The sequence below is a fragment of the Chenopodium quinoa genome, unplaced genomic scaffold (assembly GCF_001683475.1).
Source record: "Chenopodium quinoa cultivar QQ74 unplaced genomic scaffold, ASM168347v1, whole genome shotgun sequence".
NCBI classification, from domain to species: Eukaryota; Viridiplantae; Streptophyta; class Magnoliopsida; order Caryophyllales; family Amaranthaceae; genus Chenopodium; species Chenopodium quinoa.
The window spans coordinates 397388-527210 of NW_018743397.1; the positions used below are offsets into that span (position 1 = coordinate 397388).

Here is a 129823-nt window from a genome sequence, read left to right on the forward strand (position 1 = left end):
GCAATTTAAAAATGTGATATATGGTACGTTGACCTTAATCTCAACCTTAGGATAAAGGTCTTATTAGTATTTATTATTTACTCGTTTGTGAGGATATTAAATCAAACTTAACTTCGAAGTTTAAGCACTAAAACATTCTAGAAATCGGCTTCTAAAATAAAATGGTGGCCAACATATCACATGTGGAACCAAATTATTCATTCCCTTAGTGGGGGAAGAGATCTTTAAGTAGTCTTTGAAATGATCGATTTTTTATCATAAATTTGAGCAAGATTGTATATGACTTCAAATTAATCCTTTCTATTTTTGAAAGCTAGTCAAATCCTTAAGCTTTTCCACCAAGACTAGATTATAATTAAGATAATGAAAACATTTTAGGCAGTCCAAATTATGCATGAAACCTTTAACGACTGCCATATCACACCACTCATTTGTTTACATGTGTCCCATCTCATTCCTTGAAGCAACATACCATATTTGGATTTGCCGTCATTAAGTTTTTCTTTGGGATCAAATTAATTAGACATTAATTGTTAAGATTTAATATGATAATTATAGCCGTTTAAAGACAAATTAGTGTGTCATTTTCATAAATAGTTGCAAGTATTTAACCCCACTTTACCATATTCTTAGATTTTTATTTATAAAAAAAGTACAAATTTCAATTAAAATTGATGGCATAGTCTTCAGGATTTCGACAGACAAGGTTAAAGTACTTGTCCATATTATAAGATATAAATAAAAATGATAAAGACATACTTTGAAAATTTGGGGGGTACACAACGCTTTTCTTTTTGCCTAACTTGTCTTTTTATCAAGCAATTTCACTTTAGTTAGTACAACTTTTACTATCTTACTAAGTGTCAATGAATTTATGATTTTTTCTATCTTGTCATTTACCAACAAAAATGAGAACCCTAATGACCTAGGGCCCAAAACCTTGGAAAAAAAAGAAGTTTCTTCATGAATTATGACAAGTTGACAAGTAGAATGAATTCCAAATTTACCAATGAAATTATATATATATATATATATGAACGTTTGTGTTTTATGCAAGATTTATGTATGTAAGGCCCTGTTTTTTTGAGCTTTTGGGCAGAGCAGAGCAGAACAGATTTTAACAGAGCAGATTTCAGCAGAGCAGAGCATATTTCAGCCGAGTTGAGCAGAGCACTACTACTACTACTACTACTACTACTACTACTACTACTACTACTACTACTACTACTACTACTACTACTACTACTACTACTACTACTAATATTATCGCATTATTATTATTATTATTATTATTATTATTATAATCATTAAATTTTTAAAGTTAAATATTAATTATTATTATATTAATTATAATTATTATTAAATATTATTTAATTATTATCATTATTAAAATTAATAATTAGTTTTATCTTTAAATATTAGTTATTATCTTACTATTAATTGCTATTATAAAAATCAATTATTGTTATTATAATTAATATTATTAGTTATAAGTATTATTATTACTATTAGTATAATTACTATTATTATTATTAAATATTAATTATTATTATTGTTATTATTATTATTATTATTAAATATTAATAATTAATTATTTTTTTTATTAAATATCAATAATTAATTATTGTTATTATTATTATTAAATATTAATTATTATTATAATTAAATATTAATTATTTATTATTATTAAATATTAATTATTTATTATTATTAAATATTATTTATTTATTATTATAAAATATTTATTATTATTATTAAATATTAAATATTTATTATTATTATTAAATATTAATTATTATAATAATAATAATTTAATATTAAGTATTAATTTTAAGTAGAGCATAGCAGGGCAGAGCAGAGCAGATTTCAGCAAAGCAGAGCAGAGCAGAGCAAAGCAGCTCTGAAGAACGGGGCCTAAGTTTTGTATGTGTTCATGTGTTTATGCCATTGTGCCAACTAGGTGTATAATAGAATTGAATTCGCATAATATTCCCACAAAAACAAATTGAATTTCTTTACTTAATGAAATTTGATAGGAATATAAATTCACTTTAAAAATTGGCTAAGTTGGTGTTAGTTGAGATTATTTTTGTAAGGGTTTAACTTTATGAGCTAGTTGAAACTTTGGATACGATTTTGTCATCATTAGTTTATACCAGGGTTTTAATATACTCGTAATTAATAGGAAAATTTGTAAATTACCACCCAAAAAGGGGTCCTAATTTGAAATTACCACCCATTAAAACTTTTATTTTAAATAACCACCCATTAAATTAAAACAATTTTTAGATTACCGGCTTTTTATGTTTTCCGGTGGAATTTCCGATTGTGGGCCCCACCTTATTAACTTCCCTCTTTTTTTTTCTTCTTTTCTTCAACCTAACATTGGCTGTTACATTAAACTCTAAAAACTTCATCTCTCCTCAATTCCTTCACTTAATTCTTCCAAAATCATCAATTTTTTCCCTCTTTCTTCCTTTAATTCTCTGTCAAATTCTCAACTACCCATTTAGGATTGAATCAAAAGCCTTCTAATTTTTTTTTTGCAAATTGAATGCTTTGGTTGTACTTGCATGTACTGTTGATTGCGCCATCTCGAAGTGTTCTCTGGGACCAGAAGCATATAGTTGAAGCTCCTCTCAATTGCTGATGTCGATGGCGACTCCTCCATTTCTGCAAAACAAAATCCAAAAACAAAAAAAAAAAGAAAAAGAACAAGCTTACAACTTCATGCAACTATGAATCAAATTCTTTCAATCGCAAAACACAACACATAAGATACAATTATTCAACATAGTAAACAATCATTCAACAAATTTGGACAACATTAACTCCAATTAGCAGAATTATAACAAAATCGCACAATTAATTGCAAACAGATAGCCTAATTGCAAAAAACCCCCAATTTAATTGACTCATGAACCCTAATTCCTAAATTGGCGAAAAAACCCTAAATTATGAAGTAGTGGAATCATACCTTTGATGTAAATTGAGTGTACGATCTTCAGTAGATAACTTCTTCTCACAGTAGCAGTTGAAATTTGAGGAATTTTGAATGAAATTTGGGGCAAAATTTGTGACTTGAAGTTGTACAATTTTTAAACAATAGAAATCGGGGAGAGAGAGAGTCAAAATAGTGAAATTAGCCGTTTATAGCCGTTATGTGGGGCCCTCAAACAAAATTTCCACCGGAAATCCAAAAAGGGTGGTAATCTGAAAATTGTTCAAATTTAATGGGTGGTAATTTAAAATAAAATTTTTAATGGGTAGTAATATCAAAACAGGACCTCTTTTTGGGTGGTAATTTACAAATTTTCCTAATTAATAAGTATTCTTTTAGTCCGCTACTATTTAACAATATAATTAATTACTATTATAAGAAAGAAGTATATTCTTGTCAAAAAAAAAATATTAACATTTTCATTTGAATTCATCATATTCTTACATTTAGTCCGCTACTATTTAACCATATAATTAATTACTATTATAAGAAAGAAGTATATTCTTGTCAAAAAAAAAAAATATTAACATTTTCATTTGAATTCATCATATTCTTACATTAACTGAGAGTGAAGGATAGCTCAAGTAGTTAGAGCTTTCCTTCCGATTTCAATCGATCTCATCACACCCGCCCTTGTGGCTCTCTAAATACCAAAAATATTCTTACATTAACTCTTTCTTATGAGGAGTTTCTTAAAATTATACGCTGAAACTACCAAAGATCTGAGTCAAGTTGTGCGGAATTATTTAAGGGCTCCTTTAGTTGCACTGAATTTTTACTACTATCCTATTCCTTACCAACTTCATCATCCCCTTCCCCAATAAATAAATATAATATATATATATATATATATATATATATATATATATATATATATATATATATATATATATATATATATATATATATATATATATATATATATATATATATATATATATATATATATATATATATATAACAAATGTTAGGGTGAAAACTGAAAATGATTCATCCTAGCCGTAGATTATCATCTAGTGGATGACATCTAACGTTTATATACTAATTTTCTCTCTCCTCCCAGGAAAACAATTTCTCTCTCCTCCGTTATTTTCTTCCTCCTCTTCCTCCTCTCTCCTACTTTCTCTCTCCTAATTTCTCGACATTTTTTTCCCCAATTTTCACGCTACTGTTTTCAAATTCAGCTTTAATTACTTTGATTTTCAGCAATTTTTAAGCTCTACGATCTATTATCAGGTGAGTTCTTTGTGTTAATTTCGCTATTTTTTGCATGATTTGAGGTTTTAAGGTTTCTGAAATTTTCATCAATTTTGTTCGATTTTGTTTGATTTTGCGATTTTCAGTTCGATTTTGTTCAATTTAGTTCGATTTCCTGTTTTACTAATCGATTAACTTTAGTTTCTTCCTTAATTTCATTGATTTGTTCGGTTTAGTCGAGCTTTTCCACCATTGTTAACTAATTTGAAGTTCAACTTGTTGATTTGATTGATTTTTGCAGTGGAAGAAGAAGCGTATGAGGAGATTGAAGAGGAAGCGCCGAAAGATGAGACGGAGATCTAAGTAGAAGAAGATCTACAGCTTTCACGATTTTTCACTCGCATTGAGAATTAGCTTTCTGATATTTGTGACGGTATTTTGAAGCTTCTGGACACTAAGCTTATTCCTCCTGCTAGTAGTGGTGATTCTAAGGTCTTTTATTTGAAGATGATGGGAGATTATCATAGGTATTTGCGGCTGAGTTTAAGACTGGTGCTGAGAGGAAAGAAGCCGCTGAGAGTATTCTCACAGCCTACAAGGCTGCTCAGGTATAATTAATTTTTTCCTTTTTTTTGTTTGATAGATCTGTTAATTAGGGTTTGGATTTGGTTTTTGTTTGTGATTTTTGCGTTGATTTGCTATGATATTTTCATTTTGCTGGAATCATTGAGGAATATTCAAGAATTTGATAAGCTCTTTATGAGTTTCTGCTTCAAGAACAACTCATCTTCTGTGAGTGGCTCTTGTTTTACCATCTTTATAGGCTCCTGGTGCTTCTGTTGTTGATTACAGGAGTTATTATCGCATTCCTCTTGGACATCTGCAGTGTAAAATGTGAACGATTAGTATCTATTTCTTTTTCGTTAAAACATATAAATTAGTTTTGAAAATCTGTTTTTCTTGATCAGATATTAGGAAGATAATATTTGATGAACTATAGGATGTTTGATAAGCTTGTTTGTTTCTTTCTTTAACCAAGAGCATTGATGGTTGTTCTTGCAATTGTGGTTTAAATGGTGTTTGAACATGGGAATATATATGTGTAAGAATCAAATGGAAAAAAGAATATGGACAGGAAATGAATAGATTTGTTTGGGTCAGAAACTCGTAGAGGATACATATCCTCTAGTCTCTGATGGTATATTCTTTTATTGGGGAATTGGAGTCTTTTTTTAAGAATTGCTCTTGAAAATTTTAGGCATGTAATTGCTTACCTTTTTCTGTTATCTGATGCATGATTTGTACTTCACCAGGTATCAATTTTTCCCTTTGATCTTCAATAACTGTTGATACTTTATTCTCATCCTGAAATATGCAGGGTAAAGGACATGTTAGTTAAATGGTAGAAGTGTGTCTTTATAAATTTATTTCTAGAACTCGAGTATGCTAGTTTGCGTTATTGCGAGCTCTATCATTCCTGATCTTACCTTGTCAGCTGGAGTTAGTGTAGTAACCTTCTTCAGCCTTTGTGAAGATTTATCTCTGATTGTATGATTTTTGGTGCCTGCCTGCTCAATTCCTACATTTTGTCGGGATTCCTCATATACAGGTGGCTTGCTCGTATCATGATTTCCTGGTATGCTTTCATTTGCCTCTGCTTCTGTCCTTATAACGTTGATCTTGTCAGGCTTGTTTTGCTTCAGTCTGTATGATGTTGGTCTGTGAGGCCTTAAAGCCCTGGTTGTTGACCTTGAAATTGTGACTGTCTTTCTGATATCTTCTTTTGTCTTCACCACAGGCCTAATTTTGGGTGGTTTTATGTCACCTACCACCTTTTTGTGTTAATCATGGGTACACTTTTCGCTATATTTGGTCTAGCACAAGCTTCTGTCATGTGTGATTCAGATAGCTCATCTTTTGAAGAGCCATTTTCATCTGATCTCAAACCCGCTGAGCTATTTCTTTTATCTTCTGAGCTCATGAAGTTTCCATCTCTGACTGGATTTTCTTTTTGCCTGCTGCTCAATAATGCTTTTTTTGAATCTGCCAAACCAATATCTTCTGTGTTTTTCTTGCCAGCATTTGGTTGCTTGACAAGGAGGAGCAGAAGAAGTTATCTGATGACATGGAGGAGCAGGAGAAGTTATCTGATGACAAGGAGGAGAAGGAGAAGTTATCTTATTTTTGTATATAGTGACCTTATTTTTGTATATAGTGACCTTTATGTAAATGTGGTCAAAATTGATATAGTTACCTTATTTTTGTAAATAGTAACCTCTAAGTAAATATTGTAAAAATTGATATAGTTACCTTATTTTTGTATATAGTGACCTTTGTGTAAATGTTGTCAAATTGATATAATTACCATAATTTTATACATAGTGACCTTAATGTAAATGTTGTAAAACTTGATATAGTTATCCTTTTTTTGCATATAGTGACCTCTGTTTCCTGTTTTCACCATAAGCCATATTTTCACCATAAGCTCTGTTTTCAGCGGAACCTCCCCGTATATATATATATATATATATATATATATATATATATATATATATATATATATATATATATTATTATTTTTAGGGCGGAGCAAAGAGGTATTTAGCTCAATGGTCAAGTAACTAATTTATAAATTGAAAGAGGTCACTTGAGTTCGGTCATCTTTAACTTCAAATTGAGTAAATTAGTAATGTTTAGGAGAGTAAAATTGTAATTTAACCCTTCTTTTAATCACATCCGTTTTACAAGAAATATCAAGGAAAATTGTAATTTTTACAATTGTTAGTGGATAAATATATAGACTTGAGAGGATTTCGTTATAAATTAAAAAAAGAAAAATCCTAATATAAAGGAGAATAAAAAAATACTCAAGACTAGAAATTAAATCTAATTTATAAACATCTGAAAGCAAGGTAAATGAGATCATTGTCAATTGAAGTAAATTAATTGATAGTTAACAAGATAATACACTAGTATACACTAAGAATCCTCAAGCTATGAATTCCCTTATCCATTAGGAAATACAACTATGTGGAATATTCATGAAGTGAAATCTTCAATTTAATTTGTTCTATTCAATCAAAACAACTAAATTTATGAAATGGCCCAATCGAATTGGAACATCTTTATTTTTTATTTTTAGCTTTTTTGTCAAGAAGACAGAGAAATGTATGATGTACTAATCCTTTGGGCAACTCCAAGCTAATTGACACAATATTGTACTAACTAAGAATTGGTCCAAATGGTCCCAACCCACCATGATGTAATCTAACATTACATTTCATAATTACAAAGTTATATTTTTTTTTTAGTTAGAAGGACAGACATGCATCTCATTTTCTCATATTAAAAGCAAATTAATGTTTCGAATTTAGTTTAAGAAAAGGGACATGACAAAATTTAAGTCAAATACAAAGAAAAAATCACACATTTTTTTCAAATCAAACATTAGAAAAAAGTTTTTTCAAGAATATAATTTGATAAATTATACATTATTAGTATATTATTATTATTTATTACACGTACAATTCACAAAGAAAAACAAAGACTTTCCTTCTTTTCTCTTTTAATTTATCCTTTCTTATTTGGATTTATTAGGCGAAAATGACAGTCCTCTCACTTTCAAAAAGCCACTTGTTTATTCAGCGTCTCATAATTCTTTTAATTATTTCCCTTTTGAGTTCTTATCTGCTTAATTTGTAGTAAAGGCAAATGATGTTAGTATCCACTTGGTCACCTCCACCTTAGTTTGTCCGAATGTAACACTCAAAAACTTCTACTTTAAGTTGGAGAAACACGATTAAGCTAGCTTAGCTAACAATTTGAGGATTAACTTCTTGTTACTTGTAACATTAGTATGTTAATTAAAGCAAAGGAGTTTGGCTTTGAGTATCTTCTTGTTTGCTTGTTACACGAAAGTTAAGATAAGTTGCTAATTTGAAAAATAAAATTGAAAGTGGATATAACGTAAGAAAAGTTGTAAGCTAAGATGCGAGATAATGAAGGGATATCTTCATCAACTCGCTCCTTCTCTCTTACAACCAACGATTATATTATAGGATAAATTATCTTCGATTCACTTCACTTATTTCATCTGTAAATATGTAATGGTAATAATTGGTTGTCTTATAAAAAATGTAGTAAAATTTATATTTTGACTGATAACATTAAGTATTAAAATAGTTGAATATCATCTTTTTGGTTGTTTAACCACGTGATCAAAAGCAGAATCGAAGGCCAATTAATTAACCTCACAAAGTATGAATTACCAAAATAGGCCAAAACCTTGAGTAATAATGGCATAATATTCCCATTACATGCCATAAGCTCATTAGATATTTGGAGAACTCCACTCCATAAACAAGTATATATACTATAATACATCATAATACCTAGTACTATCAAGTAGCTCAACATGCATTGAATATTCAAGCATCAAAATTCAAAAGCAAAATGTTCCAAAACTCAAAAGGGTCCAAATAATAATGTCACCTAGCTCATCCAAATAGCATATAATTATAATAATATACTAAAACTACTAAAAAAAAAACACCAACTCATCACAATGTTTGTCACCTAGCTTAAACATTACTCATCCATAAGTTTTGTTAAATATAGTAATAATGACTGATCATCTCACCAAGAAATGACATATATAAAATTGATTCAACAGTTATTTAGTAAGTGATATTCTATAAATCCACGTCATTCTCGTAATATGGAAATAATGAACCAATTGATATTATAAAGATCTAGTGGATGGTAATTAATCTGGTGGACCAAATTTGATCTTAAGATTCAGCCGTATTAATAGTTACAAAATTGACAAATTAAGATTCTCGACAAACTATGCTATTGCCAGCAATGGAGGAAAGAATGTAGTATAAAGTTTTACAGATTTTTGGGACCTCAATTGATAAATTTCCTAAGGTGATGTACTTCGTATTTGATAGATTTGGTTTCAAATATAATCTTTCAATACCTATCTGTATCAATGGACCTTTGCATTTACTCGTACTCCGTACTATTTAATAAGTTGATAGGGCCATCTATGCACGAGAATTTCGTGCTAAATATCAATCCTTTGTAAATATGCAAGTCGAAGTTGAATTCTACTCAAGTAACTCCAAGTTATCTAGTTTTGGTCCTTTTGGGTTGTAGAGCCAATTTGAGTTGATTTAAATCTAGTGCGTCAAGTATGAATCAACTTTGTAAAGTTTGCAATATTTGTTTGATGAGCGCTTAGGCTTATCTCGAATAACTTTTATTGATCTACACAGTTCATGTATCTTAAAACGTTTATTTCATTTAAAATATTGATTCTTATATCTCAAATGTTTACTTTCACTTCAAACATGTTTAAGCTAAACAAAGTTAAATTTACACATCAAATTTATAAAACTACCTAGCTAAGCTCAAGTGCAAGCTCGAACCATCTAGGCTTACAAAACTATACGCTTAGCTTGAATATGAGCTTAAATCCTTGGGTCATTCATACTCGTTAATTGAAGTGTAACGTTACATATAGGTTGTGCATTTGGTCACTCCACAGCTTTGTGGAAGAAACGAAAATGTGTACCACAAAGCTACAAGTGATCCGCAAGAATAGGCAATGTGAGCAAGTGTGATCGAATGAATAAGCTTGTATCGCTATCGTTTTTTGCCTCTTCTGCGGCCGATTTTTTGATTCAATGAATTTTCAATAACCAGGACCACCCACCACCTGTTAGCTTTTCAAAACTATTACCAAAAGAAACCACACTTGACAATACCACATAATGTCAAGTACAAAACAGATGAAAATGACTTGTTACCTTGAGTACAAAACACAATGTCAAGTACAAGCACAAAATATAAAATGTATTGTGCGTCAAGGTTACAACTCTTACAAGGCTAAATGAAAACAGGGAGAGTGTACCATCTAGTCTCTAAATCGTGCAGGCTAAACCCATAACTTACTCAAGGACGCCGAAGAAAACATGTCCAATTTTAGTCTAAAATTAAACCTGGCTTCTTTTTAAATTAGACATGTCATGAATATATAATTAATTATAGATAATGAGACATAAGATGTAACAGAGGGGTATAGAAGATCTCGACTGCTAAAGGATAGTGTTTAACATAGTTGTTAGCGACACACACGTTCACTACAACACACTTTTGTTTGTAACATTAAGGACCTCTTCTGATTTACTGAACTGATTGGAGCTAAAGTGAACTTAAAATAAGCCGAAAAGAATAGCACCTAAGCTAGAAAGCAGAGACATCAATTCACCTTTGGCCATTAAAAGTAAAGGAAATTCACATACCAAAATCTTTCCCTTTTCACAATCTCGTCTTATCCACCGTAAATCGAAGTGACAATGGTGGTTAAAATGCGGGCGCTTTATAGTAGACGAGGTAAATAGAGAATGGACCAACTGCTGCACTATGAGAGGTTCAGAGACGAAGATATTTAGACGCTAAAATCAAATTCCTGTCTTTTTCATATGAAAACTCCCAAAACCATAACCATCCTATGGTGGGTCTGCTATCAACAAGCAAACATACCTGCACCCATAATAGCCGTTGAACGTATTCAAAAAGCTAATACAGCTGCGACTCCATCTGTGAATACGATAAAAATAAAAAAAATAAAAATTATACTTCATCCGCTTTAGAATACTTGACACAGTTAGATCAATTAACCTCACACATGCCAACTCGATCTGTGAATATGATAAAAATAAAAAAATAAAAATTATACTTCATCCGTTTTAGAATACTTGACACACTTAGATCAATTAACCTCACACATGCCAACTCGATCTGTGAATATGATAAAAATAATAAAAACAAAAATTATACTTCATCCGTTTTAGATCAATTAACCTCACACATGCCAACAATAAGGTTGACTAGTAATATATAAAAATGTACATAAATAATATTAAGTAAAAATAACAGAAAGATGATATTATGTATTATATCTAATTTAATAACATTTGTGGTTTTTTTTTTATTGTATTTGCAAGACGATTATATAGATTTGTACCTATATATGATATACTCCACAAATAAGTGAGAAAGCTTCCTACGATAACTGGCCCCATTGGCTTTAGATAAGCCATCATTAAAAACCTTCTATTAGCATGAAAGTGAAAATAATATTACTTTATTTTACATGGCTGACTATATATCCCCAAACATGTCCTCTTATACAAGACTCTAAAACATATTCAATTCATGATCATAAGTACTTTGAGTTGAGAGTGGAGTGTTTTCACTTGTTAAAAGAAATATGATGATGCAAGGAAGAGAGCCCTCCCCAGAGGCAACAGAAGCTGATATCGAGGTTGAGCCCTTGAGTGGCGAAGATGAGCTACCAACATCAAGGAAGAGGAGGAGTAGGAACAAGAGGAGGTTTAGCGACGAGCAAGTTAAGTCACTTGAAACTATATTTGAATCGGAAACTAAGCTTGAGCCAAGGAAGAAGGTGCAAGTGGCTCGAGAATTGGGGCTGCAGCCTCGACAGGTGGCTATATGGTTTCAAAACAAACGAGCTAGGTGGAAGTCGAAGCAAATTGAGAAGAACTACAGAGTACTCAAATCCAACTATGATAATCTAAAAGTTCGCTTAGAAGGCATCAAAAAAGAAAGAGAGTCCTTGCTAGAACAGGTATTTTTGCTTCTACTATACTCCCTAACTTTTCAAGTATATTCTGCAGTAGAATATGCAGACTAACAGTCTGTTTTCAACAGTTGCAGGAACTACGTAGTCTTTTAGAAAAATCGCATGACAGAAAGAATGTATGCAAGGATATTGAAGCCAACGAACAAGATATGAACAGAGAAAATGGTGAAATTGTTGCAGGAATAACAGCAAGATCAAGCAGCTTACAGGAAGAAATGGACAATCAAGGGGCACTTTACTCTGACGATGATAAAAGTGGAAACATAGCGTATTTGGGACAGGAGGAACCTGAACTTCTGAAAGTAACCGAGCACATAGATGGTTCCTTGATATCACCAATGAAATGGTGCAGCTTTGATGCCGGGAGTCTCTTTGACCCGACAAGTACCACTTCCCACTGGTGGGATACCTGGACCTGATGCATCTGTTTAAAACAAAGTGACAGGAAATGAATGTGTTGAGAAACTTGCTCTTTTGATTGGAGACGATAACAACGAAAGTTCAGATGGCATTCAACCAAAGAAGGTAACAACGGTAGGCAGGTAGCTAGGCGATGCCACTGACAACAACAAAAATAAGTGCAGTGTTTTGTTATTTATGTGATTGCATGATTGTGTGAGCATCTCTGTGTCTGACTAGAGATGAGAGAGCTAGTTTGTAGAAAACATTTAGAATTCAGTATGTATAGATTGTAAATTAGTGAAATGTTTTTAGAGAATAATTTACCAATTTTAGCATGAATCTACAAGTTTCATATATATTTGCAACAGAGATGATACTATAGCAGTATAACTCAAATTTTACAGAATCCTCAGATTAGTCCGCAAAATGCAACTACAAGTTACTCATCAGGTGATCAGGAGCCTCAAGTACAGACGACTCAGAAAGTTAGCACACAAAAGTGAACAACAAAGTGAAACATATCTTAGGTTCCTGATCAATCTTCTACCAAATTTTTATAAAAAACAAACAACATGACCACACAATTGCGAATAGCGAAAAAAGTACTTTAATGAATATCTTCCTCCATGGAGAGTACTAAGTAAAATAATCGAGACACACCTAAAGCAACTAATTTTTTTCTATTTGTATTTTGTCAAAAAGTTTCATGAAAAACTTTAATCTTGATAATGGAATTTAAGCAACTGAAGCAAGAACAGAGGACTTCTAGTCTTCTAATCATTGTATGCTATCTTCATGATATGTATGTCATTCATTTCACAATTTTAGTCCTCAGAGCATGGCCTGGGTATGCCTATACTAGAAATTAATATCATTGATCACATTAAGGCGGGAACTACGATTCAAGCAAAAATGAATGAAGTGTGTTACCTATAAAATCAGCAACAAGCCAACTACTCATGAAAGTATGTATAGTAGTATGCAAGATACCGCGAACCACCAAGCTCGTGCCTCCATATAGTAACACAAGAAGGCATATTCTAAAAAGCAGTATCTTGTTGCAGCATCTTTCGAGTGCAAGCAGTACAGTTTATATAAAAAGCTAAATAAACACCAACTAGCAGGATCAAGCAATTTTCTATGTCTTACTTCAACTTGCGATATTCTACTCTAGAATTCCAATTTGTTAATGTGACCTTTCTATACATAGACACATAGTCTGAAAAATGATCTACTTTAGGATCCTTAGTCAATTTAATATAAACAATAAAAAAAAAAAAACTTATGATATAAAACGTCTATAAGCTAAGGTTAATTCTGAGAGTGAGGGGATAGCTCAATTGGTTAAAGCTCCCCTCCCGATTCGAATATTAAAAAGTAAAACAATCTCTAACAACCCAAAATAAATCGGATTTTATGTTATCTGCAAAGATGAACTTCAGCTAGATGAATGGCTGATTTATGAAAAACGCATAAAGATTTATGATTTACAATTTGTAGATGCAGTCCTTTATAAATTAAATCTATAATTCATCATAATGAGATGATACAGCTTAAATTAGCTCAATATAACTATAATATGAACTCCAATTTTGCTCCTAAAACATACCTGACCCATGTTATGGATCATATGATACAAAATCGCCAAAACTTACCTATACTTAATATAACTAAAATCAAGAAATTGATCAAAATGAGGGACCCAAAAGCAGTGACAAATTAAAATAAGAAACATACAATGGATTAGGTAATATGGGGTCCTTGAGAAATTAATTAAAATCCAATACTAATTAAAGGGCCAAAAGCAATTAAGGGGTACAAACACAAATTTAAAAAAAAAAAAAAAAAAAAAAAAAGTGAGAGCTAAAAATAAACATCACTAGAATCAAGCAAGTGGGCAATTAAATAAAGTTACTGTAAATTTAAAATTAAACAATTGACCAACATTATTATCAATATTAAAGCAAGATTAGGTTTGTAATAGCAAGAAACAAGAAACAAGAAACAAATTGTTAAAAATTAACAAAAGAAAACTAGTAAATACCTTTGACATTGATAATGTTGTGTTGGCAAGATGATAGTGACTGCAGTTTACTGTAAATTAAGATGATAATTTGCACCACATAATTTGAGACACAATACATCATTTCATATTCTCACTGTCGGTGGGATCTTGAAATATAGAAGTTTAATATTGTATTTGTACAAATAGTTCATCATTAGACAGTTTGGCCGAGTGGTCTAAGGCGCCAGATTTAGGCTCTGGTCCGAAAGGGCGTGGGTTCAAATCCCACAGCTGTCATTTTTCGTATGTTTTTTTTTGCTTTATCTTAAATTCTTAATACTACTCGTACATCAGACCATTGTAGTTGCATATTTTATCCTCTACCCCTATGATAATTAAGTATTTTCCATATTTCCTTACCCAAAAAAAAAAAAATTTAAAGGGCTGCCCGCGCCCCGTTACCATGAGAAAATTCCACGTCGGTCAAGAATGAACAAAGGGAAAGAAAGATAATGTAATGAAAAACCATTCTAAGTATTATGTTAGGTAGTAAAATAAAATAAAAGTTTTGATGGGTAGAAAAATTGAAATCGAGTAGTTTCACTACAGGTAGCAAAAGTCAAAATTTCCTAAGTATTAGTTGTTTGTTTTATAAAAAACAGAAGGAAATAAACCACCAGTCAAACCACCACACCACCACCATAGAACCTCCTATTTTCTTCACTTTGAAACCTTTTCCATCCATCTCACCACCCAATGACCACCCAGCCTCACTCGCCGGCCCTAGTCGCACATCACCCACCCTTTGTCGCCGATCCTCTCTCCTCGAAAAGCGCTCCGTCCCCTGAAAATATTCACTCACCCACGAAAAACCCTAGAAACCTCTTCCTCTCCGTGTCTCGAACTTTTCCGACGGGGTGCTCACCATATTCGATCTCTTGACATCCGCTCAACTTCTCTGTGGTTTAACAGAGGCAGTACGTGTCGCTAGCGTTAGTTGGGGTATGGGTGGGGGAGGGTCGCCGACACCGAGGAACACTACAAAAATTTGGCCTTTTAGCAACAGGTGAAATCCGTTGCTAATTGCTTAAAATCCGTCGCTGGACATAGCTAGCTACGGATTTATCAACGGAATCACTCCGTTGGTAAAAACCTTGTCGCTAAATGAATTTAGAGACGGAAAAAAAATCCGTCGCTGGACTTAGCAACGGAAAAAAAAATCCGTCGCTGGATTTAGCAACGGAAAAAATAAATCCGTTGCTAGATTCAGCAACGGGAAAAAAAAAATCCGTTGCTAGATTCAGCAACGGAAAAAATGTTTTGAATCGAAAAAAAAGTTGCTATTTGGGTCGACCTCACTCGGGTCAACCCGACTCGGCTTTCCATGTAACGCTCCTTGAATCTCCAATCGCAATATTACTATTAGTAGGAGTCGAACCCGTGACCTCAATGTCAAATATTGATACTCTTACCAACTATACCAAATATTATTTGTTTACTTTTACGCACATAATTGATAATAAATGAAAGAAATATTAGAGATGGAATTTAAAATCCATCTCTAGTTTAGAAACGGAATTAGAAAATCCGTTTCTAAATTAGAGACGGATTTGAAAATCCGTTTCTAGTTTAGAGATGAATTTAACTTACATAATTTGTCTCTAATGTAATATTTTAAATAATTAGTTTAAAAAATTATCTAGAGACGGAATAAAAAATCCGTTGCTCATATTAGCAACGGAAAAAAATAAATTCCGTCTCTAACTTAGCAACGGAAAAAAAAATCCGTTGCTAACTTAGTAACGGAAAAAAAATCCGTTGCTAGATTCATCAACGGAAAAAAAAAATCCGTTGCTAATTTAGCAACGGAAAAAAAATCCGTCTCTAAATTAGAAACGGATTTTTAAATTCCGTCGCTAAATTAATTTAGAGACGGATTTTTTGATTCCGTCTCTAATTTAAAAACGGATAAAATTCCGTCGCTAGAATTCCGTTTCTATATGGACATTTTTTTGTAGTGGAATGGGAGGGAAAAGGTTGTCGGCCGCCGGCATGGGCCGGGCAATGATAGTGATTAGGGGATTTTTATCCACCAATCACCGTCTGACAAGTGGACCAACCAGGTTCCGCCACGTGTCCTTCACGAAGGCCAACAGGAGCCTGCCACGTGTCAATCACAGATACGTCCTCTACGGACCACTATAGACACGCCACGTGTCCACCCATGCCAAATGGGACAACCGGCCATCAAGGCCCAATTCAGTCTAGAGGCCCGATCAGCCCTAGGTTTACCTTAAACCTAGAGAGTTGCACGCTTCTCAAGGCTATAAATACTCGATTAATCCTCATTAATCACGGAATCGAATAATCACAAGATCAAGCAGAGAAGAACAGAGTTATTAACAACCGGCTAATCTCGCTAACGACGCAGATTACCAACACTAAGCACTCTCACCTAGAGAGATCTCATTACTATAATTTCTGTATTAATTACTCCTTAATCAGGTACTAACTTGACCGTTGGAGGCGGAGCTCTCAGGAGTCTCCGTTATTTTGCAGGTACAGGCGTCCGGTTCCAGTCTCGGAATTGTAACTCTCCCGCAGGACATCAGAAAACCCCGAAACATTTGGCGCCGTCTGTGGGGAGAGTACTTCAGAGATGGCATCCAAGTCTGTACCGACTCCAGAAGAGAGGCGTCCCCTAGACGACCCTCAAGTTCAGTCGGACCATGATACCGAAAGTGAATTTGAAGTTGAAACTCATACAGCTCCAGACGGGACCCTAAGGGCCCGACGTACCCGCCATACCGAAAGGAGGGAACGGGAGCATCTTAAAACAGGAAGCGAGCCAGCAGGCGCATCGCTTGCTCGGCAACAGCCGACTGATGGGTCTGCTCCCATCACAAGGAACGAACTCATGACCTTCATGAGGGACTTCAAGGGAGAGATTCAAGAGTTGATCAACAAAAAACCGCCTGCTTCAGTCAAGGAGCAGACGGCCAAGAAACCTTTCACTTCACTGAAGAGGAAGCCAGTTCAAGGGCGAGAGGCGACTCCCCATCCTAAATCCAAGAAGCGGGAGCCACCTGCTCTTGATTTTACAAAACTCCGCTATCCTACGGGAAATAGGAAACCGGTTCGTCATATTCAGGCGGACGGGTCAAAGCAAACGTTCACAGATGCTCGGCTCCTGCTAGAGCAGAAGAAGAGTGACCGATTATCAGAGTCGGCTTCTACTTCAAATTTTCAGGACAGTTTGCGAAATGCCTCGATGAGGCATACTCAGTCGTACCATGAGAGTCAGTCAGGCGGCACCTCCCGTCAGTCCGGCTTTCATAGTGCCCAGGCGGTACCAAACTTACCATTTGTGCCGCAACAACAGTATTTTATGCAACCACCTCCATTTGGTGGACCTGCAGCAAAAAACGTCCAACCTATGGACTGGCAGCTACGGCTGCTTAGACTTGGTGAACAGCCGTCGGCCTTCTCCAAGGAAATTACTGAAGCCGCTCAGCCGGCCAAAGTAAAAAATGTTCTAGTAGGCGCCTATGACGGCACTACTAACCCAGAAGACCATCTGATGGCATTCACCAACCTGATGTACCTTCAAGGGTTGGATGATCCCACTTGGTGCAAGTGTTTCCCAGCGACTCTCAAGGGAATTGCACAACAATGGTTCGGCAACCTGCCGACTGGTTGTGTAAACAACTTCAGGACGCTTGCTTACTTATTTGCCTCCAACTTCGCAATGAACATCCCTGCGAAGAAAACGACCCTTGATTTGGGAACAATTCAGCAGGGCGAGAAAGAGGGGCTTCGTTCCTACATCAGGCGGTTCAACCTGATGAGAATACAGATTCAGGGGTTACCGGATGAGGTAGCTTATACTGACTTTTTTAGAGGTCTCAAAGACGGGTCTACCTTCAAATTTGATTTAGTTCGAAAAAGGGTGGCGACTCTTCAAGAGGCCTTGATTGAAGCAGAAGCCTATATACAGGCGACTGATCTGTGTACGATGAAACAGTCGGACGGGAAGAGGTTCGACAAAAGAGAGGGACGACAGAAACAGTCGTCCAACAAAGATGAAAAAAGAAAAGAGGTCTGGGCGGCTGATTCCTCTAAACAGCCGGCCCAGAAAAAGAAAAAAGAATTCAAACCATACTCCCCAAAGTATGTGTTTAACAAGGATAACCAGTTTATCCTAAAAGAAATAAAGGGACGGCTCTCAATTGAGAAGCCGCTCCCCATGAAGGGTTCTGCGAGCAACCGGAACCAAGACAAAATCTGTGCTTATCATGATGACATTGGTCATCACACCAATGACTGCATCAGTCTCATGCGGTACCTAGACCGCTTGGCTGATCAAGGTGATCTTGACACTTATGTCAAGAAATCTACGGGGAATACTTCCTCAAAAAAGCAGTCGGCCAAAAAGAATCAACAGGCCGACAGTTCCGATACAGATGATGCAGTCGTCTACACCATTGCAGGCGGCTTCTCAGGAGGCGGCCCCACTATTAGGGGCAACAAAGATAATATAAGGCGGTTAGATGTAAATTCCGTTCACCAAGAACAGCCGTCCAAATATACATTTCCTGAGATTGTCATCACTGAAGAGGATCTAGGAGGAATAAGGGGGCCGCATGACGACCCTCTTGTTATTGAATGTAAAGTGGCCAACCAGAGAGTTGGCCGAATCCTCATAGATACCGGGAGCTCCTCAGATCTCATCAGCAGCAAATGTCTGTCAAAACTGAAATATCAGACGGACTGCATACATCCGGCCTCCCACCCTTTAATAGGGTTTGGAGGAGGAGTCGTCCACCCATTGGGACGAGTAGATCTACCCATTCGCCTTGGCAAAAAAGGGGAAGGACGACACATGGTAGTCCGGTTCCTAGTAGTAGAGGAACTCTCGGCCTACAACATGATTCTGGGTCGACCAACCCTGAATAATTCCAAGGCTGTTATAATTCCGTCACTTATGCTGCTTAAGTTTGAAAGGGATAATGGAACAGTCGGCTCCCTAAGGGGAGATCAGAGGATGGCCCGAGAGTGCTATCTCTCGGATGTCAAGCCCACTGTCATGGCCACTGGGTCAAGTGGAGAAAAAACAGACCTTGACAACGTCAAGGAGAGCGCGCCTGTTCAAGAAACAGGCGACAAAAAGAGAAAGGCGCCCCAGACAGAGTCCGCAAGAAAGGCAAGAAAATAGCAATCATTGGCAGAGGACCGGCCGGATGAGTTCCGCCCTCAGCCGGCTGGTGAGCATGCGGACCTAATATTAGACGACTCTCGTCCTGACCGAACAGTCAAAGTTGGGACGACTGCTCTGAGAAACCTTGGTGATGACTTTCACAACCTGTTGAAAGAATACAAGGACATCTTTGCATTTGAAGTCCATGAAATGCCAGGCATTAGTCCTGATCTGGCAGTACATAAACTCGCTGTGGATCCGAAAAAGAAGCCGGTACGGCAAAAGAAGCGGAATCATGGTGAAGAAAGAAGTCAGGCGGCAGCCGCCGAAGTCAAAAAATTACTTGATGCAGGGTTCATTCGGCAATGTTACTTCCCAGATTGGGTTGCAAATGTGGTGCTTGTTAAAAAGCCGAATGGCACCTGGCGAATGTGTGTAGACTACACAGACTTGAACAAGGCGTGCCCCAAAGACAGTTACCCTCTGCCTAAAATTGATAACCTGGTCGACTCAACAGCCGGCCATGCCTTGATGAGTTTTATGGACGCCTATTCTGGTTTTCATCAAATTCCTTTATGGAAGAAGGATCAGGAGAAGACGGCCTTCGTCACAGATCAGGGATTATACTGTTACACGGTCATGCCGTTTGGTCTTAAGAATGCCCCGGCTACCTTCCAACGAATGATAAACACAGTGTTCTTTGATCAGATTGGGAGAAACGTCGAGGCATATATTGATGATATGATTGTCAAGACTAAACTTCAGAAAGATCATCTGACGGACCTCCGAGAAACTTTCGCCACACTCAGGCGGCACCATGTCATGCTCAATCCCAAGAAATGTGTATTTGGAGTTGAGTCTGGGAAATTTCTCGGATTCCTTATCAATCAGAGAGGAATAGAGGCGAACCCTGAGAAGGTACAGGCGGTCATTGACATGCAGTCGCCTCGTACCGTCCGAGAGGTTCAGAAGTTAACGGGTTGTCTGGCGGCCTTGGGGAGATTCCTAAGCCGATCAGGCGACAAATGCCTATACTTTTTCCAGGCAATTAAGAAAAAGGCAAGGTTCGAATGGGGGCCGGATGCTGAGGCCGCCTTCCAGAAATTAAAGGTTCACTTGCATTCCTTGCCGAGGCTGGTCAGCCCTTTGCCCAAAGAAAATCTCTACATGTACCTGGCCGTCTCTGATCATGCGTTAAGCGCTGTGCTCCTTGCTGAAAGGGACGGCTGTCAACTCCCGGTCTACTTTGTCAGTCACGTACTGAAAAATGCCGAGTTGAGGTATCCTCTAGTGGAGAAATTTGGTCTTGCACTCTTCATGGCTGTTAAAAAATTAAAACCCTACTTTTTGGCACATGCAGTCGTCGTGTATACAGACCAACCTATCAAGCGGCCACTTACCATCATGGAGTCGTCAGGCCGAATGATCAAATGGGCCATAGAAATACAGAGCCTCGAAATTACTTTCGAGCCTAGAAAAGCAGTGAAGGGGCAAGCCTTTGCTGATTTTATTGTAGAGATGACTCGTCCTCCTGACTCTCAAGTTCCAGACCAAGTCTGGAAGGTATATGTGGACGGAAGCTCTACTTCAAATGGTTGTGGAGCAGGCGTCGTATGTCAATCTCCAGAGGGCGACAGGTTCGAGTATGCCCTACGCTTCAGTTTTCAGGCTTCAAACAATGAGGCAGAATATGAAGCTTTACTAGCCGGGATCCGCATGTGTAAGGCGGCAGGGGCAAGAAAAATAGACGCCTGTTCTGATTCACAATTGATAGTGAGTCAGTACAATGGCGAATACGAAGCAACACATCCGGCCATGATCAAGTATTTACAGGCGGTCCGACAAGCAGTCGGCCCCCTTGAGGATTTCCATCTGATCCAAGTGCCGAGATCAGAAAACAACCAGGCAGATGCACTTTCGAAATTAGCATCATCCGCCTCCTCCGATACTCCTCGAACTGTTTTTTGGGAAGTAATGGAGAAGAGAAGCATCGAGGAAAACCCTATTGGAATCCTAGACAGAAGCTCAACCTAGATGGATTCAATCAGGGCATATCTGACAAACGGTACACTGCCGGATGATCCTCAACAGGCGGCAGCACTGAAAAAACGAGCCTCCTGTTTTGAAATGATACAGGGAGAACTTCACAAGAGGGGGTACCTTCAACCCTTCTTAAAGTGTGTTACTCCTGAAAAGGGACGAGAGATACTAGATGATCTTCACTCTGGTTTCTGTGCTTCCCATATAGGTGGTAGGATGCTTGCTCAAAGGGCAAGGCGGCAGGGCTACTTTTGGCCTACTTTGGAAGCGGATGCAATGGAGATGGTGAAAAAATGTGACAAGTGCCAAAGGTTTGGCAAATTAATTCACCGTCCGGCTACTGACCTCACTACCATTCACAGCCCACTGCCGTTTGCTAAGTGGGGCATGGACATTCTGGGTCCATATACGCCTGCTACAGGCGGCAGAAGGTATATACTTGTTGCCGTTGACTACTTCACTAAATGGGTAGAGGCGGAGGCTGTAAAGGGAATCAAGACGAAAGATGTAATCTCATTCATTTGGAAAAACGTCATCACTCGGTTCGGGGTTCCCATGTCTATGGTTTTTGATAATGGTCCCCAGTTTGAGACGCCTGTTCTCAAAAGCTGGTTGGGAGACCAAGGAATTGCACATTACTTTGCATCTGTCGGCCGTCCACAAGCAAACGGCCAGGTAGAAGCCTTTAATAAAATCATCTCAGACGGTCTCAAGAAAAAGATTGAACGAGCAGGCGGCCTATGGGCAGATGAACTACCACATGTTCTTTGGGCCATTAGGACGACTGAAAAAGGGGCGACTGGAGAAACTCCATTCCTCCTAACTTATGGTGCAGAAGCTGTTCTTCCAATAGAACACTACGAGTCGACTCTTCGAGTAATGCTATATGACGAAGAGGCAAACTGGGAAGCCATGCGCCTGGCATTAGACTCACTTCCTGAAAAGAGGGGCAATGCTGTTTTGCGCCATGAGATCTATCGCCTGAGAATGACTAGATCATACAACAAAAAAGTACACAGGCGTCCACTCAAAGTAGGGGACTTTGTACTTAGAAAGATGGAAGCAGTCGGTAGGGCTAATGAGTCTGGCAAACTAACTCCCAACTGGGAAGGACCCTACCGAATCTATGAGGAAGTCAGGGACGGTACCTACCGTCTGGAAACACCAGACGGACAACCGTTGCCTCGAACCTGGAATGTAGATAACCTTAAAAAATATTTCTTCTGAATGATGTAAAGTAAAGAGCTACTTAATAAAGTTTGCACTTACTATTCAATTTTGTATTACGAGGGGCATGCCGTCTGTACCTTTACAGTCGGCTACTCTCCATTGAGTTTCACTCTTTATCTACAGAGGGGCATGCCGTCTGTTCCTTTACAGTCGGCTACTCTCCATCGAGTATTTTACTCACAATACTTAGCTAAAAAGATTAGGGCCTGGCCGATCCTGTGACTAACAGGCGGCTACCCTTCTTTTACTTAGCACCTACGTTCACCAAGAACTTACCAAGGCCACCGGCCGAATGATCAGACCAGGCGCCAAGCCACCTGATAAAATCTACAAAACTAATTCGACCTGTCCCAACATCATAGCAGGCGTCCGACGGCATCCCTCCGGATGAAATTCGTCGCAGAGAGCAGCTCCCTTTTGGGTGGAACATTGTTCTATAAACTAATTACACGGCACCTATACGACTGTCCCCAAGGACAACCACGTAGCCGTTTTTGAGACAAGGATAACTCTATCACTAACCAAACCAGTGGTAGCAGTTGACATCTGAGTCAGATGACCGCCTGTATTACTTGGGATAAATGCAGGGGGTACCTATTGAGTTAATAGCCAACAAACATTGGCGAATCAAGGGGTCTAGCCGGCCTACGCCGCCTGGTACCTCTACTTCTCAAACAAAAGTGACGGCGACTGAGTAACTCCAAAGTTAACTCATAGTCACTCCTTCAAATTTGGTATGGAATCTAAAAAGTCTGAGTCGTCCGCCTGTTTTAAACAAACAAGGGCACTCGAACCCCTATTCCTACTGGATAACCTATTGAGTTAATAGCCAACAAACATTGGTGAATCAAGGGGTCTAGCCGGCCTACGCCGCCTGATACCTCTACTACTCAAGATTGTGACGAAGACTAAGTAACTCCTATGTTAACTTAATAGTCACTCAAACTTAGTATGGAGCCTAAAAGGTATGAGTCGTCCACTTTTTTTTAATAAACAAAGGCTCTCAACCAATACTCTTGCTAGGTTAACAAATAACGAGTTAAAAGCCAACATTGGCAATAAAGGGAAACAACCGGTACCCGCCGCTTGTTTTCCTACTTAATTCCTTGGCTACTAGGTAATTCTATTTACTTGGTCAAATTGAATAAAGAGTTCGAATACCGATTGATTAAATGGCCGACTGATCATCTATCATGGAAACAGACAACCAGTCGTCCAGGGGCATAGGCGGCATACTTACTATTTGTACCTGTCTTAACGTTCGGCCATACACAACAGTCGGTCTAGTGAACAAATTAAAAATACTTAGACAAATTTGAACCAAAACAAAAATTTGATTAAAAATGAGCCGGCCATAAAAGACCAGCAGAATATTCAAAACCCCGGCCCCCTGGCCGGGTAATTACAAAGCAAACGGCACGCAGGCCGTGAAAAGAAAAAATACTTAAAGCTTAAGAAGGGGGCAGTTCAGTATCAGCAGCAGCCGCCTGGTCAGCACTCTTCTTGCTGGACTCGGCCTTAGCTGCACCATCTTTTGATGCCTTACCCCCAAGTGGCACAAGCGCCACAACCGGCTCTTCCTCCTCCAACGCACCATCCAACGCCACTTCTTCAGCAGCCGCCAGGATCTGTTGATTATATATTTCCGAACACTGGCGGTACGTTCTTTCCCATGAGGCAAAGTCGGCACTGGGGAACAGTCGTTCCCAGGTCATGCGTTGGATTTGAGCGGAGTCTTCCACCATCTCCCGGACGAGCTCTTGTTTCTCTTGCTCGGCCTTATCCGAGAGCTCTTGGGTAAGACTCTTCTCCTGGTTCACCAGGCGTTCTTTTACGTTGGCCAAAGATTTCTCCATGGCTTCGTAAGAGTGCATTTTTTGGCGAAGGGGTTTCAGCTCGGCTTTAAGGTTGGTGACGGTCCCCTCCAGCTCGTCAACCTTCTTTTGGGCCGCCTCTAGCTGAGCCCGAACAGCGGCGGTCGCCTGCGCCTGATAATAAAGAAGATCAATGGTCAGTACTTCATTTTGGGCAATTTGAAACATTGCCTTATCACAGCTGGAGGCGGCCATAGCCTTTGCGGCCTTTACCTCTTTGTTTTTCCGATCAATCGGCTTGCGCAGGCTGTTGACTCGGAGCAGGGCCTAAGTACAAAGAAAAACAGGCGTCAGTTTCCAAATAAAAAGTTAACAGGCGTCCTAGAACTCAAAAGCTCAAAAATATACTAAGTATACCTCAGCAAGGACCCCTGAAATTCCATCAAGGTCAAGGGTGCCGGCACCCCTGACCGCCTCCCTGTCAGATGGAGGAACTACTTTAACCATAGACTTGGCTACCTCAACCAAGTCAAGTCCCTGGGGGCCGGCTGCATTAAGTGAAAGGATAAAACAAGTTAGACCTAATCAAGAAGGAAGCAAGGGTAAGTTTTACAAGTGAGTGTCCATACATCTAGGCGGCCCCGCCTGGGTTTTTGAAGAAGTGGCCGGCTGCTTCTCAGCCGCCACTGTTTTCCTGGAAGACCCAGGAGAGCTTGCAACAGTCGTTCTCCGGGCCTTGGGGTCCGGCTGTTGCGAGGAAGAAGCCCTTGGAGTGCCAGACTGAAAACAAAAAAAGTTAGTATATGCATAAGACAACTGAAAGGGGAAGAGTTTTCAAAGCTTACCAAGGGTGCCTCCTTGTTGGGGGAGTCGGCATACGACTGCTTCATTAGCGAGACCCGCAACATGGCCGCCGCAGTCTTAGATGCTGATATTTTACTCATGGCGTCAGCTGCAAGAAATAGGCAACAAAGTTAGTAAAAATCCCAAGTAAACAAGGCGTGAAAAAACAGAGTATTCGTCAGGCCGCCTACCTCTAGAGCACCGACTGCTGAGGCCACAGGCGGCCAAGAAGTACTCGTCATAGAGCCACTTGAAGCTCGGGACGCAGTTTAGGGGTACTTGCTCTCGTACCCCTGAAGTAGAGTTCACCCTAGTCTCTACTTTGAAGAGTCCTTTGTCTAGGATCTCTTTTTTAGCCTTTGGGGGAACAGGCGGCATGCTGCGGCCGCCTGCGAGAAGAGGCGGATCCCTATTCCACTTGTTAAAGCGTTTGTTCAGCTCCGTGTCTGAACCTTCGATAATAAGGAAGGTGTTCCGCCAATCCTTCCATTTGTTTGCCTTACCTCTCGTCATGAGGTAACCCCTATGGCTTGTTAATTGATACCAGCCGGTACCTCCCGACTTAGGGGTCCGGCTGAGATAGTTCATGTGGGCGAAAGCCTCAAAGCTTGGCTCCACCCCGTTCAGTTCGCACCCGGCCACATAGCCGAGTACATTTACCCAAGAGTTGGGGGCTAACTGCCATAACCCCAGATCATACCCATCTAAAATCCGCTGAACAGCCGGATGTAATGGGAAGCGCAGTCCAGCTTTGATGGCTGCCACATAGCAGCCAAAGCAGCCGTCACCATAGCTGGTACCAGCCGGCCATACGACAGTATCTTCAGGATCCGGCACAAACAGTAAAAATTCCGGGCCCATTTTGTGGTTAGCAATAAAGCTCGCCACGTTGTCTTGCATGGTTGCGATCCGGCCCCGGGGTACCCTGCAGTAGTAGGGGGCGTTTTCCTCTCTGTAAGAGGCGGACGGCTCCGCCCAATTGTCCCCCTTCTCAACTGCATGAGAACGTCTCGCCTCTTGTAGGCGGCTATGTTTTTCTTCTGAGCCAGGAGAACTGTGGCCAGAAGAGCTGGACTCAGACTCGTCCTCTGACGAGCCCGAGGAGGACGACTCCTCCCCTTTCCTAGAGGGGCCCGCCTCCTCTCCCTTAGAAGGAGCAGAAGGAAAATTAGACATGTCAACGGTAAGATGGGAAGGGAACACCTTGGCCCCTCTCTCAGAACTGTCGGCTTGACAGTCGCCTCGTTCTACATCTGGCGCCTGGTCAGATGTTTCACTAAGGAGCACCCTTTGGGAGGAGCCGTCTGAGTTTGATATCATAGCAGTCTTTTTTGTTCTGGCCATCACGTTCTGCATAGACACAGATACAGTCGGACTTTGTATAAAGGGCAAAGATGTGTCCAGAAAAGGGCAGGCGGCACTCCTAGTCCTAGATTCAGCCGTCCCCGGTGACCGGCTGATCACTAACTTAGGGCGTGTTGTGTGCTTCCATGGTGCCATTTCAAAAAATAAAATAAAAATAAAATTAAGGGTAAGAGAACTAAGTTACCTGAACGAGTGACGGTTGATGAAGTCCTGGAAGTTCGGGTCAGTCGGCTTGTCAGAACAGGCGGTAGGCAGAAAAGGTCCGAAATGTCAGAGCAAGTTCAGGGGTCCGAATGTTCTCGCAAAGTTCTCAAATGTGAAAATGACCGAAGTCAGCACTTCCTTTTATAGGCAAAGTGAGAAGGCGAAGGGTCGCTTCCAAATTCAAAATTTGGGCGGGAAAATCTCTCGGCCGTTTGCAAGGTGACACCTGTAACAGGCCGCCTGTCACCGTGCGACACCTGTCACAGGCGACCCGTGACCAGTCACGTGCCACCTGTGAGGGGCAAATGATTAGGGGATTTTTATCCACCAATCACCGTCTGACAAGTGGACCAACCAGGTTCCGCCACGTGTCCTTCACGAAGGCCAACAGGAGCCTGCCACGTGTCAATCACAGATACGTCTTCTACGGACCACTATAGACACGCCACGTGTCCACCCATGCCAAATGGGACAACCGGCCATCAAGGCCCAATTCAGTCTAGAGGCCCGATCAGCCCTAGGTTTACCTTAAACCTAGAGAGTTGCACGCTTCTCAAGGCTATAAATACTCGATTAATCCTCATTAATCACGGAATCGAATAATCACGAGATCAAGCAGAGAAGAACAGAGTTATTAACAACCGGCTAATCTCGCTAACGACGCAGATTACCAACACTAAGCACTCTCACCTAGAGAGATCTCATTACTATAATTTCTGTATTAATTACTCCTTAATCAGGTACTAACTTGACCGTTGGAGGCGGAGCTCTCAGGAGTCTCCGTTATTTTGCAGGTACAGGCGTCCGGTTCCAGTCTCGGAATTGTAACTCTCCCGCAGGACATCAGAAAACCCCGAAACAGATAGTGGATAAGGGATGACAGTATGCATTATAATTAAACCGAACTCACGTGAAACAAACTCATCCAAAACCTTCTCTAATTTTTAAGCTAGATGAATTCTACCAATCATATTTTTGGCTGTTGACTCTACAATGTACGAAACTACAAATTACCAAATAGGCTAAACTTTGACTAATGTGCTTATTCTTCCACAACATGCCATAATAAGTTCATTAGATATTTGGAGTACTCCAGTCCATAACAAGTACAAAATATACACAATAATACATCATGATATCTACTACTGTCAAGTAGCTCATACATGCATTGAATATTTAAGCATTCAATCTTTTTGGTAATTCATCAAAATTACAGGCAATTAATTTAGCTCACTCCACCAATATATACATGGTTTTAGGTTTTTATAACTTTAAACACTTTTAAAAAGTCAATTTGATGACTCAAATGGCCCAAAATATGACTATAATGACTTCTACTTTGCCTGTAAATGCTATAATACATTTTTTTTTTGTGCAAGTAATGTCACTAACACTTATAAGTAACCAAATTTAGTTAGATTTAAGTTTTTATAACTTGAAACTGGTTCAAATAGTCAATTTCATGAACTTTTGACATCAATTGACCAAAAATGGCCCTTATATGCCTATCATTGCTTCTACCTTTCTTCACTTTACATACTAAGGGCCAGTTCTCTTCATTCATCTTATTTTCAGTTCAGTTCATGTCCTAATTTCCTTCTTTTAGAAAATATTCAATTCAATTCAGCTCAGCTTAGTTCAGTAAATCAGAACAAGCCCTAATTTTATTACTTGGTTTGAGTTGTATGTAAATTGGTTTTACGTCTCACTTCTCTATTTATATGGAGTTTGCTTCTTCCTACTTCTAATCACTCTCTCATTGCTTCTTCTCCCTCTCTCACTTTATTTATCTCTCTCCTCCAAAAAAAAAAAAAAAATCAGAGTTTTAGCTACAAAAACAAACCAAGATTAATCACACTTAAAAGTCTGCGTTTTGAATCCTTTTTTCTTCTTCATTCTCAAAAGATACAAGCATACAACCCTCTTCTCCTTCTTCAAAAATAGAGTTTCTCATAAAACTTAACTCTTTCAAAAATAGCATTCCTCCAGGGCATTCGTAATACTATACACGTACTTCAAAAATATCCGTCTTTGCCACCGGTCGCTACGTGGCATTTGTAAAATTGTAACCGAGGTACGTAAAATGTTTGCTGCTATACATATATAGGGTTCAGATTGAATTGTGGTGAATTTGAAATGACTTTTTTGAGTTCATGCATGATTAAGTCAATATATTATTGTTAGGGCATGAAACAAATTAAAGTGGGAAATATTTTTAAATATCTAAATGACCAATTAGAAGAATACACGTCATCTTATTATCTTATATATGTTAGATGCATAATGTTAGTGGCTAACGTCAACCTGGCTAGTTTACTTGGGAGGTCCAAACCCTCTCTTCGACATGTTGAACCTCCTAGCAAAAGCTAAAAAGAAATTTTATTAGAGTGTACGTACATTACAATTTACTTGAGTTTTACTGAAATGTTAGCTATAATTAATTTATAACATTTTTTTTCTTAAATTGCACAGTAAATAAGTAAAATTTCGGAAATATATTTAATCATGCATTTTCAAGGTTTAATATACTAGTAATATGATACATTTTTTGACAGGATATAAAATGATACATTATAACATTAATGATATTTAAGTGATGTCTTTTTTAAAATATTATGTCTTGTTGTTTCATTATTTTAAGTCCCTTTGTTGTGTGTCAATTGTCAAAGTCCCTAAAAGAGTAATAATAATAAAGTTACAGAAAATATACCCTAATGGTTGGCTAAAGACACCTTTTATTCTTGATCGATCCTGTATACTACTAACATTTACTTCATATTTGCTTTAATTGGATGTAATCTGAATATAGCATACGACTTTGGGAACTAATAAAGCAATATAATATAGGTTAATTTATCTTTATTAAGTTAGTAAGAAGCCATTAGTACATACTACTTTTAAGATCTTAAAGTCTGTCATTTTCTCATCTCCTTCCTTAACACTCCCACCGTCTCCTCCACCATTTTCTTTACTCTTAAAGTCTTAAACATTTAATTATGGACATATACATTAGGTTATATGGGACTATGGGTTATTGATGTGAGTGCTTATTATATACTATGTACTATTATTTAAATCATATGCACTAGCTAGTTTATGAGCACCCCATGCATTTACAATATTTACCTCTTAAAATAACTAGTTTCTAATTATTTATGTTTTCAAATTTTCAGAAATGACCCTCTTTATTGATTTTGCGGCAACACTTGCAATGATCACGACTCAATTGATTCTAGCCGTGATCGCCCTTGCATACGCATACATAGAGGAGAGAAATTTTAAAATACAGGATATGATTGCATATACTATGACTATCGCAGCCATATTCCTAGTACCATCGGCTGTCATCTTCGAATGGTAAGCACATTTCGATCACAATCTACTTTATTTCATCTTGTGTATTTTTTTAAGAGTATCCCGTCACTAATTTATTTTAATAAAAAAAAAAATTCTTTTTCCAAAGGAGAAAAAATCCCCAAGATCGATCCAAACTCACTTGGAAAGTGATGGGATTAAGTTTCTTATGCGGCCTTCTTGGGTAAGTTACATTTTTTCTTTATTACATTCAAAATTATAATTTTTTTTCATAAACATAAACAAATAGCATTTCACTAATACAAGTATTTATGTTGAAAATTTTACTAGTTGGACAATAAGTTATAATGCATACGTGGTGAGCTTGAAGATGGTTTCTAGCACCACTACAATTGCCATTCTGAACTTATATCCTGCCATTACATTTGTATTGGCCGTTATAATCAGGTATCCTCTTTTAATTTTTGCTTAATTTGTTTTTTGTAAAGGTTTTTTTTTTTTTTTCCCAATCAATAAGGTAAGAGGATAAACAAAAATCACATGCCCTTTCTTAATTTGAACATTTAGTCACTACTATAATTTTTCTTCTAGTTGAATCGAATTGGGTAATTTTTTCTTGAATTTATGAAGAAAAGGTAGCTAGTTGTTCGGGGTATATAATGACTCAACTCATTACTTAATATAAAAAGCCTTAAGTATACCAATGAACCATGCTAGTTAATAAAAAGCCCACTAGCCCAAGCCTATGACCTAAAAAAGTAAGAACATTACAAAGTATTATAAATGCGCAAGTCACATGGTATGACTCTCCCTCTCCCTCTATTACTCTTACTTTCTTAATAATTCTTATGCTCTGATTAACTTAGATGCTTAGAGTTCGCCCATGATCATCATTTCGGTTCCACCCTGGAACAGTAGGTTTTAGTGGGTTATGAGCAAAGGTTAACTTAAATTTTTTATGGTTTAGTGAACTGTGAATATTAGGAAACAGCGGTTAATATCTTGTTGCTTGTTTGTTTAATTCATTGATGAGATTAAACTTATACGTAGTATTAATTAGCTTAGCTTGTTGGGTTTGCGGTGATTTTCTATCCTATAGTGATTAAAAAATTTGTTTGATATACCTCTTGATATAACATTCTAAGTTGTACTAGTCATCATTTAATTAAAAGTCACTTTTATTACTACGTATTTATAAATTCCCTACAATCAGATAACTTTGAAATTGATAAAATTCAATTGATGCTCTTTCAATTATAATGACCATGTTGAATTATGAATTGATAAAATTTTGTTGCTTGTATATATAGGGTAGAGAGCTTTAAAATCCATATTTGGCTCGGCAAATCAAAAATAGCCGGCATCGTGATCGCCATATCTGGAACCATGATCCTGAGCTTTTGCAAGGGTCATGTAATCCAGATTTGGCCCTCGCTGCAACACGATAATTATCGGTCTAAAACCGATCATAGTCGCCGGCTCCCGAGCGCTCCTCGTCAAGAGATCCTAGGATTCTTCTTGGTTGTCCTAAGCTGTGTTACAGCATCCGCGCCGAGCATCATCCAGGTATATAAATGTTAAAACTATCGTCTACATTATTTACGTTTTTAAATATGTAGTAGTAGACTAGCAGTGAATTCCAGTTTGATTTGGAATTTCACTAAGGTAATTAATAAAAAGCGCAATGTATGTAATAAGTATTTGTAATATAAAAGAATGAATAACATGATACTTTTATGGTCATCTGCCTTCATAAATCATAATCTATCTTACGATTGTAGTCCGTATTATATACGAAGTATATTGTTAGGGGATATGTGCTGTTTTTATGACATTCATATTGGTAATAATACAGAGAAAACGAATAACATGATACTTTTATGGTCATGTGGTCATCTGCCTTCATAATCTTACTATCATAGTTTACTTAAATTGCTGCCTTTAATTTATTATAAAGTGCATAGTAAATTAGGGGCCATTTACTGTTTTTATGACATTGTTTTAGAGTTTAGCATATTGGTAATAATACAAAGAAAATGATATAAACATTTAAGATCGATTTAAAAATAAATAAATTTAGAGAGAATTTATGGTATACAATCATATATAAATACTCTATATGTGATACACATACATGTACAACGTAGATAATGTTGTATTTTTAATTTTTTTTATTGTAGTGAAAAAAATTATGTGAGAATAATACCCCTTTATTACAAGTAATATGTATGTATGTGATGGAGGGAGTATTTGATTAAATTAAAAGGTGATAAATAATACTATACTATATATAATATTTACCACCAAGCCATAATAGGAATGTTAAAAAGTGTCTTACATAAGAGAGTTCGAACGTCAGACTATATATAATATATTTACCACCAAGCCATAATAGTCTACTTAATACTTATCTCCGTTTTTTATTAGTTGACACGTATTCCTTTTTTGAAAGTTTTTTTTTTAGGTTACACGTTTCCTTTTTGAGTAAGTTTTGTACCTTGCTTTTTAGGTGTGTCCCACTTGCTTTATCATTCTCTTTCACTCTCTCTCCTCTCCTTAATATGTATGTCTAAATTGAACGTGTCAACTAAATAAAAATGGAGGAAGTATTATGTACAGTTCAAGTATTTTGAATTTTAATTTGGGGTCGTTTAATATATTGGGCCTTTGCTAAGGACCAACTTGTATAGGGCCTTAGCCGGCATTGTTATTGTTAATTAGCCATTAATCCATTATGTATGTTAATTACTTTTTTATTGGGTAAATTAGGCAAAAATTATGGTGTTATTTCCGGACCAGTTGAGCATTAGTGCCTTAATTGTAACAAATGGTGCCATTCAGTGTCTGTTTTTTACACTCATCAGAAACAAGGGGCGATTGCCTTACACCTGGGTCTTCAGAGCTAACGATGGCCTAGTTCTGATGTGGTTGATTGTACTATTTGCGGTAAAATTTATTTTTAAAGTAACTTTATCTAAATAAATTACATTTGCTTCAAAAAAAAAAATAAAAAAATACTTGATTAATTCTATATTTTTTTATTTGTAGGGGGTTTTCGGTTCGGGGATAAATATGGTCCTTACAAATTGGTGTATTAAGAAAAAAGGACCATTTTTTGTTTCCATTTTTGGTCCGGTTTCATTATTCGTTGTAGCCTTTTTCAGCCCTCTCATCCTAGATGAGAAATTATATATAGGAAGGTATGTATATACTACCAACTATTTCATTTTAAAAAAAATTCTAAGGGGTTGTTTGATTGACAAATAAAAACATGGAAAGTTGAAAATCCTAGGAAATTGAAATTCTTTGAAGCTGTTTGGTTGACAAATTCATGGGAAGTAGAAATTCCCATGAATTTTCACTTCCCACAAAATGGGGGAAGTTAATTACCTAGGGGGACCTAGGTAAATGGAACTTCCCATGGGAATTTCCACTTCCCTTAGTTAACCACACACTTTTTAGAATTTCGTAGGAAGTTCAATTTCATGGGAAATCAATTTTTCAAGGAATTTGCAATTCCTACCTTCAACCAAACGAGCCCTAATTGTTGTAATTTTCTTATATATAACTTTTTTTTTGGAATAGATTTTCTTATATATAACTTAATTATCTAAAATTTATATTTCGCAGTGTCATAGGAGCAATAATAATAGCTGGCGGCGTTTACTTAGTTTTGTGGGCTAAAAATAAGGAAGAAGCTCAACAGAACGATATGGAAGTTTGATAAGTTTAGGAATTAAGTTCAAACGAAGAAATGCTCTTTTTTTTTTTTTTTTTTTGGAAGATGTTTAGAGGGCCACAAGGGCGGGGTGAGAATTGATCCCAAGATCTCTTAGAACCGGAAGGAAAGCTCTAACCACTTGAGCTACCCCTCACTCTCAAGAAATGTATTTTATGAAACTATCAAAATTTTACTTTTGTTATTTTTATATGTAATTAATAGTAATGTTACTCCGTATTTTATGAATTGAAAATGATACAAGTATTAGTTTTATGAGGTTAATTATATTTTCTAAAGTATATCACTGTTGGGCCTATTAAAAAAAAGTATATCACTGTTGAGCCTATTAAAAAAAAGTATATCACTGTTGGGCCAGTAATTCAATACTCCAAATTTAATACTAGTATCATAAAAAATAAATAAAAGTATGAGTATCAATTACTAAAAACGCTTTAATGAACTCTTTCATATGATTTGTTGTAAAATCATTAATTAATTAATAATATAATAATAAAAAAATATCTTTTAAATTCTTAAATCGTGTATCACACGATTACTAATCTAGTAACTAATATATAGAGCTAAACTTTTAGTCAGTTCACGAAATTGCGACACTTGGCGTTCCAACTTTTCGCCAAGTGTCGTGCCATGTTGGATAGATTTAAATAGACTTCATACGATAAAAAAAATACAGTTTTATTATGGATTAAATACCAATATTTTAGATGTACAAATTGAATTATAATTTTATTCAAAAAAAAATTATATGATTATAATTCTAAAAAATTATCATATAAATTTATTTTTTATATCACAATATTTTTTGGAGTGAAGGAAGTAGTTCAAAGCGTAAAACACCCATTTATAATATATACTAATCGGTTAAATTATGTACTTCACAATCTAATAGAATGGATACCTGTCAATTAGGGTTGGGACATGAAACATCTTGGATTGGGTCACTCCAGGTTATAAGTTAAGAAATATTCAACCCTTGCCCAAAGTTTTGGATTCGGGTCATTCCAACGTGCTTTGAACATTTATTTTATTTAGTTTATTTTTTGGTAATTTTTTTTAATTTTTTTAATATGTTAAAGTGAACATTTTCACCAACATTATTATTAGTCATTACATGCCTACTAGATAACAAGTCGTCATAAAAACACATCTATTCATCAACCCAGGCATCACATATAGGATCAGTAGGATATTAGACTAATAAATATTACAAATCATATCCATCATCAATCCTATATAAATCAAATATAACAATTTTATATATATGCATGTAAATCATGTATATATATGCATGTAAATCAAATCATTACTACATACAAATCATATAGTATCGGTAGGATATTAATTACTACGTACAAATCATATAGCAATTGTATGTATATACATGTAAATCAAATAAATACTACATATTATATAAAATCAGCAGGATATTGGATACAATTGTACAAATCATATCAATCAAATTAATCCTATATAAATCAAATCATTACTACAAATCATATAAGATAGGTAAGATATTTTTACTAATAAATATTACAAACCAAATCGATCAAATAAATCCTAAATATTTTCTCTATTTTAGTAAATTATATATACCAATTATATGTACACAAAGTCTTATATGTATATATATACATGATATGAAAATCAAATAATTAATTACTACAAATCATATCGATGAAAATAATCTTATAAATTTTTCCTAATAGTAAAATAAATATAAATTGAAAGTATAATTATGACTTTTATAGAAAATATATACTAAATCAAATAAAATCAATGTTTTATGCGAATCAAATCCTTATCCTATAGTTAATGCAGATCAAAGATTATACAACAACAAACAAAAAAAAAAAAAAAAAAGGTTATAAAACGAAGTTGATGAATGTTGATACAACACACAAGAAAACTCAAGTTTGGCAAATATGATGAATAGCAACAAAAAATCCCCTACTCTTCTGTCAGTCACATTAGTTTGTGTTTTTGTTTTAAGCCAAAAAAGTGTAAATTGTCAGCAAGAATATACTGTGCATGTAATCAATCAAATTTCCAGTGAATCTGTTACCATTCACTGTCAGTCCAAGGATGATGATCTTGGATCACAGACGCTTGCAGCTAACGGCGGAGAATTTCATTGGACGTTTAAAGTAAACGTTCCACTAACTACGCTCTATAGTTGTGATGCCACCTCTAGTAAAGGTCATGCTCATTTTGATGCATTTCATGTTGATGCTGGCTTTCTAAATAAATGTGATGGTCACAAAGACTGTACTTGGCATGCTCTAGATAATGGAATTAACTTGTATAATGCGCCTGCTAAAGCCGATGAGCTAGTCGCCAAATGGGAGAGCTAACTCAATTATTTATGAATATGATGTATCATTAATGAAATTATTATTAATAAAATTACCGAGTATTAAATTTCTCTTTTGTACCAACCTCACTTTATGTGATATAATACTTTCGTTTCATATTATTTGCAACGATTAGACATTTTTCTTCTATACTCTATTCATATCGTTGTATATTATATGAAACGGAGTTAGTATGTAGATACTCCCTCCGTCCCTTATTAATAGTCTCTTTTGGCCGAATTTTAGACCTAAAATGTTCACCTCATTTGTTTTTCCAACAATCATGAATGTTAATTTTTTTACAAAAATTACCTCTAATTAGCAACAATAATTGTGCAAATTTAACTTTTCCGTTTAAAATTTGTTTTTCCATTTACTTTTATTACTTTCTCTCTCTACTTTTTTGCATACCCAATGTACTTCACTACTCCGTACTCCTTACTTATATTTATTAATTTTCGTGAAAATTGTCTACAAGGGAATATCATTAAGGGACGGAGGGAGTAATAACTAGTTTTTTATTAGACTGTTGTGCAATACATGGTTAGTTTATATGTATATATAATATAAATTGTAACTTTTTCTGTTCTTTTTTACTTAAATTGTTTCCTTTATCACGTTTGCAAATGCAAAATTTTAACAATTAATAACTTTAACAATTAATAACTTTAATTCTTCAAAAGTAAAATTTATATATTATGATAATACTTATTGAGACGAATTCAAAAAAAAAAAAAACCCCACACATAAATATGTTTTTCCTTTTATATTATTCACAAAAAAACGGTCAAAGGAGTGGTGGTGAATAGTGTAAAAGTCAAAGCGGGTCAAGTAAAAACAACGGAGGAAGTATTTATTAGGTCCCGTTCACTTTACCTTACTTTTGCTGAACTGAAATATTTTTTTACTAAACTGAAATTATTTTTGATAAACTTAAATTATTTTTATTGAATTGAAATTAATTTTATTGAACTAGAATTATTTTTGCTAAATGAAATAGACACGGAGAAAGTATGAAAAACAATTGATTGCTAAATACCATTTTCTAAATAAACAACAATAACAAATACTTGCACTTTGAATTAACATACACGTTCCATTTAGCTTGTCAACCTTGTTTTAATTAATCAAAACTTTTAATATACTTAAATTGCAACAAACAATACCATAATACAATTTCTTATGTGGTTGATATCAAATAAATAGAAACCACTTCATTTGAAAAACGGAATGCATCACTCCACTCAATCGATCTCCATCAACAACCCTCTATCTTTCGAACTTTTTTTAATTTATTATTAATCAATTGGTATTATTAATCATTGGTATAAACTACAAATTAAATCAAGAAACTCAATGCCTCTATGAACTGCCTACAAAGCAAACAAATGACATTGTTAAGCATCTCAAACAACACATTTTTCAACCAAAAACTAGTGTATAGCCCGGGCGTTACCCCGGTTGCTACTTTTTTTAGTTATGCAACTGTTAATTTTTTTAAAGACATTTAATAGTTTGTATGTGTTTTTAATACTTTTGTAGTATAACATAAATTTGTGTGCAAGATTGTAACATAAGTGAGAATTAGTTAAATGGTTAAACAATGACTTTTTTTTTCTCACCCATATTGAAGGAGAATTGAGTTGATTACATGGCGTAGTATTAAGAAATTGAGTATATGACGTGGCGCAATGAGGAGTCTATGTGGCACATAGACGTTTTTAGAAACGCCTTTTAATATATTAGTATAGATTTCGAATTCATCTCAAAGACTCAAACCCCCCCCCCCCAAATCATCCTAAATTTCGTCATTAATAAATTATATGCACAAATACGTACTATCAATTTCTTATCAAATTGTAAATGTCAATATAATTTCTAGGACTTTGACACTAAACCCCATTTCAATTTCTAGGGTTTCGACACTAAACCCCTAAATACTGCTTTCCATGTTTCACAATTTCTGTTCATTTGATAAAGTTTAATAACAAAACAATTTACTTACGTTATCAACCTGGCTTCCAATTTCATCTTTATTTGAGTCTTCTCCTCCTGTTCCTACAATTAGGGGTGTTCAAAAATCGGCCAGGACAAAAAAATGACCTGGACTTGACCGAATTAGGCGATTTGATCTTCTAGTTAAGATTTTTTCGGTCCGATTCGGTCCAAAACCCTATAAAAACCGGTCTTGGACTAGATTTAGTTTTTCATAAAAATCAGTCCAAATCGGTCTAGTCTGGGTTTTGGACCGGTTTTTCGGTCTGTTTCGGGTTCAGTTTTAGGTTAACCCGCCCGGTTTATGGTTCTTAAATTCTAATTTTTGGTTTTTGGTCTAGCCCGGCTCAGTTTAGTCTTAGACCGATGAACAACCCTACCTAAAATAGTACAATACCAACAACCATAATGAAGCCCTCGATTTGTTCTCTTCTCTTGAACTCTCATTAGATTGTGTTTTTCCTTCGTCAATTACACTTTTAATATTCCATAATTTAATTCAGAAAATAATTGCAACTACTTTAATTAATACTTGTTTTCCCATTTCATATTCTCTCTCTTATTTTCATTATGGCTCTACTAATTTCACCAAATATTTTCACCCATCCCCTCTTCGTATTTAGAATTTGTTATATACACCTAATACTCAAGGTTGTACGATATTCCCGGTGTATATAACAACCTCTTCTTCATCAGGGTCCAAATATTGGCTCCACTGTATTCGAAAGACCGAAATATAACACTTGTATTTGTATGTAATTAAGTTGTACATAGAAAAAACAAGTGCATCGGACTTAATAATCAATATCAATATCAATCAATATATATATTAAAACTCATGGCAAGATATGATGTTTTGCCATGTGTTAACAATTTTGCCATTTGGCATATGAATATATGATGTGTCATCGCTAAATTATATCATAGCATTAATCATTGAAAAACTCTATGCATTAACTTTCATGTATTAATGTTAAGCTTAATTGATAAACTTTTCATATGCATGACAATTTCCCTTGGGCTGTAACTCCTTAATAATTACATAACAATAAAGTTAGTAAGAAATTAAACATTACTCTATTTTTATTTTGTGTATTAACTCATAAAATTGTATTCATAGAGTAAAAGATTATTGTGCATTATGGAGTAGTATATATTTTGACATCAAATTTATAAAGATTTGATTTATTATATTTTTATGATTTTAATGTAAAAAAATTATTCTTATAATCAAACCAACTCATACAAGCAACAAATTAATTAAGCTATCATATTAAATAATAATAATAAAAAAAAATCCTCCACTTAAGCTCTCAATGACAAACAAGCCAAAATATATATAAGCCCTGTTTGGTAGTTAGCTTATTGGGGGTATATTAGCTTATTTGACTAATTTTAGCTGATTGACTAGTCAAACAAGCTAATACAAGTGTTTGGTAGTAAGCTTATTAAAAGAGCTTATTCCACTAAATAAGTTCTTTTTGAAAAAGCTCATTTTAGGAGCTTTTTCAATTAGTTTATTCATTAATTATTGTGAAATGACACTTATAACCTCATTTAATTTAAAATTTTATCTAAACTACCTACCCCAGAATTAGCTTATTGGTCATTTCACATACTCAATCACCTTTAAGCTATCAGCTATTTACCAAACACTTTTATATAATCAGTTAATACAATAAGTTAGTCAAATCAGTTAATAAAATCAGCCAGTCAAAATCAGCTAACTCAATCAGCTTCAACTTCAGCTTTCAGCTTTCTCCCAAACAGGGCCATAGTTCAATTAAAGTAAAAAAAATTATAATGACCCGGGCTATCGCTCGCCAATAACTAGTTTCAATCCTAAATCTCAACGGCTCATCTTTATGTATTCCCAATTTTCCACCACATACACACACATACTTTGCAAGAAAAAGAGAACAACAATGGCACTCTGTAGTCACTCCACACTAACAGCATCAGCAATGATTCACACCAGGTGTTTCAGCGCTTCAAAAGAAACCAATCTTTCAAAACCCTCTTTGAAGCTTCCCCTTTTCTGGCCATGGCAAAAGGTAACTTCTAATCTAACTCTTTAATCATTCAGACCCACCAAGTGTTTGATAAAATGCCTAAGAGAATTTTTATTTTGAAAATTAGGTCAAAGTCGGCCCTCTTAGTGTTTCTCCAATGGGGTTTGGTACCTGGGCATGGGGGAATCAACTCTTGTGGGGTTACCAAGAATCAATGGACGATGAGCTTCAACAGGTTTTCAATCTTGCTGTTGATAATGGCATCAATCTTTTTGATACTGCTGATTCTTATGGAACTGGGAAATTAAATGGGCAAAGTGAGAAGCTTTTGGGCAGATTTATTCGTGAATATAAAGGTTAGTTTGTTTATGTTTTACACCCTTCTTGTTGGGGTTTGCCCATTTATAGGGATGCTTTAATTGCATATGTTTTCGATGGGACATGATACTATCTACTAGAATGTTGTGCATTGAAAGATTATGTGGTTATATTGACAAATAATTGTTAAATCAGTGCTAAAATGAAGAAAAATGATTATAGGTCATTGCTAATTGTTTCTTCATTTTAGCACTGATTTAACAATTATTTGTCAATATGTGTTTCGAACTTAACTGGAGAAGGTCTAGGAAGCCCACCTGCTTGTTCTGACAATGGGCTTGCTTGCACTTGCAACTAAATAGGAGTATTATATGAAAATAATATCGTACAGCTTGTAATTATGCAAGTGGAAATGGGGATTGATTGAATTGGTGCTGTTAAAAGTTGGATAAGGAAGTTGTATGAGATACTAGTATATCTTAGAGCTGTCCATTCGGGTAAACGGGTCGGGTTTTGGTCGGGTAAGAGTGGGTCGGATCAACTCGGGTCGGGTCAATTCGGATTAATTCCATAACCTATGCGGGTCGGGTTTGGGTTGGGTCATGCTTGAGTCGAGTCACGTCGGGTCATACTTTTTATCGGGTTAATAACAGGTCGGGTTACATTCGGGTCGGGTGAACAATAGGTCGAGTTTAATTCGGGTTTTCATGGGTTAAAACGGGTTAGGGTAATTCACAGGTTTGAGTCGGGTTTGGTTTAAGTCAATAGAATCAGGTCGGGTCATTCTCGGGTTTGAGTCAAGTTCGGTTCAAGCCAATAATTTGCGGGTTATAATCAGGTCGGGTCATTTTCAAGTCGGGTCATTCTCGGGTTCAAGTCAATAATTTGCGGGTTATAAACAGGTTGAGTCATTTTCAAGTCAGGTCATTCTCCGATTCAAGTCGAGTTAAGTTCAAGTCAATAATTTGCAGGTTACAATCAGGTCGGGTCATTTCCAAGCCAGGTCGTATTCGGGTTCAACTAACTATAAATAGATAATTATCATCTTTATCAAGCTAATTAATTCCTTTGACTATAATATATATGGCAATATACTAGGGAACTAGAGTCTATAATTTAGTAAGATAATTATCTCCTTTCACCATACAACAAATATATACTATATTTAACTCTTAAATTTGAGGATGATGCTCCTTTCTTTTGCTGGCCTGGACCGACTTGGTCTCCCTAGACAAAATGTTTTGATCAACAATAATAAGGTGGTCTAAATTGCATTTCAGGTGATTTGAAATTAGGTCAGGAATAATTTGGGTTGAATTTAGGTCGGGTTTATAACAAGTCGTGTTGATTTCGAGTCGAGTTAGTAACAGACCGGGTTGAATTTTTGGGTCGGGTAAGTAATAGGCCTGGTAAAAATCAGGTCGGGTCAATAACAACTCAGGTTTAATTTGGGTCAGGTTGATTTCGGGTCGAGTTTGTAACAGGTTGGGTCAAATTCGGATCGGGTTAGGAACCGGTCGGGTTGAATTTAGGTCAGGTTAGTAACAAGTCGGGTTAAATTCGGGTTTTGACGGGTTAAAACGGGTTTGGGTTGATTTCGGTTTAAGTCGGATTCGGTACAAGTTAATTAAATTGGCCGTTGTAAACCGGTAAATCGATGCAAGTTGTAAACCGGTAAATTGGCTGTTAAAAAGCAAATTGGATGGTTCCACCAACCCAACTGGACTCCCGGAGGGTATTAGGGACATGATAAGCATTTCGACAATTTTTATTCCGGGTGAAAATAAGTCAAAAAATTCCAAAATTGAAGGCTAATATCCACATTTTTTTAGAAATTTTGGTTGTTTCGGGGCCCGGTGTCTTAAAGGCGTGAGATTTTAGAGAATACATCCGGGGGTCATAAAATGCTGTTTGGAACCATATATGATCATTATATGTTGTCATAGATGTTCTTGGTAGGCTTGAGTTAATGAAATCGGGTGCAAGTTGTAATTTGGTAAATTGGTTGTTTAAAGGCAAATTAGATGGTTCCACCCACCCAATTGGACTTCCGAAGGGTATTAGGGACCTTTGTAAACATTTCGACAATTTTTTTTTCTAGGCGGAAAAAAGTAAAAAAAATTCCAAAATTGAATGCTAATATCCACGCTTTTTGAGAAATTTTGTGGGTTTTAGGGCCCGGTGTCGAAAAGACTTTAGATTTTAGGGGATACATCTCGGGGTCATATAATTCCGTTTGGAACCATATATGATCATTATATGTTGTCATAAATGTTCTTAGTAGGCTTGATTTAATGAAATCGGTGCAAGTATTAATCGGTAAATTGGTCGTTTAAAGGCAAATTGGATGGTTACACCCACCTAATTGGACTTACGGAGGGTATTAGGGACCATGGTAAACATTTCGACAATTTTTACTTTTGGGCGAAAAAAGTCAAAAAATTCAAAAATTAATGGCTAATATATACACGCTTTTTCAAAAATTTTGGAGGTTTCGTGGCCCGGTTTTTAAAAGCCTTGAAATTTTAGGGGATACATCTCAAGGTTGTATAATGCCGTTTGGAACCATATATGATCATTATATGTTGTCATAAATGTTCGTTGTAAACTTGAATAAATGAAATCGGTGCAAGTTATAAACCGGTAAATTGACCGTTTAAAGGCAAATTGGATGGTTACACCCACCTAGTTGGACTCCCGGAGGATATTAGGGACCATGGTAAACATTTAGGCAATTTTTATTTTCGGGTGAAAAAAGTCAAAAAATTCCAAAATTAAAGGCTAATATCCACGTTTTTTGAGAAATTTTGGAGCTTTCAGGGCAGTGTCTAAAAGCCTTGAAGTTTTAGAACATACATCTCGGGGTCATATAATACCGTTTGGAACCATATATGATCATTATATGTTGTCATAAATGTTTGTGGTAGGCTTGATTTAATGAAATCGGTGCAAGTTGTAAACCGGTAAATTTGCCGTATAAAGACGAATTGGATGGTTCCACCCACTTGATTGAACTCTCGGAGGGTATTAGAGAGTAGAGACCATGATAAACATTTCGGCAATTTTTATTTCGGGCGAAAATAAGTTAAAAAATTCAAAAATTGAAAGCTAAAATCCTCGCTTTTTGAGAAATTTTGGAGGTTCCGGAACCTAGTGTCGAAAATGCTTGAGATTTTAGGGGATACATCTCAGGGTCATATAATGTCGTTTGAAACCATATATAATCATTATATGTTGTCATAAATGTTTGTGGTATGCTTGAATCAATGAAATCGGTGCAAGTTGTAAATCGGTAAATTTGCCTTTGAATGGCAAATTGGATGGTTCCACCCACCCAATTAGACTCCAGGAGGGTATTAGAGACCATGGTAAGCATTTCGGCAATTTTATTTTCGGGCGAAAAGAAGTTAAAAAATTCCAAAATTGAAGTCTAATATCCACACTTTTTGAGAGATTTTAGAGGTTTCGGGGCCCGATGTTGAAAAGTTTTGAAATTTTAGGGAATACATTTCGAGGTCATATAAATGTCGTTTGAAATCATATATGATCGTTATTTGTTGTCATAAATGTTCGTTGTAGGCTTGAGTTGATTAAATCAGTGGAAGTTGTAAACCGGTAACTCTGCTGTTTAAAGGCAAATTATATGGTTCAACCCACCTAATTGGACTCCTGGAAGGTATTAGGGACCATAGTAAACATTTCGGCTATTTTTATTTTCGGGCAAAAATAGTCAAAAAAAAATTCCAAAATTGAAGTCTAATATCCACGCTTTTGTGAAATTTTGGATGTTTCGGGGCCTTGTGTTGAAAAGTCTTGAAATTTTAGGGAATACATTTCGGGATCTTATAATGTAATTTGGAACCATATATGATCATTATTTGTTGTCATAAGTGTTCGTGGTAAGGTTGAGTTAATGAAATCGATGCAAGTTGTAAATCGGTAAATTGGTCATTTAAAGACAAATTTGATTTTTCAACCTACCCAATTGGACTCTCGGATGGTATTAGGGACCATGGTAAATATTTCGGCAATTTTTATTTTCGGGCAAAAAGAAGTCTAAAAATTCCAAAATTGAAGGATAATATCCACGTTTTTTGAAAAATTTTGGAGGTTTCGAGGCCCAGTGTCGAAAATACTTGAGATTTTAGGGGATACATCTCGGGGTCATATAATGCCGTTTAGAACCATATATGATAATTATATGTTATTATAAATGTTCGTTGTAGGCTTGAGTTAATGAAATCGAAGAAGTTGTAAACTGCTAAATTTTGACCGTTTAAAGGCAAATTGGATAGTTCCTCCCACCCATTTGGACTCCTGGAGGGTATTAGGGACCATGGTAAATATTTTGGGCAATTTTTATTTCCGAGCGAAAAAAGTAAAAAAAAAATTCCAAAATTGAAATCCACGCATTTTGCGAAATTTGCACGCATTCGTGGTAGGCTTGAGTTAATGAAATCGATATAGGTAGTAAATCGGTAAATTTGCCGGTTTAAGGCAAATTGGATGCTTCCACCCACCCAATGGGACTTCCGGGGGGAATTAGGTACCATGGGAAACATTTCGGCAATTTTATTTCTGGGCGAAAAATAGTCAAAAAATTCAAAAATTGAAGGCTAATATCCACGTTTTTTGAGAAATTTTGTAGGTTTCGAGGCCCATTGTCGAAAAGCCTTGAGGTTTTAGGGGATATATCTCAGGGTCATATAATGTCGTTTGGAACCATATATGATCATTATATGTTGTCATAAGTGTTCGTAGTAGGCTTGAATTAATGAAATCGGTGAGAGTTGTAAATCGGTAAATTGGTCGTTTAAAGGCAAATTGGATGGTTCCACCTACCAACTTTGACCCCTGAAGGATATTAGGGATCATGGTAAACATTTCAGCAATTTTTATTCGAAGGCGAAGATTAGTAAAAAAAATTCAAAAATTAAAGGCTAATATATTCGTTTTTTGTGAAATTTTGGAGTTTTCGAGGCTCGGTGTCTAAAAGTCTTGAAATTATAGAGAATACATCTCGGGGTCATATAATTTTTTTTAGAACCATATATAATCATTATTTGTTGTCATAAATGTTCGTGGTAAGCTTGAGTTAACGAAATCGGTGCAAGTTGTAAACGGTAAACTGGTTGTTTAAAGGCAAATTGGATGGTTCTACCCACCCAATTGGACTCCCGTGGGGTATTAGGGACCAAGGTATACATTTCGGTAATTTTTATTTCCGTGCGAAAATAAGTAAAAAAAATCCGAAATTGAAGGCTAATATCCATGTTTTTTGAGAAATTTCGAATGTTTCTGGGCCCGGTGTCGAAAAGAAATGAGATTTTAGGGGATACGTCTCGGGGTCATTTAATGCCGTTTAGAACCTTAAATGATATTATATGTTATCATAAGTGTTCGTGGTAGGCTTGAGTTAATGAAATCGGTGCAATTGTAAATCGGTAAATTGGCCGTTTAAAGGCACATTGGATGGTTCCACTCATCCAATTGGACTCCTAGAGGGTATTAGGGACCATGGTAAACATTTCGGCAATTTTTATTTTTGGGCTAAAAGAAGTTAAAAAATTTCAAAATTGAAGACTAATATCCACAGTTTTTGAGAAATTTTGGAAGTTTCAGGGCCCGGTGTCGAAAGTCTTTAAATTCTAGAGGATATATTTCTCGGGGTCATATAATGCCGTTTGGAACCATTTATGATCGTTATTTGTTGTTATAAATGTTCGTGGTATGCTTGAGTTAATGAAATCGGTGCAAATTGTGAACCAGTAAATTCTTCGTTTAAAGGCAAATTGGATGATTCCACCCACCTAATTGGATTCCCGGAGGGTATTAGGGATCATGGTAAACATTTCGGAAATTTTTACTTTCGGGCGAAAAAATTAAAAAAATTCCAAAATTAAAGGCTAATATCCACGTTTTTTGAAAATTTTTGGAGCTTTGAATCTAAAAGCCTTGAAATTTTAGAGCATACATCTCGGGGTCATATAATGCCGTTTGGAACTATATATGATCATTATATGTTGTCATAAATGTTTGTGGTAGGCTTGATTTAATGAAATCGGTGCAAGTTGTAAACCGGTAAATTTGCCGTGTAAAGACGAATTGGATTGTTCCACCCACCTAATTGGACTCTCGGTTGGTATTAGAGACCATGATAAACATTTCGGCAATTTTCTTTTTCGGGCTAAAAGAAGTCAAAAATTTCAAAATTGAAGACAAATATCCACACTTTTTGAGAAATTTTGAATGTTTCAGGGCCCGGTGTCAAAAGTTTTGAGATTTTAGGGGATACATCTCGGGGTCATATAATGCCGTTTGGAACCATATATGATCATTATAGGTTGTCATAAATGTTCGTAGTAGGCTTGAGTTAATTAAATTGGTGCAACATGTAAACCAGTAAATTGGCCGTTTAAAGGCAAATAGGATGGTTTCACCCACTCAATTGGAATCACGGAGGGTATTAGGAAACCATGGTAAACATTTCGGCAATTTTTATTTTCGGGCGAAAAAAAGTAAAAAAAAAATCTAAAATTGAAGGCTAATATCCACGCTTTTTGAGAAATTTTGGAGGTTTCGGAGCCCGGTGTCGAAAAGTCTTTAGATTTTAGGGGATACATCTCGGGTTATATAATGCCGTTTGGAACCATATATGATCATTATATGATGTCATAAATGTTTGTGGTAGACTTGAGTTAATGAATTTGGCACAAATTGTAAACCGGTAAATTGACCGTTTAAAGGCGAATTGGATGGTTCCACCCACCCAATTGGACTCCCAGAGGGTATTAGAGACCATGGTAAATATTTCGGCAATTTTTATTTACGGGCGAATTTTTTTAAAAAATTCTAAAATTGAATGCTATTATCCACGTTTTTTTTAGAATTTTTAGAGTTTTCAGGACCTGATTTCGAAAAGTCTTGAAATTATAGAGAATATATCTCGGGGTCATATAATGTAGTTTAGAACCATACATGATCATTATTTGTTGTCATAAATGTTCGTGGTAGGCTTGAATTAATGAAATTGGTGCAAGTTGTAAACCGGTAAATTGGTCGTTTAAAGGCAAATTGGATGGTTCCACCCACCCAATTAGACTCCCGGAGGGTATTAGGGACCATAGTAGACACTTTGACAATTTTTATATCAGGGCGAAAAAAAGTTAAAAAATTCCAAAATTGAAGGCAAATATCCACTCTTTTTGAGAAATTTCGATTCTTTCGGGGCCCGTTGTCGAAAAGAATTGATATTTTAGGGGATGCATCCCGGGGTCATATAATGCCGTTTGGAACCATATATGATCATTATAAATTGTCCTAATTGTTCCACCTAGCCAATTGGACTCCCGGAGGGTATTAGGGACTATGGTAAACATTTCGGCAATTTTTATTTTCGGGTGAAATAAAGTAAAAAAAATTCCCAAATTGAAGGCTAATATTCACGCTTTTTGAGAAATTTTGGATATTTCGGGTAGAGCTGTCGATTTGGGTAAATGGGTCGGGTTTAGGTTGGTAAGAGTAGGTCGGGTCAACTCGAGTCGGGTCAATTCGGATTAATTCCATAGCCTATGCGGGTCGGGTTTGGGTTGGGTCATGCTTGAGTCGGGTTACGTCGGGTCATACTCCTTATCGGGTTTGGGTCAGGTTAATAATGGGTCGTGTGAACAATAGGTCGAGTTTAATTCAGGTTTTCACTGGTTAAAACGGGTTAGGGTAATTCTCGGGTTCGAGTCGAGTTTGGTTTAATTCAATAATTTGCGGGTTAGAATCTGATCATTCTCGGGTTTGAGTCGGGTTTGGTTCAAGTCAATAATTTGCGGGTTATAATTAGGTCCGATCATTTTAAGTCGAGTCATTCTCGGGTTCTAGTCGGTTTCAGTTCAAGTCAATAATTTGCGGGTTATAATCAGGTTGTGTCATTTCCAAGTCGGGTCATTCTCCGATTTAAGTCAGGCCATTTCCAATTCAGGTTGTATTCGGGTTCAACTAAATACAAATAGATAATTATCATTTTTATCAAGCTAATTATTTCCTTTGACTATAATATATATGACAATATAATAGGGAATTATAGTCTATAATTTAGTAAGATAATTATCTCCTTTGCCCATACAACAAATATATACTATATTTAACTCTTAAATTTGAGGATGATGCTCTTTTCTTTTGCTGGCCTGGACCGACTTGGTCTCCCTAGACCAAATGGTTTGATGAACAATAATAAGGTGGTCTAAATTGCATTTAAGGTGATTTGAAATCGGGTGAGGAACAATTTGGGTTGAATGTAGGTCGTGTCAATAACAAGTCGTGTTGATTTCGAGCCGGGTTAATAACATATCGGGTTGAATTTTTTGGTCGGGTTAGTAATAGGTCTGGTAAAATTTGGGTCGGGTCAATAACAAGTCGGGTTGAATTTGGGTCAGGTTAATTTCAAGTCGGGTTGATTTCGGGTCGGATTTGTAACATTTTGGGTTAAATTCGGGTCGGGTTAGGAACGGGTCGGGTTGAATTCAGGTCAGGTTAGTAACAAGTCGGGTTAAATTCGGGTTTTGACGGGTTAAAACGGGTTTGGGTCAATTTCGGTTGAAGTCGGGTTCGGTTCAGGTCAATAATTTACGGGTTACATACGGGTCGGGTCATCTCCAGGTCAGTTCATGTTCGGGGTTTGGGTCTTACATACTTGGGTCAACTCGGGTCTAGGGTTGGTTTCAGGTTGGGTCAGGTCGGGTTCAGATGGTTTGGTTAATAATCGGGTTTGAGTCGGTATTTCGGGTCGAGTCAACTTTTGACAACTCTAGTATATCTTAAAAGTCATAAATGATTGTGGTTGGATAAGGATGTTAAAGCCACACTTGTATGTGATATTCGTATATCTCATAAAATAGATAATTCGTATATCTCATAAAGCCACACTTGTATGTGATATTCGTATATCTCATAAATCAGTCATATTATAATGTAGACACAAGAAATCTGTTAATGTATTGAGTAGACCATCTAGAGGTTGTTGGAAAGTTGCATCTATTTCATCAAAGAATGACTAGAGTTTGCAATTGGCTTGTTTTTTACCCCACTATAGGCATTTTCTTAATTATACAGGGAGGATTTGACATACATGAAACACACTGCTCTTGGGAGAAAATTTACAAACCATGACAAAGCCTATCAAGAGGGGGGAAACTCATCAATTGTGAGATAAAATTACTGAGTAATCATTAGTATAAATCAAGTAAGTTTATGCTGAAAAAAAAAAAAGAAAAAAGAAACTAGTAAGTTATGTCACCAAAGTAGCTGATAGAAGCCCAAAGTAACCTGGAATAGAAGCCTTCAAGGAGATGGAAATCAACTAGGGTGTTTCTAAAGGAAAAGTTCACAAGATACCCTTTTACTTTTGCAAAATACACAAGATACTCATCATATCTAACTTAATGCAGTATATCTTTTACTTATAAATACCCAAGATACACAAAATACCCTCTTGATACCCTTTTACTTTTACTTGTAAATCATACGCAATGCATGAAAAAACATAACAATCTATTTGCATTATTATCTTTTTTGAAATAAATCTATATGCGTTCTATGTTACTTGAACTCTTCATTTTAAGCTAAGTACTTGTGTCGGACCCTCGACACTCGGACATGGGTAGGACACTTCATTTTACTTCAAAATTATGTAAATTATTCACAAAATAGCCGAGTTGGACTCTTGGGCACGTACCCATAGCTACCCAAGTCCGAGTAACATGCAGTAATTATTTTTTTGGAAACAAATCTATATGCATTATTTGATAGAAGCGAAAATCAAATATTCAAAATTGAGATCTGATGTGTGTCACACAATTAACTGGTTGTTGAACTTGTTCCACATTATTATTAATTGACAGAAGTTACTATATGTATTGTGTAAATTTAGTAGAGGGGGTGTATGGTACATTGGTGCACAAAGCTAGACATGAAGTATATCCTGTGAGTTATGCGAACATATTCATGAAATCTCTCTGTTTTGAACATTATATTCATGAACAACGCAATTTTGTCTTTTAATATGTCATGGACTGTTACATTATTGTTGTCTTTACATTGATTAATATTTGAATTTAAATCTGGTAAGTCCCTGAAGTATTTAGGTCACTTCATAAGGCTAGTGGATGGACTAAATGAGCATAGATGTATTATACAGAATCAATCAAGATATATTATCTGCGTGGGTTGGATAATTTGTTCGACAAAGAAAAAAACATCAGTGCTGTTAATATACTTATGAGCATGATTTAATAGGAACAAAAAGAAATTAGGAGTTATTTTAGGAAGTAGGTTTCCGGGCCTGGGTTAATTTGCAACTTTTGCAAGTGATACTTGCTTGTTGCATCGCAAGGAATCTATTTAATCTTATCCTTCTTGATTCTGTTGCAATTTCTAATATTTTTTGCTATGTGTGTTGTTGCGGATGGTTCCTTGTGATGATTCATATTAGTTGACCCCAAATTATTTTGGGACTTATTGCGATTATTGTCATAAATGATAGTTCAAGAACTAGCCACTGACAATTTGACCCATCGTTGGCATTTTCTTAGAATTAACATCTAGAGGCCTTTACGCCTTGAAAGAATTTTAATATAATGATAATACTACTCAGTAGTTAATTTTGATGGGATAACCAGCTATCTAATGACAACTCTTAAGTTCTAACTTCATATTAATAACCTTTGAGAAACTACAGAATTGTATGTGCTTTAATGCCGCAAATTGTCTGGAATACGATTCTTCTGGGGATATACTAGGTGTTTGTTTGATCTTCTAAAGATATGTTTATGTATCTCAAACTCAATAGTACGAGGACATCTGTCAATGAATGGTTAAGGACTTTTGTTTTCTTTTTTTAGGGCTCACCTTTCACCTTGTATACTTGGTTCTTGTGGGTAGAGCATGTGTAGCTGACCTTATCTAGTGGGAAAATGGATAGTTTGGGTTGCCTATAAATTGGTACAGTTTGCATTTTTTGACCACAATAATGTCTGTCTTTTTATTGCCTATTTATGATAAATTTCAATAGCCTGAATTGTGAATGCTATCGAATAAAACAGCATTTGACATTTCCCCCCCCCCCTCTTATAGGGAAGAAAGGAGTGCGGGATAATATTGTAATTGCAACAAAGTTTGCTGCATATCCATGGCGATTAACTCCGGGACAATTTGTGAATGCTTGCAAGTATGCCTCTTGTTCTCTGAGTTACCCTCCCCCCCTGCGGTTCAGTTTGAACGAATGGAAAGTTATGGATATCTGATTTCAGAATAATTAAAGATAAATTTGCGGGGGCTAGAATATTTGAGATTATGTTGATTAAAAGAACCTGCACGCACATGCTATTTTAGTGTTATGATCTTGAAACTGGAACTGATTGTCTGATAGTGTTTGATAGTCTAATGTTTCAGGTCTTCTCTAGACCGAATGGAACTTGAGCAGATTGGAATAGGGCAACTGCATTGGTCAACTGCAAATTATGCTCCATTGCAAGAGATGGCTCTTTGGGATGGATTAGTAGCAATGTATGAGAAGGTTATACTTTATGATGTGGAGTTCTTTCACTATGCCTCCCCTTTGCTCCTGACAGCTATCATTCCAAGAAGTTGAATTGTGCTGCAACTTTTATCAATTTTATTTTGCATCTGTGAACTAACTGTTTTGAGTTATGATGGCATTGTTAACTATAAAATGATATTGATTGTGGGATGATCTCATGATTTTGACTGCAGGGGTTGGTTCAAGCTGTTGGTGTAAGCAATTATGGTCCTAAGCAACTTGAAAAGATTTATACATATCTCAATAATAGAGGAGTTCCTCTATGCTCTGCTCAGGTACACAGCTTATGGCATGAGCAGGTTTTATTATTTTATTGTTCATTATTAAACAGAATTATCAGAATAACAGGTTTTTTAGACGATTTCATTTTGAGTGTGGAGATAGCTGCAATTTTTGTTCGTGTGAATGTGTGTGTGTGTGTGTGGGGGGGGGGGGGGTAAACAAGTTACATTTTCATTGCTGATAACCATTTGGTCAAGCTCTGCTGATCTTTGCATTTTGCTTCATACTTGCAGGTGCAGTTTTCTTTGTTAAGCTTGGGAGATGAGCAGATGGAGGTCAAAAATATGTGTGATTCTTTGGGCATCCAGTTAATTGCATATAGTCCTTTAGGGCTTGGGATGCTTACTGGAAAATATACTCTTTCAAATTTGCCAAGTGGGCCCAGGTACATCTCAATTACCAGTTGTTCTCTTTAATTTTGCCCGTGTGCATTGGGGTTCATCTGATAAGATAATTTCAATAAAACAGGTCCCTGCTGTTCCGGCAAATCCTCCCAGGACTGGAACCTTTGCTGCGTTGTTTGAATGCAATAGCTAGTAGGCGTCAGAAAACAATGAGTCAAGTATGTTTAATTGACTCCTTTTGGCCACTGCTTGAATTTTTTGTTGTGACTTGCTAATATGGTCAGTATATGTCACATTAAGTATGATATTTGATTTGCCTATATATAATTGCCTATTTCAAGTTGCTTAGATTGTATTGGCATATTCAGAATCTTTGTTGTGGTTTAATATACCATGAAGCGTAAAACAGGGGAGTATGGGAACTGGTTTCTTGGAGTTAGTTGTGATTCCTTCCCTGCTTTTCTTCTGAGAGACCAGGGTTCAACTCTCATTTTCTGGATGAGGGTTTAAGGATGCATTACCACTATCTGCCTATCTGATGCCTGGGCATAGGGATAGGCCTTTCTTAAGATTAAAACAAAAGTAGACCTTGAAGCTACAGTAGTTATGCTATGATTATTAGCACATTAATTCAATAATATTGGTTTAAGCATAATTGTATAAAAGAAACGGTGACATTATGCCTGTGTTGGAGTGTTTTTTTTTCCAAAATCAGTTTCCACTGGTTTCTTCACTCTTTATCTCCGGATATGATGATTAGACAAGTAAGCTTTTGGGAGAATTAGGCTAAGGCTACTTAATTACATTTAACTCTTGCTTTCTTAAAATTTGAGAATAGCAAGGGCTTTTCTAGCTGCCCAATGTAGACATAAATTGAGAATATGATAATCTTCTGTTAATTTTGTACTCCTTAGGTCCCATAATAAACTTCCACATAACACTTCTCTTATCCCTAATTTTTCCTCTGATCAACTAACCAATTTTAGAAATGACAAAAGTCAACTATGCAGTCCTGGAACAGAAGGAATAGGATCTGATGCTTTGTACGAGCTTGTGTTGTTGCAAGACAAGCTCTTGAATACATTGATGTAGGCATCAATTTATTGAGGTTATAGTTTGGCAGTTAGTAATCAGAATAATGCCATAGTACTATAGTAGCCGTTTTTTTTTTCCATAAGAAAATAGACTTTATAGAAGAGAGCAGTTAACATTGTAAATTTTTGGTATGAAGTTCAGCTCTTTATACTAATTTGTTTCAAAACATAATTAACTTGACATATGAAATGGTAGAGTTTTAAAAATATATTCAAACTAAATCAAGTTTACTTGTTCTTTTCTGACTTAGATAATAGAACTAACTTAGATTGATGTTTGGGTATAATGTTTCCATTAATGTTTCCATCACATTACATATGAAACTATAAAAGGTATTAATAGTGTTTACATGACTATTTTCTTGTTTGCATATATCTTTTTAATCATGCTCAGTTCCTAATTTTTCAATAGTCAGCAGATAGCAATTAACTGGTGCATCAGCAGGGGTACAATTCCCATACCGGGTGTCAAAACTATCAGACAAACCCAGGAAAATTTGGGTGCACTTGGTTGGCGTCTCAGTAAGGATGAAATAACTCAATTGGAAGATGCAGCACTCCAATCTCCTAGAAAGATGATCCAGAATGTATTTCAGACCAGGTAAAATGACTTGGAAGCATGCTTTTGGCATTTTGATCAATTGATGGCTACTTCATTTAGCTTATGATTAAGCTCTATAAAAGATAGTTTTGACTTTTCAAGTATTATCAACCTTTTGAAACTCGCAAAAAGTCCTTTTTGTGAATAAGATATTTCTCATCTAGTCCTACCCCCGTCCCTAAATAGCACTTTATATTTATTTATTTTTTTACTTGCAATGTTTTGACTTTTTGTAGTTTGTACTTTTCACATTTCCACTTTGACCCTTTTTTTTTTTTTTTTATTACAAATACTTGTATAAAAACAAATATTACGGAGTGTTAGGTAAAATGTCATTCAAATTGGTCTTAAAGTATATTTTTAAAATATTAGCTTTTTAAAATTAAGGTTTAAGTAATTAATGGTCAAAGTTTGATGTTGATAAATGTGGAAGCCAAAAACCAAAATGGTACGATTTTTAAAGGCCTTGTCAAAATATGATCTATTTATATGGAGGGAGTTGTATATGTGCCATTGTTCAAAATTGTCATTGCAACTAGTACAAGAAAATCTTAGAAAAGCTGCAGTGCCTTTTACTCAACCTCCAATGTCTCTTTGAAATTTTAGGTAATCCCAATTTCTTGCTTCCAATTACATGGCGAAAATTCCAGAAGATGGTACCCATCATTTTGATTAAGGTAATTCAATTCAATTATGGGTTTTTGGCAACATGTGAATTCTCTTTTCTTATACTACAATCTAGTTCAATTTGACCTGTTTGGTAAATTTCAAATCTTGTTAGGAGCCATTATATCCTTGCTATGCACTCTTACAGTTCTAAGTTATTACCTGATATATTCTTAGCCGTTCAGATAGTAAGAACCCTTGAGCGCAGTAAGAAATTATAAAAAAAAAAAAAAATTAAAAAAAAAAATAATAAATAAGGAAAGAAAATTCAAAAAACATCAATCTGTTCATCATTGGAGAGAGACTGGATGTTCTTGTTTGCTTACAAATAATTTACTGGCCTAAATTTTGATGTCCTCACTAAACACGGCTGCTAATCTTAATCTTCGTTGTTTGACCAATCAGCTTTGAAAAATAATTTATTTAAGGATCAAATTCTTCACAATTTTGAAAAACCAATAAACCAAATTATATGGATGTCATAACCTGCAGGTATATACTTCGTAGTTCGTATATGTTTAGGGGACTATCAGCAAGCAAAGAAGACTTGCATTTTGATGTCAAAAGCAGAAGCTTGGAGATTGTTGTGGGATTTTTCTTCGAAATCATCCGATCGTGTGTTTTATTATTGCAGTAAGCAAAAAATAACCTCAAAGTATTATTACTCTCTTATGTACTCCTAAAACCATAGTTACCCAGATGCTTAAAATTCACTGCTTAGAGGAAATTATTGGTAAACTTGAATCAGTATTTTATACACCAGTATATGTATTCATCCATCATACAACTTGATGATTTTTATTACAATCTCAGGTATTAATTGTACCATTAAAAAAAATTTAAAGATTCAGTAAGGCTTTGCCTTGTATAAATACTTAATAAGAGTAATGAATGAAAATATTATTTGAAATTTCCATCTTCAATTTATTTTTTTGTTACCTCTTGCAAACTACTGCCCGTCCATTCATCCCACTAGCACAATTCATGCTAGCAAGATTCAGGGTTTGGATGGAAGTCTCTTCCTGACCGTCATAAAACCTTGAAGCCAAACAATCAGTGGCAAAAATGCTACTACTTGCATACTCCTTGTCTCCTCCCATAATTGGCATGGCTACTCCCATCTTCACTCGACTCATGTAATCATCCCTATAAGTTTTTCCTAACACACCGTCAACCCTGTTCGTCAATGAATAGAATTTGAATCCGAGGTCGAGATGAGCATAGCAATCCTCCTTAGTTATGTCATAGTTATGTGCCCTAGATTCTTCATCGGTAATGGGTACTACTTTGGCTGTGATCTGAAGTTTTCCTTGGACTTGGATGATAATACTGTTGGTTTCACTCGTCCTTGTTATGATGACTCGTGGCATTGTCGTGGATGACCATCGAGAACCTTGAGTTTGTTTCAAGAATATGGGCTCTCCATCAAAGGCCAATGAGAGGCTATCTTTGGCATCATTCCATTCAGAAGTCTTTGTGGCGCCTAAGAAGAGGCGATGGTTGTCGAACAAGATTCCAATGGATTGGACCCATGTGAAGTCGCGACTCATCTTTTTATTTCTTTTTCCAATGAAGTGTGCATTGATGTGGAGATTTGGGTCGCTTACAAGGCAAAAGTCTTCATTCTTCTTACCATGGAAGTAAAAGGTAATTCCATCTCCTCCTATGAAGCGAGGGTCTTGACATACGGCTCCTGGGTAGTCACAATCTAAAATATACAAATATATAAAATTAGTGATCAATGTAATCAATTGAACATGATAATAAAGAAAATATAACTTTTACGATAACAAAATCAACTTTTGGATTCAAACTACCATTCCTCATGTGTAGTTTCAATATAAAGTGTAAGGTATACTAAAAAAACTTACTGCAAACGGGCTTGCAAGTGACACAATCAACTTGACAAGAAGTAGGACAACTGGTTGGGCAAACATGCTCTTGGTTATAACATTGGTTGTAATCCTTGTTCTTGCATTTAACTCTCTTTCTAGAATTATAAGAAGTAGAAGGTGTTGGTGAGGTTGATGACGATGAGGAGGAGGAGGAGGAGGAGGAGGAGGATGATGATGATGATGATGATGACGACGATGACGAAGATGATGATGAAGAGGAGTTATATCCATTATTAGAACCAGATGTATTTGATGGTGGTAATGTGGTTGACGGAGTAGGAGATAATATTGGAGGTGTCGTTGGTGGTGATGGGGTGGATGGAGTAGGATTTGGTTGGGGTGATGATGGTGGTTGGGTTGATGGATTAGATGGAGAAGGTTTTGGTGATGATGGAGTGAGAGATGGTGTTGAAGGGGGCGGAGATTTAGGAGATGGTGATGCGGTTGGGGATGAATTATTAGAAGAATTAGATGCCGATGATGACGATGAGGAGGATGATGATGAAGACGAAGATGATGATGATGACGAAGAGGATGAATTGTATCCTGAATTAGAAGAAGGTGTATTCAATGAAGGTTTTGGTGGGGTAGGTGATGGTTGGGATGATGGAGTAGAAGGAAGTAATGGTGAAACTGGCGATGGTGATGGCGATGTTGGTGTAGACGAAGGGGGTGTTACAGATGGTGGCATACGAGATGGAGTTGAAGGTGATGGAACTGTAGGTGATGGTGATGGAGATAGAGAGGAAGATGGTGGGGTTGATGGAGCAGGAGATTTAGATTGTGATCCTGATGATGAGGAAGAGGACGACGACGTCGACGACGATGATGATGATGAGGAGGAGGAGGAAGAGGTTGAGTTATGTCCTTCATTAGATTGAGTATTTGAAGGTGATGGTGTGGTCGATGGAGTAGGTGACGGTGCTAAAGATGGGGATTTAGTTGATGGTGGGGTTGATGGAGATTTGGGAGGTGATGATGTTGGTGGTGATGAATAAGGGGGGATTGATGGAGATTTGGGAGATGATGATGGAGTAGGTGATGGAATTGAAGGTGGTGAAGATTTAGGAGATGGTGCTGGGGTCATTGGAGAATGAGAGTTAGATGGTGTTTTGGATGACGATGACGATGATGAAGAGGAAGAGGAAGAGGCAGAAGAGGAAGAGGTGGAAGAGGATGATGACGAAGATGAAGAATTATCTTTATGTGATGGATTTGGATGTGCAGTTGTCGGAGATGGAGTAGGAGAATGGTGTGTTGTTGTTGGTGGTGATCGTGGGGTAGATGGAGTAATAGGAGTTGATGTTGGTGGTGACGATGGGGGAATTGATGGAGATGGTGATGGAGTAGGCGATATTATTGATGGTGGTGGAGTTTTAGGAGATGTTGATGGGGTTTTTGGAGTATGAGAATCAGATGGTGTTGTTCCATGCGACGATGACGATGATGATGAGGCAGACGACGACGAAGACGAAGAGGAAGAAGTAGAGGAGGATGATGACGAAGATGAAGAATTTGAAGATGAAGAATTATCTCCATGTGATGGAGTTGGAGATGTAGTTGTCGGAGATGGAGTAGGTGAATGATGCGTTGATGGTGGGGTGATCGTGGGGTAGAAGGAGTATCAGGAGTTGATGTTGGTGGTGACGATGGGGGGATAGATGGAGATGGTGATGGAGTAGGCGATGGTATTGAAGTTGATGGAGATTTAGGAGATGGTGATGGGGATGTTGGAGTATGAGAATTAGATGGTGTTGTTCCATGCGATGACGATGATGATGATGATGATGATGATGATGATGATGAGGAGGAGGAGGAGGAGGAGGAGGAGGAGGAGGAGGAAGACGAAGAGGAAGATGATGATGATGATGATGATGATGATGATGATGATGATGATGATGATGATGATGATGATGAATTGTCCTCATGTGATGGAGTTGGAGATGCAGTTGTCGGAGATGGAGTAGGTGAATGGTTTGTTGGTGGTGGTGATTGTGGGCTTGATGGAGTATTAGAAACTGTTGATGGCGGTGAAGATGGAAGGATTGATGGAGATTTTGGAGATGGTGATGGAGTAGACGATGATATTGAAGGTGGTGGAGATTTAGTTGATGGTGATGGAGTTGTTGAATTATCAGAATTAGGTGGTCCTCTAGAAGATGATGAGGATGAGGATGAGGAGGACGAGGAAGAAGAAGCAGAAGAGGACGACGATGATGACGAAGATGAAGAATTATCCCCAGATGATGACGGTGTAGATGGAGCTGGAGATGCAGTTATTGGTGGTGGTGATGGTGGTGTTGATGGAGTAGAAGAGGAAGGTGGTGGTGGTGGTGAAGATGTATGGGATGGTGTTTGTGACGGGGGAGAAGGAGATGGTGCTAAAGGTGTTGATGAAGATGGTGTTGGGGTATGAGAATTATATGATGGTACCCTAGATTGTGGTGGAGATTTATCCCCTTTATTTTTAGCCTTAGCATTTTCCACATCATCTGCTTTCTTACCACCCTTTTTATCTTTATTTTCTTCCTCACTTTCATCTTGGGTATCTTCACTACCTCCCTTGGAATTTTCACCGTCTTTGTGATTCTTCGAACTATCTTTAGATGATGGTGATGATCCTTCTGCGATGGAAGGTGCCTCATATGCAGGTGATGATGATCCTTTATTAGATGAAGGTGAATCATTTCCATTATCGTCTCCTTTTTTACTTTCTTTATCTTCATCATTTCCTTTTTTATCATCTTTGTTCTCTTTTTTCTCTTCATTACCAGCCTTTTTCTTATCATCTTCTTTCTTGTCAACATTTTTGTCATCTTCTTTTTTCCCACTTTCATTTTTTATATCTTCTTCTTTATCTCTTTTGGAATTTTCACCGCCTTTTTTACCATCTGAATTCGAATTCGAATCCGAATCATCTTTAGATGACGGTGGTGGTGATGATCCTTTTGGAGTAGAAGGTGCATCATATGTAGGTGATGATGATCCTGCATTAGATGAAGATGAATCATCGTCTCTCTTTTTACCTTCTTTATCTTCATCAGTTCTATTTTTACCACTTTCCTTCACATCAACCCCTTTTTTACCTTCGTTGTTTTTTTTCTTCCCCTTCATTACCATCCTTTTTCTCATTATCTCCTTGTTGACCACTATTTTTATCATCCCTTTTTTTCTCACTTTCATCCTTGTTATCTTTTTCTTTATCTCCTTTGGAATTTTCACCGCCTTTTTTACTATTCGAACCACCTTTAGATGGCGTTGATGACGGTGGTGGTACCGATCCTTCTGCAGTAGAAGGTGTATCATAAGTAGGTGGTGATGATCCTGTCTTAGATGAAGATGAATCATTTTCAACATCATCTTTTTTGTCTTCACCCGCTCCTTTTTTACCATCTTTGTTTTCTTTTTCGTCTTCATCACTAGATTTCCCCTTATCTTTTGCTTTTTCACCACCATTTTCATCATCTTCTTTTTTCTCACTTTTGTCATTGTTATCTTCTTCTTTACCTCCTTTAGAATTTTCACCACCTTTATTACCACCTGAACCATCTTTAAATGATGGTGGTGATTGTGAATTATATCCAGGCGGAGTTGGTGATGATCCCGCATCTGTCGAAGGTGTATCGTATGTAGGCGGTGATGATCCTGCATCAGACGAAGGTGAATCAATTTCAGGCGGAGAGGAGGATCCCTTGTCACCATCACTTGATGATGATCTAGAAGAACAAATTGGCTTGCATGAAGCACATTCTACTTCACAGCTATTTGGACAAAACTTAGGACAAACATGTTCCAAGTTATAGCACATCTTGTACTTCTTGATCTTACATGATGCTCTTGAAGGATTTTTGGCAATTCCCGGAGGAGTTGTTGCCTCTATCAACATGCCCAACAACAAAACAAAGCATCCAAGATAAAATATCTTGGATGGTGCCATTTTCCAACTCTAGCTATAATTAAAGTTGGAAACTGTTTTAATGCAAAAAGTTGTTGTTTAAGAAGGTTTAATGGTAGATGATATTCATACCCCAAACAAATTACTGTTATATAGATGTGTAGGAACTAGTAAGTCAATGTTCATGATTTAGTATTTGTATATTCCTAAGATTTTGGGTCAAGTAGTTGAATATATTTCTTGAAGTTATATTCCACATGCATCTAACATACTTACATGTATGGCTATCAGAAAAATAAATGGTTCCTGCTGATATGCTTTTGAGTGTATCTAAAGTGCAATTTTATTAATTAATTAATTTTTTATTTAATAACTAATTAATCAATAAATTTGTGTCATATATTATTCTGTTTTTTTGTAGTGAAACACAAAGTGGGAGCAATAGGATTGGAAGAAAACACTAAAAAAAACAAAGAACTTTGATTGCTAATTCTGTTATTATGCGCTTTTTTCATTTTACAATTGGAATCACTTTAATATGAAGTTTAAAAAAGGGGTATTTCTTTATTTTGACATGCAGCAAAAGCATACTTTATGTGAGAATAATAAAATTCAACCAGAATAATGATGATTATGTATTAATGAAGTTGTTTATCAAATAATTACGGTTTTGAGATTTTAAAAAATAAATAAATAAATATTATGAATAGTGTAAGTTGAGGATTAAGAGAAAAGATACTAATTTGTTATCTTACATAAAGAAATTACTTAGTCCGTACTCCCTAAATATATCTAGGCCTCAAGTGCTGTAATTATGGAAGAAGCCACATTAAGCAAGAGAACATTTATCTTTACAGCTATGATCAATTGGTGTAGAGGAGCTGAATTGAGTGTCACTTACTCACTTGGAATGATTGCTACTACACGAGAAGTACTTAGATTGCTTGGTTTGGTTGAGTACACTAGTTCCAATTATACAACGGATGGTTCTTGGGGCTCGGTGCAACTCTATATCTTACCGGCCCCTCTTCAAGTCAATACAGTCGTGTTAAGCAAAATGAGCTATGTTAAATTCAGCAAAAAATAATTTATGTCGGTCATATGCAAATTAAATGAAAATAATTAGATTTAAGCAAAAATATATACTATTTGTATTAGTTTAAATCAGCAAAAAAAAAAAATGAAATCAGTTGTATTAAATTATAATTAAGGGCATGTTCATATTTACCGAATTGAGCTGAACTGAACTGAACTGATTGGAGCTGAACTGAACTGAACTGATTGGAGCTAAACTGAACTGAACTAAGCTGAAATGAATATTTTATGAGAGAGAGAAATTAAGAGCTGAACTGAACTGAACTGATTGGAGCTGAACTGAACTGAACTGAACTGATTAGAGCTGAGCTGAACTGAACTAAAAATAAGTAAATATGAACAGACCCTAATTAAAAAAAAATTGTAATCAACTATAATTTGTTTTATCATTAAACCTAATTTTAATCAATGGAACTAAGTTTTGATTAGATGATGATTATTTTAATAAATACGGAGTAATAATTAATTTTGTTTGATAAAAGTCAAATTAACTGAATTATAGACTAACTTAATTTCAACAAAAGTAAGTTGATTCGAAAAAAAATTGGCCAACAGGAATCTAATCATAGGTAACATCAGTAACATTGTTTGTAAAGATATTAGCTAAATTTTCTTTTTTTTTTTTTTTTTTTTTTTGTTTTGGGTGTGGGTGGGGGGCATTAGACATTCCTCACTTTCAGTATAATCAAAGTGTTAATTTGTTAAAAATCTTGTCTTGAATCTAAACCATATGTGTAAGTCATAGTAGCACTATTGTATCAAACTAATTGAGATTGATCTTATGGAAAGAAAAGCACATTCAATCCTTAAGGTTAAGTGGTTTTTAATATTAGGGTCAGTTTGACCAATAGAAAAGATAATAAAAAGCAAATAATTGACAACATGCACCACCATGCGTCCATGCCCATTGCAGGTTTGCTATAAAAACTAAATAAATTAAATTAAATTAAATTTAAAAAAAAAAAAAAAGAGCAGAGTTATAATAATAATTGGAAAAAAAAAATTCTACTAATAATAATAAACTCTACTCCTACTAAACTAGCAAAACATTATTTTTTTTTCTTTACCAAAAAAAAAAAAAAAAAAAAAAAAAAGAACTAGCAAAAACATCTCAAAATTTTCGTACTAGCTAGGATTAAAGGCCGTGAGATAAATTTCTTCAAAAATTTTAAACATTAAATGAAGGAAATTAATTCCTCTTATCACTTCATCCCTCGATCAATCTCTCTTTCCTAGGATTTATCAAGTTTATGATATTGTAGTAAAATCATTATCAATGTAATTTTTAATACCTTACAATATACGGATCGGAGTAGAATAAGTTATCTTATTTAGAAACATACGAAGTATATGTCTAGTCAATAACACGTTCAAACATTACTTCTTGTCAAGCCAAGTTGATCAAATTACAATGTTTCATGTCACGATAGGTAATAAAGTTGTCCCTAGCTCGATGATGAAAGTTTCTTTAGTACAACCCAATCAAAAAGGCGTGGGTGGTGTCTCTAGCTGCTACAAATCAATCTAACAAGCTGCTGGGATTATCCTAGGTTCGGTGTTTAGACCTCGAATTTGGAGGGGATCATAACCACTTCTTGAAGCTTTGGAATGGGTTAGTCCTTGCTTATCCTAAACTATAGTAACAAAATAAATAAATAAATAAAAGCAAATGAAGCTTGCGTGATCATGCACTAATGACCTATATTATTTTTACCTTATGTCCTTATCAACTTCCATTTTAATGAACTACATTAAAAAGATGTGTTGCACATTTTTAACCCAATCATTAATCACTCATATGATATGAAATTGATATGTGACTAATATTGAACTATATTTTTTTTTGGACGGGAATATTGAAGGTAAAATTTAAATTCAAACAAACTCAAAAATCCAACCTAATGCCATATAAATCTTGATTGGTTGACATGATCAAACCTTGGCTTGCTATTAGAGTGAATTGTTTGTCACCTCTAATTACCTTGCTCTAAAAAAACTTAATTGATAATAAGAACTGTGACCTGTAATTAATACACACATATGGCCATATACTCGTATGTAATTAAACAAAATATTGAATAGTATTGTATTGTATTGTATTAATGTAAATGTAGAGTCACCTTATTACAAATTGATGAATCTTAAATAAAATTCAAGACTTTCAGCCTTGTAAATTGACATTATTAATGATTTGATCTTAGAAATCTATAAATTTCAAAGATCATAAAATTATGTTGATGAGTTATCTCTTGCAAACAACACCACGTCCACTCATACCACTAGCACAGTTCATGCTAGCAAGTTCCATGGTTTCAACTGAAGTCTCTTCTTGTCCACCAACAAACCTTGAAGCCAAACAATCGGTGGCGAAAATGCTACTAGTTGCGTACTGTCTTTCTCCTCCCATAACCGGCATGGCTACCCTCATATTCACTCGGCTCACGTAATCATTCCTGTATGTCTTTCCCAATACACCATCAACCTTTCCGGTCAATGAGTAAAATTTAAACCCGAGATCAAGATGAGCAAACCGATCCTCATCAGTAATGTCATAGTTGTGTACCCTAGATTCTTCGTCAGTAATAGGTACAACCTTAGCTGTGATCCTAAGCTTTCCTGGAATTTCAACAACAATGTTGTTGGTTTCACTAGTCCTTGTTACGGTGACTTGTGGCATGGAGGTGGATGACCATTGAGAGCCTAGAGTCTCTTCAAGGAATATGGGTTCTCCGTCGAAGGCCAATGAGAGGCGGTCTTTGGCATCATCCCATGTGCCGGTCTTCCTAGCACCAAAGAATAGACGGTGGTTGTCGAAGAGGATTCCAATGGACTCGACCCATGTAAAGTCACGGCCCATGTTTGCGTTTCTTTTTCCTATGAAGTGTGCGTTGATGTGAAGGTTGGGGTCGGTCACTAGGCAAAATTGTTTATCCTTCTTTCCATGGAAGTAGAAGGTGATACCGTCACCTCCAATGAAGCGAGGATCTTGGCATACGGCTCCTGGATAGTCACAATCTACAATGCAAAAAGTAATTTGTACACACAAAAAAATTTAAAAAAAAAAAAGAGTTGAACACTACTAAATTGAACAAAAATTACAAAATAGTCAAATTATGTATGCCTCTACTAGCTACTAATAAAAAGTTATCATATAAATGTATGTCCAATATAACTTAATCTTTAATATTGGAGTAAATTTATAGTTGGCATTATCTGTAAGCTTGTGTTATGGTAATATGTATTCTTTAGTAGAGTAATATATGACTTACTGCAGACAGGCTTGCAAGTGACACAATCAACTTGGCACGAAGTAGGGCAGTTAGCGGGACAAACATGCTCTTGATTGTAACATTGTCCGTAATTCTTGTTTCTGCATCTAGCTCTATTCCTAGAGCCAGCATTAGAATTAGGAGGAGTGTAAGGTTTAGGAGTAGAGGGTTTTGGTGATGGGGTAGAGGGTTTTGGTGTTGGGGTTGCTGGGGTAGGAGTCGAGGGCTTAGGTGTGGCCGGTGTTGGTGGGGTTGATGGTTTAGGTGTTGGTGTTGAAGGTGTTGGGTAATATATCGGTGTTGGTGGGGTTGATGATGAGTTATGGGAGCTTGATTGTTGTCCTCCTCCTGCAGCCGAGGAGCCAGATGCTGCTGCTGCTGCGGCAGCAGCTGCTGCAGCTGCAGCAGCGGCTGATGATGCTGACGATGATGATGATGATGACGCTGTTGATGTTGCTGAGGATGCTGCAGACGATGCAGCAGATGCAGCAGATGATGCAGCTGAAGATGCACCAGAAGACGATTGTGACTCGACCACAACAGCCAACAACAAAGCTAAGAACCCAAGATAAATGATCTTGGGTACAGCCATTATTTTTCTGATGTTTCAAGTCTTGCTAATCTTAAGAAACTTATGTATTAATGTTATAGTATGAGAAGAAAGACTTGATGAGTGATATAAAATACCAAACCAACAACGACTTTTATAGATGTTTAGGCGTTGACCGTTTAACATTACATTACTAAGCTAGTATCTTCCTAAGATGTTGGGTCAAAAGTTATACTTATTTCTTCAAAATGAGTCATAAACTTACACTTGCGTAGTTGACTTTATTTAACAATACGGTTGGAAATAAAAAATTTAATAACAGTACAATTTGTTCATAATTATGATTTAGCTTGTATTTATCAAAAGTTCATGAATTTTTAAAATAAAAAAGTTATTGTTAATAATATTTCTGGCATAATGTATTGTACAGTATTTTAAATTGGAATCCAAGGAAGAGATGATCTGTTTCTTTATTTTGACATGAATTAAAAGCTTACTTTACGAGAATAACAATTCAACCAATATGAATATGATGCTTAATTTTGTAATTAATTATTATAGTTCGTTATGTTGAGCTCAGTGATGATGCAGCCATACAAGTTGTAGCCAGCTTTGATTAATGCAATAGGAAATACGTACTAAGAGAATTTATCTAGACTTTAGCTCTAAATGGGAGTTATGAAGGTGAAATTAGAATCCATGGAGCTTAATCTCTCAATTTCAAGTTTTGACATTGCCTTTCGCGTATCATTTGCAGTATAATTAAAATCTATTACGGAGTACTTCCTATGTTCTTTAATGCTTCGTATACACTTGCATATTTTAATTTGGGCTTTTATTTATAATCAAAACTTTTTTTTTAACTATACATGCGATTCATATTCATATAACTTGATATAGACATGTCTCATTATACAAGTATATATCTTCAAAATATAACTTTTTATAACTTTTTTTACCATTACTCCATATATGTTAAAAAAAAAAAATCATGCTCAAAATTATGCATTAGTAAATATAAATTCCAAGGAGAGTAAGTGATAAAGATACGGATGAAGTAAACAAAGTTATGGCCGTAAATAATAGTGAATAGTGAGTTTAATAATCCATTATTTCTTAGTGAATAGTGAGTTTAATCATATGTATCTTCATATCCGAGAAAAATAAATGGCATGGGATCAATTCATAATTCCATAGTGAATAGTTAGTTTAATCATATGTATCTTCATATCCGAGAAAAATAAATGGCATATATAGGATCAATTCATAATTCCTTAGTGAATTGTGAATTTAATCATATGTATCTTCATATCCGAGAAAAATAAATGGCATATATAGGATCAATTCATAATTCCATAGTGAATTGTGAATTTAATCAAATGTATCTTCATATCCGAGAAAAATAAATGGCGTAGGATCAATTCACAATTCCATAGTGAATAGTGAGTTTAATCATCTCTTCATATCCGAGAAAAATAAATGGCATAGGATCTGTTGAGCCTTTTGGTTTTGATGGACAAATTGACAAACTCGACTAATGATTGTTTTGAGTCTTTGGTGAATAAAGGGTTCAAGCAAAGTTCGTTCCAGAGTAGGAACTTGGATGCGGAGTAGCATTCTCTAAAAAGCCTCATGCAAATCTCACGTTCTAGTTTTAATTGTGAGCACTCAATAATATAAAGTCGGAAAGGAACTCAATGACTTATGTTATTAAAAAGACTACTGGAATAAAAGTTAGTTTTAAAAGATAATTTCTTAAAGAAAAGATAATTTATAAAAGTTTTATTTAGTCATCTATTTTCGAATAAAGATAATTATCGAAGATAATTATCTAGTTGTTTTAATATAAATAATTAATTTATCTTTTCAAATAAAATCTTTTTAAACAAACTTTTGATAATCTTTTTAAACAAACTTTTGATAAAGTTAGCAAGCAGTTTTCTTTGTGAAAATCGCTGATTATACGGTTTATCATAGCTAATGTTTATCAAGTTGTTGAGATAGTGGATTAGTGAGATAAGGCTAGGAAACCTCCTTCATGATCACCATCTGTCAAGATAATTCCACAAGTTGTTAGTGGGGTGTTGGCATGTGGACGTGATTATAGTGGAGGTTAATGACTAAGCCTTCTCTATAAATACTCATGCAAACTATCTCAGCAAAAAACAACTCTTGAGCATAAAAATTCCAGTAGCCATCTAATAACATAAAGAGAGTTATTATCCTTCTTATATTCTTGAGTGCAATAGATATTTGTAATCACAGATTGTATTCAAGCACTTTGGGGTTGGGATTGTGAGTTTGTAAAGTGAGGTCAAGGAAGCTTCGTTGCTGAAGGCTTCTGTGAGAGTTGGGAACAAGTTCCTAATTTGTGGAACTTGTTAACGGGTTAGAATCTTCACTTGTAAAAAGTTTGATTACATAGTGGAAATTTAGAAAAGCCTATATTTTCTCTCGTCATTATTTCATTTAGTTAAATTCCGTAAAAGTTCTTAGATTTCACCTCAAATACAATTCACCCCCCCCCCCTCTTGTATTAGCCAGTTAGACTTTCAGTTGGTATCAGAGCGGGAACTCAGAGCACGCAGGCAACCCTGTTGAGTAAGTTCCTGGGAAAATGGCTTACACAGAGGAAAAGGAATTCGGGAGTACATCCATTCAAAGGCCTCCATACTTCAACGGCAAATATTATCCTTATTGGAAGGATAAGATGGAAATCTTTATCCAAGCAGAAAACTATCAGGTATGGCGGATTATACAAGTAGGAGATTACGAAATTACAAAAACGAATGCTAACAATGAGGTAATCCCTAAACCTATGGATGAATATGAAAAAACTGATTTCGAAAAATTAGAAATGAATGCTACTGCCAAAAAGTTTCTAATTTGGGGACTTGGACCCGATGAACATACTCGTGTCAAAGGGTGCAAATCCGCAAAAGAAATTTGGGATCTTCTGGAAGTTACACATGAAGGAACGTCAGATGTTAAACGTTCCAAAATAGACATTCTTTTATCTCAGTATGAGCGCTTTGAAATGGGAAACAAAGAATCCATAAAAGACATGTTTACTCGATTTAAAAGTATTACTAACGAACTAACGTGTCTTGGTAAGATAATTCCTATAGATGAGCAGGTCAGAAAGGTCTTAAGAAGTCTTCCAGACAATGACAGATGGAGAGCAAAGGTTGCAGCTGTGCAGGAATCAAAAGACTTCACCAAGTTCAATCTGGAACAGCTTGCGGGTTCCCTCATTACCCACGAGATCCAGTCGAACAATCGGACTCAGGAGACTGTCAAAAGTCAAGGGCTAGCACTAAGAGCTAATGAAGAATCCGAAGAGAAGTCTGACATTGATGAAGAAGAAGCTGCAATGTTGGTGAGAAGGCTGAAAAAATTCTACCGTAACAACAAGTTTTTAGACAAGAAGAAAGGATACAGTAAAAGAAATCAGGAATCCAAAGCCAAGTCTTCTTGTCACAAATGTGGAAGCACCAACCACTTCATCAAAGAGTGTCCATTATGGGAATCTGAGAAAGGCAAGGGAAAAGAAGCTGATCAAAACAGAAACTCCAAGCCTAACTTTTCTAAAACAAATTTCAGGAAAGCAATGATTTCCACGTGGGGAGAATCAAGTTCCGAAGAAGAGGAACAGGAACACACAGACGATGAAGTAGCAAATCTCTGTCTAATGGCAAAGCATGATGATGAGGTAGTCATTCAACCTAGTTATTTGAAATCTCTCTCAAAGGATAAGTTAATCTCTTTATTGTTAGAAACCTTAGATGAATATAAAGAATTATGTGCAAAACTAAGGCAAGCCGAAAAGGCAACTGGAATTTGTAGAGATCATGTTAAGTATCTGAATAGCTTAAGAAATGATGTTCAAGGCAGATTCTTTGAATTGTTAGATAAAAATATTATGCTAAAAGAATCCCTTGAAAGAGTCAAGAGTGAGAATATCATGCTGAACATTGAATTGACTCAATATAAAATGCTGTGTACTAACATTGATTCTTGCAGGTCTACTGAAATTCCTTTAATCTTGTTTAATAATGAACTAGAGCATGTTAAGAAAGAGATAAAGGATACTAATGATAAAAATGAGAAACTAGAAAAGGACCTAAAAATTGCAAGAAAAAGTAAAAATACAGCAAGCACGGGTGTTCCCAAGTGGGTAAAGGAAGCTCAGACAAAAAGAACAGAAGGTCTAGGCTATGTTCATAAGAAGAAGTCCACTGGAAAGAAAAAGAAATATGTGAACTTACCTAGTGAGACCGTTTGTTCTTTTTGTGGTAAAAAGGAACATCGCAGTGAAGAATGTACTAAGAAAGCAAATCTGTACAATAAGAATGTGAACTATGTTTGGCAGAAGAAATCTGATTCAAATGTGTCAACACAGGAACCCATGAATGAAAGGGTGCCTGCTACTAACCCTTAATTTCTTTTGCAGGTCGCAGTGAGGGGGAACAACCAGTGGTACCTCGATAGCGGTTGTTCTAAGCACATGACAGGAGATGAATCCAGATTTCTCTCACTGGCGGCCTATACAGGGGGAACGGTGACCTTTGGAGACAATAAGAAAGGCAACATTGTTGCTGTTGGCAAATTAGGAAGGTCAAGTTCCCATACAATTGACAATGTATTTTTAGTCGAGGGTTTGAAGCATAATCTACTCAGTATTTCTCAGTTTTGTGATAAAGGAAACTCTGTAAGCTTTTCTTCTGAAAAATGCAAAATCATCAACAATAACACTGGAAAAATCGTTTTGGAAGGAGCTCGTAAAGGGAACACGTATACCGTGGACCTTAACAAAGTTCCAAAATACAATCTATCCTGCTTAAGTGTTATTGAGGATGATCCACTTCTATGGCATAAACGTTTTGGACATGCTAGTCTTTCATTGCTTGACAAATTAAGGTCAAAGGACTTGGTAATCGGATTACCTTCTATCAAATTCCTAAATGACAAAATTTGTGAAGCCTGCATCAAAGGAAAGCATGTTCGATCATCATTTAAATCAAAGAAAATGGTAAGCACCACAAAACCATTGGAACTCATTCATATGGATTTGTGTGGCCCCGTTAGAATTCAAAGTAGAAGTGGAAAAAGATATGTCTTAGTTCTTGTGGATGATTATTCTAGATTTACATGGGTCATATTCTTACATAGTAAAGATGAAACTTTTGATATGTTTATGACTTTCTTGAAAAAGACACAAAAATCAATAGGTAATCAACTTATTCATATGAGAACTGACCATGGTACGGAATTCGAAAATTCCAAGTTTGATGAATTTTGCAGGGAACAGGGAATAAGTCACAATTTCTCAGCGCCAAGAACACCACAACAAAATGGTGTGGTTGAGAGGAAGAACCGAACATTGGAAGACATGGCAAGAACAATGCTAATAGCAAGTGGGCTTCCAAGGAATTTTTGGGCAGAAGCCGTCAACACAACATGTTATATCATCAACCGAGCCATGCTCAGACCAATGTTGGACAAGACACCTTATGAACTGTTAAAAGGGAGAAAACCTAATATTGCTCATTTAAGAGCCTTTGGATGCAAATGCTTTGTTCACAATAATGATAAAAGAAATCTTGGAAAATTTGATGAAAGGAGTGATGAAGCAGTCTTTTTAGGATATGCATCTAATAGTAAAGCTTATAGAGTTTACAATAAGAGGACTATGTGTGTAGAAGAAAGTATACATGTGATTTTTGATGAAACTAATAATTATGATTGTATACAGGAATATGAAGATGAAGATTTTGAAATTGGTCTCACTCGTTCAACAGACCAAGATGAAGAATTAATTCCCAGAAAGCAGCCTGTTCGAATTACTGAAAATACTGATAAGGAACCTACTGAAGTTCCAAATAATACTAAAGCCTCTGCTCAAAATACAGAAGAAACAGAAAACACAGAAGGCGAAGCAAATGCAGAAGCTGAACACCATGAAGAAATGGAAGAAAGAGCAACTCAAAATAACACTTTTATACCAGCTCAATCATTCCAACCAAAGCCATGGAAACATCAAAGGTCACACCCCCTGGATAAAATTATAAGTGACCTAAGCAAGGGAACTCAGACGAGATCCCAACTGAGAAACTTTTGTGCATTCAACGCCTTCCTATCAACACTGGAACCTCGAAATCACAAAGAAGCCTTGGAAGATGCTGATTGGATTGTTGCCATGCAAGAGGAATTAAATGAATTCGAAAGAAACAAAGTGTGACACCTTGAACCTAAACCAAAGAATCAAAAGGTTATTGGTCTCAAATGGGTATACAGGAATAAGCTAGATGAACATGGCAAAATTTTAAGGAACAAGGCAAGATTGGTTGTTAAAGGCTACAATCAGCAGGAAGGTATCGATTTTGAGGAGACTTTTGCTCCTGTAGCTAGATTAGAAGCAATTCGTATTTTAATTGCATTTGCTGCATTTATGGGTTTTAAACTTTATCAAATGGACGTCAAATGTGCTTTTTTAAATGGTTTTTTAAAGGAAGACGTCTATGTTGAACAACCACCTGGATTTGAGGATCCAAACTTTCCTAACCATGTTTTTAAGCTTGTTAAAGCACTGTATGGATTAAAACAATCTCCAAGAGCATGGTATGAAAGACTTTCTAAATTCCTTTTACAAAATGATTTCAAAAGAGGAAAAGTTGATAAAACTTTGTTCTTAAAATCAAAAGGAACTCATTTATTAATTGTACAAATTTATGTTGATGATATTATTTTCGGTGCAACTAATGAATCCTTGTGCAAGTACTTTGCCGATTTAATGAGTAGTGAGTTTGAGATGAGCATGATGGGGGAACTCAACTTCTTCCTTGGGCTCCAAATTAAGCAAACTAACGAAGGAATAATGATCCATCAGCAGAAATATGTGAAGGAGTTATTGAAAAAATACAGTATGGAAAGCACAAAGATAAACCACACTCCCATGGGAACAACCATAAGGTTGGACCAAGACCCCAAGGGAACTCGTGTGGACCAAACAAAATACAGAGGTATGATTGGTTCCTTGTTATATTTAACTGCTAGCAGACCTGACATTTCGTTTAGTGTAGGTCTTTGTGCAAGATTTCAATCAGATCCAAAGGAATCGCATCTAACAGCCGTCAAAAGGATTCTACGATACTTAAAAGGGACGGAAGACTTGTGTCTGTTCTATCCAAAAAGTGACTCATTTGACCTAAGAGGATATGCTGATGCTGACTATGCAGGAGATTTAGTAAATCGTAAAAGCACGTCAGGTATGGTCCAATTCTTAGGCTCTTGCATGGTTTCTTGGAGTTCCAAGAAACAAAACACTGTTGCTCTATCCACTGCCGAAGCAGAATATGTGGCTGCTGCTGCATGTTGCTCTCAATTGCTATGGATAAAACAACAGTTGCGTGACTATGGCATTATTTTAGAGTGCGTTCCTATTCATTGTGATAACACAAGTGCCATTTGCATCTCTAAAGATCCAGTACAACACTCTAAAGTTAAGCATATACATGTAAGGCATCACTTTTTGAAAGATAATGTTGAAAAGGGCTTAATTAAGCTAGATTTTATTTTTACTGAATGTCAAATTGCTGATATATTAACTAAGCCTTTAAGCAGAGACAAGTTTGAAAAGATGCGTGTGGAATTGGGAATGCTACGGCTCAAGTGATTTTTGTTTGGAACCCCTAAGGTAAAATCGGATGTAACTAACAATGCTATGCTCAATCTTGTGTGCATAACACAGCTGAAATTACCCAGGGGAAAGATTTGTGAAGTATTGAAAAGTCACTTATACATACTTTTAATATGATAAAAATATTGAGCCATGTTGTCTCAAGTTCCCTTTTCATCATTCTTTATTCTCTGTATTATGATCACGTAAATTATCATCATAATTTACGATCAATTTGCACTTATCTATCTTCTTTAATATTTATCTGTTTTCCTTCTTGTTATTATTTTTTTTTTCTTATATTTTTATTCTTATTTTTTTCTTTCCTTATTTTTTATTCTTATCTTTTTCCTTCCTTACTTTTTATGTTCAATTCTTTTTCTATTCCTCATACAATTCAAAAATACAAAAAGATTTTTTTTTTCGTAAGATAAGGAGCTAGTATATTCACTACTCCTTACCTTCCGTATATTTCTTATCTTTTATACGTTTATCTTTTATTGTGATAAGTTTGAAAGTTGCAATTAATTCACCCTATTAAAATCCTACTACCCCTAAAACTACTCTACTACCTCACCATATAAACCGTCACTTTTTCTCACCCTCATCAATCACATCAAATTAAACTCTTTTTCCTTTAACACTCCACCCTCATCAATCACATCAAATTAAATTCTCCATACACCCTCATAAAACCGGCCTCACTCTCTCTCCTTCCTATTCACACTATTCATCTTCTCCTTCCTTTCAACTCACCTTCATCACCATGAAAACCAACCTAAACTCAACACCGAAACCACCAAAAACCCGGAAACCTTCCTCTGCTGGCGGCTCCCCTGAACCAGTCCCACTTGTCGTCGTTCACCCTCAAGCTCCAACAAAGAGAAAGGCTACAACTGTGAAAGGAGGTGACAGAAAGAGGCGAAGCTCTCAAAAGTTTCCATCTTGGAACTACACTCACGGCTATCACATCAATTATGACTGGTGTACGACAAGTAAGTTCTCCGAATTCATCTCCTTAATTGATTATCAAGAATGGGTGCATTTGTTCCAAAATTGCTCTCACTACCCAATTTACCCTAAGCTTTTGTTTGAATTCAAAAATACTTTCAAACACAACAATGGCGTATGCACGGCTACAGTCAAAGATACTCACATTCATTTTGATGTTGCATATTTAGGGAACTTGTTTCAAGTCCCCACCTCTGGCTATAGTTCGTACCTAAAACACAAACAAATTGTGCAAATTGGGCATTATGATGAGAATAGAATAATCAAATTTATAGGTGGAAACCCGAAAAGCAAGACTTCACATCATAACATACTCACTCCTCTTCACAAATTACTGTTCAATTTCACATGGAGAGGCATTGTTCCTCGTTTGCAAAAACGAAGCACAGTATCCTTACTAGATGCAACCATCATCTTTTGTCTTGCTCGGAAAATAAAAATAAACTTTCCAAAACTGATGATTGAACATTTGGTTTTCTATGCTGCTAAAACTACTATTCCATATGGATCTCTCCTTACTGTGTTGTTTAAGTCTTTTGGGATTGATGTTGAAAGTGAGTCACCCACTTATATTAAACCTGAGAACATTCTTTCGGAGCAATCTTTGCTTCGCCTGAGCCTTAAACTTGAGAGTGGGATAATTACTTTCTTGACTAGAGGAGGAGAGGAGAAAAATAGTGGAAAAGGGAAAACACAGGTTGTAGAGGGAGATACAAGTGAGTCAGAAGAGGAGGAAAGTGAATCTGAAAAAGAAGAAAGTAAAGAAAAAGGAGAGGAAGACAAAGAGGAGGAAGAAATTTCTGAGGGGGAACCACAGGAGGCAGAATCTGAGAAAGAAGAGGAGACTCAGAGTGAGGGGGAATCTAGTTCAGAAAGTGAGAGTCTTGACCTCCCTTTTAAAGGGGAACTCAGGAGGAGTAAGAGGAAAATTGTCAAACCTACTGTTTCTACTCTAAAGCCTGTGATTATTGAAGACATTAGTTCTTCAGATCACTCTGACCCTGATTTTACCCCTACACAGGTTCCTTTTGCTTCTGAGCCATCTTCTGTTCATGACTCCCCCCCAAAACAAGCTAAACCCTCTTCCACTCCTGTTTCACCTCCACAACAGACTTCTCCCTCTCCCTCCCCAGCTTTTCCTACATCACAGCCTACAGGCTTTGCTGCCTTCTCTGGAACAAATGCTTCTATTTTTGATATTCAACAGGTGAAAGCAGAAATGGAGCAGCTGATAAAGATAGTGAGCACAAAGCTGGAGGAAATGGCAAAGCAGCTGACTTCTCTTCAACGCCAAGTGCAGGCTGTGGCAGACACTCAGGCAACTAGTTTTACTGGGATGGAGAACAAGGTTGATGCTGCTGAGAAGACCATACTGCACAGCACTCAGGAGATATTGGAGACGATTAACAGGGTGGCTTTTGAAGAAGTGGAAGAAGCTTCTAATGACCCCATAACCCCAGCTGATGAACCTACCTATTCCCCATAATTGCAATTTCGAACTTGTCACTTTTAATTTCTTTTGCTTTTGCTTGTTTCATTTGGATTTCAGTTTGTAATCTTTAACTCTTGCTACTCTTTCCTGCTTTTGATTTTTGTCTATGGGAACTTGGCTCGTATTTCTCATATGATTGTGTGTGTTTGCTGATAATTTAGTACCTAACTTATTTTTGCCTTGCATTATTTGAGCTCACTATTCCCTACGTAGTCTAGTGGGAGTATAGCAAAATGTTTTTTTTTCAATCTTTTGATAATGCCAAAAGGGGGAAAAGATAAACTTCATGGCGGCTAAGGTGTTTACCAAGGAACTCACACATCGAAGGTACAAACTTTTGCTAAGTTCAGTTAACTCAATAAAGTCCTAGTAATCTAAGTTTTTTAAAGTCTTTGTTAATTTTTTCTTTTGCTCAGTCTTTTTAAAATAAATACTTTTTAGTATTTTTCTAAGTTCTTTAATTACTCTGTTTGTTTTTTTGTTTTCATGTCTTGCTTTAAATTTTTGTTGCATGCCTGGATGATTTTATTTACCTAAGTTTGTCAATGTTTGTCATCATCAAAAAGGGGGAATTTGTTGAGCCTTTTGGTTTTGATGGACAAATTGACAAACTCGACTAATGATTGTTTTGAGTCTTTGGTGAATAAAGGGTTCAAGCAAAGTTCGTTCCGGAGTAGGAACTTGGATGCGGAGTAGCATTCTCTAAAAAGCCTCATGCAAATCTCACGTTCTAGTTTTAATTGTGAGCACTCAATAATATAAAGTCGGAAAGGAACTCAATGACTTATGTTATTAAAAAGACTACTGGAATAAAAGTTAGTTTTAAAAGATAATTTCTTAAAGAAAAGATAATTTATAAAAGTTTTATTTAGTCATCTATTTTCGAATAAAGAAAATTATCGAAGATAATTATCTAGTTGTTTTAATATAAATAATTAATTTATCTTTTCAAATAAAATCTTTTTAAACAAACTTTTGATAATCTTTTTAAACAAACTTTTGATAAAGTTAGCAAGCAGTTTTCTTTGTGAAAATCGCTGATTATACGGTTTATCATAGCTAATGTTTATCAAGTTGTTGAGATAGTGGATTAGTGAGATAAGGCTAGGAAACCTCCTTCATGATCACCATCTGTCAAGATAATTCCACAAGTTGTTAGTGGGGTGTTGGCATGTGGACGTGATTATAGTGGAGGTTAATGACTAAGCCTTCTCTATAAATACTCATGCAAACTATCTCAGCAAAAAACAACTCTTGAGCATAAAAATTCCAGTAGCCATCTAATAACATAAAGAGAGTTATTATCCTTCTTATATTCTTGAGTGCAATAGATATTTGTAATCACAGATTGTATTCAAGCACTTTGGGGTTGGGATTGTGAGTTTGTAAAGTGAGGTCAAGGAAGCTTCGTTGCTGAAGGCTTCTGTGAGAGTTGGGAACAAGTTCCTAATTTGTGGAACTTGTTAACGGGTTAGAATCTTCACTTGTAAAAAGTTTGATTACATAGTGGAAATTTAGAAAAGCCTATATTTTCTCTCGTCATTATTTCATTTAGTTAAATTCCGTAAAAGTTCTTAGATTTCACCTCAAATACAATTCACCCCCCCTCTTGTATTAGCCAGTTAGACTTTCAGGATCAGTTCATAAGTCCGTCTTTGGCCTTTATAAATGGTTAAGAGGCTATGCAACGCAGTTGCTTAGTTTGTAGTCATCTGTACCAATTTTCACAGCTTTAATTCTATTAACCAAAGCTAAACAGCAAGTTTAATTAGCTAAATTTGGTTTTACCCTTGACTGACAAGACTAAGTACTGCTTTTTGCAAGATGAAGCATCATTCTAGTCATCACACTATTCACTCTTAAGCATATCTTTTTGCTCATACCCGTAATTGTTTGATAATCAACTTCATAAATACATAAGAATCATTTCAGCTGAATTATAAAGCTGTTGCTACTTGTTAAAATAATGAATTAGCCCTTATATATATCTTCCTTTAAATGAAAGTGATTCCAATTTGTATAATTGAAAAAAAAGGCAGAACAATGGCAGTATTAACAATCAAAGGTCCTTTATGTTGTGTGTTGGTGTGTGTTTACACTTTAGATACTTACAAGCATAAAATTGTAATCATTAATATTAGAAAATCACGATCGAGCCGTTAATTATGTTTGATCTAGCTAAATGCATAACGTTCGATGGTGGATGCATTTGTAATACTTATTATGACATAGCTACCTTGCTTCAAGAAATATATTGTATTAATTTAAACTTTTGACCCAAAATCTTAGGATGATGCTAGTGATTAATAGTAAACAGTCAACGCCTACAACTCTATAAAAGCCATTGTTGGTTTGTGTTTTATATCACTCATCAAATCTTCATTCTCATACTACAGCAATAATACATAAGTTTCTTAATAGTAGCAAGAGTTGATCATCAAAAAATGGCTTTACCCAAGATCATTTATCTTGGGTTCTTAGCTTTGTTGTTGGCTGCTGTGGTCGAGTCACAATCAACTTCAGGTGCATCTTCGGCTGCTTCATCTGCTGCATCTGCAGCATCTTCTGCAGCGTCGTCTGCAGCATCCTCAGCAACATCAACAGCGTCATCATCATCAACATCGTCAGCATCATCAGCCGCAGCTGCTGCCGCAGCAGCAGCATCTGGCTCCTCGGCTGCAGGAGGAGGACAACAATCAAGCTCCCATAACTCATCATCAACCCCACCAACACCGATATATTACCCAACACCTTCAACACCAACACCTAAACCATCAACCCCACCAACACCGGCCACACCTAAGCCCTCGACTCCTACCCCAGCAACCCCAACACCGAAACCCTCTACCCCATCACCAAAACCCTCTACTCCTAAACCTTACACTCCTCCTAATTCTAATGCTGGCTCTAGGAATAGAGCTAGATGCAGAAACAAGAATTACGGACAATGTTACAATCAAGAGCATGTTTGTCCCGCTAATTGCCCTACTTCGTGCCAAGTTGATTGTGTCACTTGCAAGCCTGTCTGCAGTAAGTCATATATTACTCTACTAAAGAATACATATTACCATAACACACGCTAAAACATAATGCCAACTATAAATTTACTCCAACATTAAAGATTAAGTTATATTGGACATACATTTATATGATAACTTTTTATTAGTAGCTAGTAGAGGTATACATAATTTGACTATTTTGTAGTTTTTGTTCAATTTAGTAGTGTTCAACTCTTTCTTTCTTTTTTTTCTTTTTTTTTTTTGTACAAATTACTAATTATAAGTTTTTTGCATTGTAGATTGTGACTATCCAGGAGCCGTATGCCAAGATCCTCGTTTCATCGGAGGTGACGGTATCACCTTCTACTTCCATGGCAAGAAGGATAAACAATTTTGCCTTGTGACCGACCCCAACCTCCACATCAACGCACACTTCATAGGAAAAAGAAACGCAAACATGGGTCGTGACTTTACATGGGTTGAGTCCATTGGAATCCTCTTCGACAACCACCGTCTATTCTTTGGTGCTAGGAAGACCGGCACATGGGATGATGCCAAAGACCGCCTCTCATTGGCTTTCGACGGAGAACCCATATTCCTTGAAGAGACTCTAGGCTCTCAATGGTCATCCACCTCCATGCCACAAGTCACCGTAACAAGGACAAGTGAAACCAACAACATTGTTGTTGAAATTCCAGGAAAGCTTAGGATCACAGCTAAGGTTGTCCCTATTACCGACGAAGAATCTAGGGTACACAACTATGACATTACTGATGAGGACCGTTTTGCTCATCTTGATCTCGGGTTTAAGTTTTACTCATTGACCGGAAAGGTTGATGGTGTATTGGGAAAAACATACAGGAATGATTATGTGAGCCGAGTGAATATGAGGGTAGCCATGCCAATTATGGGAGGAGAAAGACAGTACGCAACTAGTAGCATTTTCGCCACTGATTGTTTAGCTTCAAGGTTTGTTGGTGGACAAGAAGAGACTGCAGTTGAAACCATGGAACTTGCTAGCATGAACTGTGCTAGTGGCATGAGTGGACGTGGTGTTGTTTGCAAGAGATAATTCATCAACATAATTTTAAGATCGTCGAAATTTATAAATTTCAAAACTCGATCAATACTCACTAATAATGTCAATGTACATGGCTGAAAGTCATAAAAAAAATTCAACATTATTATGTTATTTTGTAATAAGATTGTAAGGTGATTACATTTACATTAATACATTATTTATCAATATTTTGGTTAACATACGAACATATCGACTAATTGATAACTATAATCGACCTTGATCAAGCCTGAACTGGCCATCAGAATCGACCTTATAGCAAGCCTGAATTTGACACCAGAATCAAAAGACATAGCTGTTCTTTTATTACATCGAGAGATAGTGTATAAGTGCAGAAAAACTCAAGGGTGCGGCAAAATCTGGATACACATGCTACCATTTTAATTCCATACACATTAAGAAAATTACAGAGCAACCAAGCTAATCTAATTCAATATCGGCCTTTTTCCACAGACTTAATCATAAATTTGATCAATGATTGAGAGTGATCAAGGATTCCAAAAAAATGGCAGATAACAAAGCAACTACATATACAAAGAAAATAAATCTATAAATAACAGATTAATAAATGCAAATTGTCTTACTAATATGAATATTCAATAACCAAAGGCAACAAAAGTATCTGATTTCTGGACAAATAAGACTACTAGGGAAGATGTACGCCATATTTAAAGATATAAATATAGTAATACTACTAGAAGTAAAAGATCAAATGTTTTAAAACTAATTTGAGTTAACCCTTACAACTTACAAGCCATAGTTTAACAGCTTAGTCCGAACAGGGCGAACACCGACACCATGGAAACTGTAGCCCGATCATTAGCTGCAAACAACTGGTCGCTCTACTTGATCTTCTTCTTTGGCCTCAACTGCAAACCAACAGTAAAATTTTCAATTTCAGCCTAAAACAGACATGAAAAATCAAGGGTAAGTTTGTTAGCTTAAAAGCTAAATGTATCAACTTACCTGGTTGCTGTGGCCACATATCTTCTTCCTGCAGTTCAGCACGAGGATGCAGGCGAGCATAGCACCTACAAGATTTAAGATCGAATTAATAATAACACATAGGTCATATAAAGCTGTAGTGCTGGAAAACAGTGCGCCATCAACCAACAAGACACTGCTATGATCATGAGCAAGAAATTCTAATTGTAATGCAACTCAATGTGGTTTAAGATAGAACTCTCAGTCCATACATTCCGGTTAGGAAAGCTAATCCTAATTAGCTGGATCAAAGACATGTAAGATTGAACTATGCTCATAAAACTGTACTGTGCTCATGAGTCATGACCTCATGAAATTCAACCAAGCCATTAGTCTAAAAGCTGGACTGTAAATAAGCTCATTGTTAGACTATTAGAGCCTTATTCAGAAGATGCTCCATTAACAAAAGGAGACTGCACACAAGATAATATCAATGCCAATTGCAAACCTCCGCCATAGAAATCTTATTTTTAAAATAAGAAAGAACATTAAAACAAGCAAGATACTTGCGACAAATCATCTTCTCTTGGTTGAATTTCCTAGCCAGGGCCATCAGAGAAGGCTCAATAATTCAACCACGGAGCCTCAGGACCAGATGAAGAGTAGACTCTGGTATTGCACAATATTTAATCAAATGATCCAATATATGGATACAAGTATAACAGAAAATCAATTACAGAACCAGAAACAAATTAATACGAAGTACTAAGCATTCGTAGATTAATTAATTTCTATGAGAATCGAGGAGTAATCGTTTTACTATGTTAGACATGACTATATATAATCACAAGAAATTAACCAATAAAAAAGGGGAAAGCAGCAAAAGCAGAGCAGCTAACCCTTTTGAATGCTGTAGTCAACAAGAGTTCAGCAATCTTCAAGCTGCTTTCCGGCAAAGATGAGCCTCTGCTGGTCTGGAATGCCTGTTGCAAAGAATATCATCATTATACCTCTCAATTGATGCAACAAATTTCAATAATGTGCCTAAATTAAGAAGCTACAACACACTATTAACACATATGTCAATATATATCCCATCAAAACCCAACACAATCACATGTTTAGCTTATAACTTATAAAAGCTACTATGTATTAGCATTAACACATTCAATGAGTCAACACTATAAAGATAATCTACTAAAAACTTCAAATTCCCAAACAAAAATTTTCAAAACACAGGCACACTAAGATCAAACTGCAATACCCAAGTTTCAAAACACTTTGTCGATGTCATGTTAAATCAACAAAGATTAATAGTAAAATAAATTTCAAAATAAAAGTGAATCAAATTAAAGAAATTCAATTCCGATAAATTTTCAAACTTCTACATGCTATAATATTAAAGATCATACCTTCACTGTAACCCACATCAAATTTCAAATACCCACTATATAAGTTCCATAAATAAGATTTTCCCATCTATCAATTCCTGAATTATGTTGCTAGTGGGAAAGGTTTTAAATGAAATTATTACAACGAAGCAAAACCACAGCAAAATAATGTGTAATAAAACGAACAATTATTATGCTTAACTAATTTTTTTATCAAAAGCTAACCTACAAAATTCAACAGTAGCAATTTTTCTTTGAAGAAATGTTTGGTCTCCTTTGAATAAAGAGATTAAAAATAAAAAAGGAACATGATAGAAAGTTGTAAATGTTTTAAAATAAATAAATTAATAAAGATTACTAGAATCTTGAGTAAAAGAAAGTGATAAAACTTCAAAAGAGGTGCAAGATCAGCTACATACGCACTCTTACCACACTGAGCCTTTGAGATCACAATATTTCAAAAATTAATCATTATCCGAACCTGCATATGTTGCTTTATCACTTCACATGGAACATGTCAAAGGAGCCAAGTGCATCCCCTGCATCAACTTTACAGAATATAGGATGAAGAATTTGTATAATAAAAGTCAATGAGACAACATGTAAGCTTATATCACAAAAGTTTAGTAATTCAACAATTGAGCTTATTCATGCAGATGAAATATGTATTATATGAACATACACAGAATAACACCTTTACCAGCAAGTATAAATGTCAGACACAAACCTATCATTAGTATACAATACTTAACAGGCTTATAAAAACTTGTTGCAAGAGAGTCGTATAAAATCCTGTAAAAAAAGGGGGGGGGGGGGGGGGGGGGGAAGGGTAAAGGAGCAAAAAAAGAACATATTATCTAGTACCATCCATTATCCATAGCAATTATCAATAGGTTGATAGCAAAGAATGCTAAATTAAAAAAACTACATTTACCGGTATACTTTAAATCAATGTTACATCGCAGACCTCTTAATCCATCAACAGCCCATACAGCTCTAATCATTTGCAAATTACAACACAGTTATTTGATGTTATCAAAATATGAAAAATACGCATCATACAATCATCAAGCAGTCATTAGTTAATGAATCAACATGTGAAACCAGGATTTTGATCTTTGTCAAAAAGCTTTATTACGCATGTACACTATGAAAAATGAAATGAAAATGATCTCAGATGACAATATGTTTGCTGACTCCTACACAGAAAAGAGAAATACTGAATGAGAGGGAATTGTTAGCATTACTTAACATAAAAATATCATACAGCATTTTATAGATATGGACACTGAACATTGATTATGATAATTCTTTGCCAAATTATCATATTATCTAGTACCATCCATTATCCATAGCAATTATCAATAGGTTGATAGCAAAGAATGCTAAATTAAAAAAACTACATTTACCGGTATACTTTAAATCAATGTTACATCGCAGACCTCTTAATCCATCAACAGCCCATACAGCTCTAATCATTTGCAAATTACAACACAGTTATTTGATGTTATCAAAATATGAAAAATACGCATCATACAATCATCAAGCAGTCATTAGTTAATGAATCAACATGTGAAACCAGGATTTTGATCTTTGTCAAAAAGCTTTATTACGCATGTACACTATGAAAAATGAAATGAAAATGATCTCAGATGACAATATGTTTGCTGACTCCTACACAGAAAAGAGAAATACTGAATGAGAGGGAATTGTTAGCATTACTTAACATAAAAATATCATACAGCATTTTATAGATATGGACACTGAACATTGATTATGATAATTCTTTGCCAAATTAAATAAAATAATAATTCGAGTGCAAAAAGAGAGAAATCACACATTCAATATAATGAACATGACTAAGCTGAACTGAATTGTTTATTAGAGAAGGAATTGAATTGTTTATGAACTGAACTGAGGTGAACTAAATTGTTTATGAGAGAAGGAACTGAATTGTTTATGAAATGAACTAAACTGAGTTGAACTAAATTGTTTATGAGAGAAGGAAATTATGAACTGAACTGATTGGAGCTGAGGTGAATTGAACTTAATTGAAATTAAGCCGAAGAGAACAGGCCCATAGTCGTTAACACCACCACCGGACATTTTCCGGCAGTCAATGACCCATGACGTGAGTGCCGACTTCCAAAGGAAGCACTCCCAAGTCCCACCTTCCCTCTGTTCAAACCTATAAATCCTTATATTCCTAAATGTCAATTCCATACCACACCTAATTCCCTACAACTCTTTACAACTTTACCACATACAAGTGTCGAGTATTAACTAATCCCTGACCTTAAAAAAAGATACGAAACACCAACCCAACGCAACAATAATAACAGCAACATCTTTAATTATGCTCAGTTCTACATACGCCCCCAAAAAAAAGGAAAAAAAAAGTGAAAATTTTACCATACAGCAGGTGGTACGCTGCTTGGTACATCTCTTTAAAAATCACAGCAACTACTTTCCTTTTTTTTAAAAGAAAAAAAAAAAGCCAACCTCTGTTTTTACGTGAATTGTGTAAGAGGATCATTCCATGTATATTTTGATTGAATTAGGATATTCATAAATTAGAAATCATATTTTCAATTTAGATATGAATTTCTAGAGAGAGAATTTTCTAGAGAGAGAACTTCATTGATAGAGAGAGAATTTCAAGTTTTTGGATAGACAAAATGGATGCTCAAGAATTTAAACATGATTTCGATCGTCGATATGCCGGTGATGATGATCATGAGAATGATGATGGTGGTGAATTTGATGATATTGTAAATTTGTAATCGAAGGAAAAGGTAAATTTATTTTTCCATTGATTTTGTAATCTTATTGAATTTGATGAATGTAATTGGCAATTTTATTGAATTTTATGCAAATTATTAATTAATTGCTAAATATATATATATAATTGTATTGAATCCTGATCTTGTTATTGTATTTATGTTAAATTTTAATCAATAATTATTGCATAAATTGCGTTAGTTTATGCTCTGTTTTTTTTTTAATTATACAAAGGTTGAAGATGATGTTCATTCTAAATTGCATTTATGTTCATTCTGCTCAGTTTTTTTTTTTTTTTAATAATTATACAATGGTTGAAGATGATGTTCATTCTAAATTGCAATTATGTACTTTTTCTTTTTTTGTCCGTTTATAATAGTTATAATGTTCTTTATTGTATTACATTATGTACATTTGACATGTTGTTTGTAAAGAACATACAGCTATTTTGTAAAGAACATGTAGCTATTTTGTAAAGAACATACAGCTGTTTTGCAAAGAACATATAGTTGTTTTGTAAAAAATATTTAATTTATATATATTTTTCCGTATCTAAAGAGCATCTGTAATTTTAATAAAGAACATGATAATATTGTGTAATAAACATTATCTATATATAACCACTATAATTTGTTCACAAAATTCAATGAACATTTCACAATATGCAAAGAACATTATATCACAAATAAAAATACATTACACTGACAATCAAAGAACATAGACATATGTTATTTTCACTTTTTTATGGTGCAAATATGTTCTTTTCACTTAGGTATATGTTCATTACATTTTGATAGTATGTTATTTTCACTCTAGGTATATGTTCATTACATTTTAATAATATGTTCTTTTCACTATACATATATGTTCATTACTTTTCTATATCATGTTCTTTCCTACAAAACGGTTGTACCTTGCACCGTACATGCGCCTGTAGGAACCAGCTATTGAAAAAAAAGTTGTAACAAGTAACTAATCAAAGAGGAAGAAAACCCAAAAATTGAATGATTAAGAAGTTCATCAATGGATCTATTAAAACACAAATATAAATAAATAAGAGAAAGGAAATGAAAGAAATGTTAACCTAGAATTTATTTATTTGTTCAAATTAATTACACACAAAACCCCCAAAAAATCACAATTTTAAATGAAATTGTTCAATCAAAACTCTAACAAAGTTAAAAGCGAAAAAAGAAAAAAAAAAAAAAAAAAAAAAAAAAAGGAATTACCTTTGGAGGATTTACAGTAGGCAGTAGGCTCGTATAAAGGATTTAATTTTTGAATAAAATGTTGACGAGACCTGAATTGAAGTTGAAGACCAGCCCTTTGCGCTCCATACTTGTACGAGACTTGATTGATTGCGGAAATTTTAGAGAAAAAGAGAATGAAGGACTGGAGATGTGGAGGAAGGAAAAGGCGGGAAAAGTTGAACAATGCAATGAAAACCCGATAGGAACGAGGAAGATGAAGAAAGACAAGAGTCAAAGAGAGAAAGAACAAGGTGAGCAAGACAGCAAGTGAGCATCAATTTTTTTTTTATTTTTTTTTTTTTTTGGGTGGAAGGGGGTTTAACCCGGTTTACTTTTTAGGCTAATTCAAATTTGAAAATCAATTATGAGTGGTTAGAATTGCAAGATCAACGTTAATTTTTTACTATGTATTTAGTTAAAGTGGGGAAAAAAAATAGTGGCACATGTTGTCTAAATTTCTAAATAAAAATTTGAAATAGTCAAATAAATTAATCCTAACAATACTATATATTTTAATTTAAGCTATTTCCTTTGTATTTTGTATTTTTAGGGTGGGAGGGGGTTTTACTAATATCACACCTAAAGATTGATGCTAATTACACGCTTATACATAAGGTGACACTCTATATAATATAAACCGTAACAATGCAAACAACAACTACCTGGATCTGCTTCTTCTCCCTCGATCTCTCACTTTCTCTCTTTCTCAGTCTCTCCTCCAAAATATCAGAGCTCTAGATAGAAACAACCCACATACACTAAAAGCATAATCACACTTAAAACTCGGCACGCGAAATCTTTTTTCTTGTCAAAAGAATACAGCACTATATATTACGGTAAAATTTCTAGTTCTTATTTATGTTTTGAAGATTTAATGGCATATAATATGATAGATCAAATTGAATTGTGATGAATTTGAAATGACTTTTTTGAGTTCATGCATGATCAAGTCAATATAATGTTAATTAGGGCATGGAACAAAGTGGGAAATATTCTTAAATTATCTAAATGTATGGCCAATCAGAAAAATACACATCATCTTGTACATATTTTTAATCTTATCATGCATGGATAATGAAAAGGAATTTAGGGGCCGTTTGGTTAGGGTTAATCATCAAGGGAATGAGAATCAACTGCCCTTATTCCCTTTGTTGTTGTTTGTTAGCCCATTTTTCCCATTCCCTTTACCCCCTTCATTCCCCCAAATCCCTCTAACTTCATTCCCACCCCCCTAGGTATTTCCATTCCATTCCCTACCCACCTTCACATCACCACCTTCACACCACCACATCACCACCGGAAAACTAGCCCAGACCACTGCCACCCCTACCCTTACCACTACGCCCCTCCTTCGACCACCGCCGACCCTCCCCCGAAAAAACCTCCCCAAGCCCCGAAAAAACCTCCTGCTAGGGTTTCGAGGGTGGTGAGAGGGCTGGACGGCGGATTTTGGGGTCAAAGGAGATCGGGGTTAGGGTTTTTTGGGGCTTGGGGAGGTTTTTTCGGGGGAGGAGAGGTCAAGGTAGTGCGACGAGGGGTGGTGGTGGGACGGCAAAGGGGGGGAGTTGTGGAGGAGGTGCGGCGAGTGGGTGGAGTGGCTGGGTGGTGGCTAAAAATGGTTGAAAGTGAAGGCGGGTGGTGGTGGTGTGGTGGTTGGAGTGGTGGTCTTCCATTCATTCCATTCCTTTGTTATTCAAAACAAACAATACTCCAAAATTGGGGGATTTTCATTTCATTCCTTGTCTTTCCCTTTGTTCATTCCATTCCTATTCCCTCGTGCGAACCAAACGACCCCTATTGGAGAATGATTGTGAAACTCTAATCATATCATGCATGGGTAGTGAAAGATTTTAACAACAGTACAATATATACAATATATATGTATAACATTATGCAATATTCCATCTAACAATTAATAATAATCACTCTCCACTACTAATAAACTCCTCGCATCTGCTAATTTGAGACCAAGAGCCATAGCCATCACATTATATATGTACATTATTATTTACACACAGTATTATTTCTTAAAATTACTAGTTTATAAATATTTGTGTTTTCATAAATGAGCTTCTTCACTAATACTGCGACCACTCTTGCAATGATCGTGGCTCAGTTAGTTCTGGCCATGATTGCCCTATCATATGCATATATCACGGAGAAGAACTTTGAGTTACGGGATGTGGTTGCATATAGTATGATTATTGCAACCATATTCCTAGTACCATTGGCTATCATTTCTGAATGGTAAAAACATTTCAAACTCTCTTTTAATCTACTTTCATTTTGTATATTTATTAAGAGTATTATATTATTAATGTTTATTTCTTTTTTGTTCCAAATTTTCTTTTGCCATAAGAGAAAAAATCCCCAAGATCAATCTAAACTCACTTGAAAAGTAATGGATTAGGTTTCATCTACAGCATGCTTGGGTAAATTAGTTTATCTCTTTTAATTGTAACTGAAAATTATGGCTATACAAAAATAAGCAAGGAATAATTGGAAAATAGTTGATGGACCGTTCTTAGCCAACGTTGAATCTATACATGATCATGGAAATAGAACAAAAGCCCCACCTAAGAAAAAAGAGATATGTATATTAGAGAGAAATGACAAATTCTGTATACGAGTATAATATCAATTAAAGAAATCGGACGATGAAAAACATTTGTAATGATCAAATCATAATTATAAGCCCAATTTTACAACATTTTTTAAAAAATACATCGAATTGGATTGAGGTATGATCTTTTAATTATTTTGTCATTCAAACAATTTAAAACTAGAAATCAAATACACTTGTGATCGATTGAATTAAAATTTTCATTTAATTTTTCTAATACAAGTACACATTTGCTTTAAATTTTGATATGCGGTCAATAGGTTATAATACATATGTGATGAGCTTGAAGATGGTTTCAATTAATATTACAATTGCAACATTAAATTTGTATCCCGCCATAACTTGTGTAATGCCAATTCTAATTAGGTATCATTATATTAGTTGGTTCATCTTTTAATCTTTGCTTAATTAATGAATTTGAAAGTTATATTGATCATGTTGAATAATAACTTATGATGTCATCCTTTGTTGTTTGTATATATAGGGTAGGAAATTTACAGTTTTAAACTTAGGGTCATGTAATCCAAATTTGGCCTCATACTGTAATCAAAATTTACAGCTCCCAAGTTAGTTTAGGGGTTTTAATTTATTTTTTTATTGTATATTTGTATTACATTTATATTGCACATATATTGTGCATATGTTGTACGTGTAAATCTATTGACTCATATAAATTGGTGTATGTGTAGACAACCCTACTATCTTTTTAACTTAGTTGACTACATTTAAAGATAACAAGTATATAATATTTACGTACATTATTATTTATGTACACTATTATTTCTTAAAATAACTAGTTTATAAATATTTGTGCTTTATAAATATTTGTGTTTCCAGAAATGTGCTTCTTCACTAATACTGCAGTCACGGTTGCAATGATCATGACTCAATTAATTCTAGCCATAATTTCCCTGGCATATGCGTACATTGCGGAGAAGAAGTTTGAGTTACAAGATATGGTTGCATATAGTATGATTATTATTGCAACCATATTCTTAGTACCATCAGCTGTCATTTCCGAATGGTAAAATATCTCGAACTAATTGGCTTTCATTTTGTATATTTGTTAAGAGTATTCCTTCATTATTTTTTTTTGTTGATTTTTTCCCCCCTAGGAGAAAGAATCACCAAGATCGATCTAAACTCACTTGGAAAGTGATGAGATTAGGTTTCATATGTGGCTTACTTGGGTAAGTTAGTTTATCTCTTTTATTTTATACAAGTATGTATTTACGTTAATTTTTTTATTATTATAATTGTAAATTGTGGTTATATAAAATAACAAGGTAAAATTGGAAAGTAGTTGGTAGCGTAGAAAAAGAACAAAAAGGCCCACCGACCTACGTAAAAACTAAAAAGGGGTATCTCATATATATAAGTCAAAAAAGGCCCAAAAACACCAAGTCATCACATGCATATCTTAATTGTTTGCCTTGCTCTGTTCTCATAAGTTGAAATTCAGTTCAGTTCAGCTCCTAATTTCCTTCTCTTATAAAATATTCATTTCAGTTCAGTTCACTTCAGTTCAGCTCCTAATTTCCTTCTCTTATAAAATATTCATTTCAGTTCAGGTCCTAATTTCCTTCTCTTATACAATATTCAGTTCAATTCAATACAGTTCAGTTCAGTTCAGTTCAGCTGAGTTCAGTCAATGAGAACAGGCCCTTAGTTTCCGTTTTCTCTTAGCTCTGTTTTGTTTTGTTGTTATTTTTGTTCCTGTTTCTTCTTGTGTGTGCTTATTTTCTTGGGGCTTTTCCCCTCTCTTTCACACACAAAAGAAAAAAAAAATAGTACTCGTATTCCATAAATAGTACTCATACTCGTACTCCATAAATAGTGCTTACTTGTGTCCTTAACATTATCTTATCTTCTTGAAAAACTAGTACTCGTACTCAGTAAGACCGTAACTACAAAGATTTCCACCATGTATCAACCTAAATAGCTCTAGCTAAGACTATGAGCAAAAAGTTAAAGGGGTGTCTATTGCTACCTTTCGCATGATCATTTGATACAGCCATACAACATATCTAGACGCAGAGTATCTTTCTTAGGCAAGGTCCAAGGGTGATAGTTGTGTCGAGTTGGTCTTAACAATTTAAGGTGTGCATGGCATTTGGTGACAAAGTAACTTGTTTGGGCCATTTATATCAAAAGTGTTACGTCTTGTAATTTTCATTGGGTCAAGTCTTCTTTCTGCCCAATCAAATTTCAGGTCAAGTCATGCCTTTTATTCTACTTTCCTTTATTTTTTTTTCCCTTTTCACTTGTAAATGTCTGGAAGTTTTATTAGCTTTAGGTCAAATATCTTAGTTTAATTCAACATTGTCTTCACATTAAGAGAGACCCATCATTATTTTCCCAATCATGGACACCCCATTGCACTAAAAGTGAAATCTATTTCAACATTTTGTGGGATATGCAAATGCCCTTTTAGACATTTATTTTATTAATTATAAAAAAGTTCATTATAAAAATAAATGTGATAAACACAATATGAGAGAACAAAATTTTGGAATGAAATATTAGCCGGTTAAATTATTATATGTTCTCACTCAAGAAATTAATCAACTAATATGAGGCTAAGTTGTTGGCTACCTCGCTCTAAAACTTTTATGGTAATGAGTTGGGATTGAATCTCAGTTATCTCACCAAGCTCACTCTAGGAATAATTTTTCTGTAATTTTCATTTTTAGAATAGGTTTTTTCTCTGCCCAAATAGAAATGATTAATAAGCTACACAAATAAAGTATCCAATTTCGCTCTCAAGCTCCAAGTTATTGAGTACTATGATGAACCCGTATTAACATTATGATTGTCCTAATTGAGGACTAAAATATTAAAGTCCAAGCAAATAGTATATAAAATGACTCAAAGAAATTAGTCTAAACATACATGTAATTAAGACTTCTACAAAGTTTAATGACTATAAAAAAAGATTTAAAATAAAACTTTCATACATTAAAGTCCAAAGAAATACAAGTAGTATATAAAATGACTCTAAAAGTTTCAAGAAGAAATTATATGTCTAAACATGTATTTAAGACTTCTTCAAAGTCTACTGCCTAGATTAAAGTTTAGATTTACAATAAACTTTCATACATTCCCTTCATTGCCATTTATTACATTTTATTTTTATGAAGATTTACGATTATTTTAGTTAGCTTAATTACTAAGTTCAAAATTCATAAACACCTACCATTTTATAAGAATGATGACATTTATTAAGTACTTGGGGTTATATAGTACCGGGCCACAACCTCCAATCCTTGGCTATACATTTGAGATTAATCTTTCTTTAGATGTTGTTCATTTCACAGTTCACATTTTTCCGCTATATATATCGTAATAGAGATAAAGATCAATCATTCTTTGGATGTTATTTTTTTCACTATCATTTTCCCAACTATTCCACAACTAGTATATAGGGTACTTGATTGCTATAATGTGAACTGAAATCTCATAAAGAGTAAAAAAAAAAAAAAAAAAAAAAAAAAAAAAAAAAAAAAAAAAAAAAATGAAAGAAAGTAAAAGGGAAAAAATCGGAAACAAAAGGCTTTTTACTATTTTACTAAAGACCTAAAATTGCAACGTTAATTGGGAAAACCTGAGCAGATCCTCCGAGATTGTACTTTTAAGTTGCCAAAACTTTAATAATTATCTGTGCCTCGTGTAGAAAAAGTAGTAGCCTAAAGTCGGCCTACTACAATCATATCAGTTGACTACAATTATCACCAACATCCTCTACAAAACTACGAGTAACATTTAATTGTAAATTTGATCTTTAATTTCTATGGCTATAATCACTGAATTTTGTAGTTGTAAGACTTGTAACAAAGTTGGGTTCTAGTACTTAATTAATATGTACTGCTCCAATCCCTTCATTTTAAACTAATTACTTTGTAAGTATGCTTAATAATGATTTATGATGAGATAATCAAGCAAATACAAGATGTGATCTAATTGGTACGTACTTATTGTACGTTGGCGTTATTGAGTGTAAGTGTATGTTACTTTGTACAAAGTCGTGTAATTAATTAAAGTAATGTTTACCTATTTCTATTCTTTACACCTTTTCACTTTATCCAGCGCCACTTGTAAAGTGATAAATGGATCAATGGTCTTCGCACACTAACAAACAAATAAAAAAAATAATTTAGTGGCTAGGATAATTTAACATACAAAAATACTTCGGAACGGAGTTGACACGCTTGTAAATAAATTACATATAAATTAAAAATCTTGCATTAGTTGCATATATAGTATATATATTAGTACTTACTAACAAACCATATTAAATAATTTTCTTAAAAATTTTTGTGGCATTTTAAAAACATGGATACCGCCATATAATTATTCTAAGTTTTTAAAAAAAAAAAATCAAAAAGTGTAGCTATATGAACTGACTTGAACTAGAATCTCAACGGGTTGCGTTGTGTCCTACTAGCTCGGTGTAGGTCATGATAATAGATATGTCTAACATATTATTATAGAGAGTACGTGAAACCTACAACTATCTATATAGGTTAGGGTCTTGTAAGCTACTTATGTAAAAAGACGAGGGTGCATGACTGTTTTCTAATCTAATAAGTAATTAACACCACTACCTTATCTACAAGAATGCCACACTTTTATTCAATACAATGAGGATTAAGCAATGAAATTTCTTCCAAACGATCTATAACCTAATGTTAATATGGGGTTGTGTTAATATAAGATTGTTATCTTTATACAATTGAAGGGATGAGGTTGTTAGCCTCAAATTAAAATACAATTGCTTAAAATATGTTATCATTTAGAATAAATATGTTTTTTAAGAGTTTGAATTTATTAATTAATCATTTTTTAATTTTTTTTAATATGTATATTACTTTGTATGCTCATGTTTCTCCTTCACCATCATAAATTGGTTAGACATGATAGTTATTGGCTCTAGATCTTAAACCTACCCTCAAGGGAAGACTAGAAAAGAGAAGGGAATTTTGAGCAAGAATGGACTTTCAATACTTGTATGGTGGTCCAGCAGGCTCAAGCCTTTCTTAAGAATTGAGTGGAGTACAATTAAACTTATTCCTTTTGGAACTTGAATTGTTTACGATAATTAAATTATAAAAAAAAAAAAAAGCATAATGTGTGTTAATTTAAGAGCCACTATATTGATTAGTGACTCAGATTTATGAAGCCGACTAAAAACATTGGAGTACTTTAAAAAAAAATGAAATTCTACAAATAACTTGATTTAGTTGTTCATTAAAGCTTTAACTATTATTTGTTTTTTACTTGTAATTTAATCGAAATAAGTATTTTGAAAAGAGCATGTAATCACCCTCAAACCTAAAGCTACCTTAGGTCTTTAATTAGTACCTTAAAAGTCTCACTTAACCTCAATCACCCCTCCCCAAACAAAAGTACCTTAACTTTTTCTAAACTTTCATCCTAATCTAACATAATAAGAATGTAAAAGTCAATAAAACCCAAAAAAAAAATTCAAATGAATTCACAAATCTCAACTACTTATTGCCTAACCTATTTGACATTTGCAACCATTAGCTAATTAGCTTACCTAAATTATTTCTTCCCTTTTTATTTATTTATTTATTTATTTATTTTTTATGTATTTACATTTAGCACAACTAATATTAAGTCAATTAATAAAACAATTAAAAACAGAGTAATAGTCAAAAGCTGTAAATTAGTACGTAAATAAATCATACAAGATAGATATATAGGTATTTGATGGCTCCTACTTTCTACAATCCTACTCCTTTTTACCAAAATACCCCTCCCTTATCTTTCTCTCTCTCAAATAATTACACTCATGATGACGTTCTCTGTTTCACTCCACAAACCCCCATAAAAATCCCACAAACTTTCTTGTTTTCTGATTCCAAAACCAAATCATCATCTTAATCTCTCTTAATTTCTCAAAAAAAAAAAAAAAAAAAAAAAAATGAAGGAAGCTCGATTCTTGAGGGGAATGACGTCTCGGCTCGAAGGCTACCAATTTACAATCAAATTTCTTCAATTTTATAAAAAATTTCTTCAAATTTTCATGTAATTTGTGTCAATTTTGCCTTCGGACCAGGCTTCATTCCCCTTAATTTGAGCTTCCAAATCCTCAAATTTAATCACAAATGCAATTTTCATGCTTCGATTTCAAATGGGTATGATCTATTTATCTCTTTTTATTCATAAATTTAATTAATTTCCAATTTTTAGATTGATTTTTTGATGGGTATTTTGTTTTAATTCAATAGGGTTTTGAAAGTTTTGATCTTTGTTGAGTGCAGATTAGTGTAATGATGAAAAGCTTGTTTTTTTAAATTTCTTTTTTGAGTGAGGGTTTGGCAGAGTAGGTATGAAGAAGGATTTCATCATTGCTGTTTTTTAATTTTTTGGGTATTTTGTTTGATTTATGATTTATTTAATTATTAATGTTGGAATGTTTATGAATTTCAACGCGAGTTATCATAAGTTTGCTTATGTGTTTGTTGTCAGTCATTTTGACTCTTTGTTGTAATCCCTAGTTTTCCATCATTGAACTCATCTTTTCTCATCATGACTACTTTGAACCTTCTTATAAATCCTCTCTCTCTTCTCTTCTTCTTGCTAGGGTTTGTAATACTATCATCTTCATTTTCTTCTCCTTTACATTTCCAATTTTCTCCCCAATTTTGATTTCTTAACCTCGCCTTGACTAATAAAGGTTGCGTATATCTGAACCTACTCAATTAAGTTTGTTATTAGCGTGATTTATATTGTACTATTTTTGGTTGTTGTCTAATACATACTCCGTATATGTATGATCTTATAAGCTTTTGCAAGGTTAACAATAATTAAGATCGATCAGAGTGTAGTTTCAAAGAGGATTTGTCTATTAACTCTTGTTTAGTAAATGTTGGTAGGTGAATATGAACATATATATAAATACATGTAATATAAATATACACAGTCAAATATTTGTTTAATGTGGTGCATAATGTATCATTGAAGATTTTGCAGGCACTAATTAAAATGTTGCTGGAACTTTCAATGGAAGATATGGTAGTTTTTTTCATCTTTAATGGGAAAGAGGTATCTTTAAATTTTTATATTATTTATTGTATGTAATGAATTCTAATTGTTATTATAACCCTAGCTTTTGATATAAAGATATGGTCCCTTTGTTATTTTTTTTCTTCTATCTTTAGTAGCTTTGATTCCTTCTTTAGAATAATTTTGTAGGTTTAATTTCTACCAAGAATTAATTGCATATATTCGACTATTGACACGTTTGAATTATGCTAATATAAAATAATGTAATTTGTAATTTTTGTTAATATATGTCATGAAGTTACAGTATTTTTCTTTGGCTTATTATCTGAATTTTTTTTTTACCCCTACCCCCTTTTCTTTTTACTTGTCTGTTATGGAAAGTGAAAATTAGCATATCTTTTCTATAATTGTTTTGTTGATTTGTTCATTGTTGGATCAAAAGTAGCATATGAATAATTGAGTTTGATACATTATTTTAGAAGCTCCCTAGCTAGGGTTAGAGTAGATATTAGTATAGGTCTTTTGTAAGACGACTGGCCAACTATACATTTATACAATGAAATCGAGATAATAATACGTAATATGAGACAATATTTGAGATGACGAGTAACTTTTTGTTTGAAAGAGGATGAACATAAAGAGGTATGAGATGGTTCGAGTTTTCTTATTGTATACCCCTAACTTATGAAATTATATGAGAATCTTCTATTACAAAACCATTGGTTAGGTTAGTGCACTTTTGGTGAATTTATTTATATAGCTGCATTTATCATATTAGTGGGTTGCATGATTTGCAATCAGACTGCAAATTTGTTTGTGCATCAAACAGACAGAGTAGTGATTTGCAAGCTTAGGACTTTCTGCACTATATAAAATTATGTTTGATTTCTTTTAGGAGCATGTAGCAACTTAAATCTGCAAAGAATGTAATACCTTGCTTGCTTATCTACTAGCTTCTAATTGACATGCCTTGTAAGCTAAAGCCTGTCTAATTCATATAAAGATTCAATAAGTATATTTAATTATACCTAATTACGTACTATTATATATAGTAGGATTAGCGTTAAATGTTTACCACTATAAATTGACGTGTGATTTTTGGACATTGATTAATGTAACATAATTTGCATATAACTCACATATTTATGTGACTTAATTTATTAATCCCTCCGTCCCTTAATTATTAGATGTATACTTCTTTTTATTATGTGAGTAATAAATGCTAAAATAGGCATCTAAAAGGAACGAGGAAGTACTTTATTTGCTTCTCAAGAATCTCAACCCTTGTCATCTTTTGATTGTCATTTTGCAACTGTTAATTATGCTTGCCAATCAACTACAGAAGAGCTAACCTTAATAACAGTTGTTGCCAAGGGCAAATTGAAAAGTTGTTGAAACAAAAACACCTTTCTATTCAATTTCAAAAGCCCCACAAATTTTGCCTTCAATATACCATGCCTTAACTACATGTAGCTTTTGTTCCCTGTTTTAAACTATATATAGCTACCTACTAAATGAAGTTAGAACTTTGAAATAACGAAAGGAAGTAGGCTAACAGTTGAAAGGAACTTCATTCTCAAAAAAAGTTGGAGGAACTTTGTTTCTAAACGTAGACATGATAGGTAATTAGGTACATAATTTGAGAAAAATATTTTTAATTAGATAAGGACAGATTCGTGTTAATTAATGAGTTTATACAAAAGCTAAAATGTTGATAGAATTTGCAATGGATGAAGTATTCCAAAAATGACTAGGATCTCCTAATAGCATGAGATGATGAGATCGAACACATAAAAGAGTGCGGATGAGAGTACCAAAATCATTTTACGGCCTGTTCACTTCAGCTTAATTTTAGTTCAGTTCAGTTCAATTCTGTACGGTTCTTAATTTCCTTCTTTCATAAAATATTCATTTCATTTTTATTTAGTTTAGTTCAACTCTAATCACTTTAGTTCATCTCAATTCAATAAATATGAATAGGTGCTTACTCGTGTGAGATAGAATTGTCTTGTTGCTAGGACAATTACTAATTTGATATTTTGGAGGTATTAAAAGACAACAGTACAGTTGTACTGTAATAGTAGTAAATGAGTGAGACTAGAAAATACTGTAGTAGAGCAGTAAACTAGAGAGAAGAAGGACAAGAGCGCAAACATCGGGTGTTGGTTGGCATCTCAAGCCTGCAACCCTTTTTAAAGCCTTGGTTTTTGAAACCAAAATGTCAGACGCTTGCCGCTTTCTATTTACACCTGCCTAAAAGATCAACATGCCTAAGCTACCTTCCTACCTATTTTTATCAACTTGAGAATCCTTTGATGTTTACCTTTTTTATATGTCCAATTTTAAACAACTTAAGCAATGAATAATACCCTTATTTTAGTGTAAGATACGATTATCAGATCATACTTTGAAAGTTTGAATTGAGAAACTTTGCACTAATATATGTTAAAATTGAAGTCACATTCAATCATACATACAAATTAAACTACATACGAAGTAATAAACAATGCAAGGTGACTATTATTACCTATTAGTTAAGATTAAAGGTGTGTGTACTTTAACTCATAATTTTAAATTTTCACCTGACTGTAACGTAATCAGGAATATTATTGTCTTTTGGGGCTCATTCGGACCAAAAAACTTAAAAATAATGCAATCAACCTTATAACAAGACCTATGCATGTGCTAGGAAGAATGGGAGTATTGAGGGTCAAGGTGTATGTGCTTCAACCAAACATTTAATCCCCTTTTCTGATAAATTGTAAACTATCCCTCGAACTAGTTATGGCTAATGTTTATAAGACTCTTTAATTTGGGGAAGTTGGTTAACCATATAAAAACGTTCTTACATGACAACTTATATTATTATATTCTCTCTGATCCCTAGCTCAATGCAATAATCCCATGCTAAAGGGTGGAAGATTGGATGAAGACCCTAGCATCACTTAAGCTAAGTAGTGCACTAATGTAATATAGTACGAAATATCTAACTACGGAGTAATTAATCACCCTAAAATAGGGCAATGTGCATTTTTTGGATCTTAAATTTGAAATGTGACTTATAATTAAAGACGAAACAAGTTGAACTAAATTTTTCATTTTATGATTAAAAGATACATATATGGGCATACAACACTGTATAATCAAGTGAAAAATATATACACTAGCACGCTTGTATCTTGGAAATCTTTACTACTCGCATTATTCTATATTTTGGACCTTTGGTACCACCCTAATATTCTTCTTTAACCTTTGAGCTTTTGACTATATTGGACCAATTATACAAATCTATGGTCGTAATAAAAATATTGGACCAATCATATTAATCATCATATTAATATTCAATGGTTATAAAATTTTTTTAATTATTATTGTGACTATATATATAAGGAGTATAAATTTAAACCTCATACATGTTCACAAATTACAAACAAATATACAATACTATAAACTTGTGCGTGTTATTTCATAAATAAAAACATGTAAACATTTTATATAATTCCTGTATAAAATAAAGACATAAAGTACGTAATATTGCATATAATAAAGTGGAATATAAATGAGATTTATTATCTTGTTGCTAAAGTAAATTGACATGGTTCGTGGGAGGCAAGTGCGTGTACAGGGGAATAAGTCTAGTTGACGAAGGTGGAGTACAGAATGTATGTTGTACCACGGATCTATGTATCTGTCCATTGTGTCCAATTCATTTATTTGATCGTATATTTTTTAATTAGTAGTACTTGTAGTTAGGTGAAGAACTAATCAAGATTAGCAACATTATTAATAAAAATTTCATTAATTATAATAAAGATGATGATTTGTATAGTTTTGACCTTACTATAGTACTTGTATTAATATAATGTGTATGGCTAGCTATGTCATGGACTTACAAACTGGAAATTGTTTAAGGTATGAGTTGGTTATTGATGAGAGATTATTAGGATTTTCCAGTCGTTTGTTTATTGGGAGATATCTAAGGTCAATTGAATTCTACTCTTTGGTTTCCAACAGAAATGTATATACAACAAGAAATGTAGTAAATTATTAATGTGTGCATAATCATACAAGACACTTACCGCCACGGGTTAATATACAGCCTATTCTCTCCATCTTATTTCAGATAATGCTAATTATTTAATTTTATACTTGTATAATTTGATTAACAATAGGTTGAAAGTTTAACATGACTACTTTTTAGTTCAGTTCAGTTTAATTTTAGTTCAACTCAGCTCAGTTCAGTTTCTAATTTCTTTCTCTCATAAACAATCCAGTTCAGCTCAATTTAGTTCAATTCAATTAAGTTCAGTAAATGAGAACATACCCTACTTGTAAATATTATAAAAGCTTTTGGGAAAATAATGAGCAAGTATAAAAAAAAAAAAAAAAAAAAAAAGCAACGCTAATACTTCCTATGAATCATGATTTTACTAGAATTATCTACTTGAACATTTTAGAGAATATAAATACAGGACATTGGGAGCAATTAGAAAATATGGTATGTGAATATTCTAGAATATTAGGGTTACAAAAATGATTGAAGGAAGTTCTCGAATTTTCATGCAATTCTTCCAACTCCATCCACAACTATAAATATCCGTGATAGGCATACAAAGCATACACATAAGATAAGCCACAAATTACTAGCCTTCCTACATACATTATTTCTACGAGTCCATTATTCCTATTTGTGTAATACTCCTATTTTGTTTTCATATAGTGGATTATATCAATGCTCGTCGTCATTTTTATTTTTATATTTTTACCATAACGCATATCAAAATGGATGATTTCACATATTCCTACTTCTTAATTTACATCAAATTGATGAAAATGACTATAATAAAAACGATCATAATAACAATTATAATACTTTAGTAAGAGTAACCATTAAAATCAATTGTAGCAATATGCCCCTATTCATGCTAATTTTATCAATTTAATAAAAATGTGATTAGTTGTCCATATCCAAAAAAGAATTAATGATCTATTAACATGTGGGATTTAGACCAACAAATGTATTCCAATTTACAAATACAATCTGGCTGCCGACGCACCAAAACCCACTATCATAAGATTTATAACAAACAATTATTCCTCCTCTCATCATACAACTATGAAGATAGCAATCACTAACAACAGTAGCTTCCATATTTGCCAGCCTATAATTACCTCACTCTGTACGTTTGAAACACCAACCCTCTTAATATACTTGTTATTTGGATTATGTTATTTTTCGTATTTATCTTTTAACAACAATGATATCATCATTAAAATAGCATAAAAAACATTTATATATACACTTCCAGTTATATAAAGAACAGGATAGAATTAGATTTGTATGTGAGTATACTGTGTTTACTTAACTATTGCATACTCTTACAACTTTAACTACTCTATATAATAATTTGTCAAATTAGACAATCTATTAATGGTATTATACAATTGCATTAGTTATCAATTGGATTATTCATGTTTTATACAATCTTATACAAGTATATCTCAAGAAATCTTGTTTATCCAATATATTATCCATTAATAGAAAGATTAGATACAGCTGTTCCTGTAGTGTAATACAACCCAAAGAGCAAACTCTCCACCAACTAAGCATCCAATCAACACCTTAGTAATATATACTCTGTCAAAATTCAACTCCTTTATATTTTCAATTGATTAAACATAATAATCCAGCACATACCAAAATTAATAAACCTCAGTCAACGTACCAACTCTTCTTCTTTACTTAGTTATCTAATCTTAACAATTCTTCTCCGAAATTCAAGCCTTTCTTTCTTAAAATTCCCCAAAAAAAACAAAACAAAATTTTCTTTTCTTCCCCTCAATTTTTCTCTCCCTCAAAAAAAAAAAATTGATCTTTCTTGTAAAACTCTGCAATATCCCCTGTTTCTTGTTCGAAAACAGGGGTAAGGTGGGGCTTTTTGGCCCTCCTTCTCCCCCAATTATTCCCACATTCATGAACAACAATATTTTGATCAAAATCATCGTTGACATTAGAATCATCACATTACAACCGATCAATGTCATCATTCACACCCACTATTCCAAAAGGTTTCGCTTCGATTCGATTCATCGCATCTTCACCGGCCCCGGCATCAGAGAGTATCGGAAAACTAACACATTATTCAATCCCAGCTGTACCTGTGGTTGATACAGCCTTCGATATAATCACAATTGCTTTGATCCTCTGTTTTCTCGTTCTCTCTCTTGTCTCTGTTTTCTTCATCCTTCATCTTCGGATCAAATCCCGCCATTTTTTCAAGCTTCAGCGTTTCTCCACCCACTGGGGCCCACGTTTTCTGTTGGTAGTTTTTCTTTCTCTTTGGTCCATCAACGAATTTTTTCGATTGCCTATTTTTAGAAAGAGTTTTGTTTTTCCCTTTTTACCCTCGCTTCCTTTGACCCACCAAACCCAATTTTGTAAATTCCATGTGATTCTCTCTTTCGGGTTGTATGAACCCGGGTTCCTGGTTGTTCTTCTTTTCTTGGTAAATATCTCAATAAAGAAACGGAGCCCCGGCAACTTGTGGGCTATCGGGTTCGTTGCAAGTATTTGTTTGCCCTTGGTGATCGCGCTTTATTTGGCGGTAAATGTTTCGCCCGGGCGGTTATTTTTACCGCATGTGTTTTACCGTAGTTCGGTGTTGTTAAGAGACAAGGAAACCAATGCCCGAATTGTGTATTGCACGTACCCCTTGTTTGGAACTGTAATTTTTGCGGCCTTTTGTGTGGTGTATGTACTTGCACTCTTGACAACATGTTGGAAGGTTGTCGCACTTGTTATTAATAAGCGCCTTAAGGCTCGTATTAACATGCTTATTTCGACAGTTTTGGTGTGCCTTGCAACTCAAGTGTTGTTATTGACAATATCTGCATTTTGGGACCCAGAAAATGTGTGGTATTACCTTTTTGTCCTCTTTAATTTCATGAGTGTCCTAACATGTGGCGTTGTAGTGGAGGGTATTTTGGTAATCATGCCAATTAATGACTCGCTTGATGTTGCTAGTCAACAAATTGAGGAAAGGAGGGAGTGTATAGATGAACCTGTTTGAATGGAACAAGTATGGCATTACAATTCATCGAGATAGAGGATAATTTCGTCCTTTGGTGATCAAGTCGGGGCTGGCCACGTGTGCGACACAGGATTAATCATAAATGTGGAAGAAAGGTGATGAAACATGCATACAAATTTGAATTGATGATCTTGAGAAGCAATGTAATGTGATGTTTTGATGATCCTTCATAATGATTCTCTTTGCCCTTTGAAATCACCATGAGATATGCTTGTCTATTTTTCTTCTTACTTAGCATTTTATGATTTTGTGGTTTAGGCTTGCTTAGTTAATCTTTGTGTATATAAGATTCGAGCACTAACCAAATTAGTCACGAGTTAGAGGAAATTTTTTTGTCACCAAATGAAGCACAAATGTAAATTTATGTATGCTTCAAGTACTATGAATCCTAAGTACTAACATAACAATTGAAAGTTCAATAAAAAATTTGTTACAAATTTTCAATTTTTCTTTTTGGTTCACCTTTGAAGACAATTTGATCATTTTTTTTTTCTCTCTTTTTGTTGTTATTGTTGTTGTTGATTGAGCCAATATGCATATGTAATTCCAAAGCAAATTTGACACCTTATAATCTATCTTTAGTTTGCCAAATAAAACAAGCATTGAAGACGTTAAAGGCTTGTAGCCCAATCAGGCAATCAATAGTATTGGATTAGAGATCCTCTAGACCTCTACACAAGTTGTAAACTCAAGGTACAACCCAATATTGAATGTTTCAAGGGCTAGATGAAACATTGTGACAAGTAAATCTCGTAAAGTCACCATCTATTTGGCCTTTGAACTTGTCCATCACAATATTCTTATATTCTGACTGCATCCATTAAACTATTTCTATTTTGTTTCAAAATTAAATAAATAAATAAATAAATAATTTATATTTGGAAAGAATGGAATTTGGTCTTCTCACACTTGCAAAACTTGTGCTTAATTTTCGTAAATAATAATCCCTTTTATCAATTGGTTAATTTTCATTTATCCTATATATATATATATATATATATATATATATATATATATATATATATATATATATATATATATAGAGTATGCATCAGTTGTGTCTAGCTCATATCCGCATATATATATATATATATATATATATATATATATATATATATATATATATATATATATATATATATATATATATACTTTTTTGGAAATTCAATTAAAGACCAATTTTGAATTAAATGGCTCATTAGCACCAATATATGAAGTAAGAAATACATATAGATTTTACTTATGATAAGACTTACATAAAAAGTCTTTAGCAAATGCATAAACTTGAATTAAGGTTCCATCATTACACTAATGTACCTTTGAGAGAAACAATCCAATTTTTGCACAGTCTCAAGACAGTTGTTGAAGAGTTCCAAGAGGTAGTTGCTTGAAAGCCTTCAATAAAGCAACATGATCATCAAATATTGACCTCTTCTTATCAAATCGTGAGAACATTTTGAAATACTCCGTAGTTGCTTACTTTAGTAATAAAGTCATTCGAATATACTCTAAGAATTAGGACATAGTTAAATGTGGGCTATGTGGCTTTGGATAGACCATGCAAACAAATGATAGAATAGGTCATGGTTCAGGTTTCTTTGGGGTATCAGAAAGAGCAAGTCAATTTGAGAACCATGTTGATTTAGGGCACATTTTCAGCCATTATTCTTTTTGTTTAAATTATACTAAAACATTTCAATGGATTGTCTAAATGTCTAATTGTGCTCCCCAATTAGATTTAATTCTTCACTCGCCAATTCTAGATGTATTTGTTGATAGTGATAGATATGAAGATCAGTATAAATCACTTTACTTCTACTTAAGTAATTAGTAAAGTAAATATGCTCATAATTTTATTTTATTTTTTCTGAAGAAATTAGACTATTTCCGACCTAAACGGCCAAGATTTTGGAGAAATCCTAGAAGAGAGGAGGAGAGAAGAGGAAAGGAGAGGCGAGAGATCGTAAGTAAATATGATCATATAATAAGCTATCCTATTTACTTGGCACATTTATCAATATTTTTTATTTTTATTTCACACTATTACCGTTATTAGCTTTAGTTATGTAAAATAAATTATAAAAATTTTGTTTTTAAAAAAAAATCATTAAGACAAATCTGACAAGATCTCTAATGTCTTTATTCTTTATAAATTCTTTATATTTAATATTAAAAATTCAAAATTAATGATGTAAATGCTATTTCTTCAAAAAAAAAAAAAAATTAAATGCTAGATAGTGTCAAAGTCAATATGGGGGTAAAAAAAAAAGAAATAGATCCAAGCCCAAATTCAGCTGGGAAGATATTGAAGCCGCAACAGTCCAAATAGCTATATATATAGTCATACACTCATACCTGCTATGAATAAGGAAAACGCAAATTGTAAGATGCACTATGGTGCACATAATAGTACGAGTAATAATTGATACTAAACTACAAATACCTGTAAGAATAGTGTACAAATTCTTGGTTGCATTCTAATGCATCCAAGATAGCTGCATCAAGGCAAAACGCAGCCTCCACTAAATGAAACACAAACTTAATTCATCTTTTTTTTCAAGTTTCATTTTTTATGATTCTCTTTCTTCACTTTCATAATAGTAATTTTGATCTCAATTTTCTCTCTCCTCTCTCCCATCTTCCATTCGAAATTCTCTCTCCTCTGTTATATGCAACACCAATGAAGGTTAGTTTTTGTGCTGTTTACAATTAGTTTAATTAAGTTAGACTTTGGATGAGTTTGTAATTGTTTTTGAATTTATAATTTGATGAGTTTCAATATACTCTTGATAAATTGGTTTTTGATTTTATGATTTAATTTTAATTCTTGGTATTCTGATTTTGATGTGAATAGTAATTGAATTGCTTTTTTTTTTTGAAAATAATTAAATTCTTGGTATTCTTTTTCTCTCTTTTGTTGGTGGTTTTTAGATTCTCAATCATGTTACAAATCAATACTATTTTTTCTATGGAAAATAAATAATTATTATTGTTTTTGAAGAAAAAATCAATAATTATTTTCTCTATGATGAATCAGGATTAATTTGATTATATTCAACTTTTTTGGAGTTGAAATAATTACAATCGAACTCGAGTATAATTTCTGTAAAAAAAAATGAACACGTAGTAATTTAAAAATGAACATCTAGTAGAAAATGAACTTTTAGTACATTGAAAATGAACATTTAGTACATAAAAATTGAACGTTTTTCAACAATTTATTATATCTTTATTTTTTTCGTTAATAATTATATACAATGAATTTGAACCTATATGAAAATCATGTTCATTTTAAATATCCTAAATGTTCATAACTTTTTTTTACATGTTCATTTTTATACATTTTTTTATTTTTTAATACTAATTGTTCATTTTTTAAAGTGTGTAGATTTTTATGAAATGTTCATTTCATTAGGTTGAAAGTTGAATTATTTGAACATTTAGTGTTGAAACTATGAACAACTTCCATATTTATTATGAACATATATGTTTCGTTATTTTTTATTACGAACAAATCAGTTATTGATTATGAACGCAAATGACATATAGAGTGATAATTTATATTTTTAACTATTATATTAATGATTATACATTATGAACATTCTAAATAATCATTTTGAACATATAATGTGATGATTATGAACATATGTTGTAATGATTATGATTGAAAATTCTGATTATTTGTTGCTATTTGTTATATTTTAGTGAGTACAGTCAATTGTATTCGTTGAAGGCAAAGAATCTGAATTAGTGAAGAAACAAGTAAGAAGTGATGAAGAAGCATATGAATTATTATGAACATTTGTTGTGATGATTATGAAAATTTTGATTATTTGGTATATTTTAGTGAGTACAGATTAATTGTATTTGTAGAAGACAAAGACTCTGAATTAGTAAAGAAACAAGTAAGAAGTGATGAAGAAGTATATGATATGTACAATGAATTTTCCCTTAAGTTGGAGAATTTCCGATGTATATGATCCCAATTTTATGGTTGTATGATAAAGGTTCATTTTTAATATACTAAATGTTCATTTTTTTATTTGAGATGTTCACTTTTTATTACTGAATGTTCATTTTTTTACGTGTCCATTTTTATTACTGAATATTCTTTTTTTTTTATATATGTGTTCATTTTTCTAACTAAATGTTCATTTTTAAGGTCGTGGTCTAGCAAATTTATGATTATATGATAATCAGATTCATTTTTAATAAATGCTCATTTCCTTATAACATGTTCACTTTTAAGTATTAAATGTTCATTTTTTTAACGTGTTCATTTTTTGTTATTAAATGTTCTTTTTATTTTCATGTTCATATTTTTTAACTAAATGTTCATTTTTTATTTGGACCGCGCGTTTTGGACCTCACTTATTGTAGCTATCTTGGCTGCACTAATTGAGAATAGTGATCCATTGAAATATTATGGTTTGGGTTTTCCGGCCCAACCCAATCACACAATCTCCCCCAAGTCCAATTTTATAGGCCTTCATAGCTGTCAGCCTGTAACCCATCTCATGCCACAACGGCTACAAAATTTTAAATAACCTTAAATGACCAAATAGCCCTCCACTCCCCAAAGCAAAAAAATCTCAATTCCTAACGTTAAACCACAACAGTCCTAAGGGTATTATAGTCGTTTGCGCAATAACTTTACAACGTTCAAATATTTGATCATCTCCAACGGTCATCTCCTTCAACTCTCCGAGTCAAAAATATAACTTCTGTTTCCTTTCTTTCCTCATTTTCTCAACACACCAATCTCATTTCTCTCTCCTCTCTCTCTTTAAATCAGATCTCAACATAAATAGTTTTAGATTTTCTTCCAAATTAAGTACCAAATCACAGGTGAAAAAAAATTCCATCTTTTTTTTTGTTACCAAAACAATCAACTACAAAAATGAATGATTTGATGACAAAATCGTTTCTGAGCTATGTTGATCTGAAGAAGGCGGCATCGAAAGACGTCGAACAAGATTTGGAAATGGGGATAGGAGGAGCAAATTTAGACCCTAAAATGGAGGAATTTTTGGAAGAGGCAGAGAAGGTGAAGGCTGAGATGGGGTTGATTAAAGATATATTAACTACCCTTGAAGCGGCGAATGAGGAAAGTAAATCGTTGCATAAACCGGAAGCTTTGAAGGCGCTTCGAGGCCGAATTAATGCTGATATTGTGTCTGTGCTCAAAAGGGCTAAAGCTATTAAGGCTCGGCTTGAACAGATGGATCGTGCTACTGCTGAGAATCGCCGCCTTTCGGCTGAATTGGGTACCCCCATTGATCGGTATGAACTGCTTACTTTGCAATTTATGGGCTTTTTTTGGTTTTTTATTATGTTTTTGTGATTATTAATGAAAAATAAAATGATGGGTTTTTGATGGATGAAGGGTTTAATTGGTAATTGAGATGGAAATTGATATAATTTGGTTTAAAATTGGGAAATCTGTAGGCTAATGTTCCAAATACAGTAGATTAAAAAAAGTACAATTTGATGGATTTTGGCAATTGAGATTGAATTTGATATAAAATTGGAAAATTTTGGGTTAAAAAAATAAATATTGAATTTTGATAATTTTTGGAGGTTAGGGTTTCATGTGAATTATTGATGATTGGTAATTTTGATATTTTTTACATTTTTAAAAAAAAATTCTAATTACAGGACTAGATCATGTGTGACAAACGGTCTAAGAAAGAAGCTAAAGGAGCTAATGATGGAATTCCAAGCCTTAAGGCAAAGAATGATGTCAGAGTACAAAGAGACTATAGGAAGGTGCTACTACACTGTCACAGGGGAGTACCCGGAGGACAACGTGATCGAAAAGATCATATCGAATGGGACCGGGGAAGGGGAGATCTTATCCCATGCCATCCAAGAGCACGGCCGAGGCAAGGTGGTGGAGACAGTGATCGAGATCCAAGGCCGCTATGACGCGGCCAAGGAAATCGAACGGTCTCTCTTGGAGCTACACCAAGTGTTCTTAGACATGGCTGTGATGGTGGAGTCTCAAGGGGAACAATTGGATGATATTGAGCATCATGTTATGAATGCATCAAATTATGTGCAAGATGGTACAAAGAATTTGAAGCAGGCTAAGGATTATCAAAGGGGTAGTAGGAAGTGTATGTGTATTGGGATTATTGCATTGTTGGTGATTATACTTTTGATTGTCATCCCAATTATTGCTAGTTTTAGTCATTCTTAAATTTCTTGTAATGTTTTTTGTTGGAGAGTGTGTGTAATTGAGGTTTTATAAAAGGGGCTGTCACTCAAAGCTCCTTGAAACTCTGTTAAGCACTCAATTTTATTCATTTGTTGGTAAATGAATGTAATGTGATATGAATCATATGATATGTTACTTTGTTCTCTATATTGCAATTTGTTACTTTGCAAATTTAAATTACACATGATTATAAGGTGACATATTATCTCAATTTTGCACAAAGAATATTTTGAGCTATAATTCCTTTGATAGGGTTTCTGGACTTCTTTATTGGGCCAATTAAGACCATGGGCCAGAAGGTTAAATGATCCATAGAACTCAACTTTTATACGTAGTAAAAAAGAAGGTTGGATAAAATACTAGTAGTATGTATATTGTAGGGTGGAATTTAGCAAAGCTATAGGATGGTAGAGCCTTACACTCCAACGCTAAGTTCTCCAGTAACGTGACAACAATTAAAATACAAACATAATCATATTCATCAATAGTTTTTCTTGCCCGTAATTTGTTTATATTGTCACAAAAAAAAATTACTAAGATATTTATTTGAAAGAAACAAAAGCACTTATCCGTGAATAGTTGTTGTTTTTTTTTTTTTTTTTTTTTTTTTTTTTTTTTTTTTTTTTTTTTGTCGGGAATTAGAAACTATCGGATTATTATATCTTCATTAAGAACAGAGAAGATTTTTCTTCAAAAAAAAGAACAAAGAAGAATACTCCATAACATCATAGTTCAAATCATATGAAACGTTAAGAATACTTCAGTGGTTGGTCGGCTAGGCAAACTGGTCCACATACGTTAATGCCTCAAACAATTAGGAAGCACCCCGAGTACAAAAACACCAGTCTCAGATAGAGGAAAGCAAACCATTGCTTTCTATAATTTGAATGAGAAATTTCTCAATTTTGGTTGTTGGAGAAACTGATACAATTTGAACCCACTAATTGAATTTATAAATCTTTAAATTTTGACCACCATATAATGCTTCGTTGTTTAATTATGTTCATTAACTAGATTAGCACTCGTGCGAGTTAGAATAAAAACTCAATACAATTCAAAATAATTAATTCACAAAATGTGGGTTTTTGGAAAGAGAAATATCACTAATACGCTTTTGGTTAATTGATGTTCACACTTTAATTTATTTATTAAAAATTATTTTCCTAATATTGAATTTGGAAGGAAAAAATTTTGATAAAAATGATGTCATAAGCAATTTTGGAAGGAATTTTTTATGAGAAATTGACATGTGTACAGTGGTGATGTAAGCGGTTTTTATTTTAGTTATAGTTATAGATTATTATAAAGTACTGTACAGGCTAGAACTACATTACATTTTAATTTGGGTCAAAATTATTTTATTGACCATCTAAATCAAATATCCAATTTTTTTTTTTTTAAGAAAGTAATTAAATATCTAAATAATTCAAAAAGGTTTTTTTTTTTCATCAAGTTAAGACATTTTAAGGGTCTTTGTTGATGATTACACGAAATAATCAAATTTGATTCAGGTAGCTGACCCCACTTATAGGATTAAGACTTAAATTGATTGATATTGGTTTAGACATGTTATTAAATATTTACTGATAAATTTATGTTTTGACAATAATATTTTTTTAAAAAAAATCATATCAACTATTGTGGAACAAAGGTGAGGAAGTGTATTGTAGCGCCACGTCCCACATGGAAGGAAGGTAAATTCAGTCACAAGCTTGGCATGATGTAGGGCTAGTAGCATAGCATTATATGCCATGAGCCCATGACGAGGAAACGAATAAGAAGAGAATTGATAGTGGTATAGAATTCTGGAAAGGCAAGTTAAGATAATGTGCACATTGCTTGTGACAGTTAAAAAAGGTGGGTCTAAATAAAATAAAAATGGAAAAAACAGCAAATACTTGAATATGTATGTATGCACAACACCAACACAGTATAAATGTGAATGTGAACGGTAGTTGTCTGAGATCACCGCAAAAACTAATGATTATTCTTGTCAAATAAGCTAAGGCAATAATAATCAAGCCAAGTAGCCAAGGCTAAGTTAAGGCGTAATGTTAGCGGTGCCGTGTGTGTTGACCGTGTCATGCTCATGCATGTGTTAATGCGTATTATGTAGAGTTAAGAGTTGTAGACCACCTCCTTCGTTTCTCCGACTTCTCTTGCAACTAACTATTATTTGGTAATATTATTCTGGCCTTGTGACTTGTATAGAGTGAAAATAGCGACCAAAGTATATAACGTATTTCTTCTAACTTTTTATATTCCTTTATTGGTTGTTTAGTTAGTGTAGTAAATGACGGATATAGGAATGTATTTTAGATTACTTTGGATCATTTATGTAATGTATAAAAAAAAAAACCAAGCATAGCTTGGTCTAGTGATCAAGTTTGTATCCCACAACCTCCACTAGAGACATTTTGGGGGTGTGGATTTTAACACCTCACAAAAATCTAAAAATGGTTTTTAACACCTCCATAAAAAAAATTATTTTAACACCACACAAATTTCCAAAAAAAGGTATTACCACCACTTAACTGATTTCGTTTAGGAATCCGTTAAGTGGGCCCATAAAGCCACGTGTCGCTTTATTATTGGCCAAAAAAAAATTAAAAAAAAAAGAAAATTAAAAAAAAAAACCTAAAACTACCCCAGCCACCATTGCTCCACCACCGACCTGCCCCCAACCCACCACTGCCCTCCCCAAAGCCACCACCGGTAGCGTGTCTCCTCCTCCTCCCTCTCTCAACCCACCAGAACGCCCCCTTCCCTCACCCGCAACCGTAATCAACCCAAAAACCACCAAACCCGCAACCGCAAACGACTACGAATCCCCCAAAGCAGACACGATTCCGGCCACAAATGACCGAAATCGGCCGGTGAAGGCCACTCAGCCCTAAAACCGGCTGATTTCGGCCATTTGTGGCCGTTTTGGGAAAGGAGGGTTTTGGGTTTGGTGGTTTTTGGGGGCGAAGCGGTTGCGGGAAAGGGAAGGGGAGGATTCAGGTGGCTTAGGGTTGCGACGGCGTCTCCGGTTGTAGGTTCAGGGAGGTCAGTGGTGGGTTGGGGGGAGGGCGGTGGTGGCGCTGAGGTGGTGGCTGTGAGGTTTTTATTTTTTATTTTTTAAAAAAAAATCTTTTTTTAACAAATAAAATGGTGACATGTGTCACTGTGGACCACACTTAACGGAATTCCTAAACGGAATCCGTTAAGTGGTGGTAATACCCATTGTTTGTAACTTTATCTGGTGTTAAAATCAATTTTTTTTATGGGAGTGTTAAAAACAATTCGGGTTTTTTTGAGGTGTTAAAATCTAAAATATCCTTAAAAATATGATTCTCAGCTTCAAAGTGTATATTCGTCATGCAATCATCAATGTGTAGTTAGTTATTCCCATCGTTTTTTTGGACATCATCTATTTTTATTAATTACTTTGTAGGTGATCGTGTAGGATTAGCTATCATATTTAGTATTTTAGTGTAAATATATGTCTATTACAAAATATAATCCAATTTTTTTCATTTAGATATTTTGTTTCAAATTTCAGAGTCCAATTCAACGTGTAACATGTAAGGACCCTAATCCAATATCTCATGGTTTTGTTGATCCGTTATTTACAAGTCATACATTTTTATAGCGAGGAGGAAAAGGTGGTGCCTCTAGTGGGGATTGAACCCCTAACCTTAAGGTTTCATTGAAAGGTATAATTTAATTAAGCTTAGCTTGGTTTCAAATCTGATTGTATAACTAATCATATATATACAGTATTCGCTATATTTTACAAAATATGACCAATTAAGGCCCTGTTTACTTCACCTTAAAAAAAAAATATTTAGTAAAATTAATTTCAGTTCAGTAAAAATAATTTCAATTTGGCAAAAATAATTTCAGTTCGGTAAAAATTAGTAAGCTTCAAGAAGAAATATAGTAGAAAATCAGCAAAAAATAATTTTAGTTCAGCAATTCAGTTTAGTAAAATTAATTTCAGTTCAGTAAAAATAATTTAAGTTCGGTAAAAATAATTTCAATACATAATATCAGTTTAGCTAAAATAAGGTTTTTTTTAATCAAATTACTTATTCTTAAGTTTTTAAGTGTAAGATTAGTAAAAGTTATGTCAGAAGTTCCCAGCTTTATAAAAGATTAAAGAAATGGATAAAACATGCATACATATAACATCAAGTTATTAACAACTTTTTTTTTTGACAAGCATTAACAACTTAACTAAAGGATAAGATTAATTATAATTGTTGGAACAACAAGTGTGTAGTGTGTGAATTTTGTGAAAAAACTCAAAGTCCCACATTGGTGGGAAATGAGAGTTTTACTCTCTTTATAATATAGAGAGTGGGCTAAAGGGGTGTGGCAGCATTTCTAGAGCATTCACTACACTGGGATAGACGTGCATGGCCGAAATAGCACGGGTCTAGAACAACACCAAGAGTAGGTTGTGTGTGGTACGTTGTCAGAGATAGGGTTCAAAACTTCGAGTCACCCTTGTTGAATCTGAATCGTACTCACTACGTAGAAGTTCAAGTTGAAAAACACTTCTGTTTATGCGCAACCTATATATGTATGGATTCTGCTCGAAAATGTTTTCAAAAAATTCAAGTGGGGGATTGTTGGAACAACAAGTGTGTAGTGTGTGAATTTTGTGAAAAAACTCAAAGTCCCACATTGGTGGGAAATGAGAGTTTTACCCTATTTATAATATAGAGAGTGGGCTAAAGGGGTGTGGCCCTTGGGCTACCCACATTTTGTGGAGAGGGAGGACCTATATGGTAAACCATCTATCACACACACGCGCGCCGAACCGAGCCGAGCCGAGCCGGGCCGGGCCGGGTTGGGTCGGGTTTATTAAATAAACTTATTTTTTGGACAAGGCTAATTGCGTGATTAGTTCCTTGATTTTTGCTAAACGTTTTTGACTGATTACATTTGACCGTTTTTTCAAAACTGATTAATGGAGCGTTAATCATGCAAACGTTTTCACTGATTTTTTGCTAAACGTTTTGCCACGCATTAATCTTCTGTAACCGTTTTGAACGTTCACCTTATGACCGTTTTAATTGCGTGATTAGTGCCTAATTAAACAGCAGCAGTTACGTCGCAATTTTGCCTATAAAAGGCGTGTTGATTTCCTGTTTTTAATAAACAAAAAAATAGAAAGCAATCTTCTTCTCCTCTCTATTTTTCCTCACAAAAAAAACCCTCGAGCAGTTTCTTTTCTTTTTGGTGTTTAGTTGCCCGGTGGTTTTGTGCAGTTCCACCGGTATAATTACAATAGAGAAAGGCTGTTTTATCCTGGGGAACATCCGGTTTAGTACGAACTGCTTGCACATTTTCAGGGCAGTGCCGTGAATGTTCTAAAGAGAGCGACATAGTCCGCGACTCAGTCTAATTTTCGGTAACTTTGTTCTTACTGTTTTTGTTCCCGCAGTTCTGTTTTAACAATTTTAGAACATTCGTTTTCTGCCTGTATGAACTATATGTCTACCGAAGATATTACTATGTCTGCTGACCTTAACAAGCCCTTCCGTTTTGAAGGAGCTCACTTTAAAAGATGGAAACAAAAAATGCAATTTTTCTTAACTGTCAAAAAAGTTCATTCTGCTTTAACAGCCCCTCGGCCCTTTATTCCTGATAATGCTCATGAAGATGAACTGCCTTATCTGAATAGTGAAATCGAAACCTGGAATGAAACTGATTTCATGTGCAAAAATTATATTCTTAATGGTCTGTCTGATAACCTCTATGACTATTATAATATGGAAAACACTGCTAAGGATTTGTGGGATGCCCTACAAAAGAAGTATGATACTGAAGAAGCAGGTGCCAAAAAGTATGCTGTCAGTAGGTACCTAAAGTTTCAAATGACTGATGATAAGTCCGTGGAAGTGCAATCCCACGACCTTCAGAAAATAGCACATGAGATAATTTCCGAAGGTATGGCCCTTGATGAACAATTTCAAGTTGCTGTTATTATTGACAAGCTGCCTCCTTCCTGGAAAGATTTCAAAAATAATCTCAGGCATAAGACTAAGGAATTCTCCTTAGAGAGTTTGATCACTCGGCTCCGTATAGAAGAAGAATCCAGAAAACAGGACCTAAAGGAAGAGATTTTACAAATCTCTGCTAATAATGTTCCTAGGCGATCTGCTGCAGTACTTAAACCTGCTGGTAAGAATTTCAAACCTCAGAACCGGAAGAATAACTTCAATAAACCGAATGTTCAAAAGAACAATGGAAGACAACAGTTTCAACCCCCTAAGAATGGTACTGGTCAATTTCTATGCTATCGATGTGGAAAACCAGGCCATATGGCACGAAAGTGCAGGAACATGCTTAACCCTGTGCCTCCGCAGGCTAGCATGATTGAAGAGCCTTTTGTGGCTATGATTACTGAGATCAACCTTACTGGTGGATCAGATGGGTGGTGGATAGACACTGGTGCCACACGCCATGTCTGTTATGATCGTCGGATGTTTAAAACATACACTGAAAAGACCGATGATAAGAAAGTACTGTTGGGTGATTCCCACTCCACTAACATTGCTGGTGTTGGAAATGTTGAGTTGAAGTTTACTTCTGGCAGGACTCTCATTCTGAAAGATGTGTTACACACTCCGGAAATGAGGAAGAATTTAGTTTCTGGTTTTTTGCTTAATAAGGCTGGTTTTATACAAACCATAGGTTCTGATTTGTTTACTTTAACTAAGAATGGAATATTTGTAGGAAAAGGATATGCTACTGATGGCATGTTTAAACTGAATGTTGAAGTTAATAAAATTTCTAGTTCTGCTTATATGTTGTGTTCTACTATTAATGTTTGGCATACTAGACTTTGTCATGTGAACAAAAGACTCATAAAAAATATGAGCAATTTAGGCCTTATTCCAAATATCTCTCTCAATGACTTTGACAAATGTGATTCTTGTAGTCAGGCTAAGATTACAAAAAACACCTCATAAATCAGTGATTAGAAATTCAGAACCATTAGACTTAATTCATTCGGATATTTGTGAACTAAATGGAACGTTGACCAGAAATGGACAACGATACTTTATCACCTTTATCGATGATTGTTCTGATTATACTTGTATTTATCTGATGAAAAATAAGAGTGATGCTTTTGAAATGTTTAAGTTGTTTATAACAGAATTTGAGAATCAGTTTAACAAGAAAATAAAAAGATTACGAAGTGATCGTGGAACTGAGTACGATACTGATGCTTTTGTAGAATTTTATAATTCACATGGTATCATACATGAAAGGACAACTCCTTATTCCCCAGAAATGAATGGAAAGGCTGAAAGGAAAAATAGGACCTTTACAGAATTAGTAGTTGCTATTTCCTTATATTCTGGTGCTGCTGATCATTGGTGGGGTGAAATCCTACTAACTGTTTGTTATGTCTTAAACCGTATTCCAAAAACTAAGAGTAAGGTTTCTCCCTATGAAATACTTCGTAATAAACGACCTAACATTTCTTATTTCAGAACTTGGGGTTGTCTAGCATATGTTAGGATTCCTGATCCTAAAAGAGTTAAATTAGCTAGTAGAGCTTATGAATGCGTATTCATTGGATATGCTATTAACAGTAAGGCATATAGATTCTTTGATTTAAATGCTCGTGTAATTATTGAATCTAATGATGTTGATTTTTATGAGGACAGGTTTCCTTTTAAATCTAGAAATAGTGGGGGTTCGTCCTCCTCTATTATTCCTAAAGACAGGTCTAACTCACAAGACTTGGATGCTGAACCCGAACTAAGAAAGAGCAAGCGGGCTAGAGTAGCAAAAGACTTCGGCCCAGACTTTGTAGTTCTGAATGTAGAGGAGGATCCTTCTACCCTCCAAGAAGCTCTAACCTCAGTTGATGCAGATTTATGGCAAGAAGCCGTGAACGACGAAATGGACTCACTTGAGTCTAATCGAACTTGGCATCTAACTGAGTTGCCACCAGGCTGCAAGTCAACTGGTTGCAAATGGGTCCTAAAAAGAAAGCTGAAAGTTGATGGGACCATTGATAAGTTCAAAGCCCGTTTGGTAGCTAAAGGCTACAGACAAAGGGAGAATGTTGATTTCTTTGATACCTATTCACCTGTAACTAGAGTAACATCTATTAGAGTATTAATATCTCTTGCTTCTGTTTTTAATCTTGTAGTACATCAAATGGATGTAAAGACTGCATTCTTGAACGGTGAATTGGAAGAAGAAATCTACATGGATCAACCGGAAGGATTCGTTGTTCAAGGAAAAGAGCATCTGGTATGTAAGCTAGATAAATCTCTTTATGGTCTCAAACAAGCACCTAAACAATGGCATGAAAAATTTGATAACTTAGTCATCTCACATGGTTTTAAGATAAATGGTAGTGACAAATGCATATATGTAAAATTTGAGAATGACATATGCACTATAATTTGTCTATATGTGGATGACTTGTTAATTTTTGGCTCGAACATTCATGCTGTGAATGATGTAAAGCTATTGTTGAATGCTGAGTTTGATATGAAAGACCTAGGAGAGGCTAATGTAATCCTTGGAATTAAGATTACTAGGACAGAAAATGGAGTTTCTTTGGATCAATCTCATTACATTGAGAAAATCCTAAAAAAATATAGTTACTTTGACTGTAAACCTGCTAGTACACCTTATGATCCCAGTGTTAAATTATTTAAGAACACTGGTGATGCCGTAAGGCAATCTGATTATGCGAGCATCATTGGCAGCCTTCGGTATGCCACTGATTGTACTAGACCCGACATTGCCTATGTCGTGGGACTGTTAGGCAGGTTTACTAGTTGTCCTGGTAATGAGCATTGGCATGCTATTGAAAGGGTCATGAGATACCTTAAGAGGACCATGAACCTAGGGTTGCATTATGAAAGGTTTCCAGCTGTACTAGAAGGCTATAGTGATGCTGACTGGAACACCTTATCAGATGACTCTAAGGCTACTAGTGGATATATTTTTTCTATAGCCGGTGGAGCTGTATCTTGGAAGTCTAAGAAACAGACTATTTTGGCTCAGTCCACCATGGAGTCAGAAATGATAGCACTAGCTACGGCTAGTGAAGAACCAGGTTGGTTAAGAGGCCTGCTAGGTGAAATTCCCCTATGGGAAAAACCATTACCGGCTGTCTTGATCCATTGCGATAGTACCGCGGCTATTGCAAAAGTTCAGAACCGTTATTACAACGGTAAGAGACGACAAATACGTCGTAAGCACAGCACTGTGAGAGAATATCTCTCTATCGGAGCTGTTAGAGTGGATCACGTACGCACTGAGAATAACTTGGCTGATCCTTTGACGAAAGGATTAGCTAGGGAGAAAGTCCATTTTTCCTCTAAGAAAATGGGACTATTTCCATTGGAATGAACCACACATAATGGTAACCCAACCTATGGACTGGAGATCCCAAGAAATAGGTTCAAAGGGTAATAACAAGTTATGGTGTGATATGAGTTGAATATGTTCAAAAGACATAATTTCCTGAAGCGATCTAGGATGAGTTAATAGGAACTCTTAATGAAATCTATACTCCAATTTGGAGTGGAGTACCAAGCTACAGGAGTACTCTTGATAGATTCACCTATGTGAATGTGGAAGTTAGGCCGCTTCCTATGAAATGTGTGGCAGCATTTCTAGAGCATTCACTACACTGGGATAGACGTGCATGGCCGAAATAGCACGGGTCTAGAACAACACCAAGAGTAGGTTGTGTGTGGTACGTTGTCAGAGATAGGGTTCAAAACTTCGAGTCACCCTTGTTGAATCTGAATCGTACTCACTACGTAGAAGTTCAAGTTGAAAAACACTTCTGTTTATGCGCAACCTATATATGTATGGATTCTGCTCGAAAATGTTTTCAAAAAATTCAAGTGGGGGATTGTTGGAACAACAAGTGTGTAGTGTGTGAATTTTGTGAAAAAACTCAAAGTCCCACATTGGTGGGAAATGAGAGTTTTACCCTATTTATAATATAGAGAGTGGGCTAAAGGGGTGTGGCCCTTGGGCTACCCACATTTTGTGGAGAGGGAGGACCTATATGGTAAACCATCTATCACACACACGCGCGCCGAACCGAACCGAGCCGAGCCGAGCCGGGCCGGGCCGGGTTGGGTCGGGTCGGGTCGGGTCGGGTTTATTAAATAAACTTATTTTTTGGACAAGGCTAATTGCGTGATTAGTTCCTTGATTTTTGCTAAACGTTTTTGACTGATTACATTTGACCGTTTTTTCAAAACTGATTAATGGAGCGTTAATCATGCAAACGTTTTCACTGATTTTTTGCTAAACGTTTTGCCACGCATTAATCTTCTGTAACCGTTTTGAACGTTCAACTTATGACCGTTTTAATTGCGTGATTAGTGCCTAATTAAACAGCAGCAGTTACGTCGCAATTTTGCCTATAAAAGGCGTGTTGATTTCCTGTTTTTAATAAACAAAAAAATAGAAAGCAATCTTCTTCTCCTCTCTATTTTTCCTCACAAAAAAAACCCTCGAGCAGTTTCTTTTCTTTTTGGTGTTAGTTGCCCGGTGGTTTTGTGCAGTTCCACCGGTATAATTACAATAGAGAAAGGCTGTTTTATCCTGGGGAACATCCGGTTTAGTACGAACTGCTTGCACATTTTCAGGGCAGTGCCGTGAATGTTCTAAAGAGAGCGACATAGTCCGCGACTCAGTCTAATTTTCGGTAACTTTGTTCTTACTGTTTTTGTTCCCGCAGTTCTGTTTTAATAATAATGCTCGTCAATTCATTATATAAGTATTTTGTCAACCGATCTCTCGTCACAACTCACAACATGGTGTTTTTTTCCTCTCATCCCATTTGGCTTTTCAAGTTAAGATTATCCTCAATATTATTGAAGCTGTGAATTGTTGATATAAATAACGTTATAGTCAATTAGTCACTGAAAATTGAAGCAATCATAGTGATAATATGAGGCTGAATGACATAGCCAAATAATTGTAGCCGTTGTCCTTATTTGAATTGTACACATATATTACTCCACTAGATGTCAATCGTAATATGATTTTACATATATCCTAGTTTAATAACATTGTAATAATTATAAATAATAGGTTAGTTTCCGTGCCATGCACGGTAATCTTCAATAATCATTATTAAACTATCATTATAATTAGTTTTTATAAGCAAAAAAAATTATAAAAAAATTGTTGACAAATTTTGAGCAAAATAAAGGATTACGAAAGATATGTGATGTGTCTATTTTATATAGTATTTTACCCCCATCCCTTGGTTATAATTAGTAGTGTTTTTGGCTCTTTAGAGCCATTTTTATTACTAATTGGTGTTTCCTAGTGTTTTCGTAGATTTGGTTGACTTTTGCAGGGATTTATACTTTTGGAGTATTTTCCCGAGATATTTTGGAGCAATCACGAGCATTGGAGAAGCACGACCAGATTTTATAGCCCAGGGCTGGTTAGAGCCATCGAACCGGCGATTAAGGGCTCGGTATAGGTGATACCGGGGCATTTGGATCAAGTATTCAAAACCGGAAGAGGAAACCCAGATTGGCCCGAAGAATTGGAGCCCAATCGTAGTCCAAATAGTGGCCCAAGAAAGCCGCCGGCCAAAGAGGCTGGCGCCAGGAGGCGCGCCCGGCCGGGCGGGAGAAGCTAAGGCTGGCGCCCGATGACGCATTCGGCCGGGCGCGAGATTAGTATTGAGGAAGCAAAAAGGCGCGCCCGATCGGGCGGTGCCTCGCCCGATCGGGCGCGTGTATTTGTTAGAAGACGATTAGCGTCGTTTTAGTTTGTTTTAGTTTAGGATTTGCACGGAGTATAAATACTCCTTCGTAATACGATTTTAGGCGCTCTCTCTCTCTCTCTCTCTTCTCGCTCTCCTTTCCTTTTTACTCTTTCTTTACTCTCTTAATTGTTCTCTTAGATTCTCTCCCTCTTAAACCTTTTTTCTTAATCCATTCTTAATTTCAGATTTGTTTGGTAACTATTTCTCTTCTCTTAATCTTAGTTGTTTATTATATTCCTTTAATCATGTCTTATTTTATTGCTTTTATTAGTTTAGTTTCTATTATGTGTGAGTAGTTTTCTTTCTAGGGTTTATGGGAATCCATAAATAATTTGAAGGGTAATTTATTGTTGTTAATTATCAATGCTAGATTAATTTCCTATTGATTGGTTTAATGCTCTGTGACTAGATTTGCGCAGATCTTTTATGCATGAGTTTGACAATATTGATTCGAGATTCGACAGATGAGAATTGATATTTAGGTCTAGTTTCAATAGGCAGGTTAATTTATAAATGGCTAGGTCGAGATTCGAAAGATGAGATTTAACACCGGTAAATTAATTGTGTGATTATAATACGTAGCGAAAGCCCTTTATAATCTGATTAATATATGCATTGATGAATGATTATTATATTTCACCCTGGAATATTATTTATTGGTGAACCTGTGCCCTAGATCTTTTTATATATTATTTTCTCTCTATTCTTGATCTCCATAGTTTAGTTAATTATTCAAACACATTTTGGTTACCTAATAATCTAGATCATATTATTTAATAAGGAATAGAAAGATCCGTTTCTCTGTGGATTCGACCCTACTTCTCTATCTACATTAGTTAGAGAATTTAGGTATTATTTTTTATTTGGGGATAAGACTTTACCCTGTCAATATGTTACATATTAAGGGCTTGTTCTCATTGACTTAACTCAGCTGAACTGAACTGAACTGAATTGAACTGAGCTGAACTGAACTGAACTTAAATGAATATTTTATAAGAGAAGAAAATTATGAGCTGAGCTGAACTGAACTGAACTGAACTTCAACGTAAGAGAACAGGCTCTAAATGATGTAGAAAATGAACAAAATTATATTAAGAATTTTTTTTTATAAATATATAAATATTTATGTAAAAGATATGTCAACTTTTTTTTTATTTTTATTTTAAGTAATTATATTGTATAAGGTTAGGGAAATATTTTTGTAAATATATAAGATTTGTTTCTTTAATTGAATTTTATTCAAAAAAAAAAAAAAAAAAAAACTTAATGACACACCAGAAAAATGACACGTGTCATTACTGGTGTGTCTTTTAGTATATATATTATTGATCGTATCACGCAATATAAAAAGAAAAGTGAATGTATATGTAATGAAAAAAATACAACGAAACTACCTCAATAATAATTTCGCTAATTAGCTAGTAATTGACATAATTTATTAATTTCCTTCGATATATCGACAAAAATAGTTGGTAAAATTTAATTTTATAAATGAATAATGCAAAACTTAAAGTAATGTAAATTTTTTAAAATGGAGGTAGGTAGTAATGCAATATTTTAAACGGATTATTTATAATACGTATATAAAAAGAAGAAGACCTACATTTTGAAATCTGAGTACACCATCTCATTTTTCACACATAATCACAGCCGTAAATACGAGAACTGAACCATCTATGACAACCTTTTTTTTTTATTTGAGGAAAATCTATGACAAACTTATAATGTAATATAATGGCTTAAAATGGCCATATGTTTTTCTAATTATAATGGGATAGTGATATTGGCAATAATCTCGTTGCATCATTCCTTGGCACAACTTATAGGAACAAGAACAAGCATGATGGCACTATTATTTAGAGCCGTCAATTTGGGTAAATGAGTCGAATTTGGGTCGGGTAAGAGTACGTGGGTTGGGTCAACTCGGGTTAGGTCAATTCAGATTAATTTAATAACCTATGCGGGTCGGGGTTGGGTTGGGTCATGCATGCATGTATGAGTTGGGTCACGTCAGGTCATACTTCTTATCGGGTATAGGTGGGGTTTAGGTCGGGTTAATAACAGGTCGGATTACATTCAGGTCGGGTGAACAATATGTCGGGATTAATTCGGGCTTTCATGGGTTAAAACGGGTTAGGGAAATTCTCGGGTTCAAGTAGGGTTCGGTTCAAGTCAATAATTTACTGGTTAGAATCAAGTCAGGTCATTCTCGGGTTTGAGTCGGGTTAGGTTCACGTCAATAATTTGCGGATTATAATCAGGTTGGTCATTTTCAAGTCGGGTCATTCTCGGGTTCAAGTCGGGTTCGGTTCAGGTCAATAATTTGCGGGTTATAATCAGGTTGGGTCATTTCCAAGTCAAGTTATTCTCGGATTCAAGTCGGGTTATGTTCAAGTCAATAATTTGCAGGTTATAATTATGTCAGGTCATTTCCAAGTCAGGTCATATTCGGGTTCAGCTAACTATAAATAAATAATTATCATTTTTATCAAGCTAATTATTTCCTTTGACTATAATATATATGGCAATATACTAGGGAACTATAGTCTATAATTTAGGAAGATAATTATCTCATTTGACCATACAACAAATATATACTATATTTAACTCTTAAATTTGAGGATGATGCTCCTTTCTTTTGCTGGCCTGGACCGACTTGGTCTCCCAAGACAAAATGCTTTGATCAACAATAATAAGGTGGTCTAAATTGCATTTAAGGTAATTTGAAATCGGGACAGGAACAATTTGGTTGAATTTAGGTCAGGTCAATAACAAGTCGTGTTAATTTTGAGTCGGGTTAATAACAGATCGGGTTGAATTTTTGGGTTGGGTAAAATAAGTAATAGGTATGGTAAAATTCGGGTCAGGTCAATAACAAGTCGGGTTGAATTTGGGTCAGGTCAATAACAAGTCGGGTTGAATTCGGGTCGGGTTGTAACAGGTTGGGTTTAATTCGGGTCAGGTTACGAACGGGTCGGGTTGAATTCAGGTCAGGTTAGTAACAAATCAGGTTAAATTCGGGTTATGATGGGTTAAAATGGGTTTGGGTCAATTTCAGTTCAAGTCGGGTTCGGTGCAAGTTAATTAAATTGGTCGTTGTAAATGCAAGTTGTAAACCGGTAAATTGGCCGTTTAAAATCAAATTGAACAGTTCCACACACCCAATTGGACTCCCGGAGGATATTAGGGACCATGATAAACATTTCGGGAATTTTTATTTCTGGGCAAAAAAAAGTAAAAAAATTCTATTTTTTTTTTTTTGACAACGGAGAATTCCAAAATTGAAGGCTAATATCCACGGTTTTTGAGAAATTTTGGAGGTTTCGGGGACCGGTGTCAAAAAGTCTTAAAATTCTATGGGATACATCTCGGGGTCATATAACACCGTTTGGAATCATATATTATCATTTTTGTGTGTCATAAATGTTCGTGGTAGGCTTGAATTAATGAAATCGGTGCAAGTTGTAAACCGGTAAATTGGTCGATAAAAAGGCAAATTGGATGGTTCCACCCACCCAATGGGATTCCTGGACGGTATTAGTAACCATGGTAAACATTTTGGCAATTTTATTACCTGGCGAAAAAAAAGTCAAAAAACTTCAACATTGAAGGCTACACGCTTTTTGAGAATTTTTGGAGAATTCGGGGCCCGGTGTTGAAAAGTCTTGAAATTCTAGGGGATACATCTCGGGGTAATTTAACGTCGTTTGGAAACATATATGATCATTATTTGTTGTCATAAATGTTCGTGTTAGGCTTGAGTTAATGAAATCGATGCAAGTTATAAACCGGTAAATCGGTCGTTTAAAGGCAAATTGGATGGTTCCACCCACACAATTGGATTCCCGGAGGATATTAGGGACCATGGTTAACATTTTGGCAATTTTTATTTACGGGCGAAAAAAAATCAAAAATCAAAGGCTAATATCCACGCTTTTTGAGAAATTTTGGAATCTTCGGGGTCTGGTGTCTAAATGTCTAAAAGTCTCGGAACTCTAGGGAATATATCTTGGGGTCGTATAATGTCGTTTGGAACCATATGTGATCATTATTTGTTGTCATAAATGTTCGTTGTAGGCTTGAGTTAATGAAATCGGTGCTAGATGTAAACCGATAAATTGGTCGTTTAAAGGCAAATTGGATGGTTCCACCCACCAAATTGAACCTCCACAGGGTATTAGGGATCATGTTAAACATTTTGACAATTTTTATTTCCGAGCAAAAAAAAAGTTAAAAAAATTCCTAATATGAAGACTAATATCCACGTTTTTGGAGAAATTTCGAAGGTTTCGCGGCCAAGCATAAAAAAAAAAAAGAGATTTTATTATATACAACTAGGGGTCATATAATGACGTTTGAAACCATAAATGACCATTATATGTTGTCATAAATGTTCATGATAGGCTTGAGTTGATGAAATAAGTGCAAGTTGTAAGCCGGTAAATTGGTCGTTTAAATGCAAATTGGATGGTTCCACCCACCTAATTGGACTACTGGAGGGTATTAGGAATCATGGTAAATATTTCGGCAATTTTTTATTTTCTGGCAAAAAAAAGTCAAAAATTTCCAAAATTGAAGGCTAATGTCAACGTTTTTTAGAAATTTTAGAGGTTTCGATACCCGATATCGCAAAGTCTTGAGAATTTAGGGAATACATATTGGGTTCATATAATGCCGTTTGAAATCATATATGATCATTATATCTTGTCATAGATGTTAGTGGTAGGCTTGAGTTAATGAAATCGGTGCAAGTTGTAAACCGGTAAATTGGCCGTTTAAAGACAAATTGGATTGTTCCACCCACCCAATTAGACTTCGAGAGGGTATTAGGGACCATGGTAAATATTTCAGCAGTTTTTATTTTCGAGCAAAAAATAGAAAAAAAAAATTCCAAAATTGAAAGATCCATGCTTTTTAAGAAATTTAGGAGGTTTTGAAGCCCGGTGTTGAAAAGCCTTGAAATTTTAGGGGATACAATTCGGGGTCATATAATGTTGTTTGGAACCATTTATAATCATTATATGTTGTCATAAATGTTTGTGGTAAGCTTAATTTAATGAAATTGGTGCAAGTTGTAAACCGGAAAATTGGTTGTTTAACGCCAAATTGGATGGATACACCTACCCAATTGGACTCCCGAAGGGTATTAGGGACCATGGTAAAAATTTCAGCAATTTTTATTTTCAGGCGAAAAAAAAGTCAAAAAATTCCAAAATTAAAGGCTTATATCCACGCTTTTTGAGAAATTTTTGAGGTTGGGTACAGTGTCCAAAAACCTTCAGATTTTAGGGAATACATCTTAGAATCATATAATGTCGTTTGGAACCATATATATATGATCATTATATGTTGTCATAAATGTTCGTGGCAGGTGATTAGGGGATTTTGCTCCCACCAATCGGAATGCGCCACGTGGGCCAATCAGGTCCTGCCAAGTGTCCCCCAGTTGGAACTGTCAGGGCTTGCCACGTGGCACACGCTTATTTGTCCACCTTGGACCTATTATATCATGACACGTGACATACTCCATGCCTAATGGAGAAACCGGCCACCCAGGCCCAACTTCCGAGGGAAGCCCAATCAGCCCTAGGTTAACCTAAACCTAGGATTGGCACGTTTCCCAAGGTTATAAATACCTCCCTTAATCCTCATTAAGGGGGATTATAAACTAATTACACGGCACCTATACGACTGTCCCCAAGGGCAACCACGTAGCCGTTTTTGAGACAAGGATAACTCTATCACTAACCAAACCAGTGGTAGCAGTTGACATCTGAGTCAGATGACCGCCTGTATTACTTGGGATAAATGCAGGGGGTACCTCTTGAGTTAATAGCCAACATTGGCGAATCAAGGGGTCTAGCCGGCCTCCGCCGCCTGGTACCTCTACTTCTCAAGCAAGAGTGACGGCGACTGAGTAACACCAACGTTAACTCATAGTCACTCCCTCAAACTTGGTATGGAACCTAAAAGGTTTGAGTAGATCGCCTGTTTTTTGGCAAACAGGGGCACTCAAACCCCTATTCCTTCTAGGTAACCTCTTGAGTTAATAGCCAACAAACATTGGCGAATCAAAAGGATCAGCCGGCCTCCGCCGCCTGGTACCTTTACTACTCAAGCAGGAGTGAACGGCGACTGAGTAACTCCAAAGTTAACTCATAGTCACTCTCTCAAAACTTAATATGGAGCCTAAAAGGTATGAGTCGTCCGCCTGTTTTTAGCAAACAGGGGCTCTCAACCACTACTCCTGCTAGGTTAACAACTTATAGTTAAAAGCCAACAAACATTGGCGAATAAAGGGGATCAACCGGTACCCACCGCTTGATACCTCTACTACTCAGTTACTTGGCGACTAGGTAACAATCATGTTTACTTGGTCAGACCACTTTCCTACTTGGTTAATTTTACAAATGACAGGACCGCCTGCCTAAAGGGGATCCAGTCTTTAAAATGGTTCGAATACCGATTGGATAAATGGCCGACTGATCGTCTAGCCTGGAAACAGACAACCAGTCGTCCAGGGGCATAGGTGGCGTGACTAACTATTCGTACCTGTCTGCAACTATCGACCATACAAAACAGTCGGTATAGTGAACAATTGGATATCAGAATATTCAATACTTAGACAAATTTGAAGCAAAACAAAAAATTCATTAAAAAGAAGCCGGTCATTAAAGACCGGCAAAATATTTAGAGCCCCGGCCCCCTGGCCGGGTAAATACAAAACAAACGGCACGCAGGCCGTGGAAAGAATACATAAAGCTTAAGAAGGGGGTAGATCTTCAATATTAGCAGCTGCCGCCTGGTCAGCACTCTTCTTGCTGGACTCGGCTTCAGCTGCATTCTTCTTTGATGCATTACCCCCAAGCGGCACAAGCGCCACTACCGGCTCCTCCTCCTCCAACGCTTCCTCCAACGCCTCTTCCTCAGCAGCCGCCAGGATCTCTTGATTATATGTATCAGAACACTGGCGGTACGTTTTTTCCCATGAGGCAAAGTCGGCATTGGGGAAGAGGCGGCCCCAAGTCATGCGCTGGATTTGAGCAGAGTCTTCCATCATCTCCTGGACCAGCTCTTTCTTTTCTTGCTCGGCCTTTTCCGAGAGCTCCTGAGTAAGACTCTTCTCCTGGGTCACCAGGCGTTCCTTTACGTTGGCCAAGGATTTCTCCAAGGCTTCGTATGAGTACATCTTTAAGCGAAGGGGTTTCAGCTCGGCCTTGAGATTGGTGATGGTCGCCTCCAGCTCGCCATTCCTCTTCTGGGCCGCCTCTAACTGAGCCCGAATAGCGGCGGTAGCCTGCGCCTGATAATAAAGAATATCAATGGTCAGAACTTCATTTTGGGCAATTTGAAACATTGCCTTATCACAGTTGGAGGCGGCCATAGCTTTTGCAGCCTTTACCTCTTTGTTCTTCCGGTCAAGCGGCTTGCGAAGGCCGTTCACTCGGAGCAGGGCCTAAGTAAAAAGGGGAACAGGCGTCAGTTTCCAAACAAAAAGAAAACAGGCGTCCTGGAATTCAAATACTCAAAAATATGCTAAGTATACCTCAGCAAGGACCCCTGCAATCCCGTCTAGGTCAAGGGTGCCGACACCCCTGACCGCCTCCCTTTCAGCTGGAGGAACGGCCTTGATCATAGACTTGGCCACCTCGACCAAGTCAGGCTCCTGAGGGCCGGCTGCATCAAGCATAAACAAACGGATTAGACCTAGTAAAAAGGGAGCAAGTCTAAAATTTACAAGGACAACTTCATACTTCTAGGCGGCCCAGCTGGAGTTTTAGAAGAAGTGGCCGGCTGTTTCTCAGCCGCCACATGTTTCCTGGCAGAACCAGGAGAGCTCGCAACAGTCGTCCTCCGGGCCTTGGGGTCCGGCTGTTGGGAAGATGAAGCTCTTGGAGCACCCGTCTAAAAAAAGAAGAAAAAAGTCAGTATATGCATAAACACAACTCCAAAAAGAGGGTGAAAGGTTCGGAGCTCACCAAGGGTGCCCCCTTCTTGGAGGAGTCGGTTGAAGCTTGTTGCATGATGGAGGCCCGCAACATGGCCGCCGCAGTCTTGGAGGCGGTAATTTTGCTCATGGCGTCAGCTGCAAAAACAAACAGCAAAGTTAATAAAAGTCATAACAAGAAATGTATGGAACAACAGAGTATTCGACAGGCCGACTACCTCTTGAGCACCGACAATTGAGGCCACAGGCGGCCAAAAAGTACTTGTCGTAGAGCCATTTGAAGCTCGGGACGCAGTGCAAGGGTACTTGCTCTCGTACCCCTGAAGTAGAGTCGATCCTCGACTCTACTTTAAAGAGTCCTTTATCCAGGATCTCTTTCTTAGCCTTTGGGGGAACAGGCGGCATGCTGCGGCCGCCTGCAAGAAGGGGCGGATTCCTGTTCCACCTGTTGAGGCGCTTGTTCAGCTCTGTGTCTGAACTCTCAATGATGAAGAAGGTGCACCGCCAGTCCTTCCATTTGTTTGCTTTACCTCTCGTCATGAGGT

General features: G+C 35.3%; 7 protein-coding genes, 2 long non-coding RNA genes and 1 other non-coding gene across 16 annotated transcripts; 7 read left to right on the plus strand and 3 right to left on the minus strand.

Moving 5' to 3' along the window:
• The first annotated feature begins 11392 nt into the window (after positions 1–11392).
• Positions 11393–12628, plus strand: LOC110738874 (homeobox-leucine zipper protein ATHB-12-like). The gene is made up of 2 exons (XM_021919322.1): positions 11393–11855; positions 11939–12628. Exons 1-2 carry the CDS (start codon positions 11478–11480, stop codon positions 12287–12289), a joined length of 729 nt encoding a protein of 242 aa, XP_021775014.1. The 5' UTR covers positions 11393–11477; the 3' UTR covers positions 12290–12628.
• Positions 12629–14494: 1866 nt separating this feature from the next.
• Positions 14495–14574, plus strand: TRNAL-UAG. Its single transcript has one exon. It is a non-coding gene; the product is annotated as a tRNA-Leu (tRNA).
• A 21375-nt stretch (positions 14575–35949) lies between these two features.
• On the plus strand, positions 35950–36378 carry LOC110738914 (S-protein homolog 1-like). The gene has a single exon (XM_021919374.1). It carries the CDS (start codon positions 35950–35952, stop codon positions 36376–36378), a length of 429 nt encoding a protein of 142 aa, XP_021775066.1.
• A 3559-nt stretch (positions 36379–39937) lies between these two features.
• On the plus strand, positions 39938–55897 carry LOC110738875 (pyridoxal reductase, chloroplastic-like). 4 transcript variants are annotated; one of them, XM_021919325.1, is made up of 10 exons: positions 39938–40427; positions 40513–40741; positions 51825–51918; positions 52143–52266; positions 52464–52565; positions 52806–52957; positions 53041–53134; positions 54456–54611; positions 55218–55288; positions 55770–55897. In XM_021919325.1, exons 1-8 carry the CDS (start codon positions 40239–40241, stop codon positions 54534–54536), a joined length of 1065 nt encoding a protein of 354 aa, XP_021775017.1. In that variant the 5' UTR covers positions 39938–40238; the 3' UTR covers positions 54537–54611; positions 55218–55288; positions 55770–55897. The 4 variants fall into 4 exon arrangements, with proteins under 4 accessions (XP_021775017.1, XP_021775015.1, XP_021775016.1 ...); XM_021919323.1 differs by having other exon boundaries at positions 39939–40427; positions 54430–54611; XM_021919324.1 differs by lacking the exons at positions 55218–55288; positions 55770–55897 and having other exon boundaries at positions 39939–40427; positions 54430–54615.
• A 301-nt stretch (positions 55898–56198) lies between these two features.
• LOC110738915 (flocculation protein FLO11-like) lies at positions 56199–61371 on the minus strand. The gene is made up of 3 exons (XM_021919375.1): positions 59047–61371; positions 57149–58789; positions 56199–56985 (listed from the first exon to the last, which is right to left on the minus strand). Exons 1-3 carry the CDS (start codon positions 60872–60874, stop codon positions 56213–56215), a joined length of 4242 nt encoding a protein of 1413 aa, XP_021775067.1. The 5' UTR covers positions 60875–61371; the 3' UTR covers positions 56199–56212.
• A 2853-nt stretch (positions 61372–64224) lies between these two features.
• Positions 64225–66109, minus strand: LOC110738876. Its single transcript, XM_021919327.1, has 2 exons — positions 65432–66109; positions 64225–65177 (listed from the first exon to the last, which is right to left on the minus strand). Exons 1-2 carry the CDS (start codon positions 66021–66023, stop codon positions 64405–64407), a joined length of 1365 nt encoding a protein of 454 aa, XP_021775019.1. The 5' UTR covers positions 66024–66109; the 3' UTR covers positions 64225–64404.
• Positions 66110–78540: 12431 nt separating this feature from the next.
• On the plus strand, positions 78541–80417 carry LOC110738878. The gene is made up of 2 exons (XM_021919328.1): positions 78541–79192; positions 79461–80417. Exons 1-2 carry the CDS (start codon positions 78607–78609, stop codon positions 80231–80233), a joined length of 1359 nt encoding a protein of 452 aa, XP_021775020.1. The 5' UTR covers positions 78541–78606; the 3' UTR covers positions 80234–80417.
• A 411-nt stretch (positions 80418–80828) lies between these two features.
• Positions 80829–87317, minus strand: LOC110738879. Of its 4 annotated transcripts, none has more exons than XR_002514668.1 (5): positions 86565–87279; positions 83036–83102; positions 82063–82146; positions 81206–81270; positions 80835–81108 (listed from the first exon to the last, which is right to left on the minus strand). It is a non-coding gene; the product is annotated as an uncharacterized LOC110738879 (long non-coding RNA). The 4 variants fall into 4 exon arrangements; XR_002514670.1 differs by having other exon boundaries at positions 83036–83093; positions 86565–87278; XR_002514669.1 differs by having other exon boundaries at positions 80829–81108; positions 82063–83093; positions 86565–87317.
• Positions 87318–93902: 6585 nt separating this feature from the next.
• Positions 93903–96382, plus strand: LOC110738880. Its single transcript, XR_002514672.1, has 2 exons — positions 93903–95369; positions 96199–96382. It is a non-coding gene; the product is annotated as an uncharacterized LOC110738880 (long non-coding RNA).
• Positions 96383–107993: 11611 nt separating this feature from the next.
• LOC110738881 (syntaxin-related protein KNOLLE-like) lies at positions 107994–109698 on the plus strand. Its single transcript, XM_021919329.1, has 2 exons — positions 107994–108614; positions 108990–109698. The coding sequence occupies exons 1-2, from the start codon at positions 108232–108234 to the stop codon at positions 109531–109533; spliced, it is 927 nt and encodes a 308-aa protein (XP_021775021.1). The 5' UTR covers positions 107994–108231; the 3' UTR covers positions 109534–109698.
• Positions 109699–129823: the final 20125 nt, after the last annotated feature.

Bases quoted from the DNA above. Each gene is read 5' to 3' on its own strand.
- LOC110738915 (XM_021919375.1), bottom strand. From the start codon at position 60,874: ATGGTGACAAGGGATCCTCCTCTCCGCCTGAAATTGATTCACCTTCGT. The intron at 58,790-59,046 runs CATCATCATCAT...CCTGATACTCCT, and splicing joins ATCATCATCATCATCATCAT to TCTACCCCACGATCACCCCA. The intron at 56,986-57,148 runs GTAAGTTTTTTT...TGTATATTTTAG, and splicing joins CACTTGCAAGCCCGTTTGCA to ATTGTGACTACCCAGGAGCC.
- LOC110738876 (XM_021919327.1), bottom strand. From the start codon at position 66,023: ATGGCTGTACCCAAGATCATTTATCTTGGGTTCTTAGCTTTGTTGTTG. The intron at 65,178-65,431 runs GTAAGTCATATA...TTTGCATTGTAG, and splicing joins CACTTGCAAGCCTGTCTGCA to ATTGTGACTATCCAGGAGCC.
- LOC110738878 (XM_021919328.1), top strand. From the start codon at position 78,607: ATGGCTTTACCCAAGATCATTTATCTTGGGTTCTTAGCTTTGTTGTTG. The intron at 79,193-79,460 runs GTAAGTCATATA...TTTGCATTGTAG, and splicing joins CACTTGCAAGCCTGTCTGCA to ATTGTGACTATCCAGGAGCC.
- LOC110738914 (XM_021919374.1), top strand. From the start codon at position 35,950: ATGATGAATAGCAACAAAAAATCCCCTACTCTTCTGTCAGTCACATTA.
- LOC110738874 (XM_021919322.1), top strand. From the start codon at position 11,478: ATGATGATGCAAGGAAGAGAGCCCTCCCCAGAGGCAACAGAAGCTGAT. The intron at 11,856-11,938 runs GTATTTTTGCTT...TGTTTTCAACAG, and splicing joins GAGAGTCCTTGCTAGAACAG to TTGCAGGAACTACGTAGTCT.
- LOC110738881 (XM_021919329.1), top strand. From the start codon at position 108,232: ATGAATGATTTGATGACAAAATCGTTTCTGAGCTATGTTGATCTGAAG. The intron at 108,615-108,989 runs GTATGAACTGCT...TTCTAATTACAG, and splicing joins TTGGGTACCCCCATTGATCG to GACTAGATCATGTGTGACAA.
- LOC110738875 (XM_021919323.1), top strand. From the start codon at position 40,239: ATGTATTCCCAATTTTCCACCACATACACACACATACTTTGCAAGAAA. The intron at 51,919-52,142 runs GTATGCCTCTTG...CTAATGTTTCAG, and splicing joins CAATTTGTGAATGCTTGCAA to GTCTTCTCTAGACCGAATGG. The intron at 52,566-52,805 runs GTACACAGCTTA...TCATACTTGCAG, and splicing joins TTCCTCTATGCTCTGCTCAG to GTGCAGTTTTCTTTGTTAAG.